The sequence below is a fragment of the Artibeus jamaicensis genome, unplaced genomic scaffold (assembly GCF_021234435.1).
Source record: "Artibeus jamaicensis isolate MK-2021 breed Jamaican fruit bat unplaced genomic scaffold, CSHL_Jam_final scaffold_1964, whole genome shotgun sequence".
In the NCBI taxonomy this organism is placed as follows: Eukaryota; Metazoa; Chordata; class Mammalia; order Chiroptera; family Phyllostomidae; genus Artibeus; species Artibeus jamaicensis.
The window spans coordinates 39,577,894-39,722,072 of record NW_026522030.1 but is presented as its reverse complement, the minus strand read 5'-3'; the positions used below and the strand labels follow the sequence as shown (position 1 = coordinate 39,722,072).

Sequence of the window (144,179 nt, the reverse complement as noted above, 5' to 3'; positions counted from 1 at the left end):
ATATGAAGATAATACCCAGTCATGTTAGTACATATTTAAATGATATTATTAAAAATAATTTTAAAAGACATTAGGGGGGTATCAATCTATTAGAATCATTTCTAACATCTTGGTTGAATTTTAGATATTGCTAAATGATGCCAGGTTAAATAAATTCAGGAAATTAAACGTCTTAAACTTCCTTCCACCTCCCTTCCCCAACTTGTTTTTGTTAGTTTTATTTCACTTTGTCGTCGGCGTATTACATGTACATCCTATTCAATAATCACAACCTCATGGTTGTTTTATTCTCAGTTCTGGTTTGTATTACTCACTTCTCACCACCGATCTTTTTATTTTACTGCAACCCTTTCATTCCTGGATTCGTCTCGGGATGAGAACACCATTCAGTATCTGAACTAAAAAGACAAACCTGGGGTGTTGCTTTACTACAGTCTCTCTCATCGGAGCAAACTGTTGATCTCCAAGGGGTTTGGGGCAAATTCACTTAACAGGCTTAAGTGGGCAGCACATCTGATGAGACTGTTGTTGACTGGCTGGCACTCAGAGGCGTGTTTATTTCAGTCCTTCCCTGATTGGCTGACTTTCGGAAGAGAGGCTCTGGCACTGATTGGTTGGTTTGTGAAAGCACGTTCACTGCATTCTGCTGTTGATCCTTTGACAGGGTTTAAAACTAGGGATTTGTCTCAAGTGTCTTTAAAGTGTAATGGCTCCATTTTCTTTCCATTTTTGTCATCTCGTTTTTGAGTTCTCCTTTCCTTTAAGTATCTTTTTCCTTCTAGATTGTTCATCTATCTTTCTCATTCCTTTTATGTAGCATTTTATAAATGTGTCATGTCATTTATTATCTTTCTCTTTCTTTTTTAAGACTTTATTTATTTATTTACTTTGATAAATATGGAGAGAAACACAGATCGGCTGCCTCTCAGATGCCCCCAACCAAGAGACCTGACCCACAATCCAGGCATGTGCCCTGATGGGGAATCCAACTGGAAAGCCTTTTGGCTTGTAGGCCGACTCTCAGTTCCTTGAACTTCAACAGCCAGGGCTATGTCATCTATTCTCATATTCTTCATGCTTAATATGGGCAATTTCATCCAGAAGTTCTACACAAAGTTGTCCTCCATGCAACCAATATGTATTGTTTGGTTCACTCGTTATTTTCTGCAAAATGCAAATTTCTTACCGGCTAATTTAAAGATTGGAGGTTCCACATAAAATTCAAGGTTTACATCTTCTCTTGCAGAAAAAAAAATCAGCCCTAACTGGTGTGGCTCAGCTGGTCGGACATCCTCCCGCAAACCGAAGGGTATCTGGTTCTATTCCAGTCAGGACACATGCCTGGTGTGTGGGCCAGGTCCCCAGTAGGGGGCATTCGAGAGGCAACCACACATTAATGTTTCTCTCCCTCTCTTTCTCCCTCCCTTACCCTCTCTCTAAAAATAAAATAAAATTATATATATATATACATATATATATTTAAATATCAGAAGAGATAACAACACTAGACCTATATTCTCAGATGGCAACAATCAGCTACAGACTCTTTATACTGGTGGTTCTTAAACTTTCGTGAGCACCGGGACCACATGAGGAGCTTGTTAACTCAGGTTTTCCTAGGCTCCATTCCCAGAGTTTCTTGAAGAAACGAGCATTTGTAACACATTTGCAAGTGTTGCTGATGCTGCCGATCTGAGGACCCCACTTTAACAACCATTGCTGAAGATGAAGTTTTTGTGCTATCACCACAAGTCATAGCACTCCCTGTTCTATTATACCTGACCAGTCTCACTGACAGCTCCTGCATGGCCCCAGTAGGTGATTATATTTATTACGCTTGTGATTTATTTGATCTGAATTTCCATCAACAACCAGAGACCTGGTTGTCCACAATCCAAACTGCTGTTGGAAGGCTGCATGGTGTGTGTAATTAACTTTTCCCAGCCTAAAAGCACAGAGAGGCTGTGTGGGTCCTTGCCAAAGGTCCTGGGGCCCTTGTCCACAGGAGATTTTATACACGTCCTGTACAGAGAGATGAACTCATTCCCATGAGGGGATACCCACAGGTGACATTCACCCAGTTCTGGTGCATCACGGAAAACAGCCAGACCAGATAGGTTGGTTTTCTTGCCTCTGCTGAAGTCTCGAGAACTCACAATGCTCCTACCTCTTCTTTTTAGCTGCCTATTTGCTATCTTGGGTTCTTTTTCTTTGTACGATTGTGGATAATAGTGAGAATTCTCAAAATTATGTCACCAGCCTTCTTTCCTTGGGGTAGGTAGGTACTTTTCTGTTCCACACTAGACCCTTCCTTTTACTTTCTTGGCCAGCACATTTCGAAGTTCTCAGCAAGAATCTGTATTCCTTTCCTAGTTTGCTTGCTGCTGAAGCATTTTTGCTGGTTTTGACTTTTTGTTGCTGTTGTTGTTCCTTTTGTGAGGTCTTCAGAGAGGAAGGGTCTATGGTCCAGCATCCATGAACCATCATTATGGTAAAGTCCAGCTTTGGATAATTGTATAGTTTCTGTTCTAAATAGTCAACCTCTTCTAAATTTGTATCCTGCCCCCAGTGATTTCAATGAAATTGATCCCGGGTGAGGCCTGGCTTTAAGGATTTTAAAAAGCTCCCCAGGATATTTAAAGTCCAGTGGAGGTTGAGAACAACTGCTATAGCTCCATGCTCTTCTAATTTTAATGTGCATACCAATCACTGGGGTGGGGTGGGGGGCTAAAACACAGATTCTGAACCAGAAGGTCTAGGGCAGGAGTGTCAAAATCATTTTCACTAGGGGCCACATCAGCCTTGAAGTTGCCTTCAAAGGGCCAAATGTAATTTCAACTCCTTAACAGTTAAGGAGTAGTTACATTTATACAGTCCTAAAATTACATTTGGCCCTTTGAAGGCAACCAAAGGCTGTTGTGGCCCCCGGTTAAAATGAGTTTGACACCCCTGGTCTAGGATGTTGCTCAAGTGTCTGCATTGCTAACTAGTTATCAGTGATGCAGCTTCTACTGCTTAGACCACACCTTGTAATGAGGTTCTGGAATGAATGTGGTTAACAATGTTGCCTCTTGGTCCCTCATGGCCTTAGACTGACGCAGTGTCCTCGTTCTATCCCCCTCTGTGCAGCAGGGGCCCTGCATAAAGCAGAATACAGCCATGCACATGGACTGTACTTTCTCTAAAGCGCCCCAGACTCATGTGGCACAGTGAGTTCTAATTAGAGAGACTGGAAATTCTCAAATTCTTAGGGTTCAAAAAAGAACATGTAAGAGACAGAAGCATCCCCTGTAATTTTACTTCAAAACAGACATAAATTGCACTTACCTGGGTACCTGGCCTTTGTGATCATTTATCCCAAGCATAAATAGGGTCATACAAATAGAAATGGCATTGTTAGTTTGGCACCAGGATGCCACAATGAGAGCCGCAAGAGAAAGATGAAGCTGGAAGGAGGGGAACAGTGAGCTATGTTGCCATCATTTCTGCTGCTGATGAATGAATCCCAGCACCTGACTGCAGTTTCTCTATTAAGTGTGAGAGACAAGAAGACATCACCAAAACAGGAATTCTTACTGATGCTCGGGATAAATCTGAGCAAATGCAAAACCTGGGACCAGTGCCAAACTGAGATAACATAATAACACCACAAGATGGCGCTGTTGGCTCGAGGAACCTGAAGTGTCCAAATCCGTGGGTGTGGATGTTTTTTCAGCCCTATTTTACCGCGCAATCCTTAGACAGGCGAAAGAAAATTATGAGTGAAAAATTAGAGCTGCTAGAAGCTGCTTTTCATCAGGCCAGGAACCTTTGACATTTAGAACAATCTAGCAATGTCTACGGGGCATTGAAGGCTGACCAGGTCACTCTTGTTTACAAGCAGGATCCTGGAGGAGTTGAGTATCTGCTGGATTAGAGAAAAAGAAATCTTTTTCTACAAATGCTAGTAGACTCCTTTTGAAAAAAAATACTCTTCTGTTTTTCTTTTTTAATTTCTTTAAATCTATTGAGGTCTCGTGTGAGAGGAAGAGTGTTTAGTGCTTTTTTGTTGTTGTTTAATCTCCAAAATAAACCCTCTGGCTTTATATTTTACAGGTGGGGAAACTGAGGGCTGACGTGATTAAAGCAGTTCGGCCAAATCATGAAGCCAGGACTTGAACCCAGTTCCATCTGTCCCCAAATCCTGTGAACTTAACCACTGTGCTATGTTACCTCCCATTTACTATTCTTTCACAAATGCATATGTCCATACAATGGTCTTTGTCAGTCTAGTACTCTGAATTGCAGCAAAAACATCTTACATGAGACAGTGTGATTCAGGAAAAATGGGTACTCTAGGTGCCCATAACAGGGGCACCTAACACATTCTTGAGTGGCAAAAGTCTCCTGGAACATCTTTATCTCTTTCCCTCTTTCTAGTACTTCCTTATAGCATGGAACGCCCTTAGCTACCCAGAACTCAGCCTTCTCACAACCAGCTAGGCAGTGCCCTGCACACAGTAACTAAATACCCTCTTTTTACTACTTCTTTCCAAGGCCTGTTTCTCGCCACCAACTATCAAGTTTATTTTTTCTTACTAATCTGTGAAAGGGAGAACAAGCCAGTCACATTAATTCTTACTAAAGTGTGTATGACTGATGTTCACTGCACTATATTTCCTAAACAAGAGGTGTTTGGCTTTAATCTAAAAGAATATTCAGTGGTGATATTTCAGTCTATAATATGTTGCTTATTTATAAGGAGAGAGACCCTGAGGAGAAGACAAAAGGTAGGGAGAAAAGAGAAGACAAGCAGTGGAAAAGAATCCATTAGTAATTATGAAATTATACACACACTTGGTGCTGAACATTCAATGATAATCAGTAAAACTAAGAATAAAGCTCTCTCTTGGGCCATTTCCATGGTCTGAACATGATATGGCCCTCTTCTTAGGTTTTTTAATTTTTTCTCAACTGGAAAAGGACAGACTAGTTAAGAAGCAAAGAAACCTGAGGAAATCATTGGCCACTTTGAAAATGGTAGAAACTATTCCAAGGAGACCAAATAGTTCTGCTTTTCATTGTATTTTTTAAAAATCTATCAAATAAATGTGAAAGGGGTGATAAAACTCCATTTTTAACTCCTAATGAAATAACTGATTCAAGCAACACAGCTGGCTGATAAAACCACATGTGAAAGATGGAATACGAAAGACTGACGGGGAATGTGCAATGGAGGGGCCAGGCTGGTGCCACTTGACCCCACGGATCTTGCTTAGTGGGACAAAGACCTACTATGTGCCTTCTGAATTGATGCAGTATGAAATCCCCAGTATGATTCATACTGAGATCCAGTATGAGTCCATACTGAGTAGGGACTCTTACCCAAATACTTGAACCCATATCAAATGAGTTTCTAGAAGTAGCTTCCACTCTACAAGAAATACATGGGAGATGGAAACAAATCAAATGACTCCACAAGGAAGCAAATATGCAAATTCAGAGTGGATGGCAATGGATTCAGTTTCCTTGAAAAAGGGGAGAGTCTGCTGTGAAATAGAAAATACTTAAGAAACAGAAGAACTGAATGCAGCGCATGGAGCCTAAATGAAACTAACCATCAGCGGCTCAATGCACTGAGCCACATCAGTACAGGGAGAGAGAAGACTGGAGACAATTGGGGAATTTTTACAAGGGCTGGGTATTTGATGATACTAAGTAATTACTATTAACTTTGTCAGATGTAATAACAGCATTCTAGTTATGAATGAATACATCCATTTTTGAGAGATGCTTACTGAATATATAAGGATGAAATAACATTATTTGCCTTAAAATCTGAGTAAAAGGAGGAAAGATATATGAATAAGATATATGAATCAAGTGTGGCATAATCTTTATAGTGGCTGAATGTCAGTGATGTGTGTATTGGGGTTCACTGTACTAGTATCTATATGTGTATTTTTTTGTTTTGTAATAAAAAGGTATTTTTAAAAATAATTAAAAAACATAAAGGCCTGCCTATTTCGTGATATTTGGTAGGAAAAATAAAACTCAGTAGGTCAGTGAGACATTCTTCAGCTTGGATGGGGCACTGCCATAGCTGATACTAGAGTCCCATCTGTGTTCAGCCAGGACCCAAAAGTCCGTCCTATTTATGAACCCACATTCCATTCCACTTACCCATCTCAGAAGCACAGATGGTGCCATCAGCCTCACTGGGATTGGATTCGGTGCCTCCAAACACTTGCAACAGAACGCACTGACAACGCTTTGCTCCCTAAGATGCTGACCTGTACATCCCAGGGGTTGGCTGCAATGGTTCCGCCAGCGGTGAGCTTGGGTGAGCTTGGGTCAAGCCGAGTGGTCTTCCAGACCTCCCAGAAGTAAATGCTCATGGACGCAGGAGGCTGTAAAGAATATGAGGATGCTCGCCCTCACTCACACTCAGAGAACGCAAATTAATGCTGATATTTGCAGGTTGTAGAAAAACAGAACAATTGAAAACACTAGCTGAAGATGTAGGGAATGGACATTCTCACACCTTACCGGTGGGGATGCAAACCGGAACAGAGCCTGCATGGGGACCCCGGCAACATCTAGTAGGATTGGATTACAAATGCATACACAGTCTTTGGCCCAGGAATTCCTCTTGCATTAATTTATCCAACTTACGCTTGCTCCCACCACAAACCACGTTTCTCCGAGGTTACTCATGGCCACATTGCTTGTAATAGAAGATGATTTAAAAACACGAATACCTATCAGAAGGGGTTAATTTTAAAACGTGAATATGTATCAGAAGAGGACTGCTGAAAAAATTATGAACAGCACACACCATGAAGTACTATGTAACTTTTTTAGGTAAAGAAACCATCCCTATAATTATACCAAATTATCTCCAAGACACATTAAGTGGGGGGTGGGGAGCATGATGAAGCAACTGTGTGTACAGTGTAGAATCTTTGTGTAGAAAAGGAAGGGAACAGTGCTTCTGCCTGCGTACACATGAGACACTTCCGGAAGGACTCCCCACACATCCTTAGTAAGGTTGATTGGCTTCAGGTAGCTGGGAGGGGGGAGAATTTTCTCTTGCCTGTTGAACTCTGTGAATGCATGACCTGTTCAAAGAATGCAGGTAAAAATAATTTTCTAACAACTAAAAAGAAGAAGGAGTTAGTTGAATTTCAGCTGAGCTTGAAGGGAGGCAATGATTTGTTTGGGGCGGCTGGGGCAGAGAGCTGAACCGAGGGCCTGGACCCAGCAGAGGGAATGAAGCACAGCTCAAGCTCATTTGAGGTCGGATCGGCCACATCACTGTTGCTGATCAGACAAACCCTAGTTTCATCGTGCATTCAGGCTGCTATATCCAGAGGTGATGGCCCCCGAATTCCCGGGGAGGGGACTCCAGAAGCTAGCTGTACCAGGCAAAGCCACGAAGCCTGGGGAGCCGAGCATCACCGATGGCAAAGCCACCAGGCCGGCTCTGCATTGAGCCCTCAGGGCAGGAAAGTCCAGGCCCAGCCACAGGGCTGAGGGACCCGGAGGGGGCAGATCATTGACTGTAGGCCTTCGGCAGACAAATGCACAAACAAAAATGAATCACTGGAACAAATGTAGTGGAATCAAGCTCATTTTTCAAATATTGGTTCAAATACAGACAGCACCTTTTTTTAATAATATCTATTTGGTAGGGCTGTATAAAGATATATGTACAATATATGGTAAGAGTTAAAGTAAAGGTTATCATTATCAGGAACAAAAAGATGAGACTTGGGAATACCTAAGAGTATAGGTAGCATCTGTACTGCTTGATGCCTGCCGGCCCGAGGGGCCCATGGGTCATCTCGTGTGGCGGGGGCAGTCCCTGGTAGTGCTCACTATATGATTTCTCTGCTTCTTCCCTTAAGCGAGGCCATGAGTCTGGATCCAACCAATGAATGTGGCTTTGAGAGGAACCACACAAAGCAATCTCTTCCACAGCCACAGCCACCTGTTGAGATAGCAAAGCAAAGGGACAGAAGGAAACTGAATCCTTGAGTCACTTCCTACAGATTTGCCAAACCCATTTTACATGGACTTAAATTTTTATGTGCTAAGACACTGAAATCTTGGACTTCATTTGTTACCGCAGCACAGCCTAGACTAGCCTGGCTAATAGGGCCCCTAGTGACTCCAAAGGTAGCAGCAGAGGAACATGAATGCATTTCAGTGAGGCTACATGAGCTTAAAAAATGCTTTTGCTTTCAGAGGGAATTTGATCAATGAGGCGTAGTGACACCAGTCAGCTTCCAGGCTGGCGAGAATTCATGTTTGTAATAAATGCCATTTGCTCAGGTAAACATGATCTTTCAAAACATTGGGTTCACAGTGGCATGAGGTTGCTAAAACAGAACTTTTGGTACCAAAAAGAATGTTGACAAATATAGATTAGCTTCTCTCTCATTTTAGAGATGAAAATAGAGCCCCAGAGAAAGGGGTCAGGGACTGGTCCCATGTCACACCTAAGCCTGTCCGAGGAACAAGGTATCGAGACCAAAGTGGAGGGTAGGAGACAAAGAGCACTCATGTCTTAGAGCAAGCTGATCAAGGCCAACAGTCACGCGGGGCTCTCAGGACCAAAGAAAATTTTTCTCAGCTGTAGGGCCAGATTTAGGAAGCTGAACATTCTGGATGAGTCAGCCTCCAGTTCAGCTACAGAAGCCCAGATGAGTGAGACCAAGGCAGGCACCAATAAATGTGTTACCACGACATATTGCCAATGCTCCAACTTTTTCCAGGAAGGCTCAAAAGCCTGGTGTGTGTGTGTGTGTGTGTCTGTGTGCAGGTGTGTGTGTGTGTGTGTGTGTGTGTGTGTGTGTGTGTGTGTGAGAGAGATCTCCCAATTTTTAAAAGTCAGCACCATTTGAGAATGAAAATAAGAACTCCATACTAGTTGACAATGAGTGACAACCGAGGGCTGGGTAAGGACGTCAGCCCAACTAGTCATAACCTTGGCTCTCCTGTTTCCTTTACTACAGGGTTGTGACCAGGACCATGGCCACGGCCACGGCCACAGTCAGGCCACAGAAGCACTGTTCGCCTCGTAGGGTTGCCAAATTTAGCAAATGAAAACACAGAACACCCAGTTACATTGGACTTCAGAGAACAATGAGCAATTTTTAGCATGAGTATGCATAGGCCATCTTTATATTATAGAATGTAAGTATGTCCAAGCAATACTTACATAATATTGCTTACAATATACTTACACTCACAGAGATGATAGATAGATATAGGCAGCTATACAAATATTACCTAGGACACAATCATACTAAAACATTATTCACTGTTTATCTGAAATTCAAGTTTAACTGGTATATTGTATCTGGCACTAACCAAGGCAGCTCATCTCTGAGTCCCTCTTTCTTTGGTCTCAACCGACCATGAAATCTGGAAAACAAAGGTTTTGGGGGCCAGCTAGGCTCAGAGAAGGTCGCCAAAGCCCTAGAGTGTGAAAGACTTCCTGAGTCAGTGCAGAAAGGAGCAGAGTTATTCCCACTCACAGAGAGAGGCACTCCCAAGGGCACGTGGGGCCCTGGACCACCGGAACCAGCTGTCTGGCGAGCTGCCCCTAGCAAGCTGGTTTCCCTCTGGGTGGTAAGCCACAGCAGGAATGCATGTTACTCTTCCCATGCCCCTGCCCTGGCTTCCATAGTACCCGTGCCATAAGGACTGCAGCAGGAGGCTCGAAATACCAGAGCACAGGTTTGCTCACCTCCACTGCCCTCCAAACACTCACCACACCCAGGGGTCCGGGCGGGCCTGCAGCACTGTGCAGATGTGCTGGGGATGGCTCCAGGTCTCCTCCCCTCCTCCTGTGACAGGGAGGCCACCCAGAATCCTCAATTCTCCCTCCTTCACTATCTGACATTGTCTACTGTCAGGAAGGAAAAACTTTTCCTCTATACTCATATGGGAAGTAACTGGGCACCTGCAAATTAAGCTAACAAGATGGAGTAACAGGGGAAAAGACACATGATTTTTATTACTGTTTACATGCATATGGGGTCATAGGAGAGAAGTGAAACTCAAAGAAGTGGTCAGATTCAGGGGCTTATACACCTTTTTTAAAAAAGGAAAGAGAAGTCACCTTCAAAAGGTGGTGACTGGAGCGGAAGGGAGTGCAACTAGAAAATACATGGGGGAACAAATGTTAGGCAGGGGCTATTTAGTAAGGTCTGTTGTGCGGACTCATCTTGTCTTCACTCCCCACCTTCAGTAATAAGAGTTGTTTTTCTCTCTCTGGTCCAGGGCAGGCAACTTCTTCAAAGAGAAGTTTTCGCCCCACTTGTAGGTGGCTATGGGGAGGGCAGAGAATTTTTCCTACATCTGTTGACCCTCAATTGCCTTCAGCTCAAATAATCCTTATGCCAAAGTGGCGTGTTTAGGGGTGGCATATTCTGAGCCCCTGCACCACCCTGCTTCCAGGTGGGACCGCGGTGGATATTCCTGCTGGTGCCCACTGTCCCTAAACTTTACACAGACATGGGCCTCTGCCAGTGGGCAGGGCCTGCACTGCCCCCCTAAACATGGGAAAAGCCCTACTCTGCCCTCCATATACACTGGTTCCTTCCTCTTCTTCCTCCCGCCTCATAAGGAGCCCCCTGCAAGGCAACTGGTCCCCCATCTTCATTTTAAAACCTGTACTGAAGGGTCTAACTCCAAGTTTAGGGGGAAAGGTTCTCTGTGAGTAATTTTCCTCATAATTGATCAAACCAATCCATAACCAGGGAGGGAAAGTACTGTCCCCTCAGCCCAAGCGCTGTGGGGGTGACTCACTTAATGCCACGTTACTTCTGAGTTCTGGCACTGACTCACCTCCCTCAGGAGCCTCATTACAGAGATTCGCACTCACATGTGCCTTCTACACGGAGTATGTTGTTTACCTGGTGGGTCATTGAAATATAAGCAATCTATTCCCAAATATTGTGACAGTGGTTCTGTCTTTTCCTCTCTCAGTGGAGAGCTGGACTGGCTCTCCCTGGAAGGCTGGGCTCCGGACGGGGGGTGGACCCCTGGAGGGGAGGCGGGAGTCTGCTCCCAGAGCTTCCAGCTGAGAAGGTTTGGGGGGAAACCCACGCTCCAAATTGCGACCAGGCATCTCAGGGCCTTTCAAACACAGGAATCTGTAAACGACACTTTGAGAAGCTGGATTAAATGATGGCCCTGGTTTTTTATTATTTGTCTGGCAGGTTTAATACAGCTGCGACTTAAAATTACATTTCCTTCCTGGTGGTTTCAGAGAATTCATATTTGAGTTTAATCTGGGCACCATTTTACTGTCACTTTACTCGAAATCCTTTCTTTGGGAATCTCTGTGGTCAACGGGCACAACCATCAGTGAAACAAATTCCCTCAGGGGTGACTTCACTGGTCAAGAGGCTGAAGCTTCTCAGAAATTCCCTGCAGATCCAGCATCCAGCGACTGGGGTGTGTGGACGCCTTGGTCTGTAGTCGCAACAGTCCTGGAGGGAAAATCCTAGAACTCGACTAAAACAGGAAATGGCAAGATGCCTTTAAACAGCCTCACACCCTTCTTGTTTGGCCAAGGGATTAGTTATGACTAAAGAGCACAGGGAAAATGTTTATTTCTACTGTTTTACCTTCATTTACCTCCAGGGGGCAGCAGAGGCAGAAAGATGAGTAATGCTCTAGAGCGCAGGTCATGGTCTGTCCCTGTGTGCTTGATGGGTCCAGACAGAAAAGGAGGACAGAAAGGGTTCTGGTTGCTAAAATGCCCAGGATCTGCAGCCACAGCTGCACTTCCCATCTCTGGTGGAAGGATCCCTGGACCCAGAAGAAAACCTAGGAGCTGGGCGAAGGAGGCCCAGGAGCTCTAACAGACCCTGTGAACTCTAAGCCCATAGAATGGATCCAAACTGCTGAGACTGAAACTGACATCTACTTCCACAGAGTTGTCCTTGGAAAGTCACGTCTTTGCATCCTCATCTATAATGTCAGAGGGAAAGAGTAATACTACAGACCCAGGTACTTGTTGAGAGATAAATGTGTTAATAGAGGTTAATCACTTAGAACAATGGCTATCACAGCTTAAGGTCTTTTATAAATGATTGCTCCTGAGTCACACATAACTCCAAACCATTTTTGGAAAATGCTGGACTCTGGATAGCACTGTTTTGTTGTTTGGGGTTGTTTTTTAAAAGATTTTATTTATTTATTTTTAGAGAGAGCGGAAAGGAGGGAGGGAGAAAGAGAAACATCGATGTGTGAGAGATACATTGATTGTTGCCTATCACACGCCCCCAACCAGGGACCCAGCCTATAACCTAGGCATGTTCCCTGACTGGGAATCCAACCAGCAACCTCTCGATTTGCAGATGGGCAATCAATCAACTGAGCCACACCAGCCAGGGCAACACTGGTTTTTAATAAGTTAATTTGCATTTGGACTGGATCTGGACAGGTGTTTTAAAATAATAATATCTAACCGGTGCTTTGAATTGCTAATTTGAATAAACCCCTGTTGGATTAACGAGACCTTTTCCAATGAGTATAAACATGTAGACATAATTCTGACAGATACACAGAGGGTACTTTGGCAAATCGAGTATTCCATTTAATAAGGAGTTATGTATGCATTGTGCCTGATTGTCAATTTTCAAAACTCAAGATATACACTAACATGTCTTTAATACTAAACCACATTAGACATAATGTTTCCTGAAAATTCAGGTTCCACAGTGACTCATGGCTACGACCACATTGGAGCTACGCACACAGACTGGTTCACAGAGCTCGCTTGGTGACAGCAAACTGCACACATGTGTTTGCTGGGCATTTTCATTCATTCGTCAGCTTTGTTTTCCATACACTGTTGTCTACTCAGACAGCCCCAAGTGACATCTGCCTGCCTGGTTGTTGGTGACCTGAGCTGGTTTTAGAGCAGAGACAATGTGTGGAGACAGGCTGAGGTCAGAATGGAGGCCTCAGGTAACCGATGAAGGTAGTCGGGTCTGGATAAAGTCAAGTTCTCTACCTCTCCTCCCAACACCTCCCTACATTTTTCATTTCAATTCCCATGAGAAAGGTTTTTTGGAACTCTCAGTGAACTAAGAGTACAAAGGGAACCAGCTGAGGCAGATGGGATGGCAAAGATTTAGTAATAGCCCTCGCAGCTAATCCTCCTAATGCTCAAGGTGTTCTCTTGCAACTCATTCACTCTTTCCTCGCCCCTATTTTGCCTCCGGGTCCCTGTTGCACTTACTATGCCTCTTTGCAAAGCAGAAAAAGGCACCTCACAAAACAGCAACATTTCTGGTCTGGCAAATTAGGAAAAAACACACATTTTGGATTTCAGTCCCTTGGTACAATACACAAAATACACAACCACCCACTGCAGCCAATGTCACCCAGTGCTCCCCAAAGAGAGAAGCCAATGAGGAAGGCCAAGGTCTGCATGGGAGCCAGTAGTCTTCTGGTGAGGACGGAGCCCACCTGCATCATCACAGCAACCCAGGCTGAAAAAAGCTGGGTCCCAAGTCAAACTCACCTGCCCTCCCTCTGCAGAAGCCATCACACACCTGGTTCCACCATGTTTGAATGGAAGGCAGGGAGCCCTTCTTTCCCCCAAAGAACATTCCACAGCCCTTTGGAATCTTTCGTTTAAATCGCAGTGCAAGTGTGAGGTTGTGGTTTAAAACACCAAGCTGTGACTCAGGTCTTCTGGGGAGATCATTTTTCTGGACAACTGCTGAGTTTACTTTTGGTTAAGTCCGATGGCTTTGCCCCTGGGATATATGAAACTCTTGAAAAAGCCTACCAACTCCAGCAAACTCTCAAAATCCAATCAGTAAATAAACTCCATTGTAATTTAAGGAAAAAACACCACCCTTGCTATTCACCTTAACACTGAAATAGTAAATGATACCATGGGAACTTTGAAGCGTATCACTGAACAAACCATCAGCAAAAGGCAAGATTGCCTCTTCTGAGACTCCTCTGCCCTCTAAGATTGGAATTTGGGGAGGATGCATTCAGAAATGATTTTTTCCCAGTAATGACAACATTCAGTGCCACATAAGAAATAAAATTGAAGCATTGATCTTAATCTTCAAATATAGGATAGCTTTAATATTAAAATTAACATATAAATTTAGCATCCATCTTATTTTCGACTCACTTCTGCAGAGTAAATGCACATATAAAGAATGAATCACTGAAACAGTATGCAGTGAAATCAAGTTCATTTTTCAAATATGTCAGTTCAAAAGCAGTCAGTGCCTGTTTGCTGGGCACACAACAAATGTTCCCAAGATGCACCCGTCCCTCCCATCACCTCCCACTGATCTGGCCCTAGTGCCACCAGGGGACCATGGAAGACGAGTCCGTGATGAGCAAATCCAGTCATATGTGACTGCTACATGGCATATGCCTTCCTATGGCACGACTTCATTTAATACATTGTAAATGTGGTTAGGCACTTAGAAGCCTGCCACCTAACTGTAACAGCCTGGACCAGAGGGCTAGAATCACTGCCCCTGTTCCATGGTACCTGTCGTCCCTCCAGGTTGCTCTCCTATTCATTTCAACCACAGCCACATACCTGCCTAACAAATGCCTTGTTTCTCAACGCATCCGCAAAACTACTTTTGTTCTTCGCATCATCAGGAGTGACACTGTGCAATAAGGTATCACCCCACACCTGTCAGAATAGCTTTTACCAATAAATCCACAAATGACAAGTGTTGGCAAGGATACAGAGAAAAGGGAACCCTTGTGCACTACTGGTTGGATTATAAATTGGTGTAGCCACTAGAGAAAACAGTATGAAGGCCCCTCAAAAAATAAAATAGAACTGCAGTATGACCTAGCGATCCCCATTTGGGGTATATATCTGAAGAAAGTGAAATCAGTATCTCAAAGAAGTATCTTTACTCCCATGGTCATTGAAGCATTATTCACAATAGCCAAGATATGGAAACGACCTAAGTGTCCAACAGTGGATGAATGAATAAAGAGCTGTTATTTACTGGGTTGAAATAAGCCAGTCACAAAAAGACAACTACTGTATGATTGATCCCACTTATCCATGGAATCTAAATAAGCCAATCACAGACACAGAGAGGATGGCAGTGGCCAGGGGCTGAGGGATGGGAAAATGGAGGGATGTTGGTTAAAGGATCCAAACTTCCAATTATAAAATAAACAGGTGCCAGGGATCTAATATACAGCATAGTGACTGTACTTAACAACACTGTATTGTATAATTGAAAGTTGCTGAGAACAGATCTTAAATGTTCTCACTGCAAAAGGAAAAGGTAATTATATGAGGTGACAGGTTTGTTAATGAACATTACTGTGGTAATCATTTCATGATACATCAAATCATCACGCAGCATACCTTAAACTTACAAATTGTTATGCATCAATTATATCTCAATAAAGCTGGGGGAGGAAGATTATTGACTTTTCTTAAAACTAAAAGCTCCAGGGCAAAATCTATGTTCGGGAGTCACTAGTAAAATAGGAATCACCAAATAATGAAAGATCGACAATGTGAGGAGCTTTAATTGGCACACCCGTTAGGGGAAAGGGTAGCACACCTATGCTAATCTGTGGCCCTTTACCAACCAGTAGCTTCCCCAACACGCATTTCTGACCCCAAATGTGAACTCAGTCTAATCATTAACACTGACACTAAAGTTATTTGAACGAGGTCCACGGCTTGTACTAAGACTGGTTACATACTGAAGTGTACTCTTGCCAATGAAAGTAGCTGGGGTGGAAGGATGACCAGAAATCTCCAGCAAGAGTCTGTATCCCTGAGCTCATGTATTAGGTCTAGATCTTAGAAAAAACCCAAGGATGTGATGCAGAGTGAGGTGGTTCTCAAATCTCAGTGAGTTCAAGAATTAACCTGGAGAGGATAAAAATACAGGTGCTTAGGCTACCAAGGAGTCTGACTCAGTAAGCGGGGCCCAGGAATCTAACCTAGAAGTAAAGCACTGGGGGGCCTGGGTCACACTTGGAGATAAACCTCTGTGGAACAGCACTAACCCACCAGCACACATATTACATGAACAAAGCATTTACTCTGACTCATCGTCGCAGGTCCTCACTAGACAGGGAAAGAGGCGCTGTGGTTTGATGTGGATTAACATGTGGTTCAGTGTGAATTAACTTCCCATAAGGCTCACTTGACTCAATTGCAAGTGGACACCTGAACACCCTGATATTTTGTCTATGTGACAAATGGGATTTAACTGGGAGTTGGTTGATTTTTTTTCTCTTTTCATCCAGATGTCCAGTTTCACATGAAAGAGTGACTGGTGCCCGTGGGCAGACAAATGTTCATGTCCCAGGAATTCTACATGCCTTCGAAGGATGGTCTTTGAGAATTGGGCTAAAATCACGTTAGCCAGACAGGGCTCAGCCATCAGGATGACAGAGGAAGTCAGACTGAATGCTCAAAGCCAGGTGTGCGCTTTTTGTTTTTAATACCCAATCTCTCCCTTCTGACCCCTGACCAGCCTTGGCCCACCACAGGAACATTTCTTGCTGCAGGAGATTACACTGAGGACTAAACACGCCTGCCCCAACCCATGAGTAAGCTGCCTTACAGATGACCTCATTTCATTGAACTCTGTAAAGTCATCGACTTTGATGATCTGTGGGTGAACTCAACCCATAAGAGCACTGTATCTTAACCAAGTTTTGTTCAATCCACACCATTCAGCCTAAAGGGATAATTGCTGAAGACTCTGCAGCACTGTCAGCTCATGTGGGATCTGCTATCATTGTTGCTTGTTAAATAAATGTAGATAAACTGTTGAGATGAAGACACTTTTGAAAACACATCTGTCCTAGGTAGGACCAGATACTGGCCCATTGCTACCACATAAAAGGTCTTGAACTGGTGTCTTTAGAATCGAGATCAAAGTATTCCTCTCCACTTCCTCACTTTCTTCCTTTATGCAAACACTAATGTTTAAGTGTTACTCTAAATCATGTTTACTTTTCAACACTCTGATATGTAACTATGTCAATTAAATACAAATTAGTCTAGCCCTGGCCGCTGTAGCTCAGCGGACTGAGCGCAGGCCTGCGAACCAAACAACCACGGTTCGATTCCCAGTCAGGGCACATGCCTAGTTTGCAGGCCAGTTCCCAGCAGGGGACACAGGAGAGGCAGCTATACATTGATATTTCTCTCCCTCTCTCCTTCCCTTCCCCTCTAAAGACAAATTTTTAAAATCTTTAAAAAAAATACACATTAGTCCAATGAAGAATAATGAATTTTCCCCCCTCAGACATATCTCCTTCCAAAAGTGCCCAGCAGAAATAAAAATGAGATGGTCCTTTGGTTGAAAATACCTTTTTCTCCTGGGACCCAAACAAGGGTGGGAGTCAGCTCTGGCTCAGGCCCGGCTGAGGGAGCCTATCAGGCCAAGAGGACGGGCCCACCTCTCCCCAAGGCTAACCCCATCAAGAATTTGCCTTGCCCTAGGAGTTCTCTCTACGTCTTTGTCATGGAGATGCTTTTATTTGTTTACCTATTTCCTTTCCACCTTCATAAGTTTGTCTGACCTAAGCGGTCATCTTTCCTTTCAAGCACACGTGAAGGACGAAAACAGTACAAGAAGTGGTTGGTGTGGGCACTAAGCATCATTGTTTCAAAACTCATTTTTAAACATATCTGAGCAAGAAGCCTGATACGTAGCACTCCCAAAATGCTTTAAAAATTGAGAGGGGCAATCAGTTGGTTGGGTGTTCTCCCACAAAGTGAAAGGTTGCCAGTCCGATTCCCGGTCAGGGCACATGCCTGGGTTATGGTTCCGTCCCTGCTCAGGGTGTGTAGAAAATGCAACTAATCGACGTTTGTCTCTTACACCAATGTTTCTCTCCATCTCTTTCTCCCTGCCTTCCCCTCTCTTTAAAAATAAATTAATTAATTAAGTATTCAGAAAATAATAAATTAAGGGAAAAGAGCCCTGGTTTTCAGAGTTTTGTGGTGGTCATCTTCTCCAAGTGATGAGAGGGAATTCACTTCTGCATCCTAAATGCAAAGCTGAATTAACAGGAGTCATAGTTCTCATACTGAGGGTTTTCTCTGCCAGGACTGCACTTACTTCCCACGCGGCGGCCTGTCTTGTCCTCACTTTGTTTCTAAAGAGATTCTCCATCACCGTCCCTGCTTACCTTGGACTCATGGGCAGGTAACTTGGACAGTCACGTCCAGGGAGTATTCTGTTACACATAGTAGGCACTCAATAAGTATCTGTTGGAGAAATAAATGAATGGATAGAGGGGCTGAATTAACTCTATCCTTGAACAATAACTTCTTTCTGATTGCAGCCCCAAACTCTGCCATTGTTTCCCAAGGAGTGTCTCACTGAGCTGACACCTTGAGTGGGGATCTGTGCACTAGGAAGTAGCGTTTGCATCAGGCTTCTATTTTTAGGGGTCCTCTTTCCACAGTAGAAATGACATAAACCAAAATCATCTCCTTAGTTTATTTCTTCTAGAGTCCTTAAGCATGCTACATTAACCTGACAAAGCTTAATCTTGTGTTCATTTCACAATACATTTCATGCAGTTCACAGCTGTGATTGGTTTTACATTGACATTACACATGTTTCGATTCAGCCATGTGAAAAGAATAATTCTTAATGGAGTTTGTCTCTGAAAACTGTCCAGGCTTAAATAAGCATGTGAGCAGTTCACTCTATTCTTACACGTGCAGCCTCTCTTTAAAATGCAAGAAGGATTTTTAGCATAAGAATATAATGTCTCTGTTTATAGTCCATTTGCATTCGAACCGCTTCCTTTAGGTTTCACATATCCTGAGGAACCCTCTTTCACAAAACTGCATTCAAGGACACTATGTTACTGAACATTCGGACCTTCAGCATTACATCCCCAAGTAAATCTTCCGTGGACCCAGCTTTCCCAAGACTATTCTTAGCATCAGACTTTCTTTTACAATGAACATTTAGCACTAAAGCCACAGAGCAGAGCTATTTGGCATTTTCCAGTGAAGTGCAAGAAATTAAATAAGTTATGTTTTTATTGCTAAGTACAGAATCAAGCACAGTCACTCTGTCAAACAGAAGGAAAAGGTGTACACAGGATGTGGCCTCTCCTGAGGGTCCCCCCACCAGGCTTCAAATGCACAGAACATGTCACCTGGTCACCTCCCATCTGGTGCCACTTTAAGATGATGTGTTGAGTATTCTGGAGTCCGAGGAGTCGGACCTCTCGTCATAGTCATCCTCAGTGTAAATGGACTGCTTTGACACAATCGGACAGCCATCATCAGGGATGGAGATCCGAGGGTCCTCTGGGGTGCGAGTGGGGAGGACAGGCGAGCTTCTGAAGACGCTGGTAGAGTTACTGGGGAACGGGCTGACGTACTGGGACCTCAGCTGGTACTGCTGCTGCAGCGTCATGGTGTTCCACAGAGTGACATCGTTGGGCAAAAAGGGGCTCGACTGGTTTCTTGCCAAAGTATTCCTCAGCATGAGTGGGTACCGGGGTGGCTGGGGGAAAGGGTGCTGCAGGGGGACGGCCAAGGGGTTAGGGACAACGTTACTGGAGTCAGCAGAAAACCTCAAGGTGTCTGGGACTCTGAAGGCTGATCCCACAGACCATTTGGAGGAGGAGATGGGGTAGGAGCTCAAGGTGTGTTCAAAGATGTGCCCATTGGAGGGTAACACAAGGCTCTCGGGCTCTGCTGAAGTTCGGTCGGCCCCCGAGACCGAGGACCGGCTGGAGAGCAGGACCTCCACGGCGCTCACCAGGTCCCCCCCACAGCCCTTCAGGATCAGCTCCAGCACCGTGGGCTTCTGGTTGGGGAATATTTTCTTTAACACTTCCAGTGGGGGTCTGTTGGCTTTCAAGCTGAAGGGCAGAGACACGGTCCCCGAGGGGCCCTCAATCAGGAGGTGATTCTGTTCCCCCTGGTACTTGGGACTGTCGGAGCGGCTCTCGGAGTTGCCGCCATTTTTCTGGACTGCATACCCACCTTCATCCACCGACACTATCTCGGGGCTCTCGGGGGTGAAGCAGCCCTTACTTTTTGCAACATCTGGGGAGCTCCTCTGCTCGGTGTCTTTGTCACTGAAGGTCTCTGTGGTGTCTGCCATGCTGCTGTCCCCAAGTCGCTCTTCCGTCAAATCTGAAAAGCAGGGAACAGCTGTGTTAATCCTTTCCTGGTGTGCATAAAGAGGAACAGATGTGCTCAGGAGCGAGCCCTGCACAGGCTTTCTGCAAGGGGAAATGCATCCCAGTGGGTTACAACATACCACAAGCCTTGAAAAAAAAAGAAGAAAGAAATTCAAACTATGTCGTTGGCAAATGGCAAAAAATAAAATAAACCAAAACAAAAAACAAAACCCAAATATAAAGATCCAGAAACCAGAGTGACTTCTCAGAATAGTGTGTGTGGGGAAGCTTGCCTCAAACACGAAGGGAAACAGGACAGCCAGACCCACGCAAGACGTGGCTGTGTAGCAGCACAACCCAAACAGGGACGTCCTGTGGGCTGGGCATAAACACAGCCCAGGAAGATCAGGAAGATGAGCGCGGGCTTTTCTTCTGGCTTCTCTTCTGCAAATGAGGTGGCAGGTGTAATCTAAGGACGTCATTGGCTAGTACCCACACACCACAGAAAATTTTAATATTTAAGTCCATTTCCCCAAATGCAGATTTCTTACTAAACGTCTTGTGAACCAGGCATTAATGTTTCAACAGGACACTGTGCAATCACACAGTTGATATAATTGCCAGAGTGAAAGAAGGCAGCCTCCAGACCCTGAAATCTTTCGTAGAAGCCACCTGAGGGACTGGCAGACCGGGTTGTCTATAACTTGCATAGAAGGCAAACCAAACCAGCTGTGCATTCTGGACGATGGGACAGGCGGCGGGAAAGGAAGGAGGAAGTGACTTGGGAGGGCTGCACAAGGTGGAGGACGCACCTGGGAGACAATGCGTCCATAACTCCAGGACCTGCGGGACAACAGGACAGGTATTCCTGCACTGTTTTAGTCTGATTAGTAAGGCTCATGGAAAAAACGTAAAGAAGCCTTCTTGAATTATTTTAAAAGGGGAGGAAAAAAGCTTCCCAAACAAGCAGAGATTTGCTGTGAAAGAAACTAGTTATAAATTTACATTTTGACCCAAGACATTACCCAGACGGCTAGTATTACAGTGCTAACCAGGCGGAAGAGAGAGATAAGACTGGTTTCCTCGTAGAAATTCTAACAGACCTTTATAATAAAGAAACATATTCTTTATTAATAAGCTATACACAAGTGGATTTTTATCCTTCTGAAAATATGAACTGGCCATGTCTGCTTCAAAGCAATGTAACTGATCTAAAGGTGGAAATTATTAATGACTCACCGGTCAGGCTGTAAACAATTGGTTTGCCTGTGTTTTCCACTTCCGCGCCTGAATGGCCTCATTGTCACCGCCTCTGGGCGCGCACCTGATTAGTGCACATAGCCAGTTGCTGAAATTCTATCAAAGTAGCTTCTAAAATCCATCTCCTGTTTGTTGTTGTTTATTTTAAAAGCCTTTAACAAAGGTCCATTTATGAACATTCTTCTAATATGGGCTGTATCTGAAGTATCACTGAAAAACAACTCTTCAGTTCTTCACAAAGCAATAAATTATGTGCCAGGCATAAATACTTAAAAATATATTCTTAAATTAGATCAGTGCAATTTTCAGTCATAAATCTGATATGAATTCATATTTATCCCAAATTTACATTTTAAGTAAACTGCTTCCTTTTCTATATGAAATATAAGATTTCTATATGGGGTTCGTTTGCAGCCCACACAGATAAGCCATCTCTGCTTTCTGTAACAACTCTGGGGTGCAGAAAAAACCCACCTTTGAAAGGGAAACCTGACATATTTTCTCTTCTAACTTCCTAGGACTGGAGACCCAGCTTTCATCTCCTGAGTTAATGTGGGACTTGTACTTCCTCCAAAAGAGAAAAACATCACCCCCAAAAAACTTCTATAAATTCACATTCTAGCCCTGGCTGGGTGGCGCAGTCAGTTGGAGCATCAGCCCATACACCAAAAGGTTGCGGGGTTGATTCCCAGTCAGGGCACGTGCCTAGGTTGTGTGTTCAATCCCCAATCATGTCAGATACGGGAGGCAACCAATTAATCTGTTTCTCTCTTACACTGATGTTTCTCTCTCTCCCTTCCTCTCTCTCTAAAATCAATAAAAACATGTCCTCAGTGGAGAATTTTTTTACAATAGAAAATCATATTCTAATCAGCTGGGCCTGTCCACATTTTCCTGACCCCTGACCCCTGACCCCATGCATGCCTCTCGGCCATTCCTCTGAGAGACACCTGGAAACGCGCGGACGGTGACAGCACGTTAACTGAGCACCAGCCGAACGCACGGCTGCTTTTTGGCCCCCTCTCAGAAGAACGAGTCAAATACTCTCGCTGAGCAAATAGGGACATAAACTAATGTTTTAAATATTATGTACTTCTAAACAGTTCTGTCATTTCTTTAACTTTAACTTTCATTATCTGTTATTATCAGTATCAAGTATCTGTATCCCTGTAATGCACAAGAAAATGAAGACACAGCATGGATGGCAAAAAATACCAGAAAGTGTGAAGCTTGCCCCCAACTTGTGGAACTTATTAAGGTGGGGCAGTAAGACACATGTACGGGGGGGAAAGCTCACACAGACGTGGCAGACTCGCTAAGCATCACGTGTAACACACATCCACAGATGTTCATAGCAGCATAACGCACAAGAGCCAAAAGGTGGATGCAACCCAAGTGCCCACAGACGGATAAATACATAAATCACATGTGGTCTGTGCATGCAATGGAGTATTATTCAGCCTCGAAAATGAATGAAATTCTGACACATGCTACAATATGGATGAACCTTGAAAACATGCTAAATGCATTAAGCCAGTCATGAAAGGACAGATATCCTATGATTCAACTTTTATGAGGTACCCAGAATAGGCATATGCATAGAATGGTGGTTACTAGGGGCTGGGAGAAAAAGAGAATAGGGTCTTATTGTTTAACAGGTACACGGTTTGTGTTTGGGATGTTGAGAAAGGTCCCAGAATGGACAGTGGTGATGGCGGCACAGCATTGTGGATGTACTAATGCTACCGCATCACACCCTAAAAATGGTTAAAACAGTGACTTTTGTTACGTATATTTTGGCATGATAGAAAAGAAACATGACACAGCATCATAGCGGCATAGCAGGTGGGGAGATTTTTTTAAAAGAAACAACTGGTTCTTCTAGACAATAAAGGATGTGTAAGTATAGCTAAAAAGCTTAAAACTTAACTATTTTTGAAAGTTGCTCAAGTATTTTTATTTTATTTTTTACATTTTACTGTATTTTTCACATTTTATTGTATTCTTCCATCATCATTTACCCGCCTTCTACCCCCCTCGGTGCCCCCTCCCGCAGTCACACTGTGGCTGTCCACAGCCATGAGTTCTTGGAGGGATCGAGCAAAAAAAAGGGAAAACCCAGCTATTTTAAAAAGAAACATGTGAACCTGAGAACCTGGGAACCTCTTCCTACTTTGAAAGGTAAATTTTCCCTACCTTGGGTGACTTTCAGACACTGACAACATTTGAGGAAAAGGTTCTATCAACCAAACTCACTCTTCTGCAGAACACTTCCAGCTCCAGAAAAATGTGATTCAAAGAAGAGTTTAGCCAAAGGGGAACTAGGGAATGATGTTCTTGCTAAACTAATATATCTACCATACTAAAAATGTAGCAGTTTTTTCAAGATGGCAAAGGATACACCATCCCAATCAACTGGCTACCGGAGGGCGGGAGTGTAAGCCTATGACAATACAAAATGCCACTGGCGAACCTATTTTCCTGTTCTGCAGAACAGGCCACAGTGGACTCTTGTATGGGTGCCTCCTTGTTCACAGTTGTGCCCCCTCCAAGACTGCGAAGCCTGTCTCTTATCTTCTCGCACTACCCTTTGCCCCTGCTACTGTGCCATGCCCAGCGCAGCACGGACTTCCGGTTACTTCTCAAGGAGTAGCGGTGGGTTGTGCTGATCCATCCGCTCTCTCACAGGTTTCCAGGCTGATTTGCCTCTCTAACCAGGAACCCACTATGGCAAAAGAGTAAGAAAAACTAAGATGTCACAGGACTCAAATTTACAAACTCAGAACATTCTGACCAACCAAGTTCAGCACTATTGATGCTGTTTTCAAAGGAAAGACAAAAGAGGTTGAAAGAAGCAGTGGGTGGGATGCACCTATGGCATCCATACACCTGAACAGCACAGAAGGGCCTGCTGGGGGAGGGGGTGCTGGGTGAGCAGGACCCCAGTCAACAGCCAAGGCTATTGGGGTTTCAAAACAGGTGAACCTCTCACTTGCACCAAGAGTAGATCCCTCACCCAACAATAATTTCTGAAAGCCGAATATGCAGTCGCTGCAATTTTGTGGCACTGTGGTGTCTAGTGTTGGCTGTATCGTTGTACTTGAACAAGATGTTGTAAATTATTCTACTATGAACACAGACTTTTTCACAAGTAATTACAGAGGGTGAGTTGTGAGCCCAGTGATAAAGTGTAATTTAATAACAGGTGTTTCTTTACATCTCTAGATTTTTTCCTAAATAAACTTTATAAATTGTTCGCATTGGTTTAAAACACAAAAGGCCTTTCTTGATATAGAAATGTCAAACTGCCAATGAACAAAATGAAAAGGAAACTGCTCCCCAGTGCTTCCCCCTGTTTTTCCTTGAAACTGACACCGTTATTCCTAGAACATAGAGTAAGAGCATATTTCGACTGATAATATTTTTACCCCTAATGTATGGGTATAAAAAGCTAAAACTACTAGGCAAAAACTAAGAAATTAATTTCATTTGATATTATACACCACGTATTAAAAGTGGTACATCTGCTACTTCTAATGTTTAAATATCTACATATTTTAAAAATCTTACTAAATGTTCACTCTTCAGTTTCATATTTGTCATGATGTAAAAATATAGCCACCCCTAAAATAAACTTCATTAGGGTAAAACTTTTTAAAAGATATTCAAATATGTAGGAAACTTTCATGTGGATAATAATGATATATATATGTGTGAATATTTATATATGAATGTCATAAGATAGCCACAAAAATTTAAGAGAGAAAATGAACACACTCAAAAATTATTTCCAGTGTAAAATTACAGTTTGCAAAATCTTTCTTTAGAAGATCTTTTCATATGAAAATACAATAAAGTAAAAAAATTCTAGGTATTTATTTCAAATGTTTTGAGAAAGCATACCCTATATGAAAATTAACATTTTGCTAAAAACACATAAACATGAAAAATCTTTCTTACTTAAATGTGGTGGGTTTGATACATTTTATCCAATTACATCTACAGAAACAAAATATATCTTAGATCCAAAATGAAAACACAAAAACATCAAGAGAAATGTTTTCTAGCTAAGTCACTGGACTTTTTTTTCCCTTCTGAAATCACGTCGGGCATTTTGAAACATGGATTGTTGTGTCCCCATCTGTTCACTTGGAAACTGGGGAACACACTTCTAAATAACTGCTCCCCGGTGGGTCATTTAGAAAGCACACACATATTACAGCAATGGCAGAAAAGGGTCCCCAGGCCGGACCAGAACTGGCATCCAGAACAGCCAACTGCCCACTAAGGATTCCTCTAATAGGACACAGGCTTTTACCATTTCTGTCATTTTTATCTCACACTATAGGCATAATCATAAAAAACTGGATGGCTGGCAACCTAAAGTATAGCAGAAAATGAATGCCAGTCCAAAATCTCCTTTTCCTCCTGTGGGGGTAGGGGAGTGGGGAGGAAACTTGTGAAAGTACAAACATACACTCATCCTTTTCCTTTAAAAAAACCACTAACGATACTGGCTTAATAATGTATGGTGGTATCAAAATGGCTCCTTAGGACCAATATTTTGGAAGGACATAAAGAGGGAGCTAAGGAAGCATGCGTCTGTAACTGTGGGCTACATATGTCCTACAAAAATTTAGTTTTGGCCTTTTTCTTGACTCAGAAAAGGACACTTCTCAAGAAGCAGGAGGGAAATTACCTTTAAACCTACATGGGTATTAGGTACTTACCAAAATGCAGCTGTCTGCTCCTTCATGCATCTATTGAGCAGACATGCCTGAATCCCTCACTAGGAGCCCAGGCATGGTGCTAGGTACCATTACACCTGCACAGACAGGAGCAAAGCACTGCCTCTTGGCCACGAAAGGCTTACAGTTTCCGAACGACCCTTTTGCTAAATTTGCACTGAAACACAGCAAGCAGCTCTCCTGCATGTGGGCAGACTATGGTGCAGTCATTGGAGGGAATAGTGTGGTAAACACTCACATATAAAACCGACGGGGGCAGCAGGTATTCAGGCTGAGTTAAAGTAACAGTCAGTGGTCGGGGAGCGGAACACTGACCTCAGCTTTGTAAATGTTGTCTGCCTGGTCATCAGAATCAAATGGGACTAGAGATCTGGTAAAGAACTGAGGTTCTGCTATTTAAATTTTCCATAATATTGTCATTCAGTAGTTGACATGGCTTATTTTTATAACTGTTTGACTATACAATAAAAGGAAAAACCCCACTGAGATATATTTTAGTTTTCTCTCAGTGCTCAGACAGGGAAATGGTTCACTAGAGCTACACAGGGCCCTAGCGGAGTGATACTCAGGCGTCAAACCTTGGCCATGGGCAACCATGCCCACTCCAGTAGTGAACTGGGCATCACAGTCATATCGAACTAGACACCAAGGGCCCAGGGAACCTGAGTGGCGAATGGCTGGGAAGCCGCAACAGGTTAAAAAGCCAATGCAGGAGGAAAGGGGAAAGGCGGGGAAGACAGTGTAAGGGGAGGCAGGCAGGCAGGCAGGCAAACAGATTTTTCCTGGGCTCCATCCTCCGCCCCATCAGGAAGAAGTGCAACATTCCCAGAAAGGGCTTCAAGTCCTCCAGGGATGTTGATTTACGAAGATGTACTCCCTTCCCGCTGTAAAGCTGTTAGCAGAAAGTGCTGACTGGCTGCGGTAAAGAATTTCTCATCAATGCTCTTTGATTGTATTTTGCAAACAAAATGCCTGTTGCTTGGTAACATTTCACTTGAGCCTGACCTTCCCCAAAAGTTATTGCTATCAGATTCGATTTACACTGTCCTCCTGTGATTACTGTAATCTTTTAAACCCAGGAGTTCATCCATCAGGGAAAAGAAAAGTTGGTTGTGTGAGTCCGGAGCACGGCTATCAGCCAGATTTATAACCCAGAGGAGTGTGTTGGGTGGAGGGGGCAGATTCTTTCCCGGATGGCAGGGGAACTCTGGTTTCTAGACGTGGGAACCGCTCAGGTTTTTCCTGCCAGCCCTGTCCTCAGATCACAAGATGGACACCAGTGCCATTCAATGCCTGGCCATGGCAGCGTGGGCTCCAGAGAGAGAAGCTGGGAGAAGCAAGAAGGAAACAAGGGACCCCCCGCCCCATGGGGCGCACTCCTGGGTGACTGGAACTGGGAGGGGATGGCCGAGGAGGGAGTTGCCAGATAAATTTCAACTTCAGATACATACCAAAGAATTTTTCTTTTAAGTATGTCCCATGCAAAATTTAGCATCCTGTTGTTTTTTTTATTTGAATGGTTGTTTTTCTGTTTGTTTGTTTTGTTGTTGTTGTTTTTTAATCTGGCAGCCCAGCAAGGAGGGAGGGGATGGCCTGAAAAGCAGCCGAGAGAAATGCACGGAAAGTGTTGCTCCTCAGGCTCCCTGTCCCCAGGTCCCTCCCAAGTCTCCGTAGGTGAGCGAGGAAGGACCTCGAAGCAGCGGGAAGAAAGCAGGCTGGGGTGCCCCCTTCCCCCAGCCAGCGCACGGACCGGCCCAACTGCAGTTTCCCAGAGACTGGCTGCAAGGGGACAGTGGTGCAGTGAAGCTGGCATGTGCCTTTCCCTGGATTTTGGTTTTCTCTCCTCCCCGAGAGTGTTCCTGAGGTCCCTGTCCCCCCCCCCCCCCCGCACGTGACCAACCATACCACAGCAAATCGACTGGTGCCCCACGGGGAAGGCCAGGAACTGTGAATACTCTTGGTGGTCTGCCCCTGGAGCCAGCCCTGGGTGGGGCTGGGTTTGGAAGAGACCAGTAGTGCATTATCACTGATTCCTTCTCATTTGGGTGGGTTTGGTTTTTACAGTGCAACTCTGAGTTGGGGCCCTCACGCTAAATCAGGCCATTTTAAATCAGACCCCATTATTAAGTTCAAAGGCACACTTCATAAATGATTTTGAAGTTTTTCCCATTTTTCCATCTTCTTCTAGCCCATAGTCTCGGAGGTTTTCTATCCCGGTCATTATACTTCAGGTATTTCTGTTTGTCTTGATTTTTAAATTTAATTTAAATTTCTTTAAAACTGGAACTAGACTGGACAGGACCCAATCAAACTGGAGCTAAAAGGCCCAGAGCAAACATAAGGATGCTATGAGGTACAGGGCTGGAGGTAAAATAGGATAAAGGCACTTTTCCAGAGCTCCTGACCTCTCACACCGTAGATCTCTTGTTGGCCCCTTTTCAGGAGAAATAAACAGAAAAGGAGACCCCACTTTCCTATTTGATCCTGCTCTCCTGTTCCTAACCAAATATGATGTTTTTTATTTTTTCCTTTAAGATGACTTTAAAGAACTTGTGTACATATTTATTTTGATGACAAATGTAGACCTAGAAAGAATCTATAGCTACAGGTGGCTCTCCTCACAGTCAGAGAAGACCCAGGACACTGCCTTGAAGGAAATGGTGAGGGTGGGGGAAGGGAGCCACAACACGGGAATGTAACTTTAGCTCTCACCTTGGTCTTGACCCTTAACTTTCCTTAGCTCTTGAGCCCAGGTCCTGAAAGGCTGGCTTGGCTGGTTAAGGCTGCTGACTCAGATACACTAAGAGCTGAAAGCTGTCACACTTACTAAGATATTTTCAAGGGAGATCATCGGATGGCATGGGAGGAGGATGAAGAAGAATTTAGAATAAGTGAATCGACGTTATATATGTAAAGAAGCTTAAGTTAGAATTTTGTGCCTAATCAAATCTAATAATTCCAGGCCAGTCATGGATGATAACAGAGGAGCAGGGGAAATGTAGCCCCCCCCAAAAGAATGTTTCAATCCATAGTTAGAAATAGTAACATTACCCTATGAAAATTCTCCCTAAAACCTTCACCACATGGAAAGGGACACTCAACACACTACACTGTTAGATAAAGCAACCCCCCATCCTTTAAAGATTCTAAAGCAGAACTTGGAGATGTCTTCCAGCTACAAAACTAAACTTTGGTGTTAATGTGGCACTCCCTTGAGAGGGTGTTTTTTTCTCCAGAGGAGCCCAGCAAACAGACCTTTGTCTAGGGCATATGCTTTTCACCTGCATCTGTAGCCCACAACAGAAAAGTTTCCACAGCTGTGGACTAAAGAAGCTCTTTGCAAAAGGACCAGCCATGTTTTAGACACAGAGATCTCAGTTCTCTATCATCTGCCAGTAGATATTTACAGATTCCTCATGGTCAGTGAACTTACTGTACATGCACGCCTACCATCTGAATAGAGCTTCATTTATTTCTCTACATGCAGTGAACTAATTGTCCAGGAGTGTCTGGCATACTTCTAAATGTGACTAGTATGTTATATAGAAACAGATCATAATAAGAACAATTGCAAAAAGGTATAATACATACAGGAATATGTAGTCTCATCCAAGCAATTTTCTCTTAAACCCCAAATGGGCTTTCTTACAAAGCAATGAATGAAAATGATCCACCTGTATGCTTGCCTTCCTAATGGAGACAATTACCTGTTCTTTTCCTGCCCACCCCCACCAATATCAGTGGATTGATTGGCATTTTTTTAAACAGAATCACAGGGTCAAACCAATTGAAAGGAGAAAGTAAAATTTATATATGAATGCACAAAATATACAACATAACTAGCTAGAAGCTGAGCCCTTGGTCCCTGGTGGCTCAGTCTCCCAAAGCCATCACTCTGACCTCTCCCTATGGTAAATCCTATTCTCTTGTGCGATTACCTGCTTTCAACTTGAAGGGCTCAGGCTATTCCTGAATACTTAGAATAAGAGAGCGCCAGGTCTGGTTTGTCCAGTTGAAATAAGTCTCCCTCTTTCATTCTCCCAAACCTGTATCCTTCTTCTGCTGCTGCAGCTGTGGCTCTACCTTTTTGCCCTCACTACCCGCCTCCTAAGGTTGGTTTTGGTTTCGTGACTCTAGAAACCTCACACTTTGGCCATCCCAAGGAATGATTTGAAGGGCACAGTATGTAAACAGAATCCCCTTTTGGACTAGGACCCACAAATCCAAGGCCCTGCTACAGGGGTGCTCCATACAGATGGCCACTGCAAAATGCTATTGTCTACTGACATGAACTCAGATTCCTGCTCTGGCGCTGGGGGAATTGGAGACAGGGAAACTGGAGACAGGAAGGTTAAGAAAAATTATTGGCATGGATCAACGTCATCTAGAACTGAGACAAAACTCTCCTAGTTATTCGTTCTAACCTAAAGGACAAAAGCAAAATAGACTTCTATCTCTTTCCCTCCTATTCCTCTGTGGCAAACCTACTCATATAAAGAGATCGGACCAAAGAAAGAAAGACAACTGGAATAGAGAGCATTATTCAACAGAAGTGCTTAGATACTACCTTGCATTAAATAGCCACAAAATCAATGTTCAGCAAACTTTCTTCTTTCTGAAAATATCCAGTTCTGCTCTTCACATACGATGTTCTCAGAGCTTCAGGCCTGGTGAGCACAACTGAGCAATAGGGCAGCAAAACTGTGCCTGCCAGGCTGCCTATCAACTCACCCCCAACCAGTGAGTCTGCATTTCCCCAGCTCCACACAGCAGTCAACTGTTCCTGAAAGCCCCTCTCTACAAGCCAGGCGCTTTTGCAGACTTCTTTAGACTCTTAGAGGTGTGTGTTGCGGCGCCCCCACCCCACCCCGGCAGAGGATCTACCACTCCTAACCTCCAGGCTCTGGGCCCTACAGGGCCTTCCCTCTTGAATTCCAGCACACTCCTTAACCATGCCCCTGAGAAGATGGGTTTTCCCTGGCATACCTGCCACAATGAAAGGGAAACGCCAAATACAACTGAATTCCAACAGCCTGAAACTGAAGAAGTGCTTGGGCCGGGCAGCATAGCAAGCTAGAGATACCCAAGGAGAAAGGAACCTCAACTAGGGTTTGCAGATCCCAGAGACCTGGGGGAGGGGAGAGGATGGAATCAGGGAGGTGGAGAAGACCTCTAGAGCTCAGGGCAGACCCACTCTCTCTAAAGCACAGCACAAGAGTAGAGGGGGGAGGAGAGGTAAGAGAAAGATAGAGAACCTTTGCTACAAATCTTGGAAAGTGAAGCCCAGGCCTGCCTAGAACCGGGAAAGGGCTCTCCAGACTTGGCCTCCCTCAAACTAAGTCAAATTCTGCTTGTAGTATTTCTTTAAGTCACAGAGACGGCAGAAGGCGACCTGGGGAACTTACTGAAGGGCACGAGCAGATTTGCAAAGGAGCTCACTCTGGATGCACCACATTCTGGGTCCTCGCTTACCAGTTTGGAAACCTCCCTGGCTCTTCTAACTAGTGCTTCTAAATGAGGCTTCTTTCAACGAACTGCAAGGCTCTGGAGGCCACAGTTGGCTGCTAGACAGGCTTCGGGTTCGCTCCAATGCCCTCGGGGCCAGAACTTCCAGCCCGCGGTCGGCCAAACCTTGGGCCTTGGCTCCGTCCGTGCACCTCCCCGTCCCAACCTTTTAAAAAAGTCCTAAGCCGGGAAAACCCTGCCACACAGCGGTGTGTGTAGGCTCGCCTGGATTTTAATTTGGTCCTGTCACGACCACTTTAGTTACCCGCTAAAACGGACATGTTTCTGTATAACCTGGGGATGACGCTCCGCGAGCCTGTCGCTCAGCAGTCCTGTTTCTAGCATAACGCGAAAAACGCGAGCGTCTGCGTTTCACCTGCCTCAACCAGAAGGAAGGCCGGCTACTGCCCGGAGAAAAAGAACAGGCCTGGAGGAGTTTGGGGGGTAGGACGGCCCAGCAAGGCCCACTTTCCTAAATTTGCCTCTGGGCTTCCCAAGCAGAGCCCCAGCAGGCACTCCCAAAGGTTTTCCTGCCCCACCCACCCCCCACCCGCAGACTCTCTCACCTGGCTTGGCCAGCTGCGCCTGCAGCGCCCCGGGCTGGGGGTCGGCGGCCCAGCGCAGCGCAGCGGCAGCAGCCAACTCGGCGGCGGGGCGCGACGGCTGAGACGACTGAGAGGTGGGTGGCGGCTGCGGGGCGGCGGCCGCAGCGGTGTCCCCGGACGCCGGGGGTCCCGGCAGGGCGCGCAGCGAGTCGGGGATGAGGCTCTCGAGGCTCTCGTTGGCCTGCTGCCTGCGCAGTGCCACCTGCGCCGCCATGACCCGCTGCCGCTCGATTATGAGGATGCACTTTTCGCAGGTGCAGTCTTTGAAGCGGCAGTAGCGCTTGTGACCTTTGAGCCAAGACAGCACGCCATGGTTGCGGCAGCGCGCGCACTTGGGGGTGCGCTGCAGGGGCGCCCGCGGCGGCTGCGACACCGGGCCGCCCATGTACAGATAGGGGGAGCCGTAGCCGTTCATGTCCCGGCCTCCCGGAAGAGCTGGAGGGCTGGCGGCGCGAGCGGGCCAGGAAAAGCCCGACAGCAGAGCTGGGAGGCCAGCTCAGGGGCGGCCTGCGGCCGACGCTGCCCTTGATCCCGCAGTGTCGGCAGCCGCGTGCGTTCCGGAATGGCCCGGGGTGCTGCGTGCGTCTTTACAACTCCAGCGACGCTCGCAGCCCCAGCCCGTCACTTGTACTCCGCCAATCCCACGCCGGCCGCGTCTCTGCCAGCTGTTGCTTTGGTCGGCACGTCCTCCTTTGCCGAGGAGTTTCGGGGCTGCAAGGAGCCGGCGAGGGCTCTGGTTAAGGTCTGAGCCTGCTTGCCTGCAGCTCCCGCGCGCGCTACCCGCCCGCAGCGCCTCCTCTACCGCCCCTACTCCTCCTCCCTCCCACTGCAACCCCCACCCGCCAGAGCCCCGGTCTCCGTGTACTCTCCACCCCGCTGCACGCCTTCCTCTCTTCTCTTGACCCTCATCACCTTCCTTGCCACCTGCAGCCGGGCCGCTCCTGCGGGGGCGCTCACGACCCCCTCCTCCAAGCTGTCTGCGCTGCCCCAGTCCGGGAGGGAGGGACTGGGACGCAGCGTTACACACGGGGCGGGGAAGGGGAGGGCCAGCGTGGTGAAGGTGGGGGTGCCTGTTGGAGAGTGTGGTGGCCGCTCCCCTTTCCTCCCTTCCCTCCCTTCCCTTCCCTCCGGGCCTGATTTGGCGGCACCGAGCTTGAGGCCGCTTTTATCCCAATTCTTAGCTGCAGAAACTCAGCTCTGGGAGAACCGGAGCCTACCGTGGAATTGGTTTGGAAAATCTTGGTTCTTTTTTTATATCCCTTTGCAACTTTAAAAAAAATAAATCGTACTGCTATAAAAGAAAATGAATGTTTTTGAAAACCTGCTGGCCCGAAGATGACAACCCATTTTGCAGGCGTAGTACCTCCTCTGGCGATGAGCTTATTTCCCTAACCTCCTCCCCTGCTTTAACGAACAGTCTCAGTCCTGAAAAGAGGGAGGGACGCTCATGTGAAGATGCTGCTTAAGTGCTGGGTCTAAACTTTCAGAATGACGGCTCGAAAGTTACTGCATATGATCTCTCCTCTGCCCAACTGCCACTGAACCGTCAAACGGAGACCTCGTGCTACTTAATTCAAATCCACACGGACTCGATTTAGTCATGCATGTGGTTGGCGCCATTTTTCTCCCCCACCCCATTGTCTTTCAGTAGGGGTGGAGGGGGCCCTTGCACATGATAGCAACATAAAACTTTGTTCAAATTGTATTTGCGTGTTTCTAATCTCCTAAGAGTGCCGTTTTGACCTGATGCGGACTACCACCATAAACACAGGGACAACTAAACACCCTCTCCCCAAACAGAACAAAATACAGGTGGATACGGCGGCGCTGGGCAGCACAAGGGCTCGGTGTGAAGCCGGGGAGATGGCAGTCTTGGAGCTGGGAATGCAAGACCAGACCCTAGACGAGTTCGCTGCAATGGTTAATCTTTTGGCCCCAGCGGGTCCTCGTTCCCTAGGGAAGGCCGTATTTCTCCGCCCTGGAAGCAAACAAACAATCCGGAAACGTCTCTCTGTGTTTGCTGGGAATTCAAATAAAGCACTTCCCTGAGTCATAACGGGCAACCCTCAGCGTAGAAGGGCGACTTCAGGAGGGGAGGATTCAAACGATACCCCAGCTGTGTGCGTTTCCCTAGAAGTCCTTAGAGCCACCCTCAGCTCCGGTTCAGGCCAGTCCGGAGGTGGGGCTCGCTGGATGCTGACCTGGTGGGGCATGGGCAGGAACCCTTGCGTTAGAATGCTAACCCTTGGAGGCCTTCCCTAAAGTCCCTTGGGGCGCGGACACCTCGGATTTTCCCTTAAGCCCCCTCCTCCCACCACCACTTCAATACTTCCTTTTTTTCCAATCTTCAGTGGGAAAACAAGCCCTAAAGCACCACAACCAGAAGGAACTTAATAGCTCTCTGGACTGGAGGTAGAGGTCACCCACAGCCCTGTGGGCCAGAGGCCAGAGGCCAGAGGCCAGAAAGTGGGGAGTTGGCAGCCCGTGGCTTCATGTGACGGATACAGAGGACTTAGAATGACATTGACTCTGGAAATGATAGTTTGCACTGAAATCTCCAGGTCTCTTGGCTACACGGAGACCACGGATGTTTTTTCAAAGCCAAAATTCTCCCGACTTTCTCCAAATGATCAGGGAAACCAGTGCTGTAAAAACCTTGGGAGTACAATATTTTTATTTATTTTTAAGGAAAGTAGCAGAGCTCTGCACCAGGTTTTGAAGGCAGGGGGACATTCCCACCAGCAAAGCGACCCCCTTTCCTCCCTCAGTCACCTAGCCACCCTATCTCTTTGCCACTCAGTCTGGCATTATTGGGTCCCAGGCCTCGTTTCACTCCAGTGCACATCGGGACCCAAGATCTAAATACTCATTTGATATAGCATAATAATCCTTTTCTCATATTTGATGGGAATGTTTTCCATATCCCAGTATTTGACAACATCTCCCTATAGGGACAGGTTTGTATTTATGTTGGTAAAATGTCCCCTGCCTCCAAGTCTATTGTAACCCAACACCTGACAACCCCGAGTCCCATTTCTGTTTGCAGAAAGGGTTTATTCAAGCACATAATGGGATCCCAGCAGAAAGCCTTTTAGAACAAGGGGCTATGGTAAACTTCACCACATGAACTCCGTTTCCAGGGCTATTAAGCTTTTAATTGGAAAATAGCAGAGGAAATTTCAAGGTGACTATAACGTGTTAGCAGTTAGTGTGGAGAAGAAAAGCCTAAGCAGGAATGAATGTAGAAAGCATATGGTCCGAATCACATTTAGGAGGAGCGGCCTGCTTCTCCACTTATGGGAAAAATAATCAAAGACACTGGAAAGGGAGAGGGGAGGATTACAAGTAAATGTAACCTCACTCGACTGGACCCATTCGCGTTCTGCTCTGGGGTGGGGCGTGTTTTCAAACCACAATTAACTCAGTAGAATTGTGACAGATATTAACAGTGAAAAGCTAAAAGATAATGTGTGGATGTGGTTCTTTCCCTTGGCGTGCACACAATCTCACGGGTGTGTGTAAAAGCTTGAGGAATGCAGGTGTCCTTGCTGAGAACCTGCGGATGCTCTGACTCCAAAGCCGGGAGTCTCACCAGCTGCTCCTCACCTCAAGAAACAATCAAAAGGACAGTTTCATATTGTCCTGAATAATACATCAGGACATTTTCTGCTTTGCTGGATTCTCATGGAGGGGGAGGTCAGGGTTCCTATTTTGTCGTTTTAATCGCGGCCACGGTGACGCTGGAAGCCGGGGGCGTGCAGAAAGCCCTTTGAATGCGGAGGAAAAAAGAGCCCTCTCTTCCCAAGTATGGACTTAGCTCTCACACTGTCCGTGCCTCTAGGCATCGCTCTTTGGCCAGCTTCAAATTGAAAGGGGGAAACAAACGTCTAGTGAGGCCTCGGTGGGGTAACCAGCAATCGATTTCTTGAGGTGAGAATAATGCCCTTGTCTCCTTCAATTATTTGGGGAGCTACTCGAGCACACCCCAAGATATCCCCGAAGCCGCCCTCTGGGGTGTGGGGCAGAGGCTGCGTGCCTCCTGGGGAGACTGAACCTGCAGTTGGCGGGTCTGGGGGACGCAACGCACTAAGCAGAAAGTCCTGGACGGTCACGTCCTCACATGGTTTTGGCAGTGGGCTGCCGGAGGCTCTCCAGAGGCCTAGGCCTTTGGGAGCAAACGAGGGTGCAGAAAGGCCTACAACCCCGCTGGTACTACGCAGCCCCGGCAGGTGCTACTGCTTGGGCCTTCCTGTTCTCGAATTTTGGAAGCTAGCAGCGACTCGAGCTTGGGATGGTATGCTGCCAACGTGCAGATTCCTCAGACCTGGCCCAGACATGGGCCGGTCTCGCCCCGACCTTTTGGGGTGGGAGTGCAGCTCCCGCATTTGCTTCCTCCAAGGCGTCTTGAGCAGCGATCTCAACTCCAGGCTTTCGAAGGAAGGGACCGGAAAAGCGCTTCCTGGGGCGCTCCCCACTGGGCCTGGGGCCAGGCTAGTTTGCCCGGGCGCAGCCGCTTAGTTCTCTCTCTGGCCTCCGGACCCAGGAGCGCCCACGGCTTGGGCCTGCCTACCGCCCTGTGGATTCTCTCAGGCCGGGGACTGAAGGCTCTGGCCCTGAGTGCAGGAGCTCGCTCTGGGCTCCTAGGCTGAGTCGAACCCACCCCGCACAGCAGGACTGGACGTGGGCTGAGGACTGCGATCAAAGCTCCACAACGTTTCGCGACAGGGTTGCAGTGGGCGGCCTGAAGATCCCGTCTGCCTTCCGTGTAGAGTTTTTTAAAAATGTGTGCAACAAGGTTAAGTAGGAACAGCACAGGCTTATCTTACCCCTCTGACTTTAAAATACACACACACACACACACACGCGCGCGCGCGCCAAGGAAATCTTTTTAGTTAATTAAATCTTTTTAATTCATGGGACAAGCCAGTTCTCCCCAGGGCTCGCTCTAGTGCAGTTCTTCCAAGAACTAGCCCCTTTTCCAGAACTCTCTTCTGCCTCTCCCTTCCCCCCTCCCTTGCTGTCCCGGCACAAAAGCCCTACTTCAAGGAAAGTGGGAGAATGGGCGGGCTTCCAGGAAGTAAGTCCCAGCTCGGGTAAAGGGCCTGGGTAATAAAGAAGCAAAGCGCCGACGCTGCTCGCATCCCAGGCAAAGTGGGTGCAAACACCGTGTACCCACGCCAGACCCGCGGGAGACTCGAACGGCGCCCCAACACGGGGAATTCGAGGTGAGACTCAGCACACTTTGTCCAGTGCAAAGTTCTGGGCTGCGCAACTTCCGGAGCAACCGCGGCTCCGCCCACGCAGCCAGCACCCCGCCCCCGGCCCAGCTCGCCCCGCCTACCCGACTCGGTCCATGGCCCGCCGTCAGGGCCCCCCTTCGAGTTGTTGAGAAGTTTGCAGGTTATTTTGCTGGGGGAGACTTAAACGTGGAATTGGTTAAGTCCGTTCGCGTTTCTGTGAGGGGGTTGGGGGAAGAGTTGTTTTTTAAAGGCGAGTCGTTGGCAGCGCAGGTCTCAGGCCTTGTACACGTGTGGGTGTGCGGAGGGAGAAAGGAGGGTTAAAGCCCCGCACGAGTTTCCGGAGAAATCTTTCCAGAGCAGCAGCGGCGTAGGGCCGCAGCCGACCCCGTCCGGCCGAGCGGACAGGGCCGGGCAGGGGGAGCCAAGGAAAATCCGTCTCTAACGACAGACTGCTCTCTGGGGTCGTTGTGTAGTGCGAATAGCATTCTATAAGACGCTTGTAATACTTCTTGATGCAAAGCGTCAGGTGTACGTGAGACACCAGGTCACGAAATTCACGGGGAGAGGGGGCTCGAGTTCTATGCGTGGGTGGGAGTCCTGTTTCCCCGAGGTGCTAGGGAGACTGTGGAGCCTGCTACGCAGGTCTGGCTCACGCAGCTGCCCCGAATTGCGGTTTCGTGCGTGGGTTTCCAAGAGCCCCACGGCGGGTATGGCAATGGTTGTGACGGGGAGGAAGCGTGTCACCGAGGGCTTTCCCTGAAGCCCTAACCCCGCGGTGCGGAATTCGAGGCTAGTCGGTGGAGAGCCAACTGCACCGGGCGGGCTGCCGGCCCCGGGACCGCGTCTGCTGGAGGTTGGGAAGGGTCACTTTCGCCCCCTGCCACTGCGGGAGCCGCAGGCGGCTCAGGAGGAAGACGCACGCTTCGTTTAGCCCGTAGCCCCACGTTGCGTGGTCGCACCTCGCCCGGCGCTCAGGAAAGAAAGGCCGGGCAAGCCCGCTTCGGTTTTCCACCGCCACAGCAACAGATGCGTCTGTAAAGTAAGGGCTGTCCGGGCAGCCCACTACAGCAGCACACACTACCCGACACGCCCTCACTTGCACACACTCGTATACCGCACACACCAGGGATACCACCGCAGGAGGATTCCGTGCTACTCATAAAACTTTCAAGGGGGCAGAGTTGTGGAAAAAAATGACCGCCCCTCAACTGTGTATAAAAATGTTAAAAATTCAGTAGTCAATACTTAATTGCAGTGTTTTGCCTTGTGTTCGGAATTAGGTTAAGTTCATAATGCCGTCCACCTGGGGCAGATCCTCGGCCCACCCGGCACCCGCTCCGCAGCGGTCAAGGGTAAGCACCGGAGGAGCAAACGGGCGTCACTGGGCCACTCAACCGCATCAGGCGCCGGAGGAAGGCACCAGGTCCCTCTTTGATGGGGCTGTCGGAAAGAGAGGCGGGATCTTCCGACGATTCGGCCTGGGCCAGTAGTGGTCCTGGGGCCGGGCCCTCCCAATGGTGTAACCCTTCTGGAACGGGAATCGAGGTCAGGGTCCCTGCACAGCAGCGGCCGACCGATTCAAAGTCAAACTTTGCGTCAGGCGTGACAGTTGGACTCCCGGGCCCAGGGGGCCCAGAGGGGCCTCTGGGAAGTACGGGCGCTGCCCAACTGGCCTGGTTGCCAGAAGCAGGCCCGGATGAACAGAGTTTCTCAACCGGAGCCTAGCCCTCTGGGCGCACTAGGGACCCAGAGGGTGCTCAATCCAGGCTCCGAGAGCGCTGGGACGCTGATCCGGGCTCCACCTGGCTTTCCAGAAATGCAGGGTCACTGAAGGAGACTGTGCTGGAGGGAGCACTCTCCACATTGAGGGGACTTGCCGAGCTGCTCCCTTCTCCAACAAAAACTGCCAGGCAATATTAACGTGTTGGGGGTTAATTACTAAACGGAGAAAATTGGAGGATTCCTGGATCCGCAGAAGCCAGAGCTTGCTATTCAAAGAAATGAGAGGCGTCTGGGCAGTGAGCAGTGAGTGCCCAGGTGACCGAAGGACCTCCATCGCCAAGGACGACACCATTAATGCCTTGAAGGTGGCGACTCCGCGTCCGGGTCCTTCCCTGCGCGCTCCGCACTCTCGGCGTCGCCGTCACAATAGCTACAGCTACAAGCACCCAGAAGGGCACAGGCTGCAGTAGCAGCAGCCTGACAAGTGTGATAAAATGATCTCCCTTAACTAAACTCGTAAAGCACTGGGCAATAAAACTCAATCTTCTGTAAAATCCAATTAAGTCATTATCTGACTGATTGTATCTTTAATTGAAAACAGAAGTGACAGTAAATTTCTGTGATATATCAGGATCAATCGATACCGCTATACGATTCAGCCCCAAGAAGTGATTTATAATGTCAAACCTATATAGGTAACTCCACATTATTCTCTCTAAAACCACTGGTGGATGAAATTAAGAGTAAGTGCATTTAATAAAAAACAAGATGGTCAGGTTATTGATTACAACAGATGGGGGTGAAATCAAATAGATGTTTTCAAAGCACAGAGCGAAGAAAATACAAGTAATTTCTTTTTTCCTGTTTAATATCGCTCACCAAATATACACACAAGAAAATTCAGTCATCAATAACATTTTTATTTCAGGTACAGCTGCAACTACAGAACAATGAATTTTTTTAAGACTAGTTTCATTTCAGGATGGCTTCTGTTACATAAGGAAGTATGCCACAAGCAATTTTTAACAAAATAATGAACTCAGAAATATCTAGTAACTTTTAAAGATGTACTTATTTTCAAATCAGATTACAACCTAAGGTTACAGAATAATCTAGATTGCATCCATTTTTTTGTTGTAGTAGAAAGAATGTATATGGCAAACTCTTATATTATTCTAGAAACAACAGCCAGGAGCTCTGCCTTACTGGGGTTACTTTAAATTGTACTGTTGTCAACTTACTCTTTGCAGAAAAGGTAGCAATTCCTAAGAGCAATAATCTTTTTCTTCTGTCTTTCAGTCATGTTTTTGAAAGGGAACATGTTTTGAGGATGTGGGGTGAGGGTTAGGCTTTTCCAACAGCAACACAAACACACAGTTCCACTTACTGACCTTCTGTAGATTTCTAAAACCATCACTAACTTTGCTCTTTTCTTCTCACCAGTCAGGCTAAATTTATGTTTTCTGAAGTTTTATGAAAAATACTAAAATTCAAAAAATATCTAAAGTACCTAAGATTTCATTTTAAAACTAAAGTATCTAATAGTTATGACACATTTAGGTGCAAACGTATTTCTTCCTTGAGTGAATTACTGTATTTCTTGAAAACTACACATAAATCGGTGTCATAAAAAAAATGAGGGACCCTACTATTTATTAATTCCACAAGCAAACCACTTAACTCTTGGGAATGGTAGTCACCAATCCTAAACTATTCCAAATGTATTTTAGCCTCTGGGCTAAGACCTAATGAGTATAAACCAAACATGTTTCTCAACAGTTAAGTCAAGGCAAAATATTAACAACAAACCCTGTGTATAAATGGAATAAGCCTGCTATTCCAAGTGAACCGCCAAAGGCATGGGGCATGGTTTACTCATCCTCCTCAATGACGGGAGTAACGGTGAAGCTGCTGGGCTCCGAGGCCGGCTCACATTCAAGCACTCCCTTTGTGCTCTCGTTACTAATAGGAGAGCTGCCGGAGAGGGAAACCAAGCCAGAATCTTGACTGCTGGGCGGTGAGAATACTGGGAAGCGGGGAGAGACAGAGGGAGAAGAGTGTTAAAAGTGTCTAGTATTTCTACATTCAGTCTTCAATTAGGTTTCAACAAAGAAAGAGGCACTCTGCATTTCTATTCCCAGTTGAGTGTTTTTACAGACACATTCAAGTCCTCAGTACTTCTTTAGAATATAAAAGTAGTATTTCTGCACAGTATTATCTACTTAACTACAGGGAGAAGTTAGCTAGCGGAGTTCCAGTTTTATGTTGATTAAAAACAAAAAACAGTCTTCCCCTCTTTGGGGGAACTATTTCCACCCTTCACAGAACCCCTCCTTTATATAAAGGATGCTAATAAACCTGTCTTGTCAAATAATCAATCTGACAAATTACCCCAAGCAAGACTCCACCCATGTATTTCCACCATTTGACAGGTAACCCTAGTTTTTCAATATATAGCAAATGAAGGTGATAGCTTATCAACTTTTCCGTTATTTCTCTTGGATATAGGGGAACAAACACTTGGTGGTGGTAGAGAGAGCCAGCAAACATAACAGACATGCCATTTTAAAAAGTAAAAAGCAGTACATGGGAGATAAACTTTTTAAGATTGCAAAAAGTAAAAGAAATTGAATTATACCACAACACTAAAATAGAACTCAGGTCAAGATTTTAAAAAGCAAACTTGTAAAATAAGACTTCTATTAAAAATTGATGTTAAATATGAAGGATGCAAAAGTAATAAAGTGCTAAACAATTTTTGCAACCTTACAAGCCACAGTAGATACAAAATTAAAGCAAAAGGGTCTCTGACCTTCTTAACCTTAGCTGAGTTCAGATCCACCCCCAGAACTCCCTTCCTGCCTAGTGTGAATGTAATTAAGGGGAAGCTGCAGTGGTAATTTCTCTCCTCATTAACTTCCTGATTGGTTTCAGCCTCAGGATTTTGCCGGGCAGTAGTTTGTCACCAATTCCAAATGGCCAATCGTTAATACTAATGTTTGTGTAACTAACTGCCAGCATCTGCCACGGCTTCTTGTACAACAATAATGGTGAAAGGGTACATTAGTGCTCCTGTGTTAATTCAGCTTGTGTTCATCAATAGGGAAATCTATGATGTAATTAGCAAAATGCATTGGGAGCTGAGTGTTGAAGTCATTTGTAGAGAACTAAATCATAGTAGAAGCTGTATTGGGTCCTGATGTGTTTGCCATCAATACTTATTATGTTTGGAATTTAATAAGGTATATTACCATGCTGAAGAGACCTTTTTACAAGAGAACACCATTTACACTTGTTATGGGTTTGGAAAAGGTTTGCTGCAGCTAGTGAAACCGCACAAAAATAAAAGAACAGGGCTGGGATTTAAGAAGCAGAGCTTTAAACCACTCCACTGGACCAAATTATTTCAGAAAGCCCTTTCCTCTAATGTGGCACACAGATGAACAAACAGAGACCGTTTTGTATAGCTACACCTCAAGATCCAGTAAGGAAAGGCATGATCTGAAAACTTAGTAAATTTTAAAAATAATTTAGGTAATTTCCCGATAAACAATTATTTTGATATTAACAGTATATGTTTAGTTAACTTAAATAAAATGCAAGAGTAATAGTTTGTAACCTTTTTATAAAAGAGCTATTAAATAATGGTATTTTATAAATGCCAATAAGCATACATGTACATATATAAATATATAATAGCCACAAAAAAAACTGGAAGTCTATGACTTCATTTTATTGCAGTTCATAAAAGCTTCTAAAGTTTGAATTGTTCAATGGATTTAATTTAAAATTCCCAGCAAATCTGGGATGAATTATGAATTATGTTACATGCACAAGGATGTTGTATATACAAAAATATACAAATGTTTTCCAATGATGATAGACTTTGCTCTGACATCTTACACAGCAGTCTGGAGAGCCTGCTAAGAGCCAGCCAGAATCTAAGACTTCATCTGCCGAACTCCAGCACCACCTCAAAGCAGGGACAGAAGTTCTGAATGAACATTTACTACTTCCTGTATGCCACATACTTTAGTGAGGTGTTTAATCCTCAAACCATTCACTGAGAGAATTATTCTCTCCATTTTACATAAGGACCCTGTGGAAGCTGCCAAGGGCAGTGTGGCACTGGTGAGCCCAACCCTTCAGCTTGCTTTCGTCCCTGCACCATTCCACCCTTGGGTGATGAATTTAGTCATTGGCCACTGAACCTTCCTAAACTCTCTGTGGTTTTAAGGAGGCGAAACAACCAGACTCTTGTCAGGCTAACACAGAGGCTATAAAGGAATAGGTGACTGTTTGCCAGACATTCTGAGCCTGGGGCCTGCCTTTTTCTTCAGGTAGCAGCTGATTTTGGAGATGACCTCAAACCAGTCACACACCTCCCACTCCCCATTTAAAGGATTTGCGACTACAAAAGGGAGATATAGGAATTCTGCAAAAGAAAGGAATTTGGGGGTAGACCCCTTTTATACCCACTTGCCTTATGGGTATTGGACAGTAGTCCTGTGACTTGGGGCTACAAAAACATGCAGAGTGTCACCCGCACAGACTAGGAAGGCTCTAAGCACACTCAGTGCATGACTGTACTACAGAGAAGATGCAAATAAATGAACTCTACCTGTTTTGAAATATACCCGAATACTTGAAAGTACTTCTCCACAGAAAATTTAAATCCATGTTATTTTACTTCTGGCTTAGCAGTTTTTGAATAATGGGGTGCTGAAATGAGGGATAGTATCTGTTTAACTCACTCTGTGTAGCACCTCATAAAAGTAGATCCAAATGCACTAAAGATTTCAAAGTGTTTATCTTAGTAACTAATGTCCAAAATTTATTTTACCATTACACTTTGTGGGGTGGGAGGGAGGGGAAGAACAATAATTGATCAATGTAAATCATTTTATACCAATTAAAAATTCAGAAGTCAAAATTACACCTTTTGCTTTTTAAGTTGAGTCTAATGAGCCCTGCACAAGGCTAATTTCACCTCGAAAGGCTTCTCTTAATTATTTTGCAAAAATGCTAATGCCGAGTGTCAATGGAACCATAAGTAAAGGTCTGCTGTTGGTAGCACTAGAAATTGGCTCAATCTTTCTGGACAGCAATCTAGTGACATGTAATAAGAACCATAAAACTGTTCATACCCTCTGACCTGGTAATTCCACTTTGGGGAATAAGCCCAAAGAAAGAAAGAGTAATGGGCCCAAAGATGCTCAGCACACCATCACTGCATCAGTAAAGATGTTAATGCTTTGCTCTGGTGCTGAGCTGGGGGTGGGGAGAGGGGTAGCTGCCTCGAGGTTGGGGGCAGGAAGCATTCACAGGAGATGAACAATTCAGGATTATGCTACCCTGTAATCACCAACAGGTTCCTAGTATTTACAGAAATGGAAGAAATGACGTCTGGAGACCAAAGTAGAGACTGAAAAAGAAAAAAGGAGGGGAAAAAATTAAAAAAAGAAACCCTGCCCATCCGATCTTTTTTATGTTACAATGAAAGGTGGGTAAACCTCTGAGGTTGACCCTTGTTTGAACCAGCAAGCCCAGTATCTGTTTTCTCTCAAGTAGCCTATTTGCCTACAGAAGCTAAAGGGTCTTGATTATTATTTAAAAACAAACAAAAAACCTTACACATAATTATTCTTATAAAGAACGAACGTTGGGGAAAAAACCCTAGGATAATTTCAGCGATACCATCTAACGACCAGTATTCCTTTTAGAAAATATTGTATACTGACAAAAAACCCCACCTCTCTGAAAAACAAAACAAAAACCACTCTAACTGCTAAATCTTTTGACATTGCAAAGACCCCTGACTTTTAACTTGAATGATTTGTTGAAAGTCAATGGACTGGAACGAATAATTCTCTTCCAGTGATGTGCGAAAACAGGATATTCATGCTTGAGAAAAAAATTTTCTTCCTCTATATGTTAAATACTATTAAACTCTCACTAAGAAACCATTTAAAAATAAAAATGCAAGTGGCCTTCTTCAACTGTTAGCAACTCTTCACCTAGATGCTGACAGGAACAGAGAAAAGTGCCGGCCTCTTCGGTTTTGAGGAGTTTACAGGCCGAAGAGTCTGATGAAAAGCTGATGAATATTTCTTAAACAACAGATTCTTCTGCTTCATGATAACCATAGTGTTTGGAAATAAAATCATGTCCAATCAATACCACTTAGCAGATATTTAATGTTTCACAACAGAACTCTTTTCCAGAGTGGAACTGTGGCCCTTCTCACTAACATTCAAAATAATTAGGATTATCTTAGCTGTCCAAAGCTTGGCAGGTTCAGTTTGCACTTTCAAACAGCATTAATTCTTGGCACTCAGAACAAGGGATAAAAGCTAAAGATATGAATGGAGATCTTTATTCAACCTGATCTATCATGGATTAGCTCATTCTTTTCCAGTTCATGCCTGTACTCTAGTTAAGAGGAAGGCTAAGCTGTAACTGATGTAATTAGAAACCACAAGCTGAGAAAAAAATAGCCCCTTTTTAAAATCTTTTCCCCACTTACTATATATTTACTAAAAAAAATCTTTGAAACAATTAAATGTGTTTTTTCCACCTAAGTGTAATTAAAGAACAGTGATAAGAGAGGGGCTGTTCCGGATTATGCTTTCCTTGGAAATATATCTTAACTGTCAGTTCTACAATCTAATACAAATTTGAGAGGGGCCAGCTCTGCACTTTGCATGTTGCATAGAGAAGGGGCCAAGCGCCGGTAAGGAAGAGGATCCTGCACACGGAGTAAGGTAAGTCCTCAGTGCTTCCTCCTTGACACAACTACCATAACCTTGGTAAGCACTGGGAATTACCCATTTTAAAAAGTGACGTGAACTTGTAACAGAAAGTACATATTTACACAGTATCAACAGTACCTCTTTCCCTCCAAATTTCTTATATAACATGTATAGACAATTCACAAAATGCTAGAATAACATTTAAAAAAACCTTTTGACTCCCTTCTCCCACTAAGAACTTAAAAAAAAATATTATATTTATTTTCAGGGAGAGGGGAAAGGAGGGAGAGAGGGAGAGAAACATCAGTGTGTGGCTGCCTCTTGTGTGCCTCCTACTGGGGACCTGGCCCACATCCCAGGCATGTACCCTGACTGGGAATCAAACCTGAGACCCTTTGGTTCACAAGCCAACACTCAATGGACTGAGCCACACCAGGCAGAGCAAGAACTTCTTAATTCTCAAAAGAAACAGAAGTCTATTAAGCACCCTTTTGTAGCACATCAGAGAACCTGAGGACCTGGGATCACAGCCCAGCACAGCCACTGCTGCAGACCAGCTTCCCTACCGTTTAAGAAACAAAGGGCTAATCCACTAAAACCTACTCCCTTACCTTGCAGTGTTAAACACAGACAGGAAGAACCTTTTTCTGTCTGTTTCAATGCAGTACATACAAAGGGAAAAGAGAGAAGGGACCCTACTCAGCCTTCCACTCCACTTAGCACCCAGGCAGAATCATCTCGGGCCAGACATTCCTTTTCCACTCCTAGGCACCCCCTGCACAGCAGATCCTCCTGCCTTGCAGCTGCCAGCGCCTCAAATTCCCTGGTCATTTCATGAGGGTGGGGTCACCAAAACCAACTGGGATTTCAAAGAAAACCCACAAATAAGCAACATCTGACAGCACCCCTACCCTCACAGGGCTCACACCCTGGGTCCTCAACTCCCCAAACACCTCTTGCCCATCAGCAGTGGCAATGCCCCTGGCTGCTCCCTCAGCCCCAAACTCATGGGCAGTTGTGGAGACTTTTCTCTCACTGACTGACTTCTTCCCAAACGGTTTCCAAAGTGAGCAAGTGTGCATGTGAGGGGTTAACTCGTTATTTGGTCAACTGACTTGTCTCATTCAGGGAGGAAGCATTTGATAATACACACAATCCAAACACTCAAAGATTCTCTAATGCACTGTTTTAATGAAAACAGACTCAGTTTTGAACCTAAACATAGTGTGGCTTTTACTTCTCTCCGCTAACAACATCCTGAGGCAACACTCCTCACTTTAACTAATTCTCCTCTTTTTTCCTCTCCAGTGAAATAACCTCAAGACGGACTGGGAAGAAATGCCCTCTACTACCTGGGCAGTGCCCTTAAGCACTGAGTCTCAGTTTCCCTGTCTGTGAAATGAGGGTAACAACAGGTCATTGTGATATAATTATTGAGCACACACGTTTCCTTGCTTCTTCTGTCTACTGCCTAAGTTTCAGTGTCTTGAAGTGAGGTGACTCTTGCTTTTGAAGTTGCCAGGATCCAATCAGCACTTAGTACCAGGTCTCTTCACCCCAGACCCCACATACTTTTTGAGAGCCTAGAACCAGGAACACATGCTTACTTCATTTTGAGCCTATGTAATAGTCTGAGTGTCATATCCAAAAGGCAAAACCACCTCTTCCTCACTTGGACAACAGGTCCCAAGTTACTTACACTCTGCCTTTTTCATTTTTTGAGGGTGGGGTGATAAGATGCCAAATCTAAATCAAACAGATTGTCTGTGGACAAGGTTTATAAACCACACAAAAAAGTGTTATTATCCGGTGATCTAGCAAACCATCCCCTTCAACGGCAGTGTTCGGAAGCAGGAAGAATCTCTCGAGTTTGAGGTTAAGTTTGTCCTAAAAGCTGGGAACTCTGGGAAGTACTGGGCATGGGCTTCAGTGCCCCAAAGGAAGAGGCTCATGGGTCCTGATCTACAACAACTGGGTACATGGAGTCCTGACTGAGTGAGGTTTGTGGGGTAGGAGACACTCCATGAAAATGCAACAGAGCAGACGGACCATCTCTTACTACCTGGACATCTCAGATGAGTCCCTTAACCTCCCCATGCCTTGCTTTCTTCATCTGTAAAATGGGGGCATAGTAAAGCACTCAGGATGGTTCTATGCAAAATGTCAGGGCCCCACTAAGCCTGATGCAGCTGAAAAGCCTACAGTCAGGCACAGCTTTACCATTTGCTCACCCAGCACCTCGGCACTGGGTGGTATACAAATTACTCTGTTCTCACATCACTTCCTGGCTTCTATCCTTCTCTCTGCAGTCCTCAACTACACCTGCTGCTCCCATGTCACTGTTCCTGAGCATCTGAGGGGTAGCAATCAGAAGGCAACTACTGCTCCTGGTCCAGCTTCTCACCTCTGAAGAGGCAGACCACTTTGCCATCATGTGAGTGCACCGATGAGGGCAGGTGGGCTGGGTGGGAGGCTCTTACTCCTGGCAGGCAAATCATAATCATGTATCTCACAAAGCTGAGTTTTAGTGTCAAGGAGATGATATATGACAAACCAGTTTGTAAACTTGAAGGCTGTACATACACGAACAATCATTATGTTCTTTGTCTCCTCCCCCTGGCCCTTCTCTGGGGAAGAAGATTGAGTTAGTATCTGTACTCTGCTAACACAGGACCAAGAAATGAGAAATATTTTTATTAAACACGGGATAAGAAAGGAAAAAAATTTTAGTGACAACACGGCTCAAATATCCCTGAATGTTCTCAAACAAGTTTCAGTTCTGATGTTCAGGGAAATGTGACTTTTATTTTATTTCTTTCTTTACATACCCAGAGACTGAAAGTTAAGATGAATTCCAAACTGAAACTAGCCTGTTACTAGCCTGTTATTTTGTGCTTTTTACAGCATCATGCACAGGACTTCAGTTACATATAACACTTCCTGAGGCGGGGCCAGGAGGCAAGAAGAATCGGCTGCACCAGGCTGGGAAGGAGCCAGGAGAACCTGCACAGCAGAAGTGGGGCTACAGCAAACATCTCACCAACTGCAGTGGAGCTGAGAACACCTACCATGCACTGTCTAGCACAGTGCAGGGCACACAGCAGGCGTTTAATAATGGATGCGCAAGTGAGAATGACCACGGAATTTAGTCTTCACAAGGCATGCTGCAACCACAAAACAGGCTGACCCTCACACACATTGGCAAATAGAGTCTCAAGTCCAAAACCAGATTTGAGGATTTTGAAGTGCAAAGGTTTCATTTAATTCCATCTGTATTTACTGCACAGGAACGCTAAAGCAAAGGCCAGGTGCCAGGGCAAAGAGAAAAGCAGCGTCAAACACACCCTGGGACCAGAGGTGCAACCAGGATCTCAGTCCAGCTCTTACTGAGCATGAAGGACCATGTTCCTTGCAGACTCTACAATGCAAATGAGGGTTCAAACCCAAGTTCAGCGCCAAGCCTGGGTAGTCACAGGAACAACTGCATTTGAAAACAAGGTGTAAATACCAATGTGATAATCTCAGAAACTAAGGTAGTCCAGGCAAAGAAGATGCTTTATGAGCTGTTTCTGGAATAGAATTCCCCTTTGATTCTGGGAAGGCTGTTTTCTCAGCTCCAAGAGGAACCAGACCCACAGGGCAGGCTGTGGCACTTACCATCCTAGAAACTGGGTTGGCTCTGTCCAGGTATTTTGCAACAAGGAAAAATTTTAAGGTAGCCTTGCAGCACATCTTCTTCACATTGAGAAGAAAGAATCACACTCAGCCCAATGGGCATCTTGTTAAGACTAAGAAAAAAGACTGAAGTTTTGGAGCCAATGCCACTGCCAGGACAGCCAGTCACCAGGACAGTGAATAATGCCTCTAACCTGGGTCTCTGAGTGAATTTGGGACCCAGAATGAGTGCTGTCTAACCCGCTAGCCTTTCACTTTGGAATTACATCATCTTTGATAAAAACACACTGTTTAAAAAGACATGGAAGATGTGAGCTTTAGCTATATAGTTTTTAGGAAGTCCTTTATTTTAAAATATTCTGAGGCTGCAATTAAATGGATATAAGAGAAAGTTCACAAGCCATTTCTTAAGTAGAACTTGTATAACATTTGCATTTAATGTGAAATGATACGCTAGCAGCACGTCAGAGGATTGTGTCAGGTAAATTATTTATCCTAACTACCAGGAGACTCTGTCCTCTGCAAAAAGCAAATACAAAACTCCATCGGCACTGGCTATCATACCATGTCAACATTTTCTTTTCTTTCTTTTAAACTAGCATTACAGGAAATTTAAGACTAGAAATTATTAATATTTTTCTCTGGTACAGAGAATGAAGCAAACACCAGACACAACTACATAAAATATATACCAGAACAGAAAGTTCCAGGCATTCCAGGCAGGAGAATACATGCCTACTCACAGCTGCACGAGTTACACACACCCAAACATGACACAGCCACCACGGGGGATAAGGTAGTTCAGATTACAGGAGCAATACCTTCTTTTGGAACAGGTCTCGTTCAGGGTGATCAGATATAAGAGAACAACAGCACAAACTATATATTTTCCCAATAAAATACTTCAACATTTTTCATAAAATCTCAATCGCTAAAAAATTCAGTGTTTTTCTTAACACATTTCTTTTTGGCTTGAAATGCTGTCTGTTCAGTTAGCTCCCACGAAAGGATGTCCACCCTAAGAGGTTAACCTGCAGGTGATATGAGGCATTCAGGGAATGTGGCCACGCCTGCCCCTGTCTGGGGGTTTATATTTTTAAATTGTTTCATTAAGGAAGACCTTGTGTTTTGACAAGTATTTTAGTTTACCTTCAAAAAGGGATCTTCCTTTTCCTCCCAACCACATCCCATCTGAAGCCACAGTAACTTGCAGCCTCTCTTTGGGGGCTTCTGAGACAGACGCCCCAGGTGTCTCTGGGTGAGAAGCTCCGGGCCGGGAGCTTCTGAGCTGAACTAGGAAACTTACCTGACACCAATTTTTATTTAATTCTTCCTCCCACTAGTCAAAACTGGTTTCCTTTCAGAATTTAGTTTTCTGTTTTTAATTTTTTCATTTACGGTAAAATGCACACAGCATAAAGTTTAGCATTATACCCACTTTTAAGGGTACAGCACATTCACGACGTTGTACAATTACACCATCTGCCATTGCTAGACACTCTTCCCAAACAGACACTCTGTACCTGCCAAACAATAATAACTCTGCATTCCCCGCTCCCCAGCCTCTGGTAACCACCCCTTACTTTCTCTGTGAATCTGCTCTAGGTACCTCATATTAGTGGGGTCATATAGTATTTGTCTTTTTATGTCTGGCTTATTCCACTTAGCATACTGACTTGAAGGTTCATCCATGTTGTAGCTGTGGCACAATTTCCCCCTTTTATAGCTGAATAATATCCCATTGTATGTATGTGTTATTTTATTTACTCATTCATTTATCAACAAACATGTGGGTCACATCCACCCTTTTGGCTACGGTGAACACTGTTGAAATGAACACTGGTGTTCAAATAGCTATTTGTGTTCTTGCTTTCAATTCTTTGGGGTATATACCCAAAAGTGGAATTGCTGGATCACATACAATTCTGTTTTTAAGTTTCTGAGGAATTGCTATACAGTTTTCTAATGCAATGACACCAGTTTACATTAGTACCAGCAATGCACAAGGACTCTAATTTCTCTATATCCTCAGCAACACTGTTTTGTTTTTTAAAAAAATTATAGCATCCTATTTGGTGTAAAATATGGAATTCAGTTTTTGGTCCTTTTCTAGGAAGGACCTCTCTCCCTCCATTTGTTCCCATTCTTCCCCAGCCTTGACCTACTATCCTGTCTCTATTTTGTCACTGCCCAACTGACTGAAGAGTCAGCTTCACTGCCTGCACCCTGCTGATCACCCAAGCCAGTGGCCTGTCCTAGCATTTCCTCCTTCCCTCTGGAGCACTGGACACCTGACCATGGCCTCTTCCTTCCATCTTCCTGTCATTTTCCTGAACTCTCCCTTCCTCTGACCAGCTCTTCTCCAACCATATCCTAAGTAGACTGTCTCCAAACTGCTCGACTTGGTCCTCTCTTGTCACAGATGCTTTAAATGTCACTTCCTTGCAAATGACTTAAAAATTTATCTCTTGTCCTGAAAACTACTTCTGTGTTTTAAGTATCTGCTGGACATCTCCACCCAGTTGAACCTCCTTCAATGTAAAACTCATGGTGTGTAAAACTGAACCCACCATTTCCTCCTCCAACAATAAACCTGACGCTCCCTCCTCTCTTGGGTCCTGAGCATGACCACTTTCCCCGCTTGCTCAGGCTTTATCTTAGACCCGCTCACATCTGAGCAGTTATCAAGACCTGCTCTCGTGAACTGCAGAGCTCTTCCTACATCCCTCCTTCTTACCGCACCACAGTCTGAATTCCCACCATTATCATCTCCTATTTAATCTGCTAGCTTGTGGCTGCCCTATCCAGTCTTCTCTCTCTCCTTCACTTCACCCATGGTGGCCTGTTACTCTCCCAGAAGCATGTCTCTAACTAGACATTTTCCCCAAATTAACACCTTTGGTGGCTTCTGAAAAAGTCCAAACTCACTGACTGTCCTGGCATTTGAGGACCACCCTGATTTCCCACTTCTCCCCTATACTTAAACCAGTTCCCGACTCATTCCTGCTCTTGATTCCAGGACAGACCTAGAATCAAGGTTCTGTCCTAGGCCAGGTTCCCTGCCCCGACACTGAAGTCATGTCAGTCTGTCTCCCCACTCTCCACGAGTCAAAGCCCAGGTCAAAAGCCAACCCTTCCTGATCCAACAGGGACCCTGGCCCCACCCACAATGCCCAGAGCCCTCTGCCTCTACCATTCTTGCAGCACTATCGCTGTTGCCTTCCTATCATCTTCCATCATAGAACTAACAGCTCTCCCACAGAACAGGGTAAGGCCCACATCACATGTCTCTGAGACGCTTCGGTGGCCACCAGTTAAAAGCTTTACCCCTGGTAAGCACTCAACAAGTAGTAGTGGAATGAATGAAAGAGAAGTCTTACTGGTCAAAGCCAGCTGCTCTGTTTCCTAGAACCCAACCACTCCTGACCAGCATAACAGATGAGTAGGCAGGAGAAGAAAGGTGGAGAAACAGCTATCATAACAAGAGAGAGATGACAGCTGCCAGCCCCACATCCAGGAAGGGGTGAGCAAAACTAAAAATAATACATGTGATAATGAACCTGAACCCTCAAGAAACGTTCAGCATCCTGAAGGCAAGAAAGAAGAAAAGCTATTTATAAACATCCTGTCATCCAAGGTTGGGAGGAGGAAACTCTGGCAGTTGTAGGAGAAATTATCAATTGTTTGGAAAACTCATTTTTGTGACACAGATCATTTCTCAGTGATGGCAAGTTAATGAGACTCAATCCTTACACCCAATCTTCAGACAGAAGGGCCTTCACTGGAGGCACTGACAGAAATAACAGAGCAACAAGCTGGAGACTGACAGGTAGACAGACCTTCTCTCCTGCTCTAAAGTAAAAGAAGCTCCTTAAAGCTACTGCCTTACAAAAATTAGGTGATGTGGTACTATCAGGTAAGTTCTGGACAGGCTGTTTTTATCACTGATTGATTGATAATTGAAAATGTGAACAACACCGTAAGGAAGCTTTACTCAACAGACATATATAGAACTCTAGCCCTGACAATGAGCAAATCCACATTCTGAAACATTAATATAAAATGACCATGCACTAGTATGCAAAGCAGGTCTCCGCAAAGTTCAAAAATGTGTATCTTTCAAGCCTTAGAAATCCTGGAGATTAAAGCCCATAGTCTATCATGATAATTACTAAGGAAAAACTCTTCAGCTTGAAAAACAAAAGATAAACAAGATGAAATAAATTTCATTGACTCTAACCAACAGGCCAGCATTTGGTCACAATATAATTTATTCCACCTTTAATGCTACTGTTGAAAGTATTTAAATGCCCAGGCACTGACTCCAACCCACACACTCCTCCCTCGATTCTACATTCCAAGTAGATCAGGTATTTTCACACTTGGTTCATCTTCAGTGAAGACTGTAATTAAATCTTTAATTTGAAAACAAGAGTGAAAGTCCAACGGTCACCGCATTATTGGCTGCCCTCAAAACTTAGAGCAAAGAGCAATCAAATAACAAATGGTGACCTCAGCTCCTTCAAGCTTAAGTAATCCACTTATTTCAGAAAGGATCATCTCAAAAGTGACCAGTTTACAGCAGAGATGCTTTCCAGTCATCTGTAAGCTTCCTGGAAAAGAGATATGTTACTTAAATTGCATAAACTGTCAAGTTTATGCACTGTCTGGCCTTTTGATTACACCATAAGTTTTAAAACATAAACTTCAGAGCACACTTTATTTTGGAGACAAGGTACTGGAAGCAGTCTTGTAGGAAGTGGAGTCCTCTCGGGAACATGACTGCTGTTGGTCCTCTTTATTTCTTAATCTACCTCCAGAACTAGCTAAAACTCTTCTTCAGCATGAAAGAAGGCAGGGTGGTGCTACTTGGTTACTTAATTTATGGAATATTTATTGGGTTCCTGTTCCGTGCCTAACACTGTGGTACATAAAGGGAATACAGCCGTGAACGAAACAAGTCTCTCTTCTCAGAAGAAAATTGCCTGGGACACCTGGGACCAGGTTCCAGCTGAGTCACCTAGTGCTGATGTGACCATGGGTGGGCAATAATTTAACAGCTGTGAACCTCAATTCCTCATCCATTAATAAAACACAACATTAAAGGTTGTTGTAATAAAAAATATATATATATACACCAAGCATTCCACCAACACTAGGTCCTTCCTTTGCCTGTCCCTTTCCATAATAAGGGAACAAATAGCAAGTCCTTCCAATGGGCACCAGGGGCCATCTGAAGCAGAATCGGGAGGAAGGTGACACTTCCTCTATTACGTTTGCCTGACCCTTTACACCTCCCTCATGTCCTTGCTGTTCTTAGGTACCCTGCGTTCTGCGTTCCCTGGTTCTCTCCCTTGGCCTCCCCTCTGCCAAATTACACCACACCCTCCCCTCAACTCACTCCAGAAACAATTCTGTTCTTTCAGTAACTGCCTAAAGTTCTTGGTGAAATACCCAACTCATTTAATTCACCCAAGTAGAAAATGCAGGGTTCGTGCTCTAACCCTCTTGTTGGTATTTTATTTTTTTTAAAAAGGCCCCTAGACATTGCAGAGATGTCATCTTTGGAAGCAGGGCAAATTCCCAAGGTATTGTTGATACCACTCAAGATACAGAGGGCACTGCTATTAAGGGGGTAAATCCTCGAGTTTCACTTTTATCACGTCAGTTTTTCGTAGTTTACAGAGAAGGGGAATTTTCTTCCTGCTGAGTGAGGTCCTGGCCCATGCCCGGTCTGCATCCCCACCTTACTACGGGGGCACGGCTGTTCCAAGTACTGACTAGTGAGAAAGTCAAGTTGATGATCAGCTTCCCTGTTACTCTGCCTTCCAGAATCTTAATTAGACTGTAGTCCTATGCTAACCAGAAAACCAGTATGTAAAGAAGAGAAATTACAAGACAATTAATTACTTTCCACTAACAGAAACCGTATTGTTCTCTAGTGTTTCAATGGGGCTCCAGGATTCTAATACAGTATTTGTCAGAGTGTTGAATCAAATGAACTTTTAATTGTTTTTGTTAGGAAATACTGCTAGTTGTAATACTAACCCAGATAAAATTGAAAGAAAAAGAATAGATACAAATATTAGCATTAGCTAACAAGCATGTTTGGTAGTTAAGAGGGGAAATTTTTTACATGCTAAACCAAGGTCATCTGTTTATTTAAAAAGTACTTAGAGTCACTATGTCAAAACAAACTCAAATAACACAGGATTCCATTTGCTGTGATAAACATGTATTATTTTATAGTAATAGTATGTATTATTAAAGACAGAAAGTAAGGGTGAAAGGAGATCGCAGAACAGAGGCCCCTGCGGACGCACAGCTCTCCTCTCTGGGGCTGAGGGGTCAGCTGCCTCCCAGAACGAGTGCAGGCTGTGGGCCCTGAGGAGTGAAACGGGAATTCTTAGGAAGAGACTACTGGTTAAGAGGCCACAGCACATTACGACAGGTGTGCTGGTGTGATTCCCTGACAACTTCTGACACCACCCAGGGAGTCCTCTGCCGGGAGCTTTGCTCTTCCGCACACTCACAGACTTACTGCCCCAGTTCTTCTCCACAAAGCCAACCATGATTTTGCTGAAAAAGACAACCCCAAAGTCCAGGCACCCGAGTTGTAGGTTTGCCTTCTGAAAATGAATCCAGGAAAGCAGCTACCCGAGAGACCCCAAATCCCACATTTTTTAAATCTACTTTCCAAGCAGAAGAGCTTTCACAGAGGTCCATCATGTGATTCAGGGAAGGGCTGGGAGTAACTTATATTTGCTATCAGATTCGGTGTGTTTCAGAAAATAAAGTGAGTCACTTGGCAGAACCCTGTATCCTCTTCCAAAGCAACCTCTTGTGCAGAGCCCTCTCAGGCCCAAAACAGCAGAGCACAGAGGAGAGAAAAGGAGTGGAGTCAGAGGCTGGAACGCACGCCCCTCCAGCGCAGCCCACCTCTGCCTGACAACCAGGCTGCAATGCCTTTCAGGGCCAGCAGGGGGCTGCAGGCCCCTGGAGAGGAGGCTGACTTCTACCAAGACTCTTGAGCACCTAGCAGCAGAGCACCTAGCAGCAGAGTCTGAAACAAGACCATAGGGTCTTTGAATTTGGAAGCTGCCAGACACCAAGGTATCAAAAAAGAGAGTACTCAAGAGATCTTATCTTTCTGAGTTCCATGTGCCTGAGGAGAAAAGAGTAAAGGGGGACAAAAGCCCCTTTGTCATGTAAAAACTTTGCTTTTCCCTTCATCAGATTTAAAATGATGATGCATACTGTTCATCAAAGTACACATCTGACAGGAAGGAGAGAGGACAGCAGGGACAGAGCCAGCAGGGGGTGGGTGGACATCACGGTGGGACCAGCCCCCCCATCATGTTCCCCAGGAGGCACAAGAGAGCCGAATTCTGGGCAAATCCGCACAGGTGAGTTTTCAGAGTAGATAAGTAATTACCCTAGTCCACCTCATGTGACCTTCCATGAAGTCAGGATGGAGACAAGGAAAAATGAACCAATTCACCCCAGCAGGCTCCAGCACCTCACGGTCATCAGTATCAAGGGATCCTGATACATCTAACAGAAATGCCGTGGTGCCTGACCAGGGCCATTCAATCAATGAAGCTAACACAGAGTCCAGTGCATGCTCAAATCTCAAACCAGAGTGCCAGGAATCAGTGCTAGTACAGTAATAAACTCACGGGTTTATATGGTGTTTGTCGTCAAGACTACCTTGTCTCTTGGGCGAGCCACGTCTGGGGCCTCAGTTTCCACATCTATAATGTGAGGGGACTGAGCTCAGTGACTTCTAACTTCTCTCCCAGAAATACAATTTTTTGTTTATTTACATCTCAAGTCTCCGTGTCTTTTCAGCTCTACAGGTTCAAGTGCCTGCTCAAAGCCAGAGTTAATCGAGGGCAAAACAGAGCTGGGTAATTTAGCATCAAGTGATTACTTCCAAAGCAGGAAATTAACCTCTTTTCTTTCCTAATAGAGACAGTAATGTCTTCTGTCAATAATGGACTAAGCTCTTTCCAATAATGGATTCGGCTGCACAGGAGGAGGTTCAACTCCTCTGTATTACTGTGCAAAAGTGGCTGTAGGTGACACGTTGACAGCCTCTCCTTCAGAATCAAATGCTGATCATAGTATGAACACTTGGTGGAAATCAGATCAAAGAGAACATTTCACAATGCATTTCCCAACACCAGCATTTCTCCAGCATCTTGATCGGCTCAGTCTATGAATCTGGTCCTTGGCAGTCTCAGTCACAACTCCCTGTGTGAATCCCAACTACCATCTACTGTGACCCCGCAGACCTGAACGTATATACCCCTTAGGACAGAGAGGACATGTCCCTAACCTTTCCTACAAAGACAACAGCACATTTTTAGCTGCATTGAAAGCACAGTTGTCCCCACACTACGTCAAGAAGAAAGCAGGTAGAGTTGCCTTCTTTCTGTTCTGGGGGCTGTCTTCTATTAGATGAGTCCTCTAGCAATGCAAAAGCAGCTATAAGATGAAAATCACTAGGGTCTTTACCAGCACCTCTGCCGGTGTGAGAGCTGGTGTTTTTGTGTGGAGATTGATTGGAATTCAGAGCAAGCTGACTGTTAGGCAGAGATGGACTATGCTAGAGGCCCTTACCTTGTGAACTGTGACCCCACTCTTAGACTTTTCTTGCAGGGAGAGAAGTAGTGGTGGACAAAATGGTCCAGTCACCTGGTGATTTAGGCACTGCCCAGATGCAGGATGAGGGCAGCTTCCATACTGACAAAAATGTAGATGTTCTAAATACCGTGCTAGCAGAGGTTTGTGGGACGTGGTACTTTCCTACAGTGCTGGTAGGAATGGAAGCAGGTAAGGCTCACTCTTGGGGTTAATCTGGCAGTATTCACTATTATTTAGAGCAGACTTTCTTTGAAATCCCCCTTCTTAGTATCTCCCCAGTAAAACACCAGCATACATATATAAGAAAACTACAGCATTTGTTTAAAACAACATAATTTTCAATAAATAAGGAAATTAACCAATAAACTATGATTCACCTAAACTGTGAAATCCCTATGTACCAGTTAAAGGAAATAAAGCAGACCCTCATGTATACCGTGAAGATCTCTGAGACCAACTGTTGGACTGAAAAAAGTGTATTTGAGCAACAATATGTTCACCATGTTAAAAGCCAAGCAAACTATGACTAAGAAACATAGATCTGCATGTGATTTCATAGCAAAAGTTTAAAATGACATACGGTATGTTTTTAGCTCTTGAGGCAAACTGTTAAAATAAAGGGGAAAATAGTATGCACACCAAAATTGACACAGGTTAAAAAAAAACCTTGCAAGGAATTACAGAGAAAATAAGAACTGCAGTGTTTTTCTTCTGTTCATTCAAGCAAAAATAGTTACTTTAAGTGTACATTCAGAAATATGTTCCGAAAAGTCAGTTATCCAAAGTTATTTTTAACTGCTCTCTTATAAACCTCTGACTTATAAGGTACTTTTTAGATGAATAAAGTACAAAAGTTAACTGTACAGCAAGTTTCATCTATATGGAAGTATGAAGTGGCTGACTGTAAGCTATTATGAAATAAGTATTCATTAAAGTCTAGTTATATTGTTAATGGGAACCACTTAAAACTATCATAAATTTCTGGAAATAGTACTTGCAGAAAGATCTAACTTGCTGATAAGTATGTATTTCATTTCATTATTACTGCTAATTGGTTGTAATACAGCAGGTCTTTATCCAACAGAGACTCTGCACAACTCCTCAGGTTAAGTTAGTCAGTCACTGGGTGGTATGCAGTTTGAGCAACAAGTTTATTAAGTGATCTTGTTAACTTAGTAAGTAGTCATGCTCCTTCCGAAGCAACTGACAACTGTAGTAAAAATATTTTGTAGTATGTATGTTTGAAACATTATAGAACAGTAATATTTTATGAAACACAGCCTTATATATGTGTGTGATATTATAATAGAGATACAAATATAGTATTTGGAAGAAAGCCAAATTTAAAGCACTTCAAAAACTGAGATGCTGAATCAAGCTCAGTTCCATACATGTAACTGAAGGTGGTTATTAAAAGAGTGACTTGAAATTCACAGGACAAGAAATTCTGTCCTCAAAATACGCCTACCACCCTAAGATCAAAATACCTAAAATTTCATTAGAGATTCATTTCTTTGGAATAAACACTGATGTCCTTTGAAAATGCAAATCATCAGCAGGCCTAAGACATAAAATCAATCTTATTTTACCATGCTATTTATCAATTTTTCTCTCAAAAGAAAGAGAAGCAAGAGGGAAGCAGGCACCCAGCAGTTCAGAGGAAGTTCCGTATTTGTACGTGCCCTTATTGTGTGAGGACGACACAAGAGAACTAACAGAAGCCCAATGCTCCCAATTCATCACTGTTTCTTTCCTGGCATCGGTCCTGCCTGCAACACTTTCAACTGTACTTTCTAAGAATTTTGGCAGGCACCAACTCAATCAGAAACATACAATTAAGATCAGGGAATTCTTCAAAAACTGATAAAATGCAATGTATTAAGCACTAACCACATGCCATATGCAATGCTAAGCCCTTTACACACATTACTTCACTATATTCATGCTAAAAACCCTAATATCACCTCCAATCTATAGATGGAAAAACAAAGGTTCAGAGAAAGACCCCTGCCCAAGTCCACGTGGTACTAAGTGACCACGCAGTCGGTGAGACACCAACCTCAGTGCTCTGAACCATTATGCAATGATGCTTCATACCACCATCCCCCAGATAAAACTCTAGCAATGGGGTGCTTCATCAATAAATTGGAATCTGCTGGCAAATCTTCAATACATTCCTTTCAAACAATCTTCCTGGTCCTCCTTCCCTAGGCTGATAATCCCAGATAAAAAAAGAAGTCCATGTGGCAATGGACCGTATACCCTACCATCCCAATGAGTTTCAGACTTGAATGAAATAAAAATAACCCACACTACCCATATTCAGATCCTGCGTGTTAGGTGGGGCTGTGTTATCTCCGTGGGAAAGAGTGTTGAGTAAATGCACTCTCAGGTACGCGTTCAGACGAAATCCCTATAGACTGCCCTAGATGTCTTTCTACAGAACTAGAATCACATCCTCTTGGCAACACCTCTGTGCAAGCTTCAACTCGCCTCCCTGTGACTGCATCTTGCATCAGGAGTGGACCCTGGGTCCTGTACACCCTGCCCCAGGGCTTCTCCGATGCCACAGATACCAGGCTTCTTCAAGCAGGCTCAGGAGTGACGGCACTTAACGTCTGAGCCAAGGGGCAAGGGAACTCACGGATAAATGCTTCTCCTGCTGTATCCTCGGGCAGATGATTCTGAGACGCTTTCTAGGAGCTCCTCAGAAGGTTCCAGATCTAACTCCTATTACTGTCTGCGATGACTCCAGGGATACAATCTATGTTGGCATTTCCTCCTTGGAATTACTGTCCTATATACCACAGCACCTACATCCTGTTGATTTGAGTTCTGCTTTTAAGTAGAGCCCAAGCTAAGAAGCAGACGTCCTTTCTACCTCAGCAAGCAGCACACAGTAAGAGGGTGGGGGAACACGAACTTTAAAGACAGACCGGAGTCTGAAACCCATCTCTGCCATTTATTTGCCATGTTTTGGGAGGAAGTAATTCCTTTAAGCCAGTTGGTTTTATTACTTTAAGTACTCACTTTTTATTGATGGGAACTGAAAGAAAATAGAGAAATAAAGAATGTAAAAATCTCTTTAATAACAACTTAAGTTATATCACCCAGTATCTACACATGAACAAATAAACTCATATAATGATTCTGGAAATGACCAATAAAACAAACCAAGCTTTGGAAACTATGACCACAAACATCAGAAAATAAGCATATAAAGAGGAAAGCATTAAACAAGAGAAGGGTATAACTGCAGGTACTGTTTTCAAAAATTTAAGAGATCACTATAACTGTCATCATTAAGTTTGAAAAGTGTAACAGCTAGTTCTCTTCAAATAAAAACAAACTGCCAGAATCAAGTGAGGAAGAGAACTCATTACATAGATTTCCACAGAATAAACAGAAAAGTCAATTAAGACTTATTCCCCATCTGCAAAGGGACTGTCTTACAGGCAATTTCACTTAAACACAAGGACATGATTGTTTCTGCACCGCTGAAACGTCTCTGGAGCACAGGAATGACTGCAGTCTCATCCTATGACCTGGCCAAGCAACATGACACAAGGACACGGTAAGATCCAACACAGGAAACAAGGCCAAACTCACAGTGGCTAAAAGTCCGAAAGTCCTGAATAAATGCAGGTAAGTTGAATCTAGCAAAGTATTAACAGGATAATGCCTCATAACCAAGTAAAATTTATTCTAGGAATGCAAGGATGGTTCTACATGAGCAAATCCATTGATGTGACTTAACTATGTTAAAACGATACAAATCACATGGTTATTCTAATGAATGCCAAAAATATATTTGATATAAACATAATGTCCGCTCTTGCTGGTACTAATTTATGTTATTGTAACATATACTGGAGAGGAAAGGAACACAAGATGTACAATCATCTACATGAAAGAAATCATAAAACTTCACTATGAAACTTCTGGTTTAAATATATTTCTATATTATTTGATTTTTCCCCCAATGAGCTTACATTGCTTTTTGTGAAAACAATGATAAAACGAGCCTTGCATGAAGCACTGCACTACAGGTTACACAGAGGACAATGCAAAGCCCTCTTCAGGCAGCTGTGGTCGACACTAAGTGCCAATAAAGAAATGGTAGAATTCAAGGAACGAAGAGAAAGAATATATAACAGAAAATAGGATTATTGTTAGTATTTCAAGAAAGTTTCACATTTCAACAAAGCAGGACTGGGAAAATTAACACTGTTATTTATAACTCATTCTGGAAAGCACCATGACGGCGGAGTTTCAGAGGCAGCTACTAAAGAAGAGGACCTGAGGAGCAAGGCAGGCTGGGAGTACGGGAGTACAGGTTGTTCTCAGTACATGCTATAACCTAGAGGTTCTATAGAAATGGGCAGACAGTTTAAAAGCATGTCTCTAACGGCCTGGTGAGTGCTCCCTGGGCAAAGAGTATGCAACATGGTCACCTCAGAAAGGAAAGGTTGAACTATCCAGAGCATGAGCAGGGCCAAGGTCAGGATCCAACAGTCACGTAAACCAAGAGGATTCTTAGGGAGAAGGACACATAAAAGGTGGATGGGGTGTGAAACGGGGTGTGATTGGTACCCTGGACATAGCCCTAGAATGCTGTGGGGTGAGGCAACTCAACCAGTGTGTTGCGGGAGGGCGGGTTAGAAGGTCACCCTGGGGTTGGTAACCTGGCAGCCCCACCATCTCACAGGTCAGTGGTTGCCTCACACCTTTAGAGTAACCTTAGATCATTACAATGAATTAAGAATGTACTTAGTGCCACTAAGTTCACTTAAAAATGGTTTAAAGTGGTAAATTTTGTTTTATATATTTAGCATAATAAAAAACATGTAATAGAAATAAAAGATTATTAGTGTTTCACTGACAGAGACATTAACATGGCCTAGTAAGTGTTCTGTGGAAAAGATAAATGGAAAAAAACAGTGGCCCAGTCCCCCTCCCATCTTAAAAAAAAGAAAGAAAATCATGAGATAGTACTGAACATGAAGGACATGTCATAATAATAGAGCCACACAATTACACTGCAGAATCTGTGTCCCTACCATGAAGGGTCAAGCTACTGGTCACTTGAGTTTGCAAAACCAATGAACACAGCCATTTCAACAGTTCTCTCCCAACCACCAAAAAAACTAAGTACCAGGCAGCACAAGCAATCCGGGGAAAGCAGTATGTGTTCCCAACTTCACTTTCTTTGCTCAGAAACTTTCAGGGCAAGAAATCCTGTCCTCTTTTTGGAGCTCAGTGCACTACTGGCTCACGTGAAGTAGGGTTGACACTGAGTTGGTATAATTACAATAACGTGTCTCCAGACTTGAAATGACTCTAGGATAATGTCACCTACTGTAGGGGGCGGGGTTGGGGGATGGAGGGACACTTTCCTGTCTAATACTACACAGAATTTCCTCTCTGGCTGAACAGTGGCAAAGTCCTATTTGCCAGATTTAAAAAATGAGCAAATCATTTGCCTGTGTTTCCTGGAGACAAACATTTGGCTTGATAAGTAAACAAAAGTCATTTATACTCAGAAGACCACTTGGGTAGATGTAAACAGTTCTGATTTACTCCAGTGGTCTGAGGGGGTGTGATTTATTTCAGTCCACTTAGTGCTGTAACAACTGCTTTTCAAAACTGACATTGATTCATGAAAATGAACATATGGACTGACTCTTTGCAACCAAACCCCAACAGCCTCAGGCAAGTGCTGATGGAAATGTAGTACAAGGCACTGCAAGACTAGTAAACGGAAGTGAGCAATTACTCTAGCATTTAGCCCAATCTATTGCTCATCAGAAAAGCGCTTAGCACGGGAGTCAGAACTGCAGGAGCTGACAAGGAGCATAGCCACTTAACTGCCCCCTCCAGCGATTACACTCTCAAACCAAGAGTGTGTCAAATTAAAACAACTACACATTGACTTTTCGCTTCTGCAAACATTAAGGGGTGATTGACAACTTCAGGCCGCAGCCAGCCAGCTAGCTGTTATCATCCACCCCACTGTGCTTGTCTGCTCTCAGCTCCGTAGTCTGTCTCCTTAGCAATATTCCTACAGGACCTGAAAGGATTTCAGGGCTTTCTACTGGGGCTCAGCTAAGGAGGTTCTGCCATGTTTTACATATAAACAACTTCAGATGACCCTTAAAAACTCAGAATTTTAGACATCAACACTGGTCACTTTCTATTAGAAAAACTTCCCATCAGAAAAATGAAAATATCAGTAAAAATATCTTTTACATACACTTCTATTCTCACAGCTCTACTGTGATCCTGATTTGGGAAAGATTCCCTTCCCTTATTACCCCATTCTCCTTGATTTCAGAACTGTAGGAGTGAAAAAAGATACAGCTGAGAGATAGGAGTGAGAGACTTGGAAACTGAAGTGAAAAATAACTGAGAAAATCTATTCACCACAGAGCTCCAAGTGAATCATCAACTGGCAACGTTACAGGCTTGTGCTGAGTATTCAGCACTCCACGCCTACCATTCTGATAATCAGAGGAAAGGGCTGCAGGCAAGCATCCGACTTTGGCCTGTCACTCTCCTCTCTTGGTGCAAAGACTATTCCATGAGAGAAGGACGGTGTACGCAACAAATGGTGCTGGGGAAACTGGGTCTCTGTGTGCAGAAAACTGACATGGGCCCCTTACCTTACACCATATATAAAAACTAACTCAAAGCGAAAACAGAAAAATAACTCAAAGTGGATCAGAGACCCAAACAGAGATCCACCCTGGGCAGGTACTACTATTCTTGAACTGAGATCAACCATGTTCTAGTTTATTCACTCACTTCCATCTGCTATTTAAAAATATGTGCACCATAGTTATTGTCCAAGGTCAACTAACATTTATCAGCCTTTAATTAGTCCACCCAAAGTAAGTCCCTCAACCAGACGAGCTTTATAAATAAGAGCTGCTGTTTCCTCCATAAAAGGAACTGCTAAAATGGTGCTTTTGGAACTTACAGTTATCATCACTCCTTGTCTCAGGTTTACGCCCTGCGATTCCCCTTCCTGTCCCTCCAAAACAAAATAGCCTTCACCGACTTGTCTGGACAGCACCGTCCGTCCAACAGAACTGCCTGCGAGGACAGAACGGACCTTCTACACTCCGCCCGGTACAGTAGTCACTAGCCCCATGTGGCTACTTCTGAGCATTCAAAATGGGGATAGTGTGGCAGAAAACTAGGTTTTTCATTTCAATTACTGTAAATTCAAAGAACCGCATATAACTAGTAGTTCTTGTACTAGGTGGTAAAGGTCTAAGAGAGCAGGCTAAGGTCGTGTCCATAGCGAAGTGACAATCTGAGGCTGGACAGTGTCCTGGAGAGGCATCCAGGCACCGAGCTCCACTCCCAGCTGTGTCACATCCTCTCTCCCCAGTGATTAGCTCTGCTCTGACACGGCGCCAGGGACTTCCGCTGCACCTTTCTATGGAAAGACAGTGGCTCTCTGTCTCTGGTTCCTGGCACAAAGCTCCTAAAACCCTTAGAATTTCCCCAGAAATAGGGTGACAGGAACCTCTTCGGTTTTGATGAGGTAACTCATGCTGGGCCCCTAGACAGCTTTAGGGCTGAAGTGCCAAAAAGACCCAGCCTTGAATAAAAGCTTGGGCCATCAGCTCTACCCACACACCAACATCCAGAGAGAGAAGAAAAGCTAGAGACTGAGTTAATCACCAATGGCCCATGATTTGATCAATCACACCTCACACAATGAAGCCTCTAGAAGTGCCCCTTAATGGCAGGGTTGTTAGAAAGCTTCCGAGCCGGTGGCCACATCAAGGTGCTGAGAAGGTGGTCTGTCCACAGAGAGCACGGAAGCTCTCCACCTCTCCCCGTACCTTGCCCTATGTATCCCCTCCATCCGTCTAGTCCTGAGTTACATCCTTTATGATGCTTTCCGAAGTTCGGTGAATCATTCTAGTGAACTATCAAATCTGAGAAGGGATCGAATTTGTGGGCTAGGCAAATGTGGGTGGGCAGGGACCCCACTGGTGGCTGGTGTCTGAGGTGGGGGCCATCCATGAGACTAAGCCCTTTGCCTCTGTGATCTGGGCTAACTGGAAAGTTCATGTCAGAACTGAATTCAACTGTAGAAAACCCAGTTCGTGTCAGGATTGGTTGGTGTCAGGAGGAAAAAACTTCTTCCTACCTAACAAGATTGCTGTTAAGATTAAACAGAATGGTATGTTTCGAAATGCTTTACGGAGTATTTTTCATATTTGGCTGATCCATAATGAACATCAGCTAGCTTGTGTTTGCTAATCATGGTAACTTTATCCTGAGGTAACTTCTGCATTAGTGTATGACATCCAGGAGCAATGTTTACTCATTCTTTTCCCTATGTAGGGAAGCTCTCACTCCCCAGCATATCTGCCAGGAAAACAAGCACAAATTCTAATTTGCAGTTAAACTGTTTAGGTACATTGAGCAGATGGCAAAGATAGCAAAGAATCGGACATTCTTTTCTGAAATTCAGGGAGGAAAAACAAACCAAATTCAAGGGGAGAAAAATATGGGACAACAACAGTCTGGGGGGGATAGTGCTCCAGGAGAGAGAGGTGTACTTCACCATGAAGTTCTCCATCTCCAGGAAACATCCCTGCTCTGGGGACCTGGCCCATAGGCGAGGACCTGCCATGGGCTGTGCTCAGCACGTCAGGGAGCTTGGGAGGTGAGTGAGTGGTCAGCAAGTGCCAGACACTAGCCCGGGAAAGAGAACCCATTCATTCTACACACAACGACCCACCAAGCCTCAGCATCCTTCCATCCTGCTCCTATTTCCCAGAAATGTCATCAAAAAGAGGAGACACACAATAATACTATGGTAAACCCTTCAATAATGCCATGGACTGAACTGTGTCCCCCAAAATTTATTGTGTTGAAGCTCCAGCCTCTGATGTGGCAGTATTTAGAGTTAGGGCATTTAAGGAGGTAAATGAGGTTAAATGAGGTCTTAAGGGTAGGGGCCTTGTCTGACAGACTTAGTGATTCTGTAAGAAGAGGGAAGAGAGATTAGAGTGATCTCTCTCTCACACACACAGAGATGAAAGGTCAGAGGAGAGAGGCCTCACAAGAAACCAACCTTGATAGGATCCTGATCTCAGACTTCACATCAGGGCACTGAGAACATAAACTTTCTTTTTGAAGCTACTCAGCCTATGCTATTTTGTTGCAGCAGCCCTGGCAGAAAAATCTAAATAGTACCAGCATAAAATAGGAAAATTGCACACAATCTGACTTGCTCGATGTCTGTACTACCACATTTCTCTCATTTCTCACAGTAGGTTCTACTTATTACAGACATTCATGTGTTGAGGTGAAAGAGCTGGAGATTAATAAAATGAGCTCAAACACATTTTACACCTTGAGAATCTTATGTTTTGACAGATTTTCAGGTCCTGCAATAGTTTCTGAACTAAAAATAAACCAAAGGAAAACAAAGCACTGTTACATGCTACAACTTGAATGAACCTCCAACACTTTTCGCTGAATGAAAGAAGCCAGATACACAAGGCCACACATTATATGATTCAATTTATATGAAATGTCCAGAATAGGCAAATTCATGAAGACAAAAAGTAAAATACTAGTTTCCAGGGGCTGGGAAAGAAACAGCAACGAAAAGTGACTGCAATGAGGAGTCTTTGGGGGATGATAGAAATGTTCTAGAATTAGGTAGGGGTGATGGTTGTAAAACTTTGTCAATACACTTAAAACTGCTGAACTGTATGCTTTAAAGGGGTAAATTTTATGGTATATGGATTATATATCAGTAAAACTGTTGTGAACAAACAAACCAATCAATCCATCAGCCCATCCCACTTCTACAACCAATAAGTAACAAAGTTCAGTGAAGCATGCCCAGAAAGGACTGTTTACTGGGAACATCTATCCGAATCACATTTGGGTGTGGTCCTGGGTGTGGTCCTGGTTTCTCTAACTCGAGAAGGAAACTCTCCCTTAGGTTGAAGACAAAGACCTCAACCGAGTCTTAAATCAGTGCAGGACGGCTGGCCCATGGCTGCTCCCTCGGACACCCTGCAGGGGCTGGGCAGCAAGGCTGTGCTGGGCACAGGAAGGAAAGATGTGTGTCCCCATCTGCTGATGTCTGGGGATCACTGCAGCGTGCTCCCTAAGGCCACGCTTCGTCTCCGAGGCGTGATGCTGGGTCCACAGACACATAATTGGCATTTAATGAATTTATTATTTACTTACTGACTAAGCCATCAGTACATATGCTGGGGGGGGGGCGTCAGGTGAGGGAGTGGAACGAGTCCTGTCAGAGCACTTCGAGAGTCACTGCTACCGCTGGCAAAGCTGCCAGGGGGCAACTGAACCAAGTGCACGAAAAGCATACATTTCCTCTCTGATTCTGAGCAGCAGTGAGTTCACCTTTACATTACTGGAGCTAATCTATAAAACATGAAAAAAGAAAGGTTGGGACCTATGAATTACCTAAAAAAGGAAGAGACAGTACATTTAATACATTCAAGGATAAGTTGTAACCCAGAAGCTTTTCGCCGAGACACCCGTGAATGGTTTCAGCCCAAACAGGAAACTGTTCCAGGCACGATCAGCACCGTCTCCTGTGCTATTTTTATTGACGTATAAATGAAACTCTTAAAACTGCTGAACATGCTTAGTGATCTCCGCCCTCCACTCTTCCTCTTTGCCTTCTCCCCCAGGACTCTAAAACAGTGGCTTAGAGAGGACTCGGAGGAAGCCTCAGGAGGCCAGGTTTAACGAGTGAAAATACAGCATGCTTCGATTTCAGGAATAAACAATTTCTGCTATTGAGACATGCTTATACTAAAATAACTGCTGTGGTTTATCTAAAAGTGAACTTTAACCGGCTATTCTCTGTTTGATCTTGCAACCCTAACGGAGTGACTGCACCAGGCTGACTTGTGTCCCTCCTCCCCCATTACAGCCAACAGAAGGCTTCTGTCCCCTGTGCCACCCCTGGAGGCCAGCGCCGCCTGACACCTGGGACTGTGTCTGGTGCTGCTTCAGGAGGCTCAGAGGTGGCACTGCTGTTATCAATCTCTAGTGAGGAGACACTGCAACTAAAAGGAAACAGAGCAACACACTCACAAAAAAACCAAAACCAAAACACCAGCAAAGGGCAGTGGTAGGAGGGCTATTTAAAGTGTGTGTGTGGGGGAAACCCCTACCCCAGACTTGGTGTAAGTGGGGGAGAAACCCTGGATTCAATGCAGCGTCAGGTGTGTAAAGGCCATTGAATGATTCTCCTGACAACTCTGCTACACCGAGAAGAGAATTTTAAAGTGTGTGTGTGTTAGTGTGTGTTAAGATGATCATGGGACTGTAGGACCTGATGTTACCTCTGAATATAAGATTTCTACAGAGCTCATTTTTAATATTGGTGCTTTTAGGGTGAATGTAAATAAACCTGACCATCCAATAAATTGTGTGCTTTTATTTTGCAGATTTAAGCTAAAACACCATAAATCCTCTCTTGCAAATAGCATCTTTCAAGATAACAGAGGCAGCACTAAGATTTCAGAGACCTCCGCAAGTGTTGTGCCCTGCAGGGTTTCTTCTCTTTGCCCTCAAACCAAAGAGATCATTCCAGCACTACAACAATCCCAGGAGAGCGGGATCTTTGGTTTTGTAAAGAAGAGTGGTAAATATGACCAATTTACAACAGCAAAATCAAACCCACTTCCATGATAAAATAACCACCTACTCTAGTTCCCCCAAAAGATTCCATTTATGCCAATTTCAATGAACAACGGTTGGTGAAAGCTGGTCACCATCCTTTACAGAAGAAGCCCAGCTGGAACCTGACCTCGGCATATATTGTATATCTGTGTGTATGTGCAAGATGGGAAGTATATGCCTATATATAAATATAAATACATATAAAGCTAACTTTCAGTGTTCAGAAAACAAAAGCTATCCCCATATAACAGCCAAATTCTGACATAACTCAATCTGGACACCTCATCTGGTGTGCGCCGCACTCATTCCCAGTGTAAACCCCACCGCGCCGGGCAATGATATACTGTAATGTCACAGCGCAATCTGGATTTACTATAAAGGGCCTCTGACGAGCTTCAGAGCAGTAAACATTGCAGCGAGGTGTATTTCACACTGAGCTGGTTTTTATGAAGAACACTTCACCGCCCAGGCACGGCACCTGGATGATGAATGGGGAAAGATGCATGACAAGCTTCATCATTGTTTGTAAATCTTAACTGTTCCTGCTCACTAACTCTGGAGGCAATTTTCAAAGACAGCGGCCGACAGAAGGACAGCACAGCTCTCCTGAAGGTTATTCAAGTTGTAGTTGGCCTGAGCCGTGCCTCTGAGGATAGAATAAACTCCCGAGTTACTCCACACCATGCTGAAAAACATCGTTGAGGCCCAATGCACCAAGTCAGGTTCAAATGAAGAAACCCATGTGTGGTGATATTGGTTGCTCTAACCAGAGTAGCTGCTATCAAATCCCAGTTAATGCCCACGTGGGCACTGCATTTTCAGGATTTTTAAATACCAGTGGTCACCGAGTAAGTAACAGAAACAGGTGAACCCAATGGTGTGTGATGTGTCCAAAACTGACTGAGCTCCTTGCACTGAGCAGGAAAATAAGGGACTAAATGTCACATCCGAATCCCACCAAGACAAAATGAGCACTAAAAACATGGGCAAGCAATGTTTTCTAGTCATTATGTTCAACCCAGTCATCTCAGGACATGTGCGAGTTCCTGAAGTGTGCCCTCCAGAGCTCCCCACTCTCTGCATCCTGCTGTGGACTGCAATCTGCAGCCCGAAGGGAACCCCTGCAAAGGTGCCCTGTGTACTTTACAGTTCTTACAGACTGGGTCTGAGATGTAAAAGAAATCTAATAAGCTACTGATAGGCTAAGTAGAGTGTGAAATACTGTCTTTCTCAGAAATTATCTGGGAAAAAATCAACAGGCCTTTTTTTCCACAATAATTTTAAAATAACAGCTTAAGTTTACAGGAAAAAAAAGCTATGAAAGTAACTGATTATATTTCTATGCACATATACTTTCAAAGCTAGTAACTAATATAATTTTTTAATGTCTGACTTCATCATATATTAATAGTGTACTTCACTCCCCCATTGTAAAAAGAAAATTCAAATATAACCACAAAATTAAAAGTTACTTTACTGTTAATTAAGTTTAAAAAGGGGTTTTAATGTTTATATTGTACTTAGCTTTGAGAATAGCAATGTGAATGCCACCCTGAGATGCTGCTTTTCATTTCGTTTGGTCTGTGTGCTTGTTTTACTGGGACACCCAGATGGGAGTGCATGATGCACATGCTGAAGGAGCCGGTTCCGAAATTCTATCATCACAGCACAAGGAGCACGACTGCATCCACATTTTTAGTCTTGGCAGATAGTACACTTCCAAGTACACTCTCAACCCCAATTATAACTATTATTTCCTTAAAAATATTTTAAACATGAGAATGCCTGACTGTTGTCCGGGGAGGCCTCAAACAAGCTCAGTCACTGGCATGCTGTTTCTCCACCTGCCACATGAAAACGAGGGCCCCTTCTCCTCCTTCCTCCAAAGGCATGGTCTCTTGCCTCAGTGTCCGCATCTGCACAATGGGAACAACACTACTGCTATGAGAACTGAATGAGTTATGCCCATCAAGTGCACTGACATCATCTTAGAGATTGTAAGAGCTACCTAAGTGTGAGAAAAGGAAAAAGGGAAGGAAAGAGGAAACCACAGGGAGTGGGTTCAGAGATTTGGGTTCCCGTGTTGGCTCCTCTTCCTAAACGCCAGCACCAGGGCTCAGAGACGGCACAGCCCTTGGCCTGCAACTCCACCCCAATCTCTATTATAAAGTGTGAACAGTGACTAAGCCCCTCTCAACCTCTTGCACAGCCATGTTATTAATCATAAACCAAGCATGCATGAAGAATTAAGGCTTGAAAATACAAGTTTTCCAAAGGGAAGATTCTACATGATATAAATCCAAGGTACGGCTGTACCCCACGGAGTCCATGTCCAATTTCTTGGATTGCTTTACTGGAAAGCGTCACTCCGGGCATTCATTCAAGAAACCAGAAACTACCCCAGGGCCCTCTAAGAACACGGCGTGATGCTGGGCACCGGGAGGAATACGAAGCTGAAAGACTAGGATCCCTGCCCTCGTGGGTGAGAACACACCCTGGTGATTCCTGCAAGTGCTGCAGTGAGTGAAGTCTTTCCTCACAGGAGGAAGCAAGATGTCATTCAGGTAGGCCCCTGGGAAGTGCCTGCTATTTCTAGACTGCTGGTGGCCTTGTCAAAAGCCAGAGTTTTACACAGAGGCCATGTTAGAGGCACATCGGTGCTCAACCTTTCCCACAGTTTGCCTTGTAGGGAGTTCTGTTCATGGAGAAAGAAAAAGGGGTTTAAAGAAAAGACAAAAATCTACATGTTCCCATCAAATAGCACGTTAGCTTCCCTCTATCCTGTTCTTCAGGTATAAAGGGACCTGCTGGTACCCTTACATATCCTCTTCTCTGGTTAGTTCCTTTGCTTTACTTAGGAAACATACCATGGGTGATATATTAAAAATAAGTCTTCAAAGCTGCCATTTCTAAATGCTTATTCTATGCTTACAATTGTTATATGCTTCATCTTCCCCACTCAAGCAGACCATGATGTCTTGTTAATTTTGAGAATCAGAATCCACATATGGTTAGTTCCAAATAGGCTTCTTTCAGAGCTAAAAAATAGGCTCTGCTTAATGACTGTAATCACTTCCATGTGCACAGCTCACTGCTGGGCACTTGCCGAAATAGAGAGAAGATGGGATGGGTCTTCCTGTGAGCATGAGAGAGCTGACAGCTTCTGCCATACTTTCATGTCATTGTTTATATGATCCATACATAAAAATAAGTAAAGCTGTTATTTTTTCCAACCTTCCACATGCACACACTGAAGCTCTGAGACATGAAGAGAGCATCTTAGGATCCCACTCGGTGCTCTGCTCCTGGGATGGGGCCCACTCCCCTGCACGTACCAGCCAACATGGTGGGTGCGTGTGAACACTCCACTTATCTAACTGTTCAAAGCTAAGCTGGAAATAAAAAGGTCACATAAGAAAAAGAGGTTCGCCAGCCAAGTGCTCTTCTCTTTGGATTTAAGCAAATGATAAATCCCTTCCTAAAGTGCCACATTTAAACTCAACATTTTCTAAATGTTGCATTAAATTCATTCAGCTTTCTTTAAAAAGCAAGGGGGGAAGGGCCAGTATTTTTCTGCTCACCAGCCTGCCATACAGCCCAGAGCAGAACACACATCGCAAAAGCAGCCCTCAGATCCCTTGGCCTGCCCTCCCCCCTGTCTGAACAAGACTCTAAAACATTTCTAGAACATCTTTCTCCCTGACAAGAACTACCTGAAGCATCAACACAACTCTGGCAGAAAGGAATGGTGAAAAAAGAATAGTATCCTGCCACCTCTTGTTGCATTTTATTCCTAGAGCTTGTTTACTCAGAGACACGATTTCACCCTCACAACCCCTCTGTGGGTTTGACGGGCCCATCTCCTCTCCCTCCTTTAACAGGGTAGGAAATAGGCTGAGGGAGCCTGACCCTCCAAGGCTGCACAGCTGGTGAGCCATGGCTCCCTTCAGATGCTAAACACACGATGTTTCTACCACCCCACCCGGCACTCCTGGCAGAATGTCACGTCGCCTCACATAAAGGCAACAGTGGCATCCTGGATCCTGAGTGAGGTGATCTAAGGGTGCTTTCAATGGGCAGCACAACCTCTCATCTCACCTGCAAAACTGGGAGGTTTGGCTGCATGACCTCTTGCTAAAAGTCCAGCCTAACTAAATGAATTTATTCTATGGAGTGAATGCTTAACCATTTTGCTTTTAGTCATCGCAACTGTGGGGAGGAGGGTAGCATATGCCATCAGTGAAATCAGGCACTTCTAGATTCACTGGCCTACAAATTTGCTAATGCTGAATGCATTCGAAAGTCGTATTTGGGAACACATCAGCCTCTGCAGGCTACCCCGACATCACAGAAGGAGCGTGAGGCTTTCAACTCGAAGAGGCTCTTCCACTGGCCTCGGCCTTCTGACCTCTGAGTGAAATGCAAGAGCTCTGCGCTTTGCCTCACAGAGTTGTGGATATCCCTTGCTTTTAGATGAATAACACATGAACAGCTCATGATCCATAATAAACACCTCAAATGCTTTCTTCCTCCTGGAAAGAGCAGGGGTTGAGTGTAAAGGAAGGCTGAGTTTGTTTGGGGGCTTGCCACTATATCTGAGCCAGAAGGGGCCCCAAACTAGAAGAAACAGGGTGCACCGTTTCTGACTTTCAAACTGAGACTAGGAAAAAAACACAGAGAGATAAAAAGATCAAATTATGCTCATCTTTCCCATTTTAAATAGAAACCTTTCTCTGGGGTTGGCCAGCCAAACTAAGTATACTTCACTTCCTTTCTCTACAGAAGCTTACACTCAACAATTCAAGATGCAGGGAGAGATGCCTATCCCCTACAGGCGTCCATCTATTAACACAAAGGCATTACTGCGCGGTCCGTGTCTTTGCCCCTAGTTGAGGACACATCATTTCCAGGATGCTCCTAGCAGCCCCTTCCCGTACAACTTGCATCTGTTACTAGAAACTGGCCAGATGCTTACATACACCCAACCTCACCTGTGGACTAGGTCAGTGTTTCTCAAACTGTATGTGGGGAGGAAGCTGTTTTGCTTTGTTTTAATTTTTTTCCAGTGTTCAACCTACTGCAATAAAAATAAATGGCCAGAATTATAACTTTAAAAATGAAAAATAACAAGTGCTGACAAGACAACTCAGAACCATCACACATTGTGGTGGAAACGTAAAATGGGCAGCCGCTATGGAAAACAGTTGGGCACTTTCTCAAAAAGTTAAAACCAAGAATTACATATGACCCAACAATTCCACTGGGTATATACCCAGACGAACTGAAAACAGACATTCAGAGACTTACACGTGATTATTTATAGCAGTGCTACTCACAATCACCAAAAGATGAATAACCCAAATGCCCATCAACTGATGAACAGATAAACAACATGTATTTCTATACAATGTAATATTACTCAGCACGAAAAGTGATGAAGTACTGATAGATGCTTCAGCTTGTAGGAAACTTGAAAATATTATGTGCTCAGTGAAAAAAGCCCATCATGTAAGGGCACTTATTATATGATTCCACTTATACAAAACATCCAGAATAGACAAATCCATTGAGACAGAATGCAGCTTCGTGGTTACCAGGGGCTGGAGGAAGGGAGGATGGGGAGGGACTGCTTAATGGACATGGGTTTCCTTCTGGGGTGAATAAAATGCCTTGAAACTAGACAGAAGTAATGGTTGCCCAACATCATGACTCTACTAAATGCCACTGGCTTTTATACTGTAAAATGATAACTAGCTAATTTCTGTGTCAGGTGAAGGTAACTTCAGTAAAAAAGTTACTGGAAAAATAAAAGATAAAAAAATAGAAGCCCCAATTTTTTTTACTAGATTCCATAGACATAAAATTGCTCTGTCAAGCGGCTAAAGTTTTTGGTTAATTTTAACTCCTTTATTTATCTCCTTTAGACCAGAAACAAAGCTCTCCACAGACCCTTGCCAGCCTGTGGCCCCCACTCCGGGGACCACTGCCTTAGATCCCATTCCATCTTGGGACACTGCCACTGTCCCTACCAAGTGTGCCCCCACGCACACCTTGCACCAGCTAACCTTCCTTCTATTGGGTTACGCCCTTCAGCACACGAGCCTATCACAGTATTTCCCCTCCTTGAACTCACGCCTTCCTCTAGTCAGTGCTCCTTTCCACAGCCCCCCGTACAGCAAAACTCCCTGCGGCACTGTCTGTGCTCACCGCCCCCACGCTTCTCTGCCAGGGGCTCCAGAGGGACAGTCAGGCTCTGATTCTCACCTCCCCACCAAAGTGCCACTTGCACGGGCATCAATCTTCTCTACCTTGCAGCAGCCAATGGTCAATTCCAGCCCTCATACCATTTGGCTTATCAGCATTATTTGACTCTTCATTGAAATGCTTTCTCTAGTTGGCTTCCAAGACACACCATTCACTCCCAGTTTTTCTCCTGCCCCATAGGCTGCTCCGTATTACTCACCCCTTTGCGGGTCGGTCCTCATCTACCAGAGGTCTAAACACCGGAGGACTCCAGGGCTCAACCCTTGGTGCTTCTTCTCCATCTACACTCACTTCTCCAGGCGAATCTCATCATACTGACTTCAAATAACATCTGTGCACTGAACTATCAAGATCTTATTTCAATCTTCATACATACAATTGGCATTTGACAATCTGCTTGGATGACTCATAAACATCTCAAACTAAGTATGTGCAAAATTAAACTCCTAACTCCCAGGAACCTGTTTTTCCCATGATCTTCTTTACCTCAGTAAATGGAAACTCCAGTTTCCTACTGGGTCAGGTTAAAAATTAGGGAGTGATCCTTCCCTCCTTCCTTCATGGCCCATCCCAAATCCATCAGCAAACTTGTTGGCCCTATCTTCAAAGTACATCTAGAATTCATGAACACTTGTCAGCCTACCACACTCCCTCCCTGACTAAGCCGCTGTCCTCTCCTGCAAGAATTATTGCTGTAGCCTTTTAACTGGTCCCCTGCTTCCACATCGCACCCCTACGGTCTGTTCTTAAACAGTAGCCAGAGTGATGTTTAAAAACCACAAGGCAGACACGTCAGCTCTCAACTGAAAACTCTCCAGCGGCTGCCCAGTTCACCTGAAATAAAAGCCCAAGTGTTTGCAATGGTTTACAAAGTCCTACTTAGACCCTGCCATCTCTCTCATCTGCCTCCTGACATGTTTCAGGATAGGAAAAGGAGAATGACTCCTAGCATTTTTACAAAGACAAACACTGAATAGGAGCAACATGGCAAAAGGAAAACTTCTCCTGTAATTCTTTTCCTCCTTACATTCTATTTCCATGTTGTAATATTTAGCAAAATCTTGAACTTGGACTCATTTCTTTAGATGATTAAGAGAGGTTATGGTTGTCTTTAAACATACTGAAGAAAAATGGATTTAATGGACAAATTAATATTCAAATTAAGACTTTAAAGGAAATATTAAACCTACTGAAATACTGGTTTTCAAATTACTTACGAATTCTCACTTAGAATAATTGATACACTATTTATAAACCATTAACTTATTTATAAACCTAACCAACCAGCCCTGGCTGGTGTAGCTCAGTGGATTGAGTGCAGGCCCGAGAACCAGAGGATCCCAGTTTCGATTCCGAGTCAGGGCACATGCCTGGGTTGCAGGCCAGTTCCCAGCAGGGGACTAACGAGAAGCAAACATACACTGATATTTCTCTCCTTCCCTTCCTCTCTAAAGATAAATAAATAAAATCTAAAAAAAAAAAAAGCAAAAAGCATCTCTAAAAAAAAAAAAAAACCAACCCTAACCAACCAAAGGAGGACAACTCAAACTTGAGAACTGATACCTGTAACGGGTTATCAGCCAGCCTTTGTCACACTGTCACAAATAAAAAACTGATGTCCCCATCCCCACTCAAGGCATCTGCCACTAGCCTCAGCTCCATTAAGGGCTTTATTTGCTCCCAACAAGCTCCCCACACTTGTGTCACTACTGATGATGAAAGCAAGGCTCCAATGCCCCAGGAGAGGACACCCAAACATGACTTTCTCTTTCTTTTTCCCTTCACACCGGCTCTATAAAAATCTCATGCAGGGACTTCCGCCAAGATGGAGGCATAGGTGGAGGCGCTGTGCTTCCTCACACAACCAAGTTTAGAGACAACTCAATATTAGCAACAGAAAACACAGCCAAAACACAGAAAATTGAACTTTTCGGAAGTCTGATAACAACAAATTCTTCAGCCTGACCGGTAAGAGGGGTGAAACCAGCAGCTGGAGGAGCGGGGTTGCACAGGAAAACTCCATCAGACGGACTCAGGCACGCAGAATCCAGGCGCAGGGCTGGACCTGGTGGGCAACTCAGCAAGCAATTGCGGGGAAACAGCGAGGGAGCAGGGCTGCGGGTTGACTGTGGTCTTGCATCCATGCGTGGATAGACAAGTGAGGGAGTGGGCGAATGGACTGGACCCAGCAGGCCCCAGTGGCGAGCAGCAGCAGAGGGCACCGCCATTTCCTCGCTCTGACCTCGCCTCCACCTCCAGCGTCATAACCCAGCGACCTAAGTGGCCCCGCCCTGGTGAACCACCTGAGGCTCTGCTCCTCACCCAGCGGGTGTGAGAAACAGCACAGGGGGCGGCCATTTCCCCGCTCTGACCACGCCCCCACATACAGCGTCACAACCCAGCGACCTGGGAGTCCAAGGCTCCCCTCCTCCTACTTAATGCGCGTGAACAGAACAAAAATGGCTCAAGAAGAACTCAAAGCCCCAGAGCCTATAAATCTAAGTGATGAAGAAATAGGAAAACTCTCAGACGCATAGTTTAAAACACTGGTGATCAGGATCCTCACAGAATTGGTTGATTATAGCCACAAATTAGATATACATATGAAGGCGAAACTAATTGAAATGAATGGAATTACACAGGAAACCAATAGCGATGAAAAGGAAACTGGGTCTCAAATCAATGGAGTGAACCAAAAGAAAGCAAATAATGGCCAAACAGAAAAGAGTGAAGAAGCAAGAATTCAAAAAAATGAGGAGAGTCTTAGGAACCTCCAGGACATCTTTAAATGTTCCAACATCCGAATTATAGGGGTACCAGAAGGGGGAAAGGCACAGCCACCAGTGGAAAATTTATTTGAACAAATAATAACGGAGAATTTCCCCAATCTGGCAAAGGAAATAGACTTCCAGGAAATCCAGGAAGCTCAGAGAGTCCCAAAGAAGTTGGACCCAAGAAGGAACACAACAAGGCACATCATCATTACATTAGCCAAAATTAAAATGAAGGAGACAATCCTAGAAGCAGCAAGAGCTAAGGGGACAGTCACCTACAAAGGAGTCCCCATCAGACTGTCAGCTGATTTCTCAAAAGAGACCTTACAGGCAAGAAGGGGCTGGAAAGAGGTATTCCAAGTCATGAAATCCAAAGACCTACAACCAAGATTGCTCTATCCAGCAAAGCTTTCATTTAGAATGGAAGGACAGATAAGGTGCTTCTCAGATAAGATCAAATTCAAGGAGTTCATCATCACCAAGCCCTTATTATATGAAATGCTAAAGGGACTTATCTAAGAAAAAGAAGTTAAAAAAACATGAACAGTGAAAGGACAGCAAACTCAACAGTTATTAACAACCACACCTAAAACAAAAGCAAACTAAAAGGACAGCTAGATCAGGAGTGGAAACATAGAAATGAAGATCTCAAGGAGGGTTAGCAACAGGGGAGTGGGAGGAGGAGAAGGGGGGAGAAGGTACAGAAAATAAGTGGCATAGACAGTAGATAGAAAATAGATGGGGGGGCAAGAATAGTATGGGAAATACAGAATCTAAAGAACTTGAGACACATGGTCATAAACTAAAGGGGGGAATGGTGGGGGAGGGGGTGTACAGGGTGGAGGGGAACGAAGGGGGGAATAGAACAACTGTAATGGCACAATCGATAAAAATAAATAAAATAATTTTTTAAAAGTCTCATGCAATGCACTGCCCACAACACCACATATTTGTGGAAGTCAGAAAGCCGTATTTCTTTCAAAAATTAGCTGAGACTTGGATTTTCTACTAATTCATCCTCTCTTTTTCCACTACAATTCCAAAATAGTTCTTACTGAGGTTTTACTGCAATTCTTCCAGGCCAACTCCCTCACGTCTGAAGCTAGTGAGTTACAAGGGGTACCAGAAGGGTAAGCCGCACTTTGAAATAAACATAGAACCAGAAAAGTTTTGAGAAATTCTAGGTGTTTTTCACCCAGTCTTCCCCTATGAACACTGGTATAGCCAGACTTTTCTTTCTTGGACTGTAACCTCTTTCCTCTGAGTCTGTTTGTTTTCTGCCATAAATTCAAATGCCTACTGCTCTTCCCCAAATTCATTCTTCTCTGCTCTAATAAATTTCCTCTTATCTTTTTGCCTTATTGCCTTCCTCTGAATTTACACCTTTGTCTAAGAATGCCAGCACTTCTAAAAAGCATTCCATTATTCCTGGAGAAAGAAGCTCAGGCACTTTCTTCCTGAAAATAGATTTCACTGCTAATTTTCTCAATGAAGGAATGTTTCTTTAAAGGCTTCATCCTTCATTTGCTCACTGGTTCTATCAGACAATGAGGATTCTGACCTTTCAGGATTGTTTCCTTACAGAACAAGCTTACTTAAAAATAGTACCTAAATCATTTGTTCATTCATTTATCACTCTACCAATAAACAACAAATAAAAGGCATCACAGCAGACAAAAAGGTATGTGAGATGCATTCTTTATGATGCATTCTCTATCCTTAAGGAGCTTACCATCCAGATAAATATACATAATCAAAGGAAGTATGAAAGAAAGACTATATGGGCACATGTTACACCGTATGAATATTTGTAATAAAGATGTGTTTGTCACTCCAACGAAATATGATTATTAATAAAAGGTACAGTACAATCAACAATGTGGACTTCGATCTCTCTTCAGTTCACACTGATCACTTCCCTCAACCTAGATATTCTATGTTAATGGAATCTTTCATTTTATTTTAATATGATTTAAATAAAGTATAACTTGCCCAGCTTTTTAAAACTTAATTGCTCTAAATTTGTAAATTAAAGTATGGTTCTGATTCTCGTTCTCTAAGCACTTGCTTTACGAAGAAACAAGTTCTCTATACAGAGTCAAGTTACTAAAAAAGCAAACTTCTTTCATTTAGTCCAAGCTAAGTTCTAGTAGTTTCTCTACCCAGTCATTCACAATTGCCCTGATTTCTGTTAGGGCCTCAACTGTGTATGCTTCTCACTTTCCTAGATCAAAAGATGATGCTTAAATAAAAAGAACTTGAGAATGGGCGCTGGAAACACAGCAGCTATAAAAGGCATCTATCACCACAGTGTAAATGTTGGGGAGAAGGTTAAAACTGAAGTTGAGCAATTGTGTATTTCAAAGTGCTTTGGTTCATTAAACAGTCATTTTTTACTTTAAAGCCATTTTATCAAAGTTATTTGCATTGCTACTGCATAAACTCTGAGATCTATTGTGTTCAAAAATGTTTTATTATGTTATTTTATTTCTTCCCCCAAAGATAAATACACCTTCAATTTTAAAATGGAAAAGTTTTGGAAAATGAGTATTCAATATATGAAAATTCACTTCAAAAATATCAGGGCTTGGACTCCTGTTTAAAGTGCTTCTGTATTTCATATTGATCCTCAGAAAACACATTTTTTGCTTCTGAGGACAGTGTCTTATTTTACTCTTATCATTCCAGGTACACAGAAAAGATAAATATAATATTAAGACTATAGCAAAGCAAAATCATTCCATAACAAAAAAATTTAAAGGTACTATGTAGGAATTACAGAGCAATGAACTTGCCAGCAGCTCCTACCTGATCAGCCCTCAGAGATCCAGAGGCCCAGTCTAGACACCCGTCCCCTCCCCATCACCCCCCTAGTCCAGCCTGAGTGACCAGACACCTACCACTCGCTTTGGCCTCCGGGTAAGCAGGGCCGTCCTCAAAAGTGAAGATCTGGGGCACGCCCTGGCCCAGGTAGGACGGAGGCGGGTAGTAAGAATGCATCCTGTACTGAGAGCTCATGGCATGGCGGTTGTCCGAGGTTTTCATCTGCTTAAGAAAAAAGAAAAAATAATATTGAGGCTGAAGTTCCGTTTACCATCATTTCGAAAATTGCCTAATTCTTTAAATTAAATGGCCTACTACATTGGAGGTACCCTCAACTATGAACATGCCCTCTAGTATACTGACCCTGAAAACACTAGAACTATACATTCCAAGGTGCTTTTTCTACCTGGGGTGCCTGCTAAAGCACCTCTAAAATTCCATCTCATCATATGATGCCCAATTAACAAGGAATAAAGAGAATAAGGCAGGAAAGACGGCAGAGTGTGCTTAGGGGCCAACAGTCTGCTGTGGCACTGACTAGCTGTTTGACCAGCAGTCCTTCATTGAACCTCCTCACGTTTCCTCAACGTAAAACTGGCATCTTCCCTTAGTTAACTCTCTCATGAAACATGACATGACACTAGTGTGGAGGTAAGCTGTTGTCACAGGCATGATGCTGTGCTGGATACTGTCCCTCAGCATCCATCCCAGCCTCCCTCTGCCTCACTCCCAGCCTTCTCGATGCTATTCCCTGTAATGAGGAACAGAAGTTTGATGTCTGTTTCACAGACTCTCCTGTCACCTTTTGGATAAAAGGAAGTAGTTTGTTTTTTTTCCCTGAAGCATATAAAGTGGTATCCCTTCCAGCTCAGTCATCCCATTTTCATTTTCTACCATCATATAAATCTTTACTAAGTAAGTAGGCATGCAAGCAACGCTTGGAAAGAGCCAAAGGGGGAACCCTGGGCATTCCTAATGTGTGAGCCCAAGTCAGGAGAGCCGTTAAGGAGCTGGGAGACCATTAAGGAGGGAAGTGACGACGGTGTTTCCTGCACTGACCCAATTACCAGACCTGTGCTTCCCAGCGCTCTCTTGATATGTCCAAAAATAGCCTGGGGATCCTGTGAAAAAGTAGATTCTGACTCAGTAAGTTTGGGGTGGGGCCTCAGAGTCTAACTCACTCCCAGGAAAGGCTGATTCTGTTGGCTCAAAAACGTCATTGTGTTCCCCTGGCTGGTGTGGCTCAATGGAGTGAGTGTCAGACTGTGAAGCAAGGGGTCATCGGTTTGATTCCCAGTCAGGGCACATGCCTAGGTTGTGGGTCAGTTTCCCAGCAGGGGGAGTGCAAGAGGTAACCACACACTGATGTTTCTCTCCCTCTCTTTCTTCCTCCCTTCCCCTCTAAAAATAAATAAATAAAATTAAAAAAAAAAAAAACCCAAACCACATTGCAGTGACAAGGGACCGGTAGGGATGTCTAACCCACGGCCTGCAGGCTGCATGCAGCCCGGGATGGCTACAAATGCGGCCCAACACAAAATCACAGATTTACTTACAACAGCATGAGACTTTTCTTTGTGATTATGTATAGTAATGTATTTAATGTGTGACCAAGACAACTATTCTCCCAGTGCGGTGCAGAGATACCAAAAGGTTGGACACCCCTGGATGACCCTTTCTCTCATACTTAGTGTCATCAGCGGCCCACGACCACAGAACAACCTTCTAAAAACTCTTCTGACCCAATGTTTACACCCTTCTGAAAGGCAGAAACGATGTCAGTAGTCTCATTTTTACACGAGACTCCTCGGAACTGAGGATTTTTTTCCCAGGGGTCTGCCACCATCTAGAATGGCTGCAAGGGTAATAACCAACTCAAAACACACTCAGCACGAGAGAAACATTTCTGCCTCTACAGGCCTTTCCCGAGGCCGATTACACAGTCTAAGTAATGATCATTAATTGGAAGACGACTGTCAATCACAAAGTGTCTTAACATAACTAGTGGTGCCTCCCTGTCTGGGGCTGAGTTGGTCACATCTTCCTCTGCTGACAAGACCCTCTAGTCAGTTCTTCAGAAAAAAAATGCTTTTTCAATTTTCCCAGGTACAAGAAAATTGGAACGATTTAAGCCTACAGACTCTGCAAAATGCTGGATTCTTTCCTTTTGCTATTGGTTTTGTATAAAGCCTCTTTTCAAAATATTTGAAAAAGAGTCACTGAGTTCAGAGCCAGGGTCGCCCAACTTTTTAGTAAATGGTAAATATATTAGGTTTTACAGGCCACAAGGTCTCAGACAATCAGTAAATGAATGGCGGTGCCTATGTTATGATAAAACTTTATCTACAAAAGTGTGCCCTCGTTCTCAACCTTCGCCCCCACCGGAACAGGGAGAACAGGGACCAGCACTGAGGCCTGGGCTCCACCCCAGGTCGTTCAACTCACTGGTCTGGGATTCCACCTGGGCCCTGGGTTATTTCAAAGCTGTGCAGGCAATTCCAGTTGAAACCAGACTGAAACAGTTAGAATTACCTATAACTAGTGTTACCTATAACCCATACCCCAAGAAGTATGAAATCCCAACATCCCCAGTAGTACCGTTATTAAAAAATGCAAAAGGTTAACTCTGATAAACAGACTGGCCAAATGCTGCCCATAGAGATGCAGATAAACTGGATGTTTTTTTCTTTTCCTTTAACTAAAGCTTACTGGAAAATAAACACATTATCAAATCCATGCACGATTACTTTTCCCCCCTAATACCTTTTCTGTTTTTTTAGAAAGCATGAGATAACAAGTATTATTTGGAAATAGGAATTGAGTTACTTGAACTCAAACATTCAATTTCCCCAATGAATCCGCAAGATCACTGGGCTATAAAAAACTTTCAGCAAAAGAAGAAAAAGATACAAAGGGTCAGACTCCATCAGAGGTTGTCAAAATGTGAACTTACTGAGACCATCAATCACTTCAGCTACTTCCAACGGGAAGAATAATGTACAAATAACCATCCACATGTGGGCATAAGAAAGAAATACCACTCTATGTATTTCTAGGTGCATGTGTAAAACTCTGAAACATAAAGTTAAAACTGAATTGTGATTCACCAAGAAAGCCCAGAAAAGGGCATGGCCAAATGCAATTTAAAACTCTAAATCACTTCTTGCTCCAAATATTTAAAAAAAATGGTCCTGTTGCTTTAGGGTTAGCCAAAAGGGATAAATAAAGGAACTTTGAAATTTGTTGTTTTACTTTAAGCTGGCAGTGCTCAACGAAGGGTGATTTGTCCCCAGAGGACATGTTACTGGCATGCAGCGAATCCACACCAAAGATGCTGCTAAACGCCCTCCAATGCACAGGACAGTGCCCACCACAAACAATTACACAGCCCAACGTTGCAACAGTGCCAAGGTTGAGAAACTCGCTTCAAGCTAACCTAACCCTACCATCCCCTTGTGCTCAGCCCATCATCTCCACTAAAACAGCAAAATTCTACTGAGGGACAGAGGTGCCCCCAAGTTAAAGGAACTATTCACTTCTTCTAAAAGGATATAATTTTTTCCCTTTATGCATTCCTGCCTTAATGTTCTCCAGGTTTTTTTTATTCTTTTAAATGAAACAAAGTAAAGCCCCAAAATCCAGAATTCCAGTGAATTATAACTACTATTATTATTAATGTGGTAGCTTGTAAGCAAGAGGCTTGTTTTATAATCTTATTAGCCACCCCAAGTCTCTGAAGCAGAGTACGACCTGTGGACGGAAGCTGGGCTGGTTAGCAACGTGCATGGTATCACTATTAACCCTGAAGGGAGAATCTAAGAGCTTTGGATTTTATTTTATTAAACTGTTGGGAGCACACAGCACAATAAATCTGAACCACTGGTTTCATTTTATATACCTTAGTCACCCTTTTTCATAGTAACAATAAAATCCCAACAAAACATAAACGTTAGCCCCCACTTTCTTCTCTTGTTCCTCCCTTCTTCCTTGTCCCTCTGGTCCTCTGGGCTTAGTTTTCTCTCTCCTAACTTCGTTCACTTCCCTGACTGCGTTCATCTTGTTCATATTATCATATTATGAAATACCTTCCACTCTGCTCCCCAGAGGGAGAAAGAGAAAAGGATGCAGAAGGAGACGCCCTGTGAGGACTCTGGCCCCAAGAGGGGATTCTCGCAAATCCTGGGTAGACAACTTCAAGGAGCAAAGGAGGAAGGTGCTGAGCCGGAGGGTCAGCACTTACATACAGGCTGGAGGACAAACAGCTGTTTGTCCAGAAATGATCCAAAAGGATGCTCTTCCTCCTCAGAAAGGAGGTTGGGGGATGGGAGGGGCAGAGATACCTGGAGAGAGAGAATGCTCATGCCCTACGGTAGAGAGAACAAATTGTCTAAGGAATGATACATCTGAGATGCTTTGCGTTGTAAACCTTGTGTTTCCCGAAGCGTCAGAACGTCTGACACTGCAGAAGCGAAACAACACTCGCATGGGTAGCCTTTCCAAAATGGATGGAAGGAAAGGAGCTCACCTCCAGGCTTGGATTAATATCGGGGTAGATTTTAAAAACACAAAACAGCCATAAGATGCACACCCCCCCAGAAAAAGTCATTTAGAAATAAATACAGGGCCAACAGTGACCACTGGAGCATGGAATTCTGGACGGGGCATTGAACAGGGATGCTCATCACTGCTGTGCGAACTCTGAGGGATGGAAATGCCACCTGATGTCAGGAGTATACTTGTATTTATTAGTGTCCCGTGCTGCCTGTTCTTATTTAAAAAACACTTCTAAACCCCCCAATTTTTAACTTGCGTTGCTCGATCGTTGGTTTTCACCACCTGTATCAGTAGTACTGATAGAACCAAGTTTACACCCCCTGCAGTGGTGTCCAAAATGCAGCACTGTGGCCGTTTCATGGGCCCAAAAACAATTTCTAAATTGTGATCAGAATTAAAGGGAAAATACTATGTCAATGAATGGAATGAAACAATAGAAATATGAAAAACCACTGTACATAGTATGGGTAAGAGCTGTTTTCTGAAACTTCATTTTATGTTTATCTTTATGTGTAAATAGATGCTGTATCACAACATACATTTCTTACTGTGGGTCTCAGTCTGAAATGTTTGAAAGACACTGCGGCATATAAATCGAGTAAATGGAGCAAGGGGCTTTAGAAAAAGGCAGATGTTAAAGATGGTTAAAAAAAAAAGATGATGGTTCCTTTTCCTGGAGCCTGGGAGGGTTTTGACGCCTCCACAAAAGACAGAAGGGCGGTCTGTTTAGAGACAGTTTCTGGCTGGGACACCTCCCTTATCACAAATCCATGCAAGATTGCTAGCACCTCGGTGAGAAACTCACATTGGTCTGATTCACAAGTCTAAGACATAATAAACCCAACTAAAGTCGTACATTCAGAGCCAGGCAGAAATGCAAGCATCGTTTCTGTGAAAGCCAATAGGAGGGAGCACTTCAGTAAGTGAGCTGGTGGGAAAAGAAATGACGAAAATTGTATCTTAAATATTTGGCTAATAATTAAGACACAGAATGACTCTCCAGTATCTCTACTATGTCAAATTTCTGAAAGCATTAGAGAATACCTCTTAAGATAGGCAGAGAAGGCTTGTAATGGGGACATTCTTCACATAATTTTGCTGAGAAAACGACTACTGTCTACAGGACTAATGAAAATTCATAGGAAGAAATGAACATTTATTGAGAGATACTATAGAGAACTGTCATCTCGTAGAGTCATAATGTAATCATCATTAACACAGAAACTTCTCAGAGATCAGGTAACTTGATTCCGCAGAGAGAAGGCAGAATTCAAAGCAACTGGACCCCAGAAGATTCTCTCTGCTTAACTAAGCCACTTGTCCAACTTTATATTAAGGTATCTGCCGTTTGTTATAAAACCTTATCACTGCCTTTGGCCTTTACCAACTCCTCACATACTCACCGCTTTGAAATAAAGTAAGAATTTCAGGGGGCAGTCTGAAAATGAGAAGAAAAGATGCCTAATCACACATTCAGGAACTTCGATTTTAGGACCGGAAGTAACAGAGGCATCCATATCTGTTCCCATTTTGATGGACAAACTTAATTAACCTTTGCTACTCTGTTCCAACCTACTGTTTTAGACAAAACTAGTGACTCACAAACAATATGTTACCATCAAAATCTGAGTGGCTGCGACACCAAGAGATAGAGCCTCATCAGCAGTATCGGGAAATAAGCCACTTGGATTAGCTGCTCTAAGAAATATGGATTATATTCACGTCACACATGATCTGTCAGAAACATTAGGATACTTTTAGCATAAATCAGCAATGTGAAGGGTGTCCTATGAGTACTGAACATGACAGACTGCCTGAAGGGCAAGGTGAGGTGTCTGGGGCCACCTTCTACGTGTAAGCATGCGCACACACTCACATGATTTTACCTGAACTGGTTACAAGTCCACATACAAGCTGCTGATTGCTGGTGGGCACACACGACTCACCGTGGGCTAATGGCACGGAAGGGCCCCTCCCACTCCAAAACATGATGGAGAGAATCCACCTCTCAGCAACCGAAATAACACAAGAAGGACAAAAAAATGTCTTCCTAAATTACATTAAGTGTGTGTGTATGAAGAACCGTGCTTAAGAGCCTTATGCTTAGTAATTTAAATTTGATGAATACTATCAAGACGTAAGACCGTCCACGCTCTCTACCATGTAAAGTCTCTGAAAACATTATATAAGACATGTGATATCATAAAAGGTTACAAGGGATGTCCTAAGATATAAGAAAACATATAATACCCCCCAAAGCTTCATACAAGAAAAACAAAGAAGTGTTTTTAGAAGACAGAGATATCTCGGGGACGAGCGTGCCCTCTGCAGTGAGGCAAACCCGGGTTCACACCCCAGCCCCCCACGGCCGGCTGTGTGATACTGACAAATCAGTTCCTCTCCCTGAGCCTCAGTTTCCTCTCCCACAAAAGGCAGTAAGAATCCCTGACAGGGAGGTGGTTAATGGTTCAGTGTGATGTCAGATATGAGGTGTCCGGCACCGTGAGGCTGTTGGGCAGCTGTCCTGCCCCTCCTTCCCCTTCTGGTCTCCTCAGGGACTTCCCGCCATGGCACTGTCACAGAGAAGGTGTTGGTCACACCCGAGGACCCCTCTCTTGGGTTCCTACCAAACAACTCGGAGCCCTTTCATGGGCATGACAGGGCTCTAGTAACAAAGGGAGAGGCAGAGAAACCTGACCACAGTGTACCTGAAACATTTTAAAGGCCTAAACATTCTGTGTGTTATTTAAAAGAAAAAATCATTCTCTGAAAAAACTTGTCAAATTTTAAAAAGTTGAAAAACCAACTCAAGATCGTACATTGCCACTATCAAACACAGACATGGGAAGCGGGAACAGTCCTTCACGCGTTTTAGTTTTGTATCCTTACTAGAGACATGAAATTATTATTCGTACCTTTCTTCTCCCACTACTGGCTGATAAGAACTGGGAATTGCTAAAAAGAATGTCTGTAAGAGGAAATATGATAAAAACAGTGTGAAAAATAAAATGAGATAATCTTTTTTCCCGTTTGTCAATCTTCTTATGAACCCCCTTCCCAGAGTGCATCTCCAGGGTGATGTCCACAGGGCTGCCGGGTACCAGGAGGGGCACTGAGAGCAATGCGTCCTGGGGCATCTCCGTAAAGGATTTTTTAAAGTAATAAACTCACCGAAAGTCAACCTGACTCTAATAATCACTGTGCAGTGACAACTGTCAACAAAAGCAGTGACAAAATGCTCAGTCTGACGTCCCACCCACCCACCCTCTGCTGCACAGGGCCCACCCTTTCCACAAGGCACCACAGCTTCTCCAGGAAACCTCTGTCTCTGAGCACAGCAGTGACTGAGAGCTCCCAGTGTCCTTCCATTCGTTCTCATCAAATATCCACTGTGGGCACTTGAGGGTTGGGCGAGTCTAGCTCAGAGCCAGACCAGGAACTGGCACTTGATAAATAAATGACCAATGAATACATGCATGGGGGGTTTGCATATGCTCTGTACTGTGGTGGGGATTTTTTCTAACTCTGTTCTTTTTATTTTTCCACTATCATATGAGGGGAGACCCCCAAAAAACCCAGAATTTATTTATTAAAAAACTGTATTTATTCTTCCATGTTTAAACTTCAGTCACCTTCCAAGTACTCTCTATTTGATGCAGTACAACTATAGATATTTTTTCCACTGCTCAAAAGAGTTTTTGAACTTGATCATTTTGATGCCTTTTAGCACTTCTGCCATTTTTTGTTTCGCCTCTTCCATATCAGCAAAACATTTCCCTTTGAGGACTTTTACTCCAGAGAAAACAACAAAAAAAAGTTGATCGGGGTGAGATCAGGTGAATAGGGAGGTTGGGGCAAGGGGGTGGGTGCCATGCCGGTTTTGGTCAAACACTGCTGAACACTCAGGGCAGTGTGGGCAGGGGTGCTCGTAAATCACCCACCATGAAATGGGTAAATGTGTTGAAAAAGTCTTCAAAAAAATTCACTGAAGCTGAATGCAGCCTCTCACAACAATGCCAGCTGGTGCACTGATACAGATGGGTTCCTAGAACTCTCACCTAGTGGGGGAAGCTGTACTACAAGGGGGCCTGCCCTCCAGAAGATAATTCTGGGTTTTGGGGGGGATCAACCCTCATATTCCTAAAGCAGTAAAAAAAAAAAAGCAAATCAGCTTCTGTTAAGCACTGCCTTGATTCTGGTCCTTATTTGGTTAATGAGGGACACTTACTGTACTTTTTGTACTACAAGACGCACCCCCTCGAAATTTGGGAGAAAATGGGGGTGCATCTTATAGTCTGAATATAGCTTACCTGGCTTACCTGGCCTATGTTATTTATGTTATTAAATATTTTACCACATTTTTGCTTCAAATTTTTTTTCTTATTTTCCTTCTCTAAAACCTGGATGTGTCTTATGGTCCAGTGTGTCTTACAGTCTGAAAAATTCAGTTATAGGTCACAGAAATATGAAATCCCAAGAAATCTGACAATCACTCATCCAAGTACTGTACTTAAAACATTCTGATAAGCAACCAATTTTATATCATATTCACAGCTATGTAACAAAAAGAAAAATAAGCTGAATAGGAAAACAACTAGATATATTGGCACCAGCCCAGGCAAACTGAATCTGAAAGCTCTCAAAACTGTGATTTAATTATCTCACATTTGTAAGAAGATAACAGAATCCCCAAATGACTATATTATTTACCAACCTGATGCTATTGTGTCAGAGGTCAGGTTGTGTTAAAAAAAATCTCTCAACAGAGTAATGTATTTCTTTCTGCCTCCAACTGAATTGTGGCGCATTCCCTGGAGAACACCACCCCTTTCTAAGGTTTGCAGCTCAGTCCGGGTCACACTGAACTCCTGTACGGATGGAAATGAACCTGCAGGACAGCCTAGGATTGATTGGCGTTCGCCAGAGTTTCCTAAGAACCTGAGGTTTCACTCTGTCTGGATTTCCTGGGATGCTGCTGGGCCTTGTCAGCCAGGCTGAGAAAACCTCAGCCTGGGTGTCTAGTGCACAGCCCTGCCCCTGGGTCTTCTCTCGGAATCACAGCTGCCTCCGCCTTGCCCAGGTTTCTGGAGACCAATTCTACTTTCTTTTATAATCCACAGGTTTTTAACCAAATGCTCTGCAAAAATGGCTCTGCTGTGTGTTGCTGTAGTTGTGGAACATTCCTCAGCCCTACCCCTCAGTGCCTGAGTTCAGTTTCTAGAAGGCCCCCCAGCTCCCTCAGCTTTGGCTCCAGACCAAGAGCTACCAAGGATACCATCATCACGGGCGCCAGCCCTCACACAACTACCCTCAACACAGGACCGAGAGCATGCAAGTGATTAAACATTCGGGGAAACAGCAGCAATTCCTTCAGGAAAAGGTGCCCTAAAAATCAGACGATGGCTGTCATGACCTCCTCGAACAAGACAAAAGAGCAATTCCTTTGTGCACATGCATGTGAGTAGGGGGTAGACTGGAAACAAAGTCAGTTTTGCACTCATTGGGGCTGCAGAGCTCTGGAGGGGCTCACTCGACGGCCAAGGACCTACTGCTGTCCTCGCGGTGCTCACTGGCAAACTGGAGCTTTTCTCCCCGTGGGATTCAGATGCGTTGTAAAGGCCCAAGAGAACTGGACTTATTCTCTCTCCTTCAAAGAGAAGAATCTAATGAGGAGTTATGTTTTCACAGAGGAAATTACAGACTTGGCTAAGACTTGACAGGCCACCTAGAGGAAAGTGTATCGTAAAAGCAACAGAATCCCCAAACTTGGGAAGCCTGACACCTTCTCCTCACTGGTTTCAACTTCCATGGTCCACTGGGACTTTCACGTTTCTATGAACAGGAGATTCTCCAAGACTGGTCTTCTGACTTGGCAGACCCTGTCCTCACTGTACCTAGGACCTATTTGGGGTGCACATGAAGGACCCCCACAAAATGTGGGGCTAACATGATGGTAATCGCAGGACTGCTGTAAAAAAGGAAGGAAGAGACCAAAGCACTGTGCCTATAAGGAGTTAAGCAGAAAGTTAACACAATTTCTTTAAAAAAGCGTAGGGAAGACCCTGAAGAATTTGGCCGTTGTCACAGTGACACAGTGACTGATGCCATGGCTTCTAGACTCTGGACTTCAGACAGGTAAAATGTGGAAAAGGGGGTGCAGTGGGGACACAGAAGCAGTTCTACTAACTTTTTACGTTGCAAACTAAGTGTCTTTACTTTAAAATCCTGCCATTTAATAGGATCATCATTTTATTTTTTTAGAGTTGGAAGGGTATGGTCTCAAGAACAATTTTTGGATGTTTACAGTAGCTCTATTTATAACCAGCCCAACTGGAAGTAACCAAGGTGGCCTTTAACAGGTGCATCAGATAAGCTGTGGGACATTTGTGCAATGAAACACTACTTAGCAGTTAAAAGCAAAGCCCCTGACACATGCAGCAATGTGGACAGACCATAAACTCATTTTGCTAAGTTAAAGATGCCAACCCAAAAGTACATATTGTATGATTCCACTCATAGAACATTTTGGAAAAAGCAAAACTACAAGGACAGATAACACGTCAATGGTTGCCAAAAATTAAGGACAAGGGGAATAGTTAACTGCAAAAGGGACCCATAGAGGAATTTTTAAAAAGAACAATTTTTTGAACTGAATAATTTAGCTTTAGGAAGAACCCACTTGTCCTCTTTTCCTCATTTCTCTGCAACGTCTTGCATATGCCACAGTGAACTGCAGACACGTTCCCAGTAAAAGGAGGAACAAGATGATACCAGCATCCACCATGGGTATCTACACTGAATAATGCTCTAAGGATATAAATAAGAACTGGAGACATTTATAAAGAGAAGAAAAATGTATCAGTAGTTTTGTATAAAACGACTAACTAGAAACCCCAAAATAAGCAACTATAAGGTTATCAGAATTACCAGCATTCACAAAAGTGACCAGATACAAAATAAATACAAAATAAATAGCACTAGAACTTGCAACCCTTTTAGTCAACAGAAATTTATCTCTCTACTAATTCCCCTTTAAGAAACCAAATTATGGTTGTTACCCCTAATAGCCTAAGTCAAATACCATATCTATGTTAGTTACCCTTTCCTGAGGGTAGAAATTGCTTTAAATGTCTTAAACCAGGTATGTTCCTTATAAACTGTCCTTGTGTCTGCTTGCAAACTTTCCGGTTTTTCCTTTCAAAGGAGAGAGGCAGTCCTGTCTGTCCAGAAACAGAGAGTGACCAGTAAAAAGGGAAGCCAGGGTCAGTTTATCAGACACGGGCAACGGAATTGGGTGGGCAGCCTTGTGAATCACCGGATTATTTGTAGACAGAACCCTTTCCCAAGGGTAGGAAGGCCCAGGTTTAGAACCTGGCTCCCCATTAACAGCTGTGTTCCTCCGGCGCATCACTTCAACATCCTCAGTCCAGAGCTACCCAGGAGTTTGGGGTGACCGGGTACACATTATCCTGGGGGCCTGGGACAAGCACAAGAATTTATCTGAAGTCAATTTAAAAATCAAAGGGGATTTTGCATTCTACCTTCTTCCTGACGTATCATTTTCAAAAATTTGGAAATACTTTAAAATAATGATTGTTAATTACAATTACCTCCCTGGGGATGGGAGTCAAGTTTAAATCTTAGATTCATATCCTGCTCCCCACTCACTGCTGGACCCTCCTGTGCAGCCACCAGGGCACAGATGGGGAGGGGCTGTGGCTACTCCCACAAAGCACATGCTCAAGAAGTCACTTCTCAACATTCTTCTAGCTCACAGGTTATTTTGACACTGAGACACGCTAATAAAAGAGGAGGCAGTGTGAAATCAAGGGTCCCTGTCAGATGGCTGGCTACAGGATTAGGAACATAGGGGCGGGTGGGCCATCCCAGGGGTGCTCACTCCCAAGGGCATTTCTCTGTGCTCCCAGGCGCAGGTGCCAGAAACTGATTTCCTTCCTGCCTCTACCTCAGTTTCAAACCCGGGCTACATACATGGTCCCCAACTTCTCTTCCCATTTTCCAGGTGGTAACAGCAGCCTTCCCCAAGACCCGCCTTTCCCGTTTTTGTCCGTTTGGTTCCATGGCAGATTCCCTAGCACACAGGAGGACTTTGATGCATGTTTATTGAATACATGAATGCATTCCAGTGAGGTGCCTAATCATGAATGGACAAGTATATCATGAGACATTTCAGACTGAGCCCAAAACAGCCACCAGAAGAAGGAAATCACCTACGTGGCCATTTGACCACAACCTCACTGTGGTCTGAATGTCGCTCTACAATCTGGGGGCACAAGCTTCTGACAGGCAGTCTGGAAGGTGCCTGCCACAGGGACTGAAAGCATTCCCCAGGTGCAGCTCTGAGGCCTCCCGTATTTATTTCTGCTCACTTGATATGCACCTCTCCCTTGTCGACCTGGTACAACATGTTTATTTAAGAGATAATGTTGCCGTGGAGGAGTGCACAAGGCAATAAACAGCTTTTGCAGGCAATTAAATGCAGAACTGAAATTGAGCTGCTGGTCAGTGGAAACAGCCATTCATTCTGAGTTTGTACCACTGTCACAAATGTTATTCCTGTTTCACAACAGGACAGGACTCTGTGATTGGACCACAAATCTCCACATCCACAGGCTGGATACCAACCTAAGGCAGCGGAAGCAGCTTTCAATATGCAAGCATTCACGAGAAAGAGCCTTGGGATTCCGGGATGCTGACTCAGTAGACTGCTCTGTTTTCTAAATAGGTTTTGCACTTAGTAGGTACTCAATAATTATCTGCAGCTTGCCTGATTCTACAGGAGACTTATTACATGAAGTCTCAACTCTACGGGTTCTCTGCAAAAAGTCAATACCCTTCCAACTAATCTCTAAGAAGTCCAGCTTCAAAAAATTTTGATAAAGTTGATTTTTTTTTCCTAGAAATCAGCAAAGAGATGAGCTCTTTGCTGAAAAACATTCATGCTGCTCCCTCAACACACACTGATACACAAAGCAGCAAGGATGAAGAGTTAGGGGGAAGTCGGGTCCTAGCAAGAGTAAAGGAAGTAGATGGTGGAGACACTGGCTAAGATTCAGGTCCTTCGATCAAGCTGGGGAATCAGACCAAGGGGGGATCCGGTCCAAAGAGATGAGCACAGGTGCTCTCCAGGTGAGCTGTGAGACACCTTCTACAAAGGAGACAGAAAAGCATGGCAACCACCAAGGGGGAGCCTTCGCATAGCCCTCTCCTAGAAGGTTCTGCCGCAAGGGAGTAAAGCACTACCCAAGGAACAGAACCACAGCACACTCCTCAAAGAGCAGAAAGAGCAAGGGCCGAGGGAGGCCTCGTCCCGATCACTATTCCCTATGCCTGTGCCCTAGTGACTCTGGTTAAAACAGGAGCCATCCAGTTCTATCCCATAAGCACTGGTTGTAAGTAGTATCTTTAGGTGTCCACCATTTAATTAATACTTCTTTATAATATATACACTTTAATAAACATATTTTGCACCATCATAATCTTTGTATATCCTTTCAGTTTTGTATTTCCTGCATGGATCAAATCCTTCCCTAACCCTGATAAACACTGTTCCATATACATTCATACTGGGTCCACACTCATATGTCACAGTTCTTTAATAACTACAATGTGCATTATGTATACCCTACCTTGTTACAGAGGGGATCCGAAGTAGGCAACTAAAAAAATACATATGAACAAGAGGTTGTAAACTAAATAGATTTAAAAAGAGCATTCCAAGTGAAAATAACAATTAATGAAATAAATTCACTACTGTTAATATTAGCATGGCATTTCTGGGTGTACAGAGAAAAACTTCCATGTATAGTAACCATCTCAGTTCAGCTGCTACACTGCCTTATATACCAGTTGGCCCTGGGTCTCGATGTCCTCACCTGTAAGACAGAGATAATGCCATCTGCCTCCCAAGAGTATGGGATGGGAAAGGGTCACTGCTAAACAAACAGACACCATCACTACTGGTGTTATTACTAAGAAGAATGGGCACCAATCACAGTAGCAGAAAAGGACCTATTTCTGCAAAGTAATCTGTTCTATGAACATATTACCAATGGTGACTGGCTATGAAATAGAAAGGCTTAAGCCCAGCCCTTTGGGAAAAACAAACTCGTATGTTAAATGATGCCTCGGTATCTTTCCTGAGCCTCAGACCAGTGACGCCTCTGGTCTGAGCCTAGCAAGTGGTGGTTCTGGAGAAGGTATGCACTGTATCAACACTGCGTTCCCCGCCCCCCCCCCCCCAACAGGACTAATATCTGGACAAGGTTCTCCTCCCACATTTGCTAGCAGGGGTATAAAAACTTGCCCTCCAGGGGGCCTTTCCTTGCACATAGGGGCTGGGGCAGTCCTCCAAGACCAGGCAACACCCCCATTCAAGAGAGCATCCCTAAGCTGTCTCTCAGAGGATCTTAGTAAGGGACCACAGAGGAAATCCGAGACATCTGCCATACCCTTCCCAGGCCTTTCAGGTAAAGAGAGAACAAACACTAGTTCCATCTGCCACTGGAAAGATTTTGACAAACTAGAAGGGTAAATTAATTTAGGAGATTTCTGACTCTGCTGTAAAAGTGATCATAAGCTGTCTTTAAGAAAACACTTAAGATTTTTCTTTCTCTTCCTTTTTCTCATGAGCCAGCAGGTTCAGAGACCTGTCCCACTTTATCCTTAAATCCTGGAAGTAGCCAGAAAGCTAGGACACTCTCCCATGGAATCTGTAGGATAAGCTGTTTGGTTTGATTGTTTGTTTGTTTGTTTGTCTTTAAAGGAGAGGGAGAGAAACATCAGTTGCCCCTCGCACGTCCCCGCACTGGGGCCCCAGCCCACAGCCCAGGCACATTGTGTCCTGACTGGGAATCAAACCAGCGACACTTTGGTTCACAGGCTAGTGCTCAATCCAGTGAGCCACACCACCCAGGGCACTTTTGTTTTTTTATATCAAGACACTTCTTTCTCCTTTCAGAGTGGAAAGTCTTTAACAGAAAACCTAGAACCCGCCCCAAATTATATAATCCAAATGGCACTTGGAGAGGCCTATAGGAGTACAGCTTTGAAGATCCACAAATTGCTGCTTTTCCTTTACACTCACATTACCCCTCAATTCCAATACCAATGTTTTCAGTTCCCTATTTAAAAATATTAGTCTAGCCCTGGTTGGTGTGGCTCAGCAGACTGAGTGCCGACCTGCAAACCAAAGGGTCACCAGTTCAATTCTCAGGCAGGGTACATGCTTGGGTTGCAGGCCAGGTTCCCAGTGGGGGGACATGGGAGAGGCACCCACACATTGATGTTTCTCTCCCTCCTTTCCCCCCTCTCTAGAAATAAATAAATAAAATCTTTAAAAAATATATGATTGTAAAAATAAAATGTATGACAATGTATAGCCCAGGGAGTAAAGCTGACATATTAATATGCCAAATAAGTCAGGTCCCTAAGGATAGTGAGAGAATCCAAAAGTGGGATGACTTGAATACTAACAATTTCCCAAAACCTAAAAAAAAAGGAATAGAACTTCTCTAAAAAAAATCAATTCACATTTTTTTAAAGTTGACATAGGAACATCAAAGATTTGCCCTAAACTCCCAAAATATAGAAGTTGCACTGTCTCCATATCTATGCCCAGATGAGAAAGCCTGAGTACAGCAAATGCATCGAAATGAGAACAGTTTTCACAGACTCACAGACCTAACAGCTGCAGGGGAACCTGGAGGTGCTGCGTCCAAGCGCTCCTGTGCACACACATCCCCACAACGTGGCGATCCTCACCCTGAAACTGGCTCTGATACACTGGCATGAAGGAAGTGGCCCAAACTGAGGGGCCTCAATGGTTCTAGATAAACCTTCCGGACCATGTAAAATGCTTTGTTTTACCCCAAATATTATAAACCCTGATTGCACACTATTTTAAATACCTAAGAGTATGAAAGGCTGACCTCCATCTACTCCCAGCTAAAAACACACTGATACTGGCCCAGCACAACAGCAACCTGACTCCTTTTCTTATCTTTTTTCCATGAAAACAGTAAGATTAGAACACTTCTCCATCCCAGGGTGCAAATTTATCAGGAAAATGACTGCCACCCAGGACACTGTAGCCAGCATTTTCTATGCTGCTCAAAGAAAAGGGGGGCAAGGCGGGAGGAGGTGGGGCCGCATACGGTGAGCCACTGGGGAATCTGACTGTGGCCAACTGGGTATTTATGCAAAATGACAGTGAAAAATGAGAAACGTAAAATTTGAAAAAGGAAACAAATATGTGAATATTTCTTTACATTCCTTGCAGACAACCTCTGGTGTTAAATGACTTTTTGGGTAGAGTGAAAAATTCTTTATGTATTTCATATGATGTGGATACACATATGAGCTGAGTTTTGGGGTGAGTGTGTTTGTGTGTGGTTTCATGCACCCAGTTCACTCTCTGGGTGACATCTTACCTGCCACTGGTTTCCTGCCTGACCAGGTACATAAGGTGCTGGGAGGCTCCGAAGGCTGTTCTTCACCGGGGATCCCCCGAGGGGGTTTCCCACGTCCCCAGAAGAGGAGTCAGCAGTCAAGGCCATGGAGTACTGCGGGTAGTTGTACAGATTGTTGTAGTAAGGGAACAGAGATGGCTGGTAGAAGCTGCTGTAGTAGGTGGAGTCTGACACCAAGTCAGTTGCGTTCTCCACGTGCCCTCTGCTGGTGACAGGAGGAACATCCTGGATGACCATACGTCCATCTAGAAAGAAAAGAAACACAATTTGGTATTAACCTGGAGGTTCCCAATACTTGCCTCCCATGACCATCCTCCTCAAGAGCTGCAGAGCTACAGCACAAGGCACCCGAACACGCCACGTCACCCGCAGCCGAAACGAAGGAGGCTTTCTAAGGCTGGCATAATTCTGCAGGCGCAGACGACAAAGAGTCCTGCAGATTACTTTCGCTGAGGATATCAAACACATTTTAAGGGTCATTTTAATTATATGAAGGCTGACCAGTAACTGCTATCCTAATGTCAAGAAATTAGAGATCAAATCCAGTTAACTTGGCTGTCCACAACATTCTTAAAGCAAAATTATTTATAATTCATTTTAAGTAGGTAACAAAAGGGAATCCCAGCATCCTAACTATAGATATGTCAGAAAGTCAAAGCAAGAAGTTAAGAGTTTAAGTACACACTGTTTCCTTCACTTCTTCCACAGCTGATACCCTGTCCCTCAGAAGGCTGGACAATAATTTAGACCACAAACTTCAGCCAGTTAGTAATTATTTTAAGCTTTGTGGTCCACTCAGTTGCAGAATATACAAGTTGTTTCATGGCTATGATCCATGCAGTAAAACTTTATTCACAGTGGGCAGAAAGGGGTCCACGGGCTATACAGACTGCCAGCCTCAGGTCTGCACTCAAAACTGTGTCAGTTCCAATAAACAACCAAGTGGACTCCTGAGTCACCCTTCCAATGGTCAGGTATTAAACCATGTTCAAAGGGTTGGTCCAGGCGCCTGAAATGGCTGCAAGGCGGGTCAGGCTGTCCCTGCCCGACGGGAAGTCTACAGTCTAGGAGGAAAAATATGATGGGATTACAAATAACAACAAGGATTATCAATACAGGAACACCATAAACTTTCACAAAAATCCAAAGGCTGGAAAGATGACTTGCAGCCTAGAAAGAAATTATAGAGACCTTCGTAGGAAACACTGCAACTCCAGGGTATTATGATAAGTGAAGTAAGTCCAACAGAGAAAGACAAATACCATGTGATTTCACTTATATGTGGAATAAAATGAACAAAATAAACTAACAAAACAGAAAGAGAACCATAGATACAGCTGTCAGAGGGGAGATGGGTGGGGGCTGGGAGAAAAAGGTGAGGGGATTAAGCAGTACAAAACTGCTATCGGCATGTACAGTTAGAGATGTAAATTACAATATAGGGAAATATACTCAATAACTAAGATAAACATATATGGGGCCAGGTGTACTTAAAGCAGCAAGAGAACTACTCTGTAAAGTACATGATTTTCTAATCACTCTGCTGTGCATCTGAACCTAATACAGAGTATGGGATGTAAACTGTAATTGAAAAATAAAAAAATCAATAAAAATAAAATTAAAAATGGGAAAAACAAAAACTGCACCTGAGTTGCACCTTAAAAAAGCAGGAAATAGGTTAAAAAATGAGAACATGAGTAATGAGAAAAGGGTCCAAAGAACAAAGAAAAGCAAGAAGGCGGAAGGTAAATTTGGGTGCAGAAAGGAAAAGAGAGGTCCAGTCTGACAGGTGGACTGGAGCAAGGTGAGGGAAAGCCTGTCCAGCTCTCTGGCCTCTTGTCAGGGTGTGGCAGGAACCACTGAGGATTTCTGAGCAAGGAGAGGAGAGGACCACAGCTGAGCTATGGGGTGATTTATCTGATGGCAAAGCATTAGACAGGTGAGAAAAGAAAGACCAGGCACGGACAGCCACTAGGGAGCCACTGACATAGTCAGGGAGAGGCCTAGAAGACTCAAATATAACAGATGGGGACACGTGCTAGGAACACGATGGAGATGTAACTCATACTAGAGGATAGATGGGACATCACAAATTAAGATGCAGGAGTAAGCAAAGAAATGCAAAGCAGATGTCTGGGAGAGCAGGAAGGTTGACTGTGGCAGAGGAGAGGGAGGTGGTAAGTCTGCTTCATCAGGTGTCAGAGGGCCATGCACTTGGGAGAGATGAATGCGGGTGAGAGACCTGACACTCGCACTCGTGGGACAGGCTGATGCTGGAAGCTGGGATGCAGGAGTCACCACTGGGAGCTGCTAGCTGCCTCTGGGGAGAGCAGGAGGGGGCTGTTACAGAAGAGCATGTTCTGAGAGAGAGTCAAGATGGCTGCAGTCGGGGAGAAGTGAGGATAAAGACAATGGCACAGAGGCCAAAGCTGACGTGGACTGTGCTGTCAACTGCTGCTAAGAGATGAAGCAAAACTAGTTCTGGAAAAGGCCATCAGAGGGTGAGGTTTTCAGGACCTGTGTTTTTGGCACAGAAGGAACAAGAGGGAAAGAAGCAGGTAAGCAAGGAGGAAACAGAAGCGATGGTCCTTCTGTCTTACCAGATGTGAGGTGCAGCAAGCAGGCACCATGCATGCTGGCTCCCCCTTGCCTGGTGCCTAGCATGCTGCTGGCCACGTGGTGGTAAACATTTGAGCCAGGGATCAAGAAATAATGGTTCTTCAAGTACCCGGACATCCAAATAAATGTGAAATGTTATCTCATTTTTAAAACATGGAGAAGGGCTGGGCATACATAGGCAGGGAAAAGAAGCTAATGGAGAGAAATTCTCAGGACAATCAGTGCACTGACTGGAGCAGGGGCTGGAAAAGTGTCCACTGGCCAAACGTGTGGAAGAAACCATACAAAGGAGGGTGTGGCTAAAAGTGCACGTTCTGGACAACAGAATGTACTTTTCCTGCTTCATTTTGAAGTCAGAGCTGAAGTCTCCTCTCTGAAAGGATACCAGACCCACCCACCTTAGGCTCCTGTCAAGCCCCTTTTTAGTGCATTTCTTTCCTTTCTTCTCCTTTTCCCAACAATGAGATGAAAATTCCAGTCCCATTATTCGACACTGTCTGGAGAAGGCACATGTCCTCTTCAACCTCCCCACTATTCCTTTCTCTTATTTTAAAGACCAATTTAGTGACATAATAGGGGGTTTTCACTAGTTCTTTCGTTTTCAATGTCTTTATCACTTACCTGGTTATAAAAGCAATACAAACCTCACCAAAATGGTAAATTATATGAATGTTTAAATCAGAAAAGGAGTGAGTGACATATTCTCATCACCCAGTTATAAGCATCAGTGGGACATCCATATACAATCTCCCAGACATTTAGGAAGGCATTTCAGACACTTAGCCCTGGGCCTGCAGTGGAACAACTGGCTATCCCTTTGGGCCTGCCCTTCAAAAGCAAGGTTCTTAATAAACAAAGCACAATATTTAATGCTTTTATCTGCTGCAGTATTGTGCTTTGTTTATGAAACTGAAGACAGCAATATTCTAGGATCAGGGCACAGGTTCCTGAATTTCTGGATTTCTTATCAGGCCTTAGTTTTATCCAGCAATGAAATGTTGTCTAATACTCTCAATATAACAAGAGAATGGTTTTAATAAGCTACATAGTAAACCTCAAATAAAATATTATGTCAGGTGAAAGTGAGAATTTGGCTACAGCTGACTGTAATTAATTAACAATGGCATCACTTTTCCACTTAACCATATTTTATTTCCTCCTTCAAGTTACAATGAACTTTAATAACAAATTTTCTTTTTTCTTTTTTAAAAGATTTTATTTATTTTTTAAAATAATTTTATTTAGTTATTTTTCAAGTACAGTTTTTTGTCTATTTCTCCCATCCCAGCCCCCCCCACCTGCCCTGTGCTCTCACCTCCCTCCCATTTCCACCCCCCTTAGTTCTCATCCCTGTGTCCTTCCTATTTGTTCCTCTAAATCCCTCCCCCTTTTTCCCCTTAAATTCCCTCCCCTCTTCCCTCTGGTCACTGTCCCCTTGTCCTCTATTTCAGTGTCTTTGTTTTTATTCTGCTTGCTTGTTTGTTTTGTTGTTTAGCTTCCTGTTAAAGGTGAGATCATATGGTATTTGTCTTTCAATTCCTGGCCTATTTCACTGTATTTTTAAAGGGAGAAGGGAGAAAGAGGAAGAGAGAAAGAAAGGGAGAGAAACCCTGATGCTCAAGAGAAACATCAGTCAGCGCCTCTCCCACGCCCCCTACTGGGGACCTGGCCCGCAACCCTGGCATGTGCCTGACTGGGAATCCAACTGGTGACCCTTTGATTCTCGAGCCAGCACTCAATCCACTGGGTCACACCAGCCCGGGCTAATAACAAATTTTTTTTAAAAAAATAAATAAAGATATATGTTGGAGAAGTTTCATTCTACACCAATATTTAAATAACAAAAAGCATTTGCACTCTATAAAAGTAGATGTTTAAATATTCTACATACTTAAAATATTTTAGCACTTGAAAAATTGGCATTTGTCCCAGACTGGTGTGACTCAGTGGATTGAGCGCTGGCTCGAGGATCAAAGGGTCACCAGTTCCATTCCCAGTCAGGGCACATGCCTGGGTTGCAGGCCAGCTCCCGGCAGGGGACACATGAGAGGCAACCATACATTGATATTTCTCTCCCTCTCTCCTTCCCTTCCCCTCTAAAGATAAATAATTTTTTTTTAAATTGGCATTTGTGAAAGTACTGAGAGAACCTATTCCAAGGACACAGACAACTACTAAACTCTGGATTTTATAAATCGCCAAACGGTATTTTCAACTTACCAATGAAAACATTTGGTCAATGTTACAAACACCTTTAGGACTCCCAGTCTTTTTATGATGCTAATACATGGAAACTTCCTGAGGCTGAAATAAACTGTATGTGCCTAGTTCAGTGGTGCTCAAAGTAGGGTCGTGAACTGGCAGCTCCAGCCCCACCTGGGAACCTGCAGAAATGCTTATTTGCGGATCCCACCCCAGACCTGCAGAGTCTGAAGCTCTGAGGGTCTGGCCCTGCAGTCTGAGTTTTAACAAAGCCCTCAGTGGGTTCTGATGCACTCAAAAGATTGAGAACCACTGGTTCACTCTCGAGATTCAAAGCAACTGCTTCATAAATTATCCTTAAAAATGTGACCCCTGATAGCATCCTTGTGACAGTCCTGACTACCAAATAAGAGCGTTAAAACGAGTTCCACTGAATAAAGATGGGCTTCTGCCTAAATTGCTGTGAACCTCAAACCACACGCTGTGTGCTGTGAATACTCATACCTATAAACACGTCCAACAGTATTCGTCAGCCAAGAGGTCTGCAGGCTTGATCACGTCTTATTCCAATGCTCACCTCTGTGGCTCCATACACTTACCTTCCATTGTTTAGTTCTTTGGTAAGCCTTCCCAATCCTTCTGCTACTTTTTTTTGCACTAACATATGCAGTGTAAAATATGATTCACTCCTTCACAAGAGATCAATATACACACACATGATAAATACCATTATTGATCTTGCAGTGTTATATGCTGGTCTCTGGGCCCGTGGCATATTAATAGTAGTTAACCAGTAATTCATTTTAAGGTGTGTGAAGGCTTCCTGCCCCCCGCCCCACTCTTCTCTAATGTCAAAATTCCCAGAGTTGTTGCACTTTGAGTCCTTTATGTTCACACCTGGAGCCAAAGCAGCCTTTCAATGACAACACCAAATCCCATAGTTTCCAATATGAAAGACCACATATCAGAACAAAATCTACAATTTTCAACAAGGACTCCTTCTGATTTGCAATGATCTCATGTAAATGATTAATTTATGTACACCAGGTTTTATCTGTCTTCGTAATCCATACCTTGCCTGGTGCCTTCCCACTTAGCTTCTAGTTTTAAGAGTTACCAATCAGGAAAAATTGTTCACCACTAAATCTGGTATCAGAGTCGTCTGCCATGACTTGTGGATGGAGGAGATGACAGCTACTGGAGGAGGGAGAGCAGGGCGTGGAGGGACTGAGCAAGAAAGGGAAAGAATAAACTGCATGTGCCTAGTTCTTGGACACGGACAACAGGGACTCTTGGTCATTGCTGGGGGCAGGGGTACAAGGGGACTAAACTGTACTAGAAAAAAAATACAATAAACGTTAATTTTTTAGGACATCATTAGGAAACACTGAGAAATCCATGCAAGGCTTCAGGACTCTTCCCCTGCAAGGGAAAGAGCCTACAGGGAAAGCTGTTCTATGGCTGACGCCTCTCATGCAACTCCAAGAAGGAACGCTCGCCATCCTGAGGAAATGAGTTGGTTTTCTGAATTAAAGCAGAGCCATTAGCGAGAGAGGCCTGATAAGCAAGGCAGCAGTGTGCCTACTATTCATACCACTAATGGTGACTGTGATAATGAACGAGGCACATCATCACACCTGTCACCTCTCCCCGCCACAGAAACTATTCATATTCAATGTAACAAACTTACTGAGCACCTACTGTGTGCAAGACAACCTGTCCAGTACCTTAGGGCACAAAGGATGTAATCCTTGATGCTGCAGGGCTCTGCAGTAAGGGAGATTCTGAAACACACAAGAGAGACTGGCCAAGGTTATGAGAAAATACAGAACTGTGTGGCAGAGAGGGCAGGATCAGGTCCACCCTTCAAAGTACAAGTCTGCTGATCTGCACCCAGTAACAGCCAGCCACTCTTATACACAGGCAGGCAATATGTGAGAGCCTATGAAGATTTTTTAAAATGTAATTTGGTCCTGGTGGAATCTGTCAAATTCACTTTTCTTTGGGTAAAGGGTTTTCATAAAAAAACAAACTTGAAGTTGGTTGGCCTTTAAAGCCAGGAGCAGGCTTGGTTCAAAAGCGTGGAAATGTCAATGTGGGATGCAAAGGGATCTGGGGAGAGGGAAGGGCAGGAGAGACGGAGGGAGGGGGAGAGAGATACTGATTGATTGATTGCTGAGTATGACTAGATCAGAGGAGCCAAGCAGGAGAAATGCAGAAGAATGAAAAAAATATAAAGAGAAGAATAGCAAATCCAAGGAAGACAGAATTTAAAACAGGCTGCCTGCCCTGGGGCCACTGAAAAGCCCAATAAGTAACAATCACAGCCATTGTGTGCAGCCACTCCCCAAGTGCTCGGCCAAGAACAAGCAAAAAACAATCCCTGCCCTCTAGGAGCTTACCCTCTATTGATAAAGAGCGCAAGGAAGACACGAGTTTCTGGGACATCAGGAGAACAGGCTGCACAGCAGGTGGAGCACAAGGTCCTGGTAAAATGAGAATGAAGGTGCTAACTGGATCTGAAAAAACACTCGAAGTTTAATTGTCACCGTGGGGTCCCAAGGAGCAGCTATGGCAGCGTGGCAACCCCTACCCTATACACACTCACGCTTATTCATTTTTTAAGTATGTTTTATTGATTATGCTATTATAGTTGTCCCATTTTCCTTCCCCTTCGTTCCCCTCCACCATGCACCCCACTGCCCCCCATCAGCATTCCCGCCCCTTGGTTCATGTCCATGGGTTGTACACACAAGTTCTTTGGCCTCTTCATTTCCTATACTATTCTTAACTTCCCCCTATTTTGTACCTGCCAATTATGCTTCTTCATCCCTGTACCTTTTCCCCCATCCCCCACCTCGCTATTGATAACCCTTCATGTGATCTCCATTTATGTGATTCTATTCCTGTTCTCATTGTTTGCTTAATTTTTGTTTTTTTTATAGGTTCAATTGTTAACAGTTTTGAGTTTGTTGTCATTTTACTGTTCACAGTTTTGATCTTTTTTCTTAGATTAGTCCCTTTAACATTTCATATAGTAAGGGCTTGGTGATGATGAACTCCTTTAACTTGACCTTATCTGGGAAGCACTATCTGCCCTTGAATTCTAAATGAAAGCTTTGCTGGGTAGAATAATCTTGGATGTAGGTCCTTGCCTTTCATGACTTTGAATACTTCTTTCCAGCCCCTTCTTGCCTGCAAGGTTTCTTTTGAGAAATCAGCTGACAGTCTCATGGGCACTCCTATATAGGTAACAGTCTCCTTTTCTCTTGCTGCTTTTAAGATTCTCTATCTTTAATCTCAGCTAAGTAATTATGATGAGCCTTGGTGTGTTCCTCTTTGGGTCTAACTTCTTTGGGACTCTCTGAGCTTCCTGGACTTCCTGGAAGTCTTTTTCCTTTGCCTGATTAGGGAAGTTCTCCTTCATTCTTTTTTCAAGTAAGTTTTCAATGTCTTGCTTTTCTTCTTCTTCTTCTGGCACCCCTGTGATTTGGATGTTGGAACGTTTGAAGTTGTCTCTCTTCACTTTTTTGAATTCTTGTTTCTTCATTCTGTTCTGGTTGAATGTTTATTTCCTCTTTCTGCTCCAAACGGTTGATTTGAGTCCTGGTTTCCTTCTCTTCGCTGTTGGTTCCCTGTACATTTTCCTTTATTTCACTTTTTGTATCCTCCACTTCTTCCTCTATTTCATGACCATACTCAACCATTTCTGTCAGCATCCTGATTACCAGTGTTTTGAATTCTGCATCTGATGTCGGCTATCTCTTCATTGCTTAGTTCTTTTTCAGGAGTTTTGATCTGTTCTTTCATTTGGCCCGTATTTGTCTTGGAGTAGCTGTTACATTATAAGGAGCAGAGCCTTAGGTATTTGCCAGGGCGGGGCAACCCTCCTGGCTACCTTGTGGCAGTGTCTGTGGGGGAGGGGTCCAAGAGGGAACAAACAGTTGCTCAGCTCTCAGCAGGCTTCCCCCCCACCGCTGCCCAAAATCAAATTGGGCCCCTCTGGTGCTGGTTCCCAGGTAAGTGGGTTTGTGTACATTCTAGGACCCTGTGGGCCTCTCAAACCAACTCTCCTGTGAGGCTGGGAGTTTCTCCTGCTGTTATCAACCCCCACAGGTTCTTACAGCCAGAGGTTTGAGGCTTTCTTTTCCTGCTCTGGAACCCTGGGTTGTGCAGTCTGTCTCTCCCCAGCTGTTCCTCAGCTGTTCCTCCCTGTTTATTTGCATGCAAAGGTGGGACCACCTGGTCCACCAGCTGCTGCCTCCCTCACCCAATCCTCCAGTTACCACCCTGCCATGCATCCTCTCTGTCCCAGCTGCCTGTCTTTACCCCTCCTACTGACCTGGATGAATGTTTCCTTCTTTAACTACTTGGGTTTTGGACTTCTATACAGTTCAATTTTCTGGCAGTTCTGGTTATTTTTGTTTTTAAATTTGTTGTTGTCCTTCTTTCAGTTGTGCAAGGAGGCAAAGTGTATCTATCTATACCTCCATCTTGGCCAGGAACTTTTTTTAAAGCCTCATGTTCTTATTCACAGGGTTCTGCTTTCCCTTCCCTGACTCCTGCTCTCTCTGTATGTCTCCCCTTCTCCTCCCCTTTGCATGAGCCTCAGAATCCCCCAGGGCCACCCAGGTAAACTGTGAGCCCTAGAGTGGGATTCAGATAGGGAGAGAATGCCTTTTCTCTGACTTTACTAGAAAATGTCTCATGGCTATGAAGCCTATCTCATGGCCAAAAGAGTTCTCTCTCTTTAGGCCAGGTTCAGAATTTTCTATCACTGGTGAGATGCCAGCAACAGTGGGGGACTCTGTCAATACCTCCCAGTACATTGGAGAGGCCAGAGCCACACATCAGGCCAGTGGGGAGGCTTGTGTTTGGGAGCAGATAAGAAAAGGGAGGGAAGGTGCCCAACACACTTCCTCTCCATCCAGTAGGAAAAGTTTAAACTAGGAGCATACCTGGACTATAGAGGGGTGGCAAAAGTAGGTTTACAGGTATGAGGATGTGAGACAGAGCTTATTCTTGCATTATTAATTTATTACTGCATTATTTATTTGTATTACAACTGTAAAACTACTTTTCCTGACCCCTGTAAGCTTCGGTCTCCACAGAAAAGGTATGCTCTGAACCATATTTGGACAGCTTAAAATGCAGGGGCTTAATTTATCAGGATCTTTTTGCTCAGGCCTGAGGAGTGCTGATCACAGGAGGCATCGGAGACAGACTTCTAAGTCTGCTCAGGGCCAGCCACCCTTTAGAGTTGGAATTTTGATTCTGCTCTTATAACTTTCTTTTAAAAGTAAGATCACAGATGTTAACCTTTGCCCCTGCAGGTTCCAGATGACAGTCTGAAGTGGACTGCAGCCCAAACTCAATGTGAAGGGACAAAAAAACAAATTATATCACATCATACTGTTTGGCATGGTTTTTGTTTAAGATTTTGCTATTTTGATTTAATATTGCCACTTTTCAGTCAGGTATTTTGTCTTATAAAATGCTTCAAGCCATGAACAATAATTTACCCCACTGCTGGACTGGAGCTCCCGATCTGCCTCTAAACCAGCAGCCCTCACCCCTGGGTGCGTGGGGTGGAGGGTGCAGCTGAAATTCCTGACCCAGGCCACACCACAGACCACTTCACCACGTCAGACCTCTATTTTGTCACCAAATTCAACCAATTCTGTGAGCATCCTGATTACCAGTGCTTTGAACTGTGCATCTGATAGGCTGGATATCTCTTCATCACTCAGTTGTATTTTTTCTGGAGCTTTGGTCTGTTCTTTCATTTAGGCCATAATTTTTGTCCAGCACGTGCATTAGGTAGTAAGGGACGGAGCCTTAGGTATTCATCAGCGGGGGGCTACTCACCTTGTTGCATTGTGATGCTATATATGGAGTAGGGGGCCAGACAGGGAACAGTGTCACTTGCTCAGCTCTTGGCCAGCTTTCAGTCACTTCCTCTGCTACCCATAAGCAAACTGGGTCCTTCTGGTGCTGATTTCCAGGGTGGATGGGTTTGCGTACATTCTAGGACCCCATGGGTCTCTCCAACAAACTCTCCTGTGAAGCTGGGAGCCTCTCCCACTACCTCACCCCCACAGGTTTTTTCAGTCAGAGGTTTTGAGGCTTCATTTCCCCCACTCTGGGACCCTAGGTTGTGTGGTCTGTCTCACTCCCTAGTTGTTTCTCCCAATTTATCTGTACACAAATGTGGAACCGCCTGGTCTTCCGGCTGCCACCTTGTCGCGAGTCCTTTCCACCCTGGCTGCCAGTCTCCACCCCTCCTACCAGCCTGGATGAATGTTTCTTCTTTAACTACTTGGTTGTTACCCTTCCACACAATTTTATTTTCTGGCAGTTCTGGTTATTATTTCCTTTTGAATTTGTTGTCCTTCTTTTAGTTGTTCAAGGAGGCAAAGTGTACCTACCTACGCCTCCATCTTGGCCAGAAGTCCCTGTTTTGTTTTTAAGAGTGTAAAGGGTTCTCTGACTAAAAAGTTTGAAAAGCTCTGTCTTATTGGCTCTTCTCTTTCCAGGAGGACTGATTTCATAGCCATTGGAGTCCAGTGTCTCATCCTGACCTACATCCCTGAGCTGTTAGCAATCTGCAATAAAGTCCTTTGTCTCCCCTAAAGACTAAAGCATGTCAGGCAATGGACACTCGGGTTGAGAAAGCTGGCTCCCAAATCAAACTGCTTGACAGATCTGAAATCTACTGCCCCGTGACCTTGGAAAGTTACTTACCCACATTTTTTGGACCATAAGACGCACCTAGGTTTTAGAGGAATAGGAAAAAAATTTTTGAAGCAAAAACTAGGAAAACAGAGGAGGAAAATAGGAAAAAATATTTAATAACATAATATTTCACCAATGCAAATGTAAATAGAACTGAACAGCAGCAGTAACAACCGTTACTCCTCCCAAATTTGAGGGGGAAGGTGCGTCTTATAGTCTGAAAAATGCAATAATTCTGTGTCCCGGCATCCATATGTAACATGGGGATAATGCTGCTTCTTTCACTATAGAGAGCCAAGCAAGGCTCTGAAACACAGTAAGTGCTTATTAAATGCTAGCTGTTATTTTTATCACGATCACACATAATGATAACATTCTCTGCCATCAAATAAGAAAGCTACCAAATAACTGCAAAAAAAGTTATCCTTGCTCCAAATGTGCATCTTTGGGGTACTGCAGGAGGGCTGAGCTGCACCTGGTGTGGCTTCCCGAGTGCAAATGAACTTGGAAAGGAGCAGAATCCTCCACTCCCGGTCTTTCCAGAGGTCAGACCGTAGCCTTGAGTGCAGTCGGTGTGATAGCACTCCCTGAAGTCGTAATCAGGAAACACGGAACAATCTGTTTCTCCCACACGGCAATCACGACAGGACTATTTTAAATGTCAAGCACAAACCTGACGCCAGGAAGTACACAGCCTCTTCAATGTGTACCTGCCTTAGTCCAGAACCATCTCTACTTAATGAGGCAAACACAGCCAGATGGAGAAGAACTGCCCATTCCTTCCCTTCCCCAAACTCCATCTCCCTCAAACCCACCTTTTCCTGTATTCAGTTTTGCCTTTGAGATGTGCAGCTTATAATGCTTCCCTTAAGTAAGCCAGGGATTTTATTTATTTGGGGGGACTGCTGCCATTCCAAGGCTGAACTTTTAGCTTGCTATAAAGTTAATGTGCTATTCAATGTTCACTGCAGGTTAGGCTGTGGGGCTGTGGATTTTCTGCCACCCCCAGAAGGCCATTATCTGTAATTGCCCATTACCACGCATAATTATTTCTCCTAGCCTGGTCTATGACCTCCAGGGTTGCACTCTGTTACAGCTAACTGCTCCATCTTACCAAATTTGTGGAAGGAAGCTTTTCTGCTCTTTAGTGCTGTTAATGGTATATTCCAAAGCCTGCATGAGAACCTTTTACAGGCAAACTTAAGTCCACAAGTATCTCAGATCTTTTCCAGATGGACCTTACCTACCTCCATGGAGTTTACCTCCTCTTGAATAATAAGAAATATAAGGTATAATCAACCCTCTACTATATGGAAGCTCATAACCCAAACCTGGGATAACCTGGACCCCTTTACACTCCCTTTTCTTTGATTTGGCTCTTTAATTGTATCATGCTTTTGAAAAAACTGCTTGAGAGGTGTAGACAGGGAAGGGAATAGGGAAAAAGTGAAACTTCAAATCGTAAATTCAATATATAATATGTGCTCCCACAATTAATGTTTTTGAATGGAACAACTATGTTCAGATCAGTGGTTAAAATGAGATCTGGGGATTCCATGGTCATTTAAAATATTAATTCTAGGACTGACATCTGGTATACACTCCAAAGTGACACTTTCCGTTTCCCTGGCTTCGCCATTAGCGGAAACAGAGAACGGGGACAGGGGATTGCTGGCCGTACTCATGGATGCTGAAGCGCTTAGCCACTCACTGGCATCTCTGTCTTCCTCACCACTGCCTCCTTCAGAAGTTCTGCTCAGCATGAGGGTGCCAGACACACCTTAAAGCTATTATAAGGCTCACAAAAACGTCTGGAAGAGTGTCCACAGCTAGGAATAAACCACTCAGTTTCTAAGTGGCCACGACCTGCCACTGCATCTGAGACCATCCACAGAATCTCCTCAGTGTGTGCACTCTCTGCATGTGCCATCTTTATTTCCCTTCTGCCTTTCCTTCTTTTTGAATATAGCACCTCCTAAATTAAAAGTCAATGCTAAAAATAAAAACGTCTCCATTCTTTCAATGATCATTTTTACCAAAGTCAGGTAAGGTAAACCACAGAGCAGTTGTATGGCCCTAAAGGCTTTGCCACCTTGGAATATGTGTATGTAGACACACATATAGGTACATACACATACATACACTCAAACATCTATACATATACACACACATATACGTGCACACACAGATATCTATCTCTCTACCTACCTATGTATCTATCTATCAATACCCTAACTGAAAAGAAAGTCAAATCTTAACAGAAAGAAGTGATTACCAAGAACCAAGCTGGGCCTGACAACTAAAATGTTGCCATGGCTTTTCCTGGAATCAGTAACAGCGAAGGCTTAGGAATTCACTTTACCCCTTGTTTCAACGCCTGCAGAAGCTGAAGTGGTGAGGCTGCAGATACATGTGCAGCTGGCAGTGGGACCTCAGCTGGGGTCCCCATCTGAGACCTCGCACTCTGCCACCATACTGTGTCTCCAAGGGGAAAGAAAGGTGTGCAGATGTGGCCAGTGAGTATCGTCAGTTAAAAGACAGTTGCTACCGACAAGGAGTCAGCCCTGACAGGTTCCCGGAAAAGACTGTGACTACTAACTGTTTAAATGCTGGCAGGAAGGTGTATCAAATACAGGGGTCAAGAGAGTTCTCAGCCTCCAAAAACACACTGTCATGGTCAAAAGCCTCATCCTTTCCACTGGGGAATGTTGGGCAAGGCGAGGGCTGAGTCGTGATTGGTCGAAGGGCATGGCACACCGACCAAAGCCCCTAAATGTGGCTCTTCCGACCCCTCCCTGAGGCGGTTCACCACTACCCAGGCTCCTGGTGTAGCTCTGCAATCTGCACCTGCAGCCTTGTTAGCCAGCTGCCAACCCAAGCCACCACATTCCATAAAAGGTGTCTCCAAACTCTTGGTCAACTCTTTACAGCTAGCTGCTCCACCAAGCATGTCACTAACCACAAGAATAGAAGGGCTCAATGAAAAAAAACTTCACACTTGTATTACTCAGCCAGGAAAAAGAATGAATACTTACTATTTCCAATGGTAGGAATGGACCTAGAGGGTATCATGCTAAGTGAAATAAGTCAATCGGAAAAAGGCAAATGCCGCATGATTTCACTTACACGTGGAGTCCAAAGAACAATACAAATGAACGAACAAAACAGAAGCACTCATAGGTACAGGGAGCAGACTGGTGGTTGCCAAAGGAAAGGGGGTCGGGGCACTGGATGAAAAAGGTGAAGGGACTGAGAACTGCAAACTGGCAGTTACGGAACAGTCGCAGTATGTAGCACAGGGAATATGGACAACGGTATTGTACTAACTATGCATGGTATCAGGCGAGTACTGAAAATACTGGGAGGAATACTTTGTAAAGTATAGAGATATGATTATCTAACCATATGCTGTACACCTGAAACTAACTCAAAATAATACTGAACATAAACTATAATTACTTTTTTAAAAGTAAAAGGATTAAAAAAATCATACTTCTGACAATCCCTGCCTCCTCCATGTAGGGGCCAGAACCTGAATTCCCGATGCCAGGGCAATGGAGGTGCAGTCAGGGCCCAGGCACACAAAGCAAGCTCTGCCAGTCAGATCACCCAACTGAGACTTCGACGTGACACTACCCCTTCATTGTGACTGGATCCAGAAGCTTCTGGCTTTTGATAGTGGCAGAGGCAGCAGTTGAATGACCCTGAACACCTTGCCAAAGTGGGATATGTGTTTTCAGATACACGTATATACACACACACACATATATACTCATACATATACGTGCGTACACACATACACATGCATACACAGAGATATCTATATATACCTACATATCAACCAATAGCCCAACTGAAAAGAAAGTCAAATCGTAACCAAAGAAATGATTACCAGGAACCAAGCTGGGTCTATCAACTACGATTGTCATGGCAACTAAGAAACAGCAGTACAGAAGCCATGCAACAGGCCAACTTCCACAACCACAGTCACATCCCCCCAGTGTCTTTATATTCCTCACCTGGTGACTTGCGCTGAACAGATTTGGTCCATCTGCATCACTAATCGGACACACTTTCAGAAATTCCATTTCACAGAAAGGTCACCAGTACTAAGAACGGTTTGGCAGTATCGTCCCCCCTTATCCCTGGGGGGGTATGAACCAAGACCCCCAGTGACTAAACTCAAAGTATACAGAACCTGAGAACCTGTCTGAGGGGGAACAGTCCGTGGCACGGTGGGAGGGGTACGTAAACTCTAAAGCCAGGGGCCTGCGTGGAGGGAGCCCTCCCTGCCGCAGTCAGCAGGCTCTGGGGAGCACCTGGGACCATCCGTAGCTGCGTCCACCCCCAGCCTCACCTGTGCTTCCCAAGATGCATTTCATCACAGAAACAACGCCAGACTGACAAGTAAGAGAATAAAGATTTTTTAAAATCAGCAATGGGGCAAGGGTCACTATCTGAACAACACAAAAGCACATACTCTTACAAGCAGTTTTAAATTTAAGTTGGTTTTATTTTTAGATGGAAAGAAAACAACAAAATAGGCAGAACCTCGAGACTCACCTGGGTGTACTCTTTCATCCCTGGACTAGACACAGACCAGAAAAGGGACAGGGAGGCTGACCTGAGAAGAGACTACAATGCCGTGACTAAAAAAGATTTCAGAGCTGAAGAGCTGAGCCTGGTGAGAAGGTCATGACGGATGCTGCCAGAGGCAGGATTCACCAGAAAGGCAACCACCACAGAGGGGGTCACAGAGCTGTTCTTTCACAGATGTGGAGCAGTCAGTCACCTGGCCCAGGAAGGTCAACTTGTAAGAAAGAGCTCTCAAAAATTCAATCAATTCACTCCTTCATTCATTTATTCATTCAATACCAACTGAGTGCTCAAGAATCTATCTCCAAGGCAAAAAGAGTCACTTTATCAAACATTACCATCTGCACAGGCAGATGCCTTCAAGTTCCGCTGAGTCTGAAACTAGGAAGCCCACAGATGCACAGAACGTGTAGCACTTTATTTACGGTAAGCCCAAATGCAGACAGCGCGGGCCTGCATTAACAACCAATATAAAACAAATGTGTACGCAGGGAGAAAAGACTATTAAATGGTACGACAGAAAATATGACACCTTAAGAAAAATGAAGAAAATAATAAGCAACAGATTATTAAATTTTGGGGGATTGAAAAAGCTAAACTAGGGAGGAGAAACAAAGTCACTGCTGATTAAATATGGAGAGTCTTAAGCCAATTATAAAAGATCAAAGAGAACAAGAGAGGGGAGGAGTAGCTTTACAAGTAACCGAGATAGGAGACCTTGGGAGAAATATGACCCAGGAAAAATCATTACAGTTTACAGTAAAAGTAATCTAGGGATGACTTTAGTGAGAAATTCACCACAGACCACCACTGGAGAATGGCATGGGGACAGAAATAAAAAAGACCTTCATTTTTAAAAGGCACACAGCTCTGGGGGGAAGATGCTTTCTCTGTAGAACAACAGGACTGGCAAAGTGAAACATGTCAGTGAAAATGCCAGTGTCTAAGCCACATTGTGGGTTTCTATGCCATCAACCTCTGGCCAGGAAATTCGGCGTGGTCTTCATTACAGGCTGCCACAGGCAGAGGGAAGAGTGTCTCTGAAGCTCACCTCACACTTTCTGTCCTGCCGCCAGTAAAAATCTGATGCGCCCCCCTTTGAATAATGTCGACTTCTTCAAAAGTCCACCATTGCTAACTATCCTAGATTTTACTTGCTAATGCAAGTGTTGCTAACTTTTAATTTAATGTTATCTTTTATATATGGAATATTCTTGCCCATATTCTTTCAGATGCTACCCACAATAACTTTATGAGGATGAGAGGGCGGAAACTCCTATGCTTCCCCAAAAGAGGAAACGGCTGCGGCTCAGAAAGGTGCCCTGAACCCACGGGAGTACAGTAGGAGCTGGAGTCTGGATTAAACCTGGGCCTTCGAGTCCAGGTGTGGTACCTTCTTGCAATGACAGGAAAAACACAGGCAACCCACTCTTCACGTTTGCACGTTTGCTCTGAGGAGTTAATTCAGTGTATTTCTGATTTTTGGTTTTTTTAGCTATCATCAATACGCAGGACATTATAAAATAACAGTCAGAAAGCTCAGGCCAAGTACAGAATCCTGCCAAGGGGTCCCCATTACAACTAGCATATAAGATCAAGAACAATGCCTAACTTACAAAACTTTCCCTTCCTACATGAGATTATAAAGCTCACTCTTCAACTACAAGGTGACTAAAAGCTTATGGTATCACTGAATTTACAGAGTGAGAAAATGTGACATAACACAGCACTCACTGATATTAGAGAAAATATATTTCGTGAAAAGAGAGCAAGAGAAGGGAGCTCTGGACGTCAACGACTCTACTTACCCCTAAACCTGAATACAAACTGTTCACCTGGCCTAGCAACCTGGCTACCTACCAGGTCCCAAATTAGTACTGTCATGACCAGGGATAGAGCCGAATAGTACAGGACATGAGAATGGGCGGTGACGCACAGACCTGGGTTTGAATCCAACCCCACCTTTTAATAAATGTGCAATCTTGAGCATGTTATGAAACCCCATTTCCCTACACATGGAAAAATAGTTCCTATTTTACAGAGTTGCTGTAGAGATTAAATAAGAATGTAAATATCAAAGCAGCTAAAATAACACCTGACATAAGGCAGACACTCAGTAAATGAGAGCTAGAATGGTAATTATTATCAGCACTGCTGAAAGCGTAAAGCCAGGGTTGGGAACTGAACAAACTACACCCCAACAGTAAAGAAGAAGGTATTGTCCACTCTCCGCACTTCACAAGGAATGAGGAAAAACATCATTCCCAATTGCGCAGGATCCTCAGTTTGGACAACATCACCCATTCATTCCTGATATTCTGGCCTTGGCAACAGAGACTAATGTCAGAATTACATTTCTTTGCTTAATCACCCTCATTACACTTTGTTTTCAGTTCTACCAATTTCCCCTGCTCCTAGATGCAAGCTCTTTGTCCCTGTCAAACTCCTTTCCATTGCTGTAAATAATCTCCCCTCTTTTATATTACCTTTCAAATATTTATAGACTCTTATTCTCCTTCTCTCCAAGCCATACATCATTTCTGTTGCCCTTCCCCTGGAGTCTTCTAGTTTATCTACATCTTTTAGAGAAAAACAAGCTCCAGGTGCTTCATGATGAAAACAGCACACCCAAAGCTAACGACCTAAACCAATGAGGCCCCTGACTCGAAAGCCACAAGGAAATTCTTTGATGTGCTTCTTACTCCTTTTCTCCTGTAACTCATAATTCCATCTCTCAGATAAACATTGAGGCGGAGAGTGATAAGGGCAGTGAACACCACCCTCACGGAGCGATGGCCAGGGTCTAAGAGACAGCAGCCCCTGCGGCGGGATGCAGATGTGGCTCAAACTAGCTAAGGAGGAATTGTGCGCTGTGTGTGTGGCCACTACTTGTTCATTCCTTCCCATCCACTACATTCGATGTGTATTAGAACAGCATCTTTGAGACTGCCCTGATGTTTTGTTTTGCCCACAATGAAAAATCTGACACTAATTTTCAAATGCACACAGATTTGGATGTGCTTTCAAAAAGTGAAAACTGCTAAAACTTAACACTTAACACTACTATCCTTATCACCAGGTGGACCTCATTTCACAGTGGGCAACAAGACTCAGCTGGTTCAGCTTTCTCACATTTCTTCTGAAAGGTGGTGATGGCGAAGTGTCTGCGCCCTCTGAAAGGCCTACGCTGACAGCCCTACTTCTCTATCTGACACTCATGTCCCAAAGTTTCTGAAATGTGTGCCTTCCAAACTGTGAGGAGCAGCAAAATATTTATGATGCTTTACCTATTTTACTGAAAGTAACTCCCCCACCTCAGCATCCTGAGTATTTGTGTGGTTATACAACACTCTCCACCGCCTCAAGAAAAGATGAAAGAGATTGGTCATGACTAAAGACATATATCAATAAAATTAATAAGGCAGAAAAAGAAAAGTGAAGTCAAGACAAGAAGCTTACTCTAATTATTCCAATGTAAGGGTCAATACATTCACTCTGTATGAACACTAAGGTGCGTCACTGAGAGTCCTGGCAGCGGGGTGGGGGTGGTAGAAAATGTGATATATTACATAATCCTCGCTCACAGATACAGTTCTTGTGATGTTAGCCCATGTAGCTTCATTTTGGGGGGGGGGAAAGCTTATAGCTATTGAGTGGATCATATGCAGAGCTCATTCGCTGCTATTACAATCTGAAATATGAGTTCTGTGGCATGATTCTCTACTTCATCATGGCTTACAAGGAATTGCATAAATATCTTACTGGAGCACCACAATGATCCTGCCAGATGAACTGGGCAGATGTTATTTTATCCACTTACCCTTTGAAGAAATAGACAAAGAAAGTAAGTAAACTGCTCAAAATCTGAGAGGTGTTAAGTATCTGGGCTGTTTTTGGACTCTAAATTTCAGGGCTTTTTCTATGACATGGAGTTTCGTCCCCAGGCACAACGTTACCAAGGTAACAGCGAAACTCTTTTTCCGGTGTCCTCAAGCTTCAAGACCTTGAGCCAAGCTCCCACCACCATATAGCACCCTCTCAGCGGGGGAAGCCTGGGGCTGCTGTGTGGTAACCACAGCTCATCCAGGGAGAATGCGCCCCTGAACGTGTCCCACATCAATCAAAGCAAGCAGTAAAATTACACTAAATAGTTGACTGATAGCGTGCACTCTAAACTCATGTAACATCGATAATAAGAAGGTTAATCTCTAATAACCAGAGTATCTGCCTAGAGAGTATAGCTACTCAGTCCTACCGTACCCATTAATTTTATACCAAATGGTAAAACAGAAACTTCTAGGTCTAACACTGGCCGTGACTGTGAAATGCTTCAATCATTTGGGCTGTCATCTTAACTTGAGATCTGCCCGTGGTTAACTGAAATAAGGAGTAGAAATTGGAAGAATATAAAGATATCAGGTTTAGCTGTTCTACTGTGGCCACTTTGACTGGGTCTAGCTAATGATCTGCTGATCAGGAACTAGAAGAATCACAGGCTTCTTCTGCTCCTTTGCTTGACCTTCAAAACGTGCAGCGACCAGGGCTCAGTCCTTGGGCTCCTCCCACCCCCGCAGTCTGTCTCATCCAGTCTCAGGGTTTGAAATACCAAGAAGTGTGGTGGGGGTGTGGGCAGGGGTAGGATTGCAACTGATGTCATAAAGGGCCAATCTCTGTAATAAATAAGGACCCCCTAGATATGAGGGGAGATTCAATAGAGAAATGGACTAAAGATGATTCACAGAAAAAAGTACAATAAGTGCATGAAAAAACTGTTCGGCCTCACTAACAAAGAAAACAGGGATTATAAACTATTATTAACTGCATTTGTGTTCCATTGCTATATAACAAATTACTACAAGTTGAGTGGCTTAAAACAACACACACTGTCTCTAGTCCTGTACATCTGTAGTGTAACCCAGGTCTCTCTAGGCTAAAAAGCAAGGTGTCAGCTGGGCTGCACACCTTTTTGGAGGCTTTAGGGGAAGATCTGTTTCCTTGCTCATTCAGGCTGCTGACAGAATTCAGTTCCTTGCAGCTGTAGGACCAAGGTCTCGTTTCCTTGCTGGCTGTTGGCTCAGGGCTGTTCCCAGCTTGTACAGAACTCCTGATTCTTTGGCTTGGAGCCCCTTCCTCCCTCTTCAAAGCCAGCAATGGTGGGTCAAGACTCTCTCACACCTCAAAACTCACCTTCTCCCGTGTTTTCTGCTATTGTGGCATCTCTGGGGCAGCCAGGTAAGGTTCTTCACTTCTGAGGATTCACGCCATTAAAATGAGCCCACCTGGAGAATCGAGGATCATCTCCCATCTCAGGATCCGAGACTCCATCACATTTGCAAATTTCCTTTGGCCACATAAGATAACGTCACAGGACTGAGGTGTGGCCATTCCCGGGGGCCACCATTCTAATGACCATACGATGATACAATGCTTCGCCTTTTCAGACTGGCACAGCCCCACTGTCAACCTAGTATTGGCAATGCTGTGGCCATGCTGCTCTGCGGAAGACTGCCATTGACAACATCTACCAAAGTACACGTAGTTTTGCCTCCACAGTTGCCACCGCTTCACTCTGCCTTCACTACCACCACTCCAGTCCAAGTTGCCCCCTGTCCCTGGGCAAGTGCACAGCCTTCGCTTCCATCCCTTCAAACCACACTCCACACAGCAGCAGAGAGAGCTTTCTAACAATTCAGTCAGCCCGGGCTGCTGCGGCTCAGGTGGCGGGGCGTTGCCCTGCTAGAGGAAGTGTCACCAGTTTGATTCCTGGTCAGGGCACCTGCGTGGGTCCTGAGTTCGGTCCCCAGTTGGGGTTGCATAGGAGGCAACCAATCGATGTTTCTCACATAGATGTTTCCTTCCTTCTCTTTCTGCCTCCCTTCCCCTCTCTAAAAATAAACAAAATCTTTTTAAAAATGTAAATCAGATCATGCCATTCACTGCTTCAACACTCCAATGACTTTCCATTGCACTCAAAATAAAATCCCAACTCCTTCCTGGCCTACAGGCCCTGGGAGATGCAGGCACGCCCCTGCTCCCACCACCCCAGCATTCTGGCCCGCTTCTTGTTCTAAACGAGTTCTCGCCTTGCTGCACCTTTGCCTCGAAGGCTCCTGCCCCAGACTTTGAGCGCGATGGCTCACTATCCTTGGTTTTAGCTCCAATTTAACGTCCTTAGAGAGGCCCTGTTTCCCTAACAACCCTGCCAAACAGCCACTGCTCCTTCAAACGCTTCCATCGAATCACTTTATCTTTCTTTATCGCACTTACCACTCTCTGAAAACGCCTCGCTTATTTCCTGGTGTACCTGTTTATCAACAGTGCCCCCGTTGGACATGGAAGTCCCACGAGAGACAGATGCTCCTGTACTGCTGTACATCCCGCGCCTAGGAAGGGGTCTGGCCCACAGCAGTCACACGGTGAACAGGTGTTAAATGAGCGAAAAATGAAACAGAAAACAGAAGAAGGGAGGAAGGGGATACGCTCAATTCAGTTCAGCGTTTACTGGTGTTCGGTGTTTCCCTGAATCGATGCTGTTCTCTATTTTAGATAAAGCCCAGACCTCAGGACCACAGTTAAGGAAGGGGTAATGAAAAACAGGGAGTAGTTCTGTAAGCGCTGAAATCAATACCAAAGTCATCTGTTAGTATACACTGGATTGAACTCATACTGAATGACTGAAGCAATACCTGAGAACTCCAATGAAAACCAGAAAATTTGCTAGCATCATAATACTAAATTAATATTTTCTCCGACAAGCCATGTATTCATAGTTAATTTTAAGAGTTTATTCTGCATTTTTTTCTGAAAAGCACGGTCAGAGTTGCTGTACTATAAGGCCAGATTAGGGATTGTACAGTCCACCAAAAGGCCTGAGAGATGAGAGCAGACTGGGTCCGAATGGAAATCTGGCTCAGCAACAGGAAGCAACAGTTCTGTGAATTTTCTTAGGAGAATCAAAGAGATTGCCACGTTGAATTTTTTCCTAAGGTGAAAAGACAGACACCTTCTGACGGAGACATGTAGATCTGCACTTACGTTAACTGCCTGTGACAATGGCAAAAGGAACCCTGACAAGCCAAGAACCAATGAGACAGCAGCAGAAACCACAAGGGGACCACGGGCACACCTAGCTCACTTCCCCTGCTTCACAGCGCAACATGGCGCACTCCCAGGCTCTGGGTCCAGATCATCTGGCAGAGGTAGAGAATTTACAGAATCCTGCCTAAGGTGTTAGCTGACATTCCCCTGTGCACCCTTCCCTGTAAATCTCAGTCCTTTGAGAAACTTCAGAGTCCTCATTATCTCAGAAGTACAGATTAGACCAGTGTATAAAACAAAGAGAGAAGTCAGCAATAAAGCAAAAATTTAGGGGCTGGGAGAAGAAGAAAGAGAGGAAAGAAAGGATGCTGACAGAGATAAAAGGAATCATTTTATCTCATGTGACTCTACAGGTGATTTCAAAGGCCAAGAAGCTTTGAAGAAAGCTGACTTAGCAAAAACAACAGATGGGTCAGAAAGGTGTCCACGAGATTCAAAGAGCAGAAAGTGGCTGAGGGGGTGGCCAGTGGACAGGGTCCCTGGACCAGCAGATAACCATGAATCCATGGTTCAAGTCTGGGGCAATCTCGTGGAACACGCAAGTGAAGATGGTGACACAGATGAGCTTTCTGACACTCCAAGTTTCCTACAGCAGCAAACGCAAGGCTGTATCATGCTATGATAACACCTAGTATTGCCATCTATTAAAATCCTCCAATGCCATGGCCAGCTGTTGGCAATAAATTCTAAGACAGTCTTTGAAAGATAACAATTATTCTTGCCAAGTTTCCAGGGCAAAAGAATTCTCTCTCCCTCATTCTGAGGAAATGCCTGTCACCCAACATCTGAAAAGTTGCTTTGGCCCTGCAGAAACAAACCAGTATTTCTACAGGCCAATAATACAACAGAGAAAGCCCACTGCCAGGTCCCTTAATGGTTTACTTCCTCCAACACTGTTCCTTTCCCTACAAAGTATATGTGATAATGAGTAAAATAGAAACACTTTTGAAATACTGAATATCAACAAATTTCTAGCGATAATAAAATTTAAACCTACAGAATCTTCCGTGATCTAAACTTCTCATCATCAAAGAGACTCTTCTTGCCTTGTATCTACTGTTTGCCAGAATGAAGGCCTCTTATCCTTTAATTTTAAAAAACTTAAACTTGAATTTTCTGGAGCCCTCACATACTGCTGCAGAAATGCAAAATAGTGCAGCCTCTCTGGAAAACATACTGGCAGTTCCTTAAAGACAAAGGTTAAAAATAAAGTATTAACATACAACTCAGTGACTCCACTCCTCAGTAGAGACCCAAGAGAATGAAACACATATTCGGACAAAAACCAGATAAAAAAGTTACAGAGGCATTACTCATAATATGAAAAAAGTGTAAGCAACACTAATATCTACCAGCTAATGAATAAAAAAAGCAAAATGTGATAGGTTCATAAAGTGAAATATTGTTTAGTTAAAAAATAGGAATGATAAGCACACGCTACTACATGCCTTGAAACAACTATGCAGGTGAAAGAAGACAAACACCAAAAAATCACACATCATGATTCCATTTATTTAAAATGTCCAGAATAGGCAAACCTAGAGACAAAATAGATTAGCGGTTGCCCGGGGCTGGTATGGGGAGTGACTGCTAATGGGCACAGTTTCTTTCAGGAGACAAAAATGACCCACAATGAGATTGCAGTGATAACTGCAAAACTCTGGGAATTTACTAAAAAACAATGAATTGTACACTTCAAATAGATGTATGGCATATGAATTACATCTTAAGCTGTTAAATTGTGTTTTAATGTTTAGCCACTTAAAACTCCACATTTGCAAAAATTACAAAACAAAACTGCATATTGAAAATCAATGATTTTACTCTCTGATAGCTGCAGGTTGGTTCATGATCATGAATCTAGTATTTTAAAGCACAACCTCAAACTTAACCATTGTTATTCATTCAGTTAGCATCTACTATAAAGCCAGGTTCTGTATTATGCACATAAAAATGCAATCCCTGCTCTAAATGTTTTATTTTTATGAGAGATATAAATGTAAACCAATCAGATATTTTCATGTCTTTTACATGTGCTGTTACAAAACTAATTTCTGACTTTAAACCCTGTATTTACCTTTTTGTGACTCTATTTTCTAAATTTTCTTTCTAGTCAAAGGTAGACCAATAGGCTTTTTTCTGTGTACTTTGTTCTTGTAACTACTTTACAGACATACTGTTTACAGAGCATATCAGACCAACTAATTGCTATATTTGACATATAAGCAAGGATTGCCCTTCAAGTAAATAATATTGACCGAGGCTATTTAAAAAAATAGACTATTAAAATGATCAATACCACTAATGTTAAATGCCAACCGCTGCTTCAGTTTTAGGCGTTTTGTTTTGTTATAAAACCTGGAAATGTCTTTGACTCTGTAAAACTGGGGAATGCTTTATCTAGAGGCATTTTTAAACCAAGTAGCTGTATTTCCTATTCTGAAATTGAGAACTCTAAAATCAAATGGAGCTCACTCATATTAGCAGCCACGATCACTCAAAAATAAACTCTCAAACCAATTTGAGTAAAACATTTTAGTTGTTCACTTGAATGAAGTGCTTTTTTTCTATGCAGTACCAGGAAACTGCACATATAAAAATTGAAGTGTATTTTATTTTAAGAACACTTTATTGATTAGTTTTCCCATTTTTTTCTTTCATCCCCCCTCAGCCCTGGACCCACCAACCCTCCAGCAGTCCCCCCTTAGTTTCTGTCCATGGGTTGTATGTACAAGTTCTTTGACTTCTCTGTTTCCTATGCCATTTTTAACCCCTCCCTGTCTATTTTGTGCCTATCATTATGCTTCTTACTCCCTGTACCTTCCTCCCTCATTCTTCCCCTCCCCCACCCCACAGAAAAGCCTCCGTGTGATGTCCATTTCTCTGGTTCTGTTCCTGTTCTAGTTGTTGGCTTAGTTTTTGTGTTTTAGGTTCAGTAGTTGATAGTTGTAAATTTATTGTCATTTTACTGTTCCTAGTTTTTTATCTTCTATTTCTTAGATAAGTCCCTTTAACATTTCCTATAATAAGGGCTTAGTGATGATGAACTCCTTTAACTTGACCTTATCTGAGAAGCAGTTTATTTGTCCTTCCATTCTAAATGACAGCTTTGCTGGATAAAGGAATCTTGGTTATAGGTCCTTGCCTTTCATGACTTGGAATACTTCTTTCCAGCCCCTTCTTGCCTGCAAGGTTTCTTTTGAGAAATTGGCTGATAGCCTGATGGGCACTCCTTTGTGGGTAACTGTCTCCTTTCTTCTTGCAGCTTTTAAGATTCTATCTTCCAACTCTTGGCTATTGTTAATTGTGCTGCTATGAACATTGTGGTGCATAGGTTCTTTGATATTGATGTTTTAGGATTCTTAGGATATAATCCTAGCAGTGGAATTGCTGGGTCAAAAGGCAGGTCGATTTTTATTTTTCTGAGAAAAGTCCATACTGTTTTCCATAATGGTTGTACCAGTCTGCACTCCCACCAACAGTGAACTAAGGACCCCGTTTCCCCCAACCCCCTCCAACATTTGTTGTTTGTTGCTTTGTTTATGATAGCCATCCTGACTGGTGTAAAGTGGTATCTCATTGTGGTTTTAATTTGCATCTCTCTGATAGCTAATGATATTGAGCATCTCTTCATGTGTCTCTGAATGTTCTGTATGTCCTCCTTGGAGAAGTGTTTGTTCAAGTCCTTTTCCCATTTTCTAATTGGGTTGGGTGTCTTCTTAGAGTGGAGTCGTGTAAGTTCTTTGTATATTTTAGAGATTAAACCTTTGTCTGAGGTATCATTGGCAAATATGTTTTCCCATACAGTTGGTTGTCTTGCTAATTTAATACTGTTTTCTTTAGCCATGCAGAAGCTTTTTATTTTGATGAGATCCCATTTGTTTATTCTTTCCTTTACATTCCTTGCTCTAGGGGACATATCAGTAAATTGGAAGTTGCTGCGTGAAATATCTGAGATTTTCTTGCCAATGTTCTCCTCTAGGACTTTAATGGTGTTATGACTTACATTTAAGTCTTTTATCCACCTTGAATTTATTTTGGTGTATGGTGTAAGTCTGTGCTCAAGTTTCATTTTTTTGCATGTAGCTGTCCAGTTCTCCCAACACCATTTGTTGAAGAGGCTATCTTTACTCCATTTTATGTTACTGCCCCCTTTGTCGAATATTAATTGACTGTAGAGGTGCCCATCAGTAAATGAATGGATCCAAAAATTGTGGTACATATACACAATGGAATTCTATGCTGCAGAGAGAAAGAAGGAGCTACTACCCTTTGCAACAACATGGATGGAACTGGAAAGCATTATGCTGAGTGAAATAGGCCAGGTGCTGAAAGACAAATACCATATGATCTCACCTTTAACAGGAAGCTAAACAACAAAACAAACAAGTAAGCAGAAAAAAAAACCCCAAAAAACAAAGACACTGAAATAGAGAACAAGGGGATAGTGACCAGAGGGGAGAAGGAAGGGAATTTAAGGGGAAAAAGGGGGAGGGATTTGGAGGAACAAATAGGAAGGACACGGGGATGAGAACTAAGGGGGGGGGGAAATGGGAGGGAGGTGGGGAGCAAGGGGCAGGGGAGGCTGGGATGGGAAAAATAGACAAAAAACTGTACTTGAAAAATAACTAAATAAAATTTAAAAAAAAAAAAGATTCTATCTTTATCTTTAGTGTTGGGTAACTTAATGATGATGTGCCTTGGTGTGTTCCTCGAGTTCGATTTCTTTGAGACTCGCTGGGCTTCCTGGACTTACTGAAAATCTATTTCCTTCACCAGATTGGGGAAATTCTACTTCATTATTTGTTCAAATAAATTTTCATTTGTTCTTCTCCTTCTGGCACCCCTATGATTCGGATGTTGGAATCATTCCAACCAGAAGGTTGGAGTGTTTAAAGTGGTCCTGGAGGTTCCTAAGCTTTTCTTCATTTTTCTGAATTCTCATTTCTTCATTCTGTTCCAGTTGGATATTTATTTACTTTTTGTTTCAAATCATTGATCTGAGTCCTGGTTTCCTTCTCTTCACTCTAAAGACCCTGTATATTTTGCTTTATTTCACTTTGGGTAACTTCATTTCTTCCTTCATTTTGCGACTGAGCTCAACCATTTCTGTGAGCATCCTGATTAACCAGTGTTTTGAACTTTGCATCGGATAGGCTGGCTATCTCCTTGTCAAGTTAGCTCTTTTTCTGGTGTTTTGATCTGTGCTTTCATTTCAGCCATATTTGTCTTGGTGCACCTGTATGTTGTAAGGGGCAGGGCCTGAGGTATTCACCCAGGTGAGGCTACTCTCTTTGCTGCATAGTTGCCCTGTATGTAGGGGAGGGGTCAGAGAGGGAACATGCAGCTCATACGCTCCACTCTAGCTCTACTTCCCAGCGAATTCTCTCGTGGGAGACTGGGAGTTTCTCCCACCGTGGCAACCCCCACAGTAGTTTACAGCTAGTTCCGAATCTTTAGTTTCCCATCCAGCCAGCCCTGCCTCAGCTGTGTGGTCCGCCACCTTGCCGTGCATCCTCTCCACTCGGCTGCCTGTCTCCCATCTCCACCCCTCCTACTGGTCTGGGTGAATGTTTCTTTAACTCCTTGGTTGTTGGAGTTCCATGCAGTTTGATTTTCTGGCACTTTGGGTTGTTTATTATTTTTAGATTGGTTGTTATCCTTCTTTTGGTTGTGCAAGGAAGCAAAGCATTTCCACCTATGTCTCCATCTTGGCTGGAACTCCAGAAGCGTATTTTAAATTTAAATAATTCCACAGAGGATTTTGTAGGCAGTAAAATTACTCTGTAATACTATAATAGTGGGTACATGTAATCATAAATTTGTCCTAACCCACAAATACACTACACAAGAGTGAACCCTAAAGCTAAGTATGGACTTGGGGTGATTGTGATGTGTCAGTGTAGGTCATCGGTTGTAACAAATGCAGCACTCTCGATGGGGTGTTGGTAATAGGGGAAGCTGTGCGTGGGGGGGGGCAGGAGATACATGGGAAAACTCTGTACATTCCTCTCAAGTTTACTGTCAACCTATAACTAACTGCTCTAAAGCAGAGCTTATTTTTGAAACAGACTCATAGAGAATAGACTGACAACTGTCAGAGGAGAAGAGGGGTGGGGGACTGACTGAAAAAGGTGAGTAGATTAAGCACAAAAAAAAAAACAACTCACGGACACAGACAACAGCATGGTGATTACCAAAGGGAAAGAGGGGTGGGGGGAGACCAAAGAGGGTGATAGGGGATAAATGGTGATGCACGGAGACTTGACGTGGGGTGGTGAACACACAGTACAACATAGAGATGATGTATCATAGAACTGTCCACCTAGAACCTATATAATTTTATTTTATTAAACAGTATCACCTCAATAAATGCAATTTTTTAAAAAAAGAATAGTTTATTTTCTTAAAAACTCAGCATCTTTGTTCATTTATCAGCCACATTTCTAATTGGTAAAAAGTCCATGGACACATTACTCCATTTTCAAACTACATTTCATCTTTGTAAAGCATTTACACACTCAGAACACACACACAACACGAAGTGTTCCCCTACCCTGTGTGCCTGCCTGCCTCCTCTCCCTCTTTCCCCCACCCCAGAAGTGGAAGGACTGGTGAAGAGAAGCGAGGAGGGGCCCACCATTATCAGACACAGACCTGACTGATCCTTCCAACAGGGGAAAGGTGAGAGTGGGCCACAGGAGGCTGTGCTGCCCAGGGAAAGCCCAGGCCCAGGACATGGTTAGATGTGGGGGAGTGTGAATGTGTTGTGTGTGTGGAAGTCCAGGGTGCTCCAGAAGGGAGGGCCCAGGGTGATAACATTCAGGCCCTTACTCACAAAGGATACATGTGCAGAACCAAATGATCTACAATGCAACCCTTCATCTGACAGCTCAAAACAGAAAGACAAAGAACCAGGCAGACCCAGTGTAAGCACTGGGTCAGACAGCAACCTGCTAGCTGCACAGGAAGATGAAAGAAGAGTGGAATATAAAATAAAATAAACATGCCCTGGCTGGTCTGCCGCAATGGATTGAGCACTGGCCTGTGAACCAAAGGGTCACTGGTTCAATTCCCAGTCAGGGCTCATGCCTGGGTTAAGGGCCAGGTCCCCAGTAGGGGGCGTGTGAGAGGCAAGCACACACTGATGTTTGCCTCCCTTCCCCTCTCTAAAAATAAATAAAATCTGTAAAAAATAAAATAAAACAAACCAGAGCCCAAGAGGAAGAATGCTTGAGTTTTTTTCAAGTTCATAACTTTTAAAATAAGAAATGCATACATTTTATCCTAAAATTCAAAAGTAAAACCACAGAGATAATGCTGAAGTTACTACTAATTCATAGTCTTTTATATGCCAAAATGCTCACCTTTTTTTTCTGGGTGCCCGAAAATGACTGGAACTATTTAGTATCTATCAATAGCACATCTGCCGACACCTGATCCTGCTAGTATAAGAAATGAACAGGGCATTTCTTCAAAAGGCCATTTCTTCCACAGTAATACCCACAATCATAGGTAAAAAATAACAAAAATCTCTTATACCCATTATCTGAGGAACCCTCAGTCACTTTTGACTTTTTCTAGGGTACACGGTCACTTCTCCCATAAACAAAACAACAGTTTGGTAAATCCACCTGCTTCCTAGGGTCCTTACAGAATTCAGCCAATAATCTCAGCGATAATTCCTAGGAATTCCTCACTCTCACTTTTGGCACTTTCAAGAAGCCACAAGGAGAAACCTAAGAAACTTCAAGGGCATGAAAATCTATTGAATTTCACTAGGCTACTGCCCTGTAGACACTAAACACGAAGTATGAGAAAGAAGAGGTTAGCAGGTACCCCCGGGGGGCCAGGAGTGCAGGTTCTGCCACTCCTACAGCCGTCACTGTGTCATTTCAATCCTAGCCTTCCCCATCTACATAACTGAATGCTAGGCCATTAAAAGATCCCAAGCACTTTTAAATGAAAAAAATTTAAAAACTTACACACATTCGCAAGCAAGACACTCCCACTATGTTAAATATATAAATATATACACACATATGAAAATGACCAACGGACACATTAAGTTTGTACATGCAGCACATACACCTGAAATGACAGGAGAGGCCTGCAGGTTGGAATTGGAAGAACAATTACCTTTCGCTGGATGTTTTTATACTCTACAAACAAGTACTATTTACCTGTGGAAGGTTACACCTTATTTTAAATAAATCCTCCTCTCTGGAAATTTAATATGAGCTACATATTTGTTAGCAGCAAGCTAAGAAGTCAGGCACCACGTGCTGCGTAAAACTTAAAGAACACTCTCTCCGTCTGTCTGTTTCTCTGGTTCTTTCTCTCCCATTTCATCACCACCCCCCCCTTTCCTTTCTCCTTCTCCCTCCATGTATTAATATAGTTTAATGCTATTGGCATTTGTTTTCCTCTTGCTCATATCCCAGTCCACTCCGGAAGTTATGAATCCCAACTCAGGAGCTTTAGTGGAAGTTCGGTGAGTGATGACAACGTACCTGAGGCTCTTGCCACACGGGGCATTAGGTGAGGGAGGAGCTCATCACCTTCGGTGGGGAAAGCCTCCAGAGCGATGCCCTCCACCCACACCTGAGCACATGAGCACAGCACACCGCTGGCTTCCACATTTTCCACATCCCTCTGAGTGTTGATTCAAGACTCCAAAGTGACTCCAAGGTCTATTAAGGTCAAAGAAGGGAGTCCGGTCACATCCTCCTTGACCCTGACCCTTCTATCTTGCTTTCTCGCTGCTTCTATTTGTAATTGTCCCTAATGCTACTCTGAAATACCCTGGGGAAACTGCCTTGTCAGTCGGAACTCCATCTGCCCTGAAACCCTTCTCTAAAGCTCCTCTGCATAAAGCTCCGCTGCCTTGGGGTACACAGTACACTCTGACACCCCTTCCCCCAAGGCGGAATGCAGGACAGCAGGCTAGACCAAGTTCACTGGCAGTGCCCTACAAAATGCCCAGCATTTATCCATCACTCTTCCTGCCTTTCTCCCCAGTGAAGACCACTGGCTTCAGCCTTCTATACTAACAGACAGTGGCGGAGAATTTTGCCTCTAACATTGTTCATATTGCCCGTTACCCCTAAGTCTCTTCTGAGGATCAAACCAAGCCTTTACTCACAATTGCACAGCTGCCTTTCCAAAGAAACATGGCCACTGTTCCCACGGCCTCTCTTCACAGGCGGTTAAGGGAAAATCCATGGGCACCGGGACTGGACAGGCCTGTACCGAATCCTAGCTCCACCCAGCTTTATTCTGAGAGTTTCCTTACTGTTGGTTTCCTCATTGGTTAGGAGAGAACAATGCCTACCTCCTAAGTTGTTTGTGAATATAATTCCTCTCTCTACTCCTCTGACACACCCAGTTTCCATTCAGCCCTCCAGCTAAATCCACCAGATCAACCCTGACCAAATATGTATTATTTGGTAACTAACTTTAGACAAAGCTTAAACTCCCAAAATGTAAAGATTGTATTTTGTGACATACCCCTTCCTTCCTCAAAAGAAAAGTTTGGAAGCTGTTATAAGTATATGAGAAACCAAGCCAAAAAGGAAATAATACCATTCCCTCTGTTAACTACAGAACCTATCACCCAGTCTCTGCAATGCAGAAATCACAGTTCCATCACCCACCCGTTTTCTTTGGTGCCTGCTACCTTCTTCTTCATAATATCAAGACCCAGAGAATCTCTGAAACCCTCAAAGACTCCCTCTCTCCTTTACTGAAGAGGAAGCAAGAGGCCCAGAGAACTTCAGTGATGAGTTTGAAGTTACACAGCTAGTTCACGACCGGCAGCTGAGCAACTTTAGTCCTGTGGTTAAGCACAGCAAACTGAGTAACTCATGGAAATATTAGCGAAGAGGTACCACGCTGTAATGCTTTATTTCACGGAACCTCAGCAGGCTCTGGACACACACTGTAAATCTCAGCACTTGTATTCAGTACATAATATGTGTGTTTATTGCCAGCAGGATTTCACAGATCGGCGGTGGATTTTCTTCGAGATCCTGCATTCTAAACCAGGACCATCAAACGCCCCTTTGTGAGAAATGGAAATGCACACGATCCAACCTGGTACACCTTAGCTCTGTGTGCCTACTGAGCACTAGAGTATGGCTAGCACGACTGAGGAACTGAGTGCTTTAATTCTGTTTCTATTTTACTGTGCTGCAATACACATGAACTTACCATCTTAACCATTTTTAAGTGCGGAGTTCAGTGGTACTAAACACGTTTATAATGTACAATCACCACCATCCATCTCCACAGCTCTTTTCTCCTTGTGAAACTGAAACTCTGTTCAACTGGTGTGAGCAAGAATTTGTAAAACATGTAACACCTACCTAGTCATGGGCACTGACCACTGACCTCTGTTCCCTTAGACTGTCAAATAAAACAGGACAATAGCCAACACAACAATTACTGTCCAGTGTGAATTAATTATATCTACTTTTGGTCCTATCAGCAAAAAAATATATTTTTGGTGTGCTGCAGAATTTTAGTAATTAGTTCACTTGTGCCATGAGATGAGTAAGGTTGAAAACCCTGCTCTCTACCCTCTGAACAATCACTCTCCATTGTCCCCTCCCCTCAGTCCCTCACAACTACTATTCTACTTTCTGTCCATGTGATTCTGACTACTCTAAGTAGTTAACTGGAATCACACAGTACTTGTTTTTTTTTGTGGCTGGCTTATTTCACTTAGCATTATGTCCTCAGGATTCATCCATTTTGTAGTGTGTGTCAGAATTTCCTTCCTTTCCAAGGCTGAATAATATTCCACTGTATGGATCTACCACATTTTGCTTATCCATCCATCTGTTGATAGACACTGGGCAGCTTCAACATACAGCTAATATGAATAATCCTGATATGAACATGGATGTACAAATATCTCAAGACCCTCCTTGCAATTCTTTTGGGTATAGAACCAGAAGAGGAATTACTAGATCATACGGTAATTCTAGTTCCAATTTTGAGGCACCTCCACACTATTTTCCATACCAGCTGTACCATTTTACATTCCCGCCAACAGAGCAAAATGTCTCCCATTTATCCATATCCTCACCAATGTTGTTGTTTTCTGTATTAAAATTTTTTTTAACATTAGCCATCTTAATGTGTTGGTTGATATCTCACTGTAGTTTTGATTTGTATTCCCCTAATGATCAGGGATGGTTAGCATCTTTTCCCATACTTATTGGCCATCTGTTTACCTTCTTTGGATGAATTTTTACTGGAATTAATTTATACTTAAACAGCCTTATGCGGCTAGGGGTTTCCATACCAGACAGTGCACCCTGATGCCTGAAGTGATTTGGAGGCCAGTGCGGTAAGCACGGTGAGCTCTGGAAGCGGGTGGACCAATTCAGATACCTTATACCTTCTGGTTCTGTAGCTTTAACCAATCATTTAAACTTCCTACACCTCAGTTTTCATATGCATAAAATAGGACTAACACCTCCTACTTCTGAGAATGAAATGAAGTGAATTGACATACATGTAACCCCTGGTACAGTCTCTGTAAATGGGGGAGAAAATTTAAGCCAAAGGGACACGCCTTCCCTCACTTCCCAGTGCCCACTGAAACTTGACCCAAAGGAATTGCAGTCATTTGCCAGGGAAATGGAAGTTCAGTTCTAGAAAACAAGGATCTCTGGCTCTCACCAAAATGACCCCCAAATGGAGAGGTGGACTGAGATGAAATCTGGAAAATCTCACTCCTCTGGTATCCTGTGATTCTGACTCTGTCCAGATTCAGTCTTGGCTAATAACCAACGGAAAAGTAAGGCTGCTGAACTTCCAATTCTAGAATAATGGCCATCTCCTTTGTAAGGCAGCCAAAAACAGACCTTCAGAGGAAGAATCCTTTAAGAAAATCCTCTAAGCCCTGAATGTGATGTGTGGCTCAGGGGGGTCCCGAGACTGTTTCTGTAGCCACGGCCCTTCTCCTCCCCTCAGGCCCAGCCATGCTGTGAACCCAGCCCCCCAGCTCACCTGACACTGTGGTGGTGGGAGTGCTGACCGGTGGAGGCTGCGAGGAGCTGCTGCTCTCAGTCATCAGGCACGAGTTGCTGCCGTTGTTCTCTCTCTTGACAAGCAGCTCAGCCGCAGTGGGCAGCGGGATGGGGTGGCTGATCCCCAGTTCCTCCTCCTGGGCCTGCTGCCTTCTCAGGGCCACCTGGAAGCACAAGGAGGCAGGTCATCCTCCAGCCCACTGCAAGCATCAGTTGTGCAGCTTTGAGAAGACCACTGAAGCCCCGCCCACCCCAGACAGGATTCATTAGCTCCAGCCTGAGGTCTGAGAATCTCTTTTCCAGGTAACTATGATGTGCAGCCAAAGCTGAGAAATGGTTTAGAGCCAGTGTCTGGCACACAGTAGGCACTCAAAAATGTTCATTAAACAAATGAGTATGTAAATTAGAAGGAAATTAGGTTGGTTAGGGAGAATCAGGAAACATGGTAGAGTCAGCCAAGCAGAGGAGTCCCACCTGAAAAGAAGTCAGCACAGATAAATTAGCAGGGCAGGAGAAGGGGATCACTCACTCCTTCATCCCACAAATTTGTGAAAGGTCACTGTACTGGGAACAGCAACCAGCAAGATTGGACTGGATCCCAAGGAACTATTTTTTAAAAGGAGACATAGGAGGCAGGCAAACCTGCAACTCAAAGCAGAATGTGGCAACCAGGACAGGAGAGGTACACACCAATCAATCGTACAGAAGAAATTCAGAGACAGAAATAGAGATAAGTTCAAGGGTAAGAATGGGCCAGAGGTAGAACTGGAATAGGGCCTTGAATATTAGGTTGAATAGGACTTGCACCGGTAAGGCTCAAGGGGCAGAACAAGGGAACAGGAAAGGCCAGAGGTGGGTAGGAAAGGCAGCAACTGCTTAGGACATGCTGTGGAGAAGTGGTGGGGAAAGGGGCTGGACGTGGGTTTTGAAGTCTCTGGAGAAGTCCGGGCAGGAAAGGAGCAGATGCAAGGGACCTAATATACCTAAGACACTTCCCATGGTCCGTCTTCAACATGTCTTCTTTTAAATAACAGTTAAAGGTTGGAAAAAGAGGTGTAAAGAAAATAAATTGTATTTTTGTTGACTACATTTAACCAAAAAAGGGAGACTTTTTGTTTAAACTGACTCTTGGTGACAATGAAATGAGAAGGTACTGGTACCTTAGAAGCCCAAATACAGGGCAAAGCTGAAATCAAATGGTAAACCAGAAGCAAAACTACAATTTTTATATGATTTTAGGGAAATTGTAGTCCCAATTTAGAAAGCTGATTAAGTTGAAAGTTGTTTTACTCATTGTAAAAGTCTCCAGCTTACAAAAAGAATCTTTAAATAATGAAGATAAAGTAATTCAGTTTAAGTCTTGGGTCTTCTATTATTAACCAATTAAGTGTAGAAACAAAATAGGAAGGATCTGATCAGACATAATTTAAAAGTAGCCACAAAGCTGTTCGGCATGTCAATGCCTACCTATACCTTGATTTACACAAACCCCATCCGTGCACAAAACACACAGAATGTTCCATAAACTAGAGACACTTTTACAAAGACCTTCCAAGGGTCCTTAGTAAATGTTGTTTAAACAGGGAATGTGAGGCAACTGATTAAAAAGACAATTATTTTAGAGTTATATGGAAGATCAATTTCAAACGATTTTAGAAAGACTAAAAAATGGCCATTACATGGATTTGAAAGGTTTCATCTAGCACAACACAAGCCTTCTGGTGTGGAAAACACTTAAGTGTCACATTATAAAAGTAATTCTGGATTGTTTTTGTTTTTAACATAACAAATAGCCTTTTCCAAAGTTTGTGCCCCTACTAGTAAAGCTTATTCAAAGTTAATGGCCTTATTATCCTCTGGTTTCTCTTCAGATTGCATAAATCTTTCTCCTTTAACAAAATTAAAAACAAAAAAAACAAAAAAAAACCAAAATTAATGGCCTTACTTGGATAAATATTTTTATTACATTTTGAGGAAAATTCCCCTCCCAAGCATACTTTTTACACTATTTAAACCGACTAAATGTTCAGAATATCTAACTATAAATACAATTTAAATGTTCATAAGTTTTTTCTAGTAAGCTCATTGTGACACATCTTAATGCTACACTCATTTATTCTTTTTATCTACTATAGATTAAGCTAAAAAATTATAAACCAAGAAAAACAACCTATATTTCCATGACTGCACGCACAATCTATGAAACCAAAATATATCTAGTTTAAAACACATTTTTAAAAAGGGATGCACGTAAAAGTATAATGTTTAAGCATCTAGGCACTCCTGTTCAAGCTCTTATCGAAATCATTTTCAGTGAAGGATATTTACACATTCCTACTTAAAAGTAGCTTCTTGGGTTGGTAAATACTCCGTTGGCAAATACTTCTTAGGTTATCTTTTTCACTTAAAATAACCTTAGAAGGATAAAACAACTTTTAGATGGAACGAAGGTACAATATTCTCTTCCAAAAATCTTTTTAGGATACCAACAACATTAACTATTTCCCCTTTTTTCAAATTTCCGTTGTTAAATTACTGCAGTGCTTCTGCCGCTTTAGCGGGGCGGGGGTGGGGTGGGATATGAACAGACAAAACTTCAAACGGCAGCATTTTTTCCACTGCGCATATTGGGAAAATTAAAAAAAATTTAAAAAACCCTCTTACATGTGTTTTAAAAGCATGCACAAAGCAATCTGTGTTTGAATAACTTAGGTGGAGAGAGCAAGTTTTAAAAGATAATCAAATTTCCGCAGTGCTCAAAATGGCTGAGGCGTTCAGCCATGACCTACGCGCCGCGAACACGAAAAGTGCGCCAAGCGCGCAGCCACGACCACGCCATGCTGGCGTCCGTTACAGCTACTTTTCTAGGAAAACCGCTGCCCAACACATAACACATTATCGAGATAACCAGCTAGGACTCTGTTTCGCCAAAAAGGTAGCCCAACCTGGCAGCCCTCGGAGTTTAAGCGCTACTCTCTCGTTGGGGCGGAGTCAGGGATCCCTCGGAACCCCGAAAGGGGCGAACCGAGCCACTCTCCGCTGAAAGCCGGGCGAAACCCGCAACTCTATACTGAAGGTTGAGTTCCTGGATCTCGGGGACTCCAGAGCGAACCCGGCAACTTTGCTATGAAAGCGGAATCATAGATTCTGGGAATTTGGGGGACCTCCCGAAGGGGCAAACTCTGCAACTCTTTGCTAAAGGGCTAGATCTAGGATCCCAGGGCCTTCCCGAGCCCAGCGAACCCCACACCACCATGCTCCGCCGGCGGGATCGGAGACGAGCCCCTCCGAGCGCGGCGTAGACGCGCGGCTGGGAGCTCCGAGCGCGGCGGCTGCTGAGCAACGCCGCTTCCCCTTGCTCCCAAACCCCGGCCCGCAGTGACACGGGTCAAGTCAGAGTGACTTTATCAAGCAATATTCAGGGCTGAACCCTGGTCCCTGGGCGCTCACCTGCGCGGCCATCACGCGCTGTCTTTCCGCGATCAAGTTGCACTTCTTGCACTGGCAGTCCCGCCACATGCAGAAGCGCTTGTGGCCCTTGAGAGGCGACGCGTAGCCGTGGTTCCTGCATCGCGCGCACTTGGGAAGCCGCGGGGACTTCTTGCTCCCCGCGCCCAGGCTGGCTGTCCCCGAGCCGCCGCCACCCCCACCTCCGGCGCTCGAGGTTCCCAGTAGCTGCCCGCTCGCTTTGGCGAAGCCCCCGGCCTTGCCCTGCGGCGGTGCGCCGGGGGCGTGCGGGGCCTCCGACGGCGCGGAGGGCTTGCTAAATGCATCGTCGTTGGGCATGGTGCGCCAAAGAGAAGTGCAGTTACTCTTTGGTCGTCTCTCCGGTCTGAAGACCGCTGCAGGAGAAGCGCCTGGTGGACGGCTAGTCTCCGGAGAAGGCCCGCAAGCGTGTGCGCTGCAGCCCGAGGTGCAGCTGGAGGCACGAGGTCTGGACTGGCAATGCCCAGAACAGTAGGGGGTTGTGCCCTTTTATATTTTCTTTTGGCGCGCGCGGCGCAGAACTTTTGGATACTTTTAAGAATGTTCGCGGGACTGCCTGGGCGGGAGAGGACGCGGCCACGCCCACCGTCCCTTGACTCCAACCGCAACGCTCCAGTTCTTGTAGGTTTGCACTAGCTGCATACACCGAAGGCATTGCTGCAAGGCTGCTGCACAGAGGGAGCTAGGCTCCCCAAGTCAGGAACAAAGCTTTGCATCGTTGCTTGGAGGAGGTGCAAGCCACCCCCTGGGGTCTTGCAGCTCCTTTCTCCCAATGAAGCTATTCCGCAAGTTCCATAGGGCAGACGTTGCCAAAATCCAACTCAGAAAGTGGTTTCTTTTTCCCTTAAGAGAATTAACTATGAGGGTGAAGGCTTGCACAAAAAGTCTCAGCCACTTACACCGGCAAATAAGACTCTAAGTGTGTGGGGCTTATGCCCTCCAAAAATCGGGCCTTTCCCTTCTCCAGTTCCCCTTTCCTGCACCTGCGTCCATTTGCTCCCAAGATTTCTATCTGTTGGCTCTAGATAATTTCCATAGTTCCAGCCCTTGTTGCTTCTCACCCTAAGATTCATATACCTTCTTCCTTTTGAGGCATCTTCACTAGGATCTGCAGGCATGAGAAACTTAGCCTTTAAACAAACAAACAAACCTCAGGGTGGGGGAACAAATGCAGACATTTATCAAAATTCATTCCGTACTTAAGATTTTTACATTTTACTGTGTATACATAATTATACCTTAAAAAAAACCCTGGATCATCTTGCACCATTTGCCTCACCCTCACCCAACCCCTACCCCTGTTTGTCTCTTTCTCTCTGTACTTGCACAGCAAATCCATCTGTAAGGCCAGCCCTCCCCATGTCTGAATCTCTGCAGTAGCCTCAGCTGGTCTCTTTGTCTTCCAGTATATTCCATGCACACAGCAGCTGGGCTCTGTAGTGACTTGGTTTTGTTTTCCATGTAAAAAAAAAAGTTAAAGACCTAAGGCTACTCCTTAAAGGACTTAGAATGGTCTCCCTGTACATTTCTCAACCTCATATAGTTACCTACCAGCTTGGAGGAGCTCTTTGTTGGCCCTTATGTACGTACCTCTTTGCTCAGGGCACTTGCATACCTTGCAGTGGCCATTTTCCAGCCAGGGGGGTTGTCCTTACATCTTTTCCCTATGCTCCTTGCTTTTTCTGAGTGTCAGTGCTCAGTTTCCAAATTCTGGACTCTGACCCTAAGGGGCTAGGTCTACAAAAGAACATGGCCATCCCACCTTGGTTTTTCATCAAAATCGTTGTCTAGTGACCCTCTCTTTAGATAAGCATTTTCAGCACTGAGCTCCGAAATCCTCTATCCAGCCTTTCCCATTCTTATTCTGAGGCCCTTCTCACAGGCTCTTTTCCTCCCTGAATATTCACCATCAGTGTTCTCTGTCTGAAATTAGTTCCTGAAGAAGCTTCCAGCTTCACACAATACCTGGTATCCTACCCATCAAGCCAGTGAAGCTCTACTCCTGATAGAGGCCAGGGTGCAATGGTTCATCTCATTCTGGAACCTGTTAAGTGATAAGCACTATTTTGTTCAGAAATATCCCTAAATCTCCCATTAAAACCAATGTGCCAATTGTTGTTGTCCAGAATTTACCTTTCTTTTTCCATATTTAAATTTTGATACAGTAACTAGAGCTAAATCATTCCTAAGACTCAGTCAGATTTAGAGAATGAAGTAGATGCTGGAAGCAGTGGCTGTCAAATCTCAATTCTAAAGGAACACATGTTTCTTATAAGCACCCAATCACTAGAATCTATGATGGAGGAATTTAAGTCTATAGAAAACTGGAGGCTAGGAATCTATGTGACCAAGGTATTACAACATAAAATGTTATGATACAGTTGATAGCCTAATAAAGCTTTTATTCACAAACCACAGAGGAGGTACCAGACATAAGATGGTCCAAAATGAAAGTAGGAGCACCCAAGGATGAACAGAGTGGTCCCAGGTATGTGGGGCAGTCTGGTGCTGTTGTCTCCTTTCTTTCCTCTCCTCTTTCCAAAAATCAAAGCCAGGAAGGGCAATGATGCACATCTGTATTTATTGAGGTACAAAGATGTCCAAGAAAAACTGACAAGTGGGCAACGGGGGCAGGTTGGTTCTAAATGATGCAGAGTTACACAAAGACTTCTTAGATATGATAGCAATAAAAGAAAAAACTGGCAGACTGATTACATCAAAATTCCAAACCTTTCTGCTCCTAAAGACACCACTGAGAAAGTGAAAAGACAAGGCACAAACTGTGAGGAGAATATTTGGAAATCATATATGTGTGTGTGTGTGTGTGTGTTTTGGAAATCATATTTATATGATTTCCAGATATGTGCTTTATATATAAAGTACACTCCCAGAGTTCTTTATACACTAGATACAAGATCCTTTATTATATATATAAATATTTACATTATATATGTTTGTATATTAAACACATTAAAATATATTTATATTATAAATATATAGTTGATGTATTAAATATATACATATATTAAATATGCTTATAATATATTTATATTATATAAATATAGATTATATAAATATAAAACAAGGGATCTTGTATCTAGTATATAAAGAACTCTGGGAGTGTATAATACAATAAAAATGCAATCCAACTGAAAATATGAGCAAAATTTTGAATAAACATTGCATCAAAGAAAGTATTTGGGCAATAAGCACTTGGAAAGATGTTCAGTATTCTTAGTCATTAGAGACATGCAAATCAAAACAATGAGATAGCACTTCACACCCACTGGGATGGCCATAATCAAAACCATAGACAGTAGCAAGTATTGGTGGGGATGTGGAGAAACTAGAATTCTCATACATTGTTTGTGGAAATGTAAAATGGCACAGCCATTTTAAAGACTTTATCATGTGACCCAACAATTCCACTCCTAGATATCTACCCCAGAGAAATAAAAACACCATGTCCAGACAAACATTTGTACGTGAGTAACCATAGCAACATTGTTCATTTGAAACAATCCAAATGTCCATCAACAGTTGAAAGAATAGGCAAAATGTGATTGGTATACACAGACAATGGAATATTATTCATCTATCAAAAGGGGTGAAGTAGCGATATGTACTACAGTTAGAATGAACATTGACTACATTATGCTAAGTAAAAGAAGTCAGATTCAAAATATCACATGTTGTATGTTCCCATTTATATGAAATGTCCATAAAACAATTCTTAGTTGCCAGGAGGCAGGGTTAGGAATGCACAGTAAGTGCAAATGAGTATAAGGGATCTTCTCGGGGGTGATGCAATAGTCTAAAATAGGATTGTGGTAATGTTTACAGAACTCTATACTGCAAATGAAAATATCTGTGTAATTAAAACAAAGAAATTTAATGGTATATAAATTATATCTCCACAAATCTAATTAAGGACAAAAAATCCCATGATGAACAGTATATTTCCATTTGTGAAATGAACTAACGTGCATTTATATCTGCTCGAGTAGGTTTTTAATTCACCCTGGTTTGTAGGATTATGGGTGATACTCTCCTTAAACTTTGTTTTTCGCCTTTTCAGAGCAGGTCCATGTTCTTGCTCCCTGCCTTCCATCTCTTCCCCCGGGACACGTGGCAAGAACAGACTTCTGTGTTGGGGCCTCGCCTGCACAGCCTCAGCCCTGTGATCCAGCTCCAGCGCTGTTAGCATTGGAACTTGGAACCCATGCTCATTTTACAACAAATTATTACATGTTTTGCTGTCCACTTACCATGGCCGTGTGGGGCTTATATCTTATTTTCTGATTTTGAAAACACTTCACAGGCATTACTTTTACCACCAGAAAAAAGCAATACATTATTTTATTGGTGAGGCAGTACAGCATAATTAAATGCCTAGCTCTGAATCCCAGCTGTGTGACCTTAGGCAAGTTTCTTAACCTCCCTGTGATGCAGTCTGCTCATCTGTAAAAGAGAGTAATAATAAATACCTACTGCAAAGGCTTGTGAGGAAGACTAAATTAGTTAATACTCATGAAGCACTTAGAAAAGTATCTGGCACATAGTAATATGTCTGTTGTTATCATTATTATTTTCACAATGGAAAGAAAAAATAGTAGGAAAAAAAGAGAGGTAAGGTTACATATACATATAACCGTACATATATCAGAATAATTTGCGGGGGCGGGAGCTATGCTAGAAAGCACCGATGATAAACGTCATCTGCCTTTCATTTTTGTCTGTGGAAAGCAGGTTTTGCCCCAAGTCTTGACACAACTGGTAACAGGAAAAAGTCTCCAGACACAGGGGTAGGCAAAAGTAGGTTTACAGTTGTGAGTACACAAAACAGAGTCTATTCTTGTATTAGTATTTATTCATTACTGTGTTATTTATTTGTATTATTTATATTATTGTTATTGTTTCATATACTTGTGATTTATCTTTTAGGTACTGATGGCTGGGAACTTAATCTACTTTTGCCCAGCCCTGTATATGATACCATGTGAATCAAATATTCAGCTCAGGTGTCAAGTGTGGAGCTGCGAGTCAGCGGGCCTGAACCAAAGATCCAGTGAACAGCCATGTATGCGCAGTGCCCCAGGGTGACCGGTGTGAGGAACCTAGGATGACATGAGACTGGTAGGGCCTGGAGTATTTCATGCAGGAGGACCTCGTGGGAGAAGGAAGGCTGAGCTGTGTCCTGTGAACCTCACACAGGTTCGAGTAGGCACAAAGGGGAAAGCAGGACAGTCGGGGTCCTGGGAAGAACAGAGAGAAGGCTGGGCATTGGGAGTGACCTGTGGGTTGGGGGAGAGGGCACAGACATGCCAGTGTAGAACAGAGGAGTCAAGCTGGAGCCCAGCAGGAGATAAGGTTGGAGAGATAACATGGCGCTTTGCCTGCCAGTGAGGAATTTGGCTTTTATCCTATAGGCAAATGGAGAATGATGGAGGCTTTTGTCCTTGAGGTGTTTAAGGAATGAAAGTGATGGGTCTGCCAATCATTGTGTGATTTCAACAAGACATTCAATGTCTCTAAGCCTTCAGTCTTTATGAGATGATAATATCATAGGACCAAATATGGTAATATCATAGAACCATGCCTGCCACACAGAAAATGTTCCATCAGTGTTGGTAGCCAATGCTGACTTCAGTTTGGATCAGAGCAACTGGAGAGATTGAAAGCAGGTAATGCTGGACCTGGCTGCTCAGGAAAATGGCTGTCTGAGGTTGCAGCAGTAAAACTTAATTACCAGCCATCTTCCTCTGTGCATTCCAGTTCCCACCAATGGCCAACAGACGGAAGCGAGGGAAGCGTGGCATGTAGGAACACAGACCTCACAGTCAGGCTGCCTGAGTTAGAGTCCCAGCTTTGCCACTTAGCAGCTATGCCCCTGTTCAGCATATCACTTACCTCTGGGCTTCCGGTTGGAAATAACCTGAGAATTCTAAAGATGCAGTGAGTGATGTATAAAGGGTGCAAGAGAATAAGCACCATCTAATGGTGGTCTGTTGTTGTTTTAGAATTCTGTAGGAAGAACTTTGAAGCACATGTTGACCATGAGGGGACTAGGAGGCCAAGTTTTAGGATCTGGCCAGTTTGCTAATTCCTCCCAAGTAAACGTTTCCCAAGAAGGTCGGTAATTAGAGGCACAGCCTGGAACCTGGAAACAAGTGACAGAACCTCTGAGTGGTGAACATCTCTCACACAGCACATCATTCTCACACTATCTGAGCATCTGGAGCCAGCCTGAACCTCTTAGGAAGACAAAAGGACACCATAAGGTGGCACATCATAAGCAGCATAACGGCAGAACAGCAAAGGTGACAGCTGATGGCAGGGAGGAGGCAGTACGGCCGTGGACAGGGAGGCAGGTTCCTGCTATTCAGAACCATCGCTATTAGGGGCATCGCTGTTTCATAAGCCTGTGCAGTGACGGATTCTCACCAGTAATCCCTGTGAGTTGTCAACAAAAGATTAATTCATGTCCAGTTT

The 144,179-nt window shown here is 43.9% G+C and overlaps 2 protein-coding genes across 2 annotated transcripts; both read right to left on the bottom strand.

Moving 5' to 3' along the window:
- Positions 1 to 18,806: 18,806 nt before the first annotated feature.
- Positions 18,807 to 32,966, bottom strand: DMRT3 (doublesex and mab-3 related transcription factor 3). Its single transcript, XM_037165572.2, has 2 exons — positions 32,225 to 32,966; positions 18,807 to 20,158 (listed from the first exon to the last, which is right to left on the bottom strand). The coding sequence occupies exons 1-2, from the start codon at positions 32,676 to 32,678 to the stop codon at positions 19,194 to 19,196; spliced, it is 1,419 nt and encodes a 472-aa protein (XP_037021467.1). The 5' UTR covers positions 32,679 to 32,966; the 3' UTR covers positions 18,807 to 19,193.
- Positions 32,967 to 41,096: 8,130 nt separating this feature from the next.
- DMRT1 (doublesex and mab-3 related transcription factor 1) lies at positions 41,097 to 137,987 on the bottom strand. Its single transcript, XM_037165566.2, has 5 exons — positions 137,652 to 137,987; positions 134,182 to 134,365; positions 98,872 to 99,155; positions 81,943 to 82,087; positions 41,097 to 41,251 (listed from the first exon to the last, which is right to left on the bottom strand). Exons 1-5 carry the CDS (start codon positions 137,985 to 137,987, stop codon positions 41,097 to 41,099), a joined length of 1,104 nt encoding a protein of 367 aa, XP_037021461.2.
- Positions 137,988 to 144,179: the final 6,192 nt, after the last annotated feature.

Excerpts from the sequence above, each read along its gene's own strand:
- DMRT3 (XM_037165572.2), bottom strand. The coding sequence starts at position 32,678 with ATGAACGGCTACGGCTCCCCCTATCTGTACATGGGCGGCCCGGTGTCG. Across the intron at positions 20,159-32,224 it reads GGCGCAGCTGGCCAAGCCAG|ATTTGACGGAAGAGCGACTT; the intron begins GTGAGAGAGTCT and ends CCTGCTTTTCAG.
- DMRT1 (XM_037165566.2), bottom strand. The coding sequence starts at position 137,987 with ATGCCCAACGACGATGCATTTAGCAAGCCCTCCGCGCCGTCGGAGGCC. Across the intron at positions 99,156-134,181 it reads TCCCACCACCACAGTGTCAG|ATGGACGTATGGTCATCCAG; the intron begins GTGAGCTGGGGG and ends TTTTCTTTCTAG. Across the intron at positions 82,088-98,871 it reads AGGCAGGAAACCAGTGGCAG|ATGAAAACCTCGGACAACCG; the intron begins GTAAGATGTCAC and ends TTTCTTAAGCAG.